The sequence below is a fragment of the Nuphar pumila genome, chromosome 1, assembly GCF_984573655.1.
Source record: "Nuphar pumila chromosome 1, dmNupPumi1.hap1.1, whole genome shotgun sequence".
In the NCBI taxonomy this organism is placed as follows: domain Eukaryota; kingdom Viridiplantae; phylum Streptophyta; class Magnoliopsida; order Nymphaeales; family Nymphaeaceae; genus Nuphar; species Nuphar pumila.
Genome location: NC_143249.1, coordinates 62,798,767 through 62,942,945, shown reverse-complemented (window position 1 = coordinate 62,942,945; position 144,179 = coordinate 62,798,767). Strand labels below are relative to the sequence as shown.

General features: G+C 37.9%; 1 protein-coding gene across 2 annotated transcripts; it reads left to right on the top strand.

The window, feature by feature from the left end:
- The first annotated feature begins 51,650 nt into the window (after window positions 1-51,650).
- Window positions 51,651-125,129, top strand: LOC149848972 (chaperone protein dnaJ 16-like). Of its 2 annotated transcripts, XM_090013012.1 has the most exons (11): window positions 51,651-51,925; window positions 54,149-54,272; window positions 55,907-55,989; window positions 56,079-56,190; window positions 56,277-56,381; window positions 57,629-57,679; window positions 57,932-58,021; window positions 58,135-58,243; window positions 58,364-58,512; window positions 124,368-124,421; window positions 124,544-125,129. In XM_090013012.1, the coding sequence occupies exons 1-11, from the start codon at window positions 51,777-51,779 to the stop codon at window positions 124,766-124,768; spliced, it is 1,251 nt and encodes a 416-aa protein (XP_089869138.1). In that variant the 5' UTR covers window positions 51,651-51,776; the 3' UTR covers window positions 124,769-125,129. The 2 variants fall into 2 exon arrangements, with proteins under 2 accessions (XP_089869138.1, XP_089869143.1); XM_090013017.1 differs by lacking the exons at window positions 124,368-124,421; window positions 124,544-125,129 and adding an exon at window positions 96,402-96,600.
- The last annotated feature ends 19,050 nt before the right edge of the window (window positions 125,130-144,179 follow it).

Here is a 144,179-nt window from a genome sequence, read left to right as displayed (position 1 = left end):
ATGTATCGATGATTATTGCATTTTGTTTCCCCTTTTTTCGCAAAATACAAGTGATGGGTGTGGGCTTAACCCACAAGGTTCGGCCACCTTCAAATAGTAGACCCTGTCGCCACTTCCTTCCTCATGTGTGCGACTTGCTAATTTGCTGTGGACCCTTCTTAGATTCTGCCCTGCAATGGCAACAGTCCAGGAGGGGTCCGACCAGCATGCCGTTTCGGGACGACCAGGACGTTCGAGGCCTTAGGATGCTCTGCAGCTTACGCCATCCCATTTCAGGAATAGGCTTAGGCCTAGCAGCTGCAACCCCATCCCAGGCCGGACCAAGCCGGACCCTGGAGAGCCTGCAAAGTGCAGATGAGCGAGGCCGGTCTGGACTCGCATTCAGTCTAGACCAACCGTTGCTCGACACCCACGCTCGAGCCTCCTTTGACTGCGATGCATGCTCAGACATCCAAGAATTCATATGGATACGACATGCAGTGATCTCATGAGCTCAGACCTGGTTGGGTGGGCCTGATGCACCGGCAATGTCGTAGGCGTGCTAACGGCCTGGGCCATCCTGGTGTGCCGGGGGGTTTGATGTTTTGCTCATAACCAGAGTTGCGGCATGACCTCATTTTCTTCTTCCCTAGTGCCAGGGCAGCCCAATTTGGTCGGACAGACCAGTCTGTGCCTCGGGCCTTTCGACCTCGCACCTTTGTGGTCTCGGATGGTTGCTGCCTGAGCCAGCCTGGGCCTTAGCCCGGGCCTGTCAGCTGGCATCTGATGGACTGAGCTAGCTCAGTCCATCCTAGCACTATTGCAGGACCATCTATAGTTCCCCCTGCAGCCAAACCCGAAGGGTTCACCCTTGCAGTAGGGTCTTGCACCCGCGCTGCAGGCCGTGTCAGGTGCCTCAGGGCAGTCCTCCTTTGTCGGCAGGTCTGGACAGAACCAGACCCGCAGGTGTCGCAGGGTTCCCTTGTCTGCGGGATTCAGTCTGCTGTGGCAGACCGGTCAGTGACCAATGGGTCACTGAGCCCAAGAACCAGACCCAACACTCGGTCTGGGCCAGGTTGTATGCACCAAGGCAGCGGGGAAGTCCCATGTGTTTCCCCCTTCGTGATTCCTCCCTGCCTCGTTCAAGCATTATGCATGTTTTGCCGCAACAAAACATGCGGCTGAATCTCCTTTGGCAGTGAGCTTTCCATAGACGTTTGACCCTCTTTAGCTGCCACCGACATGGCAGCATGCGTTGGGGCTGCAAACATGTTGGCAGCACGTTTTGGTTGGCCTTCGTAAGGCTAGTGAGTTAAGTAGCAGCCGCACTCACTGCCTTCCTTATCAAACTACGATAGCATGCATTTGTGGGTATGCAAAAAATGAGCGTTGAGCGAGACACGCCAATAACAACATTCGAGTTATGCTAACTCATTGCCAAAAAGGCTTGGAAAGTTAGTTTCTAGTCAGATGTTAAGCAAATTGCCACGTGTCACATGCACTTCACACACCATGACACTTATATAAATTATTGCGCAAAGAATATATATGTCGCATAGCATACGTGGTGAGGTGTGTGAGCCTATTGAAAATCGTGAATGCTTGTAAGCAGTCGTAGCTGCACCCTTGCTCACTTTTGCACAAATGTCACAATACGCCTTCTGATGCATGCATCATGTTGATTGCGCAAGATATTCTTCTCACATGTGTGTTGAATGGATTGGAGCTTGTTTTATGGCATTAGCGCACCACATGCACATGATCACACTATGGCTCAAAGAAACATGCTCGTCCTCAAGTATAGAAATAAATGATAGTATTTTTTCAACATGCTATGCTAGAACTCAACTCATGTACGTTGCACACTACACGAATGCATATTGCTCTATGTACACTTGATGTGTCCCGATGTTTGGGACAAAGAACACCATGTTATGGTAGCTACACATTTTCAAATTGTCATTGTGAACTCCAAAGAGTGGTGTTGGGCAATGTGCCCTCGTCCGTGAGTAAGCTCACATAGTGCTATGTAGCATACCCTATTGAATGTTAAAATGGTGTTATGTCACCTTCACCGACGAAGTGTTCTTCTTAGCTTGTTTATGCTAGAGCACATGAATGGGCAAGCTAGATCTTTGTATGTTGTTCATGTTGCTTTGCGGAGAACACATAGCCGGATGGGCCTAAGTACCTTGGAATGAGAGAATGTTGCTATAAGTCTCACTGCCCGGTCGCCCATTTCACAAAATGGCTCGCCTTGAAAAGTGTAGTTTGAAATTCGTTACCTATGCGAGTTTCCTTCGTGTACCCGAAGGAGTAAGCAAGAAAGAACATAAGTAAAAAACTATCACATACTGACTCTGACTTACCAGTTACACTTGTTTCTTTATGTTAGAAATGTGTAGTTACATGTGCTTTCCTTCTTAGTACATATTTTGTTATACGTTTCTAGATATGCCTTACTTTGGTTAAATGTTTCTAACTGTCTCATCATGATGCACATAGTTTTGTATTTGCTACTTTTGCTAGTTCTCGTACTAGTCACACAATGCACATATATGCTCACATGCACCTACACATTGTTGTATGTTTCTAACAGTTCCATCATGCTAGCCATAGTTCTGCTACATACTTTTGATTCATGTCATAATTGCTATCATGTTCATGCTTTCCTGAAAATGGTTTATCTCACCAACTTGCAAGAGTACTGACCCCATTTTATGGGAATGTAGGAGATGGATAGGTTGTGCGATGGGGCTCGATGTGCTGCGAGGATTGGATCCCACACTTCTAAACTTCTCGCGATTCTGACAGTTATTTGGGAGAACGTCCCATCTTTTTGTGAGACATTTTGTAAAGAAATGAATTATACATCTTTCTGTCTCATTTTGTAAACCAATGGCAATGTATTTTTTCTACTTGTTGATTCACCCTGTAATCCATTCATAATTTCCAACTGTCTTCCCTTATAGTTTTCTACTTGCGCAATATTTCAAAAAAAAAGTTTTTAATCTAAAAATCTAAGAATTTTTCAAGTTGGGATTTTAGGGCATTACATAAATAGCCCATGAATCAGAATATGAAAAGGCATGAGGTGACAGAAAGATTAGAAGAACCAGATGGACTCCAAAGACACAAGAAGACAAAGAGTACAATTACTAGAAAGAGTCACAAGTGTTTGATCTGGAGAGAAGAGTCAGAAGATTCAGGCTGACCCATTTAGTCCAAACCATGTTGTTCGAGTCAGACAAAAAGATCAAATCACTGAAAGACATGGTTCAAAGCCTAACATTGAGAATGAGATACATGGACATAGATCAAAGATAATATTTTATGGACAACTTCTTGTTTGAGGGATATGATTATGATGATTATACACCCCCCAAGTTTGTAAAATTCAATGGAAAAGGGGACCCAAGAACTCATATGATCCTATTCATGGGCAATATAGCCAAATATCAAAACAACGATAGAAGACTTATCAATTGGTTCTCCAAGTGTCTGAAATTAGAGGCACTCAAATGCTTTGTCACCCTGAACCTCTAGAATATAAAATAATTTAAGCAATTCATCAACTTGTTCATGGAATGGTTCAGATTTAATGGTGAGGCTCTTCCTACCATAAGTCAGCTTTATGACCTGAAGCAGAAGAAAGTGGAAGGTGCCCATGAGTTCATAAATTGATGACACTCCATGGATAGAAGGATGAATGAACCGATCTCAGACTCATATGCACCAATCATCTTGATGGACAACTTCTCTCACCTTCATTTCAGATCCTTCTACGGATCCTAATCAGTATGGTTCAGGTTGAAACCTATGTCAAACTCATCAAGAAGGCTACAGTAGTGAAACAATGATGATTGACTTATCATGCATAATATTTGCATTTTATTCATGCTTATTTATGTATGATCCATGATAAAATCATATTAAAAACTCATCTTTATCATTGTTTTTGAGAATTCACTTCGAGATAGAAAATTCGAAAATCGTTTTTTCAGAGTTCACCCTGCATTTTTCAGTGTTCTTTTATTTAGAATTTTTTCTAATTCATAGTTTAGTTAGATTAGGACTTAATTAATTAGTTTTAGAAAAAACCCTTTTGAAAAACATGTTTTCTAGAGGAGGCCTCTTTTGAAAATTCTTGAAAATTATCAGACTTTTTTTGAAAATTCGGGTTTTAACCTAATTGGGATTATAAATAGGATTTTTGAGAAAGAAAATTCATTTTTTCTTGGCTGGACCCTATGCCTCTCTCTCTCTTTCTTCTCTTCCTCCCCTTCTTTCTTTCTTTCCCTTTTTCGATGGACCGGTTGCCTACCTTCTTCCTTTTATTGCTTCTTATGCTTCTCAATCTGTCTTCTAACCCCATCGTTGCCGATTCCTCACATCCTCTCAGCCGGAGAGACAAATGAAGTATGTTTGGGTGCAACAGGTAAAAACCATCTTCTTCTTCCTCTTCTCCGTAGCTTAGGATCATAGCAGCACATGCATCGTAGTTAGTTTTTAGTTCCATTGCATATAGCATGATTTAATCGTGTTTTCTTTTTAGCTTATTGCATCTTAGATAATTTACTCTTATTTAGTATCTGAAAATTTAAAAAGAAAAAAATATAGATTTCGTATAATCAAGTTTAGTCGTTTCTTGATTTACGCATAGAATAACACTAATCTAGGTAGATCGATAGTTTTAACATAGGGTTTTCATATTTTTTCTTGATTTTTGATTAGTTTTAGATTAGATCTAGTTTAGAAGAGTCTGCAGCATGTTTTTATCTTCGGTATTTCTTTTAGATCACATTTTTAATACTCGGTAGTTGCTAATTAGAATTTTATTTTTTTATTACCCAGTATACGTTCGTTTATAGTTTTCTAAATTTTTAGAGTGCGTCAAGTACAACATGTTTAGTTATTTTATTTATTCAAACTCAATTCTAGGTTATTAGTTATTGTTCAATGCATGTTAGTTAAGTTTTCAATTAGTTTTGTTTATTAGATTAAGTGTTAGAGTAGGATAAATCAGTGGCAGGTAGGTTAGCATTTTTATTATTTCTATTTAGCCAAATAACATGGTTTAATCTTTGTCCTCTTTTCTTAGTTGACAGTTATTTTATTTAGTCCCAACATGTTTTTGTGTTCATTACCTAGATTAGCTTAAAATTATTTTATTTAGTTTAGCCAATTTTCTCTTTTGTGTTAGTCATTAGCGTTTTAGCATAACTAAGTTATTTTCATCATGTTTTGCTATAGCGTTATATCAATTAGTATAGTTTATGGTTAATGTCATTCATGTCATTTAAGTAGTTTAGTTTAGATTTGTTTATAGTGTCTTACATTATAGGTTATTTACTTATTTTGTTTTAACGAGTTGCATAGTTTGTATTAGCCGTAGGTTAGTTTTGTTTATCAGCAAGGGTATTCCATATTTTACGGTAGCTAGAATGGCTGGATTTAATTTAGTCTTGTTAATATCTTGGTATCTAGATTGACTTTATTAGTTAGACATAGTGGGTAAGTTCTGTGTTGGTCACCCTTTTGCTTTGAGTAAAATTATTAAGTTAGTTTATGCTTAGTTGAGTTAATGTTATTCACATTTTTTTTCCTTTTAAGTAGTTTGTTTAATAGCTGTTTAATTTGTTTTCAATTAGTTTATAGTGATACTTAGTTAGTTAGTTAATTTCATAATTTAGTGTTTTAATTTGTTATAAATTAGTCTTGTTAGTTAGAAGTTTGTTTTGCTATTTCGGCCTCTAGTGTAGTTTGTTTAGTTTAATTTAGTTCTTCTTGCTGATTTTGATTTAATGTAGTTTTAGATTTGGTTTAGTTTTCTTTGTTCTGTTGCATTTTGTGATTGATTTTTGCAGGAAAGCGATCGGACGTGTGGTGAGCCCCATTTCAAGCCCTCGAAGTACCCTCTAAGGTCCCTAAAAGGTCCTCTCAAAAGGCCCTTTGAGCCTTCAGAGATCAAGAGATCAGCTAGCAAATAAGACAAGCACATGGATCAAGGGGACCGAAGACTTGAAGCACTGAAGATGCTTTCTTTTATTTTTAGCTTAGGTTTTCTTTTATTTCAATTAATTTGGGTTTGTAATAAGACCACTTAATTATTGTTTAAAGTCCTCCGCATAGGGCTGTACACTCTCCCTTATTTACTCAATTAATTGATTTTTATTTTTGGCAATAAAGAGTAGTTAATTGTGTGCTTGAATACAAAGTATTTTTCTCATTCTCTGAGTTCGACCCAAACTCCACTACTCGTGCGAGCTGGTTTTTATGATTTGATGCATGATTTGCACAAGCATTTTTATTAAAAATATATTTTAAAAATACTCTATTGAAAAAGTTGCATCATTGACTGACATGAGCGATTGAAATGACACTGTTAAGAATGACAACACAAATAACTAGATGAATGAATGGGAGATTTCATAATAAAGGATGATTTCAAAGTAAACATGTAGTACTCCCAAAAAAAGGAGTCTCAAATTAAAATAGACCTTGTATCATGAGAAAACATTGGATAAAACAGATAACATACATCAGTGTATTGCACTTGAGTATATATGGATTAATATATGTTGTTGTTTATTGAAAGTGTTTAACATGTTTTGTTTTGTTAGGAAATGCACCTTAGATCAAACCTTTTTAATGTAAAAATATATTTTTTTAATTCATGAAATTTTGACACATTGCAGGTTGATTTTGGAGCCCTTGAAACACCTACTTACAAGTAAACACATGATCCGACACCCATTTTTTATTCAAACTATAAACTATGTAGATCACAAATTTGAAAAAAATGGTGTCTTCTACTAGATTGTATATAAAAAATATTGTAACAAAGTATATAGATAAATGTGTTTGGTGTATTGTGAGCAATTGATTTTTGATGCCTTTGAAAAACTTGGGTACATGTTACAATCACAAGATTTAAAACCAAGTTCCTACTAAACACACATTGCAGATCACATAAATAAGATCTTATCAACAAAAAAGTTAAAAAATATTAAATAAAGATGATTTCTACAAAATATTTTGGTACCTTCATTAGTATATAATAATTAAATAAATAAATATGAATGAATGTAGACCATACCTAAAAACATACACATCTTTCTTTGGAATAAAACACACAAATACTTACAATTAGGCATGCACATGAGCCGAGTTCGAGCCAAGCTTGGGCTGTTCGAACTCAGCTCATTACAAAATGCATGTGAGCTGAGCTTGAACAACATTGTTCAAACTTGGCTTGGTTTCGAGCTTGAGTCGAGCCCAGCTTTAGCCGAGTTTTAAAAAAACATATCTTTCACTTTTAAAGAGGTGGGATTTGAACCCCAACCTCTTCAAAATGTGTAAAGGACTCACCATTAGACCAAAATGGTAATTTTTTACTAATATGATAAAAAATGGCTAAGTTATTGTAAAACTTGAAAAGTTATACTGGCAGCAAATTTCATACCGTGACCTTTAGATGAAAGGTCTAAAGTTTGCCCGACTGTTAGAGAAACACTAAGTGCTATAAATACTATTTTTATGAGCTTAATCAAGCTTTATCGAGTTTAGTAGATCAAGCCTGGACTTGTGTACAAGTTTGACTCATTTACTTTCATGGATGAGCCCGAACTAGCTTGGCTCATTATGCATCTCTACTTTTTTCAACAGAGAAAGCTGGGGTTAGGGAGACCTCTACCAGTTGTACAACCATACCATGGGGTTCATGAAATTCCACTAGAGGGGAGGTGAATAGTAAAATATGAAATAAATCGATAAAATAAAAAATATGACAATAAGGCACAATACATAAAACACAAGATTTATACTGGTTCGGTCAAGTCACTGACCTACATCCAGTCCCCAAGCAAAACACTTGAGCCTTTCACTATAAAATCTGAGTTACCGAATAAATAGTACAACACCCTCTTCCTCAGAGGTCAACTTCTCTCAATAGAGAAGGGAAACACCCTCTTTCACAGAGGCCTACTTCTCTCAACAGAGAAGGGAAACACCCTCTTTCACAGAGGTCTACTTCTCTCAACAGAGAAGGAAAACACCCTCTTCCTCAGAGGTCTACTTCTCTCAACAGATACAGTGAATAACAGAAAGATACAATACTTCCTATAGAACCTTCAGAATGATATGAATGCACGAATGAAGGATTCTCAGAATGTTCTGTTCTTTTCACTCAGATAATACTCTTTGTCAAAGAGCTATTCTTGACTTTTTCTCTTTCTTTTTCTCTTTCTTTTTCTCTTTCTTTTTCTAGGCTCTCTTTTTCAAATATCAAATAAGATTTTTTCTCGTTGTAAGCTCACATGTCTTGTTTTGAAAAACTATTTTGTTTGTGTTTCTATAGCCTCCAGAAAATAGTCGTTGCCGTTTTGAAATAATTGTCCTTTTGGGATGTTGTTGTCGTCGCAAAATTTTTCCCGTCTTCCCTTCCTTGCGGAAGAGAGAGGAAAATGCTTTTGCGATTCAAAACTTGACCGGATTTTGGAAAATGGTTTTTGAAATACTCGCCTCCGTCTTGAAAATTGCGGGAAAATCCATGGGATGGGGCTCGACCTGTCGGTACGAGGTTCAACCGTTCCTGCCGCTTTAACAGGGGTAATCAAACCAAGGACCAAAATTGTGCTTGACTTAGTAAAATTACCGAAATCATGTTCTATCCTAAATGCACAGAGAATTCAGGCATGTGCTATGAGAATTTTGGAAAATGCAAGTTGGAAAATATGATGTAAGCTTAGAAAACATTTAGAGTGGAAAAGCATTTCTCAGGAAAAAGATGGAAATCAATCTCTCAGGGAACTCAGACGAAGAAGATTTGAAATCTCAGAAAAGTTTATAAAGATTTGGAAAATCTTGAAGAAGTGAGAATCTCGAGAAAATCTGGAGAAAGTTTATAAGGACTTGGAAAAATCATGAAGAAATAAGAATCTTAGGAAATGGAAGAATTCTTGAGAAAAGATGAACATTTGAAAAGGAAAGCACTTGTCGGGAAAACTCGGACTTTGAGAATTTTCTTAAGAAAATGATAGAAAATTTATAAAAAAAATCTTTGGAGAAGGAAATTCAAAACTTAGGAAATTGAAATCCTGAAAACATTGTCCTTGAAATATCTGCAAATCAACTTTGATTCTTGAGAAAGATGAAAAATTCCTTTTTGAAAACGAATCTTAAGAAAATAACATTTTCAGGGAGAATCACGAGAAAACTTTGATTTGGGAAATCCAACTTCGGAAATCCTCATAGTTTCTTGATAAATCGATTCCATGAAGTGAAAATCTCTTGAGAAAATCATGAGAAAGGCAAATGATGCAGATGATTTAAATGCATTTTTGAAAAGATTTCTGAAAAATTTGTTGGAAAAATGTGTATTAAGCCAAAGTAAAACCTTAACATATTCTGACTGTGGCCATGAATATGTTCAGAGTTTATTTGAGTTAATTCACAATATTCTGAAAACATTGGAAATATGAGGTGTATTTTTAAGATAGCCTAAGAGTGTAGGCTCAATGTGACTGGTAGAAAGATGATGGATCTGGGTCTCGTCCATATTCCGACTAGGGCCGTAAATATGGACTCCACCGAGTTCATCAACTCTCTAAGAGTTGGTGCACGTGCCATTCGTGTTCATCCACAGTGAATTTTGAAAATTGAGATATATGCATCGTAGAGTCAGGATATTGCAGAAATCAAACTATATGAGATGCAGCCTAATCTAAGCAGTAAAAGTAAATATTATTCCAAATTGAATTATTACATCACTAAAAAAAAAAAAAAAAAATTTGCAAATTCCAGCTCCTTCCTTTGAATACCCCTGCCAAGCTTAAGATGGGGTTAGTATAGACCTGTAGGTTTTTCCAGAGTATTCCAATAATATCCGGGAATTATTGGATTTATCCAGATATAAACCTAATCTCATATCTCCTTGCTATAAATATAATTAAAATAACATGGATGCAAGAAAATACGAAAATAAGAATTTTGACCTTTTGAAATCATGGTGACATTGACTAAAATACTCCTATAAACTGATGACCTCGAAACAAATATATATATATATATATATACATACATACATATATATATAGATATTTATTCAAATAGGGGTAAGGATAAATCGATCATGAGGTCTTATGGAATAGTGTCATGCATGATAAGGTCCGAAAATCATAAGGATTTCTAAAATCAAAACTGATAAAATGCTAATCCATCACCAGAAATCATGAAATTTAAGGGAGCTTTGCTAATGAACAAAGCAACCTATTTTGCTTTGATAGATTTAAGATTCAAACAAACATTGGAAAAACATAAATTTGAAAATAAAAAGCTTAACATGAGTGAGCAATAGAAATATCGGTTTTCCTAGATCGATTGGAAAAGCATCAAATCTTTCAAAAATTAGGAAATATCAGCACCATACAACAAACATCTACAATAGGGTTTATACAAACTGCAGCAAGGGAAGGACACTAACTCATGTGCAGCCATATGCACATGAATCATTGACACAGCCATAAGTAGTAACACAGCAACCGGCTACTTTAACACACACAAATGGCATGGGACTTCAGCCGTCTATGCAAGACAAAAAAAAAATTAGTTAATGAAGACTCATAAGCACAGCTGAAAGGTTATTTCAACTGTAGACATAGCATCTACCCATCACAATCCTCATCCATGTCATACCCCTTTCAGGTATATGCATCAAGTGGACAAAGTTATTAGGATCCAATCTTCAGCCTTTTGTAATAAAAAAAAAATTAGCAGTATTCCAACTGAACAGAAATTTACCAAAAAAAAAATTCTGATTAATTTAGCAAGAAAAACCATAAGATTTGCCAATTAGACTACTAGCTAATATACTGCAGAAAGATACAAAGCTTTTCCTATAACTCAGATATAATTTAACTATAGATTCGGTCAGTGAAACATTGATAGCTGCAATGGGAGGCATTCACGACATCCATGGCTGGTAACATCACATCTTTTGAGTGAGGACCAGGCAGACATACCATCCCACAACAGTGTATGGCCGTGTGTGGGTGTTCTATTAGAAATCATGGACCTAATAAAACCAAAAGGCAGGCCATATAGTAGTAGGAATATACAGACAATGGCACTCAGCCAACGCCACATTGTTGCTTGATTCAAGAATGCTAATCATGAGGTCAAATGCCCAATTGATGCACAAAACCAGGGCGGAAGAAAAAAAAATCAAAGTTACCCCAAGTGTTGTTTGCCATTACTGGAAACTCCACAGTAAGAACACAGTTAAGGCCATGACTTACACAGCCATGTACATTATCTAGGCCAGTTCATGAACAGGGCTTTGTGCAGCAGGATCACGAACACTTTTATCATCCAAGAACCTTGAAGAAGTTTTGAAATTTCCTAGACCTGACTGACATAGACACACCTATGCAGGCCTTATACATGTACACAATGCCATTGCACGTGAAATCATCTGTGGAAAGACTGCCTTTTACAGGTTCTAAATCAGATTTTTTTTTTTTTTAGAACTCAAGAACTTTCAATCTGATGACACTAAGCTAAAAGACTAAAGTACATGAATGAAAAGAGAACTTATGGAATTTAAGCAACAAACAGGGATACAGCACATTTAAAATAAAGCAAAGTAAGAAAAAATCTGATAACAAATAAATAACACAGGAGATATGTTGTTCTTATTAATATAGGGCATTGGAATGAGAGGTTCGGTCCATGAAAAGGACGGACCATCTCATCCAATTAGTCTGATTGGGAAAGCCCTCCCCCCAATTGTCTTCTTTGAACTCGTTTATGATGCTGAAATCTGGGCTTCTAGTGATCCTTCTTGACATTGTCTTTCCCTCCAGCCGATGACAACAAGATCTGAATTAATAATCCTGAACAAAGAGATGAAAAGATATAAAATCACATTACCTTGGGGTCTGCTATGCCAATTGGATCCGTAAATGAAAATCCCAGGGACTGGTTCCTTTCTGCCTGGCTAAGGGAAATGAGAAGAAGGCCCTTATTGCGTGTCCACCAAAAAAGGGGGGGGTCAGAGCTTAAAGCCGTGAGCCAGAGGAGCCGCTACTTCCTGGTAGATTGTCACTGCAGGCTGGGCGTTCTTATGCTGCTCCTTGTAACTTCGTTGGAGGAAAATGGCAGAAAGAACAGATGAGGGGTCGAAGCAGGGTTGTCTGATGGGCAGAGAGGAAAAGAGGCGATGGGGGAAGCTCCAGAGATGAAAGACGATTCAGCGATCTGTGAGGGGCTCACTAGAAAAAGGGGGTCGAATCTAGGGGGGGTCAGAGGGATTTTGCCAAAAGGATCTCCGAGAGTTTTTCTCCTGCTAGCTGAGAGGGGAAGCCGTGAAGAGGGGCGCTGAAGAGTTAGGGGAAAATCCAGGTTCTCCTCCTCTTTTCGGGTGGCCTACGCCCCCTTTTTAAAAAAATTATCCGCCCTTTCAGCCAAAAGCTCGGGCCCCTTTGTGGAAGGTTTTGATAAGCTTAAAAAAAATGAACTTTTGAAAATTTTCAAAATTGTCGCCATTTGGGAGGGGACGACTCCTATTCTCCGGCTGATATTTGAAACTTAGGTAAAAATGGGGTCTTGGGTAGGGTTTTCACGGTGGCTCCTTTTGGGGCTGGAAAGTAATAATAAAAAAAATAATGAGTAGAAGACGGATTTGGTTTTGGTGTGCCATTTCAAAAAAAAAATCTTTCTTTGGCAAAGAGTCTTAGTGGGGTGCCACCTACGTGGGCCCACTAAATATTTTATTAAAATTTAAAATAAAAGAATTTTATAAATCGGTGCCACTTCTGGGTGGGCACTATTTTGAAAATAGGAGAAATTTTTGAGAATTTGAGTGTGACCCCACCTCGAGGCGGGTCCCACATCATTTATTTGAAATCCGAGCCAAGTGAGATATATTTTGAAATTTTCATAATAGTAGGCTAGTTTTTTGGAAAACACGAAGCAAAATTTGGCTTGATTTCAAAACTTGGAAGAAATGGTTCTTCAGGGCGAACTTTTGAAAGAAGTGGAGAAATTTGGAGCTCTTTTTGTAAAAGTTTGAAATAAAGTCTTATGAATTTGGAATTGTGTCCCCCTCTTTTCAACTGGCAAAATTTTGAAATGTCAAAACCATCCAGATTGTTTTCTTGAGAAAACTTTTGTAATTCCAAGTCCTGGGGTTAAAATGGGAAAGATTGGCAAATTTGAAAACCCAGGGTTTTGAAATCAATTTTGAAAAGTTTTAAAAAATCAAATCTGGATTGACAATTTTGAAATCGAGAGTTCTGGACCTCGAAATGACATGTTGTGCAATGCAGTGATATGAAATGCTCATGTGATGTTATGCAAAGACATGTCCTACAAAGTTGCCACTCTGAACTTGGATTTGAAAATTCTGACTTCTGGTTAAGTATGAGATTTGGAGGATTTGTAATTTGAAGATGTCTCTGAGTCTAAATAGAGAGGTTTTGAGACTCGAGAATGGAATTTAGGACTTTTTGCGAGGTTCAATCTTGGAAAATGACCATTTTGCCCTTCATGGGTTCTGGAGAACCGAAATGTGATGATTGATGGATATACCAGAAAGGTGAGTGAAAATTTGGGGTGTTTACAGATGTGAGATGTCAAGTCATTTCAAAAATAACTTTGTGTAAAAAGATATGTGCACTGTATTGTATTTTCGAAAAAGTCTTCTTTCTATAAGTGTAGCATTTGGGGTACATTATTCATTGTAGTATTTTAGGTGTGATATATTTTGTAAAAGGTCTAGTCTTATAATAAATGATTTGTAGTACATTGAACGTTGGATTGTAAATCATCATACAGTTTTGTCTTTATTCAATTTAATGATTTGTAGTATATTAGTATTTTTTTTATAAATCATCACTTCTTTAATTAAATGTATGAAGTACAATAAATGCTTTGTTGAGTACTTTATTTGTAAATGGTCATTTCTCAAAATGCTTTATGAGGTGCTATTTAATGTCTACAGAAAGAATGATGACTTTAAGTAAGTCGACATTCTTGAGTGAGGATTAAATAAATAGTCATTTCTTAAATGCTTTTGAGGTGGTATTTAATGTTTACAAAAAGAATGATGACTTTAAGTAAGTCGACATTCTTAAGTTGTATAAAGTAACTAAAGTCTTTTCCAAACATAATATAATAATATTAGTTTTCTTACATTGTCAATTCAAGGTAGACGATTTTGTATTATTATTTAAATTCATTTTGTCTTTTTCTTTCATACTTGAAATCATTAGTTTTTATTTCTTTTCAAGTTGTCTTATTCATAAATGCATGTTAGAAGGTACAATTAATGCTTTTGAAATCATGAGCTATTATATCTTGTCAAATACCTTTTTCATAAAAGTTTATAAGAAAGTACAATGATTAGTTTTCAAAAAGGTGCTTTTTGAAATATCGTATGCTTTTATGAAACATAGCTTTTGTAAATAGATGGCTTTGTATGATAAAGCATGCAATATGAAATATGCATTATGCATCCTTCTGAAGGTTCTGTTACATATGACTTCTAAAAAAGAAAAAAGTCTTCATCTTGAAGTAGCCAATTTCCTTGGATGATCTTTAAGAATGAATGGCCCATCAAGCTTTTTCTTCAGAGAGTATGATTGTACCAAAGGTTGTACTTGAGCAGGAGGTCTCCATCCTTTTTGGGTGAAATCACCTTGCATCAAATACTCATTAAATACATGACAAATCATATCCAGTCATAATATAACATTGTTCATGAAGGCATATTATCATATCATATAAAAGCCTATATGACAGTATATCATATTATGTGTCATTAAAACATAGTTTCTCAACATTCTCCCCCTTTTTGATGATGACAAAATATGCTCCCTCTGTCAAAAAGCCATATGCATAATAATAATGATATTATAAAAATGTATAAAACATAAGCATAAAACATAAAAGTTTTAATAAAAAAAAGATCCGAGTATTTTTCTCCAGCATAGGAGACAAGTTTTTCTCCCCCTTTGTCAAGGACAAAAAGGAGGGGATCAGAGTATAAAAAGTTATTACAGATCGATGAATAGAAGATGTTCATTCAGAGTCGGATGTGAGATGAAACTTCCGAAGCAAAGCATCTTGGCCGATCTTCAAAGATTCGAATGCTTGATGCAGAGAGGCTTGATTCCTCAGAAGGAGATCCTGGGTATTCTGGACATCGACAATTGCTGAGAAGATGTCTAGTTCAGAAGTTGCTGCTGGATTTGCTTCTTCATGGCCTTTGTCGTCAGATTTGGGTTGAGGTGACTCTTCCTCAGGGAGGTAGGAGTCATCAAAAGTATGAATGGAGTAGTAGACGACATCGGTTCGAAGGGGCACTTGGAAGTATTGAAGAATAAGGGAGATGAAATACCTGAAAGGAAGATAGCGGTAGGAGCGAAAATTAATCATGTTGTTGAAGATGATATTGGACCAGTTTATGGGAAAAACACAGAAAATTGCATAGAGAAGAAGAGAGATTTCATTAGCAATGAATCCCTTGGATGGCGGTTTGGATATGACATTGGATGAGAGGATCTGTGACAATAACAGAGCATGAGGCTTTAAATTGCTTGTATGCCACAGGAAGTAGGTTGAACAAGTGGAGAGGATGATCTTCTTAAACACAGTGCGATCTATAGGAACTATGTTGGGGAATTCAATGCCATAAGAAGAAATATTGAGAATGCGGCCTAATTGAAGAATGTCGAAAGAAATGATTTTTCCATGAACCATGGAATTGATGGTTGAATGAAAGATTGGTGTAGGAAATTTTGATAAGATGGGGATAAATGGTCATAGATTGGGAAGATGCTAAAATATGAACAAAATCTGAAAGGGAGGTTTGTAGGTCAAATGAGGAGAATGCTTCAAGGTGAACTAGTTTACCGGTTTAAATTGACAGAGAGTTGATGGAGTGAAAGTGGTGAATGAGATCTGGATATCTCAATTCAGCTGCTTCAATCATGTTGACATCGGAGGATGTTGAAGAGGATGCCATTTTAAGTAATCTTGAGAAAATAGGAAGTTTTGAAGGAAATAAGAACTTAGAGAGTAATAGCTTGAAGGATGAGTCGAACGAATTGGTGAGAAAAGAATCATTTCATTAAATAGAGAGAGGAAAATTATTATGATAAGAAGTGAGTGACACTTGAAGTAAATGAAATTTAGATTTTAGTTGAAAAGAGAGTTCATGAGTTGTAACTTAAGGCTCTTATGAATGATAGATCAAATCATTCTTTGGAGGATAGTGTTGATGAGAGTATATTATATTAGGAAAGGTGACAATAACATAGTTTCAAAAAAAATTCTATATAAGGAGATTTTTGATAGAGGAGAGTCCATCAAATTGTGAAGTGTGATAAAAAATATGATAGAAGAATAGAGTCAAAGAGGTGTGTTTTACGATGTGAATTATGATCCATGGATTTTAAAGATTTTTATGTGAAGATGTGATGAGATAAAAAATCGTGAAAGGAAGGTGTGTAAGAGTGTTATCATGTGAGATGAATAATGGCCTAATAAAATAAACAACTTTAAACAATATTTTTACCTTATGAGAATAAATTCTATATTCGTGAGAGATGAATTTAGAAAAAGACAAAAGAAATACATGAGTGAAAGGTAATGATTTCTTATATAAGAAGTAGTTTTTATGGATATGTGTGGAAGGAGTAAGAGTAGACATAAAGAAAATGTGATGACATATATGGATTTTCGAGTAGGATAGGAATGGACACAAAAACAAAAAACAATTCATGATTGATATGAGATGAATGACATAAAGTAAAGTCATGATTGACATGAATTAATGTTTATTTGATGGACATATTTTTAAAGAAACTCGATTGGAGGGAGTTCAGAGTTTTTGGAGAATAAAATTAAGTTTTTCTAAACTTGTAAAGGAGTCAAAGTCACGGATTGAAAAGAATGGAGGTATATTTCGTATGAGAGAGAGAAAGAAAAAGATGGTACTAATGGTACTAATGAAAGGAACATTTAATAATTAAAAGATAAGATGAAAGACAAGTTTGTCGAGAAGGAGTCTTTTTATGAATTTTTTTATACAAAAGTGTGAAAAGATGATAGGACAAAAAGTAGATTGTACTATAAAAGATGACATAAAGCATTAAATTAAAAGAAAAACTTTATGATGTATGAAAGACTCTTTTTCAACTTTGAAAAAGGTGGTGAATGGAATGATGACAAAATATAAAAAATAGTAAGAATACAAACACTCGATTAAAAAAATTAATTTGTAAATGAAAACAAGATTTGACATAAAGTGTTTTTATCATTCTTACTTGTTAATCTTTGGTTAAGATGAATCTTGTCAAGTACAGTTTGTATTAATATTTGGTAGAGGTGAACTCGAGTAGACTAATCTTGTTATATCCTAATCAGTCATAAGGAATAAACTTATAAATCACTTAATTTACAGATTCCTAACTCTCTTCTAATTCTTATAAAGTCTTCATTTTTCAATGGTTTAGTGAAAATGTCTGCTAATTGTTTATTAGTAGGAATAAATTCTAGTTTGATTATGTTGTTTAGGACTTGTTCTCATAAAAAGTGGTGTCTAATTTGAATGTGCTTAGTTCGAGAATGTAAAATAGGATTTTTAGATAAGTTTATAGCACTAGTATTGTCATAGAAAATGGTTGTATTTTCAAATTTTAAACCAAAATCATTTAAGGTTTGTTTCATCCAGATGACCTGTGTACATGCTAGGCTTGCAGCTATGTATTCAGCTTCAGTAGTTGATAATGATACACAGTTTTGTTTCTTCCTGAACCATGAAACTAGTGAGTGCCCTAGCATATGACATATTTCACTTGTACTTTTTCTGTCAGATTTACTTCCAGCGAAGTCAGCATCACTGTATGAGATTAAATCAAATATAGATGATTTTGAATAAAATAACCCAAAATCAACTGTGTCTTTTTGATATCTCATTATTCTTTTTACAGCTTTAAGATGTGAATCTTTTGGATTTGACTGAAATCTAGCACACAAGCAAACACTGGACATTATATCTGGACGACTAGCAGTTAAATAAAGTAGTGATCCTATCATACCTCGGTATAACTTTGTATCCACAATCTTATCATCTTCATCTTTGTCCAATACAGTAGTTGTGCTCCAGGAGTATTCTTTGAAGCGGTTGAATTCATGTTGAACCTTTTCAGAAGTTCATGAGCATACTTAGACTGATTGATGAAGACTCCATCCTTGGTTTGCTTAATATGCAGTCCAAGAAAGTAGGTGAGTTCTCCCATCATACTCATTTCGAATTCTTTCTACATGGACTTAGAAAAATCTTCACAAAGACTGTTGTCAGTAGATCCAAAGATGATATCGTCCACATAAATTTGAGCGATTAGGGTATGATCATTCACTATTTTTACAAATAGAGTAGAATCTGCTTTGCCTACAGAAAATCTGGTTTTTAATAAAAAGGTTTTAAGTCTGTCATACCAAGCACGAGGTGCTTGTTTTAAACCATATAAAACATGTTTTAGTTTGAAAACAAGATTCGGAAATTGTTCATTTTCAAAACCTGGAGGTTGTTTTACATAAACTTCTTCATTTATAAAACCATTTAGAAAAGCACTTTTAACATCCATTTGATATAGTTTGAAATCCATATAGCTTGCATATACTAAAAACATTCTAATATATTCAAGTCTAGCAACAGGAGCAAATGTTTCATCAAAATCAATACCTTCCTCCTGGTTGTATCCTTGAGCTACTAGCCTTGCCTTGTTTCTTATAACATTACCTGTTTCATCTAGCTTGTTTCTGAAGATCCATCTTGTCTCATTGATCTGATGATCTTTTGGTCTTGGTACAAGATCCCAAACATCATTTCTTTGGAATTGATTCAGTTCTTCAGTCATGGCTAGCATCCAGAACTCATCGATGATGGCTTCATCAATCTTCTTTGGTTCAAGTTGAGAAATGAATGCCATGTTTGCAATACGTTGCAGCTGAGCTCTAGTTTCAACCCCCTTGGTCAGGTCTCCCAAAATCTGCTTTTGAGGATGATCTCTGATTTCAGCAAATATTCTTTGAAGATCATCTTCATTGGGTTTAGTTGTGATATCTAAGAATAAATTTGTACTTTCAACATCATCATCGTTAGTCTGCTTATGAACAGATTGATCAATAGATTCACAAAAACTGACATACATAGATTCTTCAATAGTATTTAAACTCTTATTAAAAACTCTGTATGTTTTACTATGACTTGAATATCCTAAGAATATGCCTTCAACAGATTTAGCATCAAATTTATCAAGGCTATCTTTTGTGTTAAGGATAAAGCATTTACACCCAAATACTTTAAAGTAGTCTACCCTTGGAGTTCTGTCATAGAATAATTCATAAGGAGTTTTATTTAATAAGGGCCTGATAAGAACTCTATTTGATATATAGCATGCAGTATTAATAGCTTCTGCCCAAAAATATTTAGCAAGGTTATTATGTTGGAGCATAGTTCTAGCAGATTCCTGAAGGGTTCTATTCTTTCTTTCTACTACACCATTTTGAGGTGCAGCTCTAGGAAAGGCAAAATTATGTGAAATACCATGCAAGTTACAAAAATTTACAAAATATCATTATCAAATTCTCCTCCATGGTCACTACGAATTTTGATAATAGAAGAAGATTTTTCGTTTTGTAACTTTTTACATAAAATTTTAAATTCATAAAACGTATCACTTTTATTTTTCAAAAATATTACCCAAGTAAATCTTGAGTAATCATCTACAATGACAAAAGCATATTTACTATGATTAAGACTAGCTATTGTCTAGTATCTATATGTTCTTCTTCTTTGGAGCCTACAAAACATCAAGTAAAAATCCTTTGTGGTACCCAATTGGGTCCTTTTTTGTTAGACTTTGGAACCCATATCCATTTTGATTTGGGTTTGTATATAACTTTAGAGGAGTACATAGAGTGAAGGTTGTAATACTCCTGCTTAGGTTCAGCAGAACCTTTGACAAAAATAGTCTTTTGATTTATACAAGAAGGTTTATTTATGTGAGAGTAACCAATTGTCACGGGCCTATTTCTTTCAATGGGCCAGCGCGGTGCGACGGTCCTTCCTCACCGCCGCAAGCCTACTCATCAACTCGCTTGCCGATCATGGAAGCTTGTAATCAGAGTGCAAGAGAGCAAGAGAGAATAGAGAGAGAGAAATTGCAATCACAAGAAGCAATCACAACGAGGGTGAACAAAAGAAAGCTCAACGCATTTACTTCATTCACAATTTTGCCCGCAGGCTATTACAGTTCAAGTATACGGGCTGCCCCTTCGGGGTATTGATTCACCTGAACCGGGCAGCTTACATTAGACTCAACAAAAGCAAAACAGACTCTAAGCGCAACTGTACACTGTAAGTTGCAAGGTAACATGCTCCCCCCTTCAAATCATGCGTCGTCCTCGGCGCCATCTGTTTCGTGGTAAGCCCTGACTTCAGCCGGGTAGCGGCTGTTCATTCGAAATGTGGGCTCCCACGTTGGTTCCGTTGTTTCCTCCCACTGCACCAAGTATTTCTTCGCTTGTCCCAAGTAGTTGACCTTGTGGCGAAGGATCTGACTGAGGTGCTTCTTGGCCCGTTGTGCTGTCGGGGCCCTCTGCATGATGGGAGCGCGTTGTGGCACACTGCGTTCTGGGTCTCCATCATCTGGATGGAACTGCTTGAGGTTGCACACGTGGAACACCGGGTGCACCTTGAAGTCTGGGGGCAACTCCAGCTTGTATGCCAGCTTTCCCACCTTCTTTGTGATGGTGAAGGGTCCCTCATACTTTCTGAGTAGTCCGCGGTGCCGCCCGCGGAAGATGCCTATGTGACCAGGATATAACTTCACCAACACTTGGTCCCCAACTTGGAACCCTGCGGGCTGACGGTGTTTGTCCGCCCACTTTTTCATTCTCTTTGTCGCTTTGTGTAAGAATGCCTTCGCCAACTCATTTTGCTCGTGCCAGTTGCGAACAAACTGATAGGTGGATGGCCTTCCCTTTTCTTGTATGGTAAGAGTGTGCAGGGTCAGTGGCTTCTGCTCTGTGGCTATCTCAAACGGACTGTGGCCTGAAGACTCGCTCTTCTGCAAATTATAACAAAACTGTGTCACATCAAGGAGCTTCACCCAATTTTTCTGATTGGCACTAACAAAGTGCCTAAGATACTGCTCCAGTATCCTGTTGATGCGCTCTGTCTGCCCATCTGTCTGTGGATGGAAGCTTGTTGAAAACAACAACTCAGAGCCAAGTAGCTGAAATACTTCATGCCAGAACTTGTCTGTGAAGCGAGCATCGCGATCACTCACAATGCTCTTTGGTATGCCCCAGTGCTTCACCACATGCTTTACGAACAACTCTACAGTCTTCTCTGCAGGGTACTCTTTGGAAGCTGGGATGAAGGTGGCATACTTTGAGAAACGATCCACCACAACCAAAATAGAATTGAGGCCCTCTACCTTCGACAGACTAACAATAAAATCCATGGAGATGCTATCCCAAGGACGTTCTGGAATTGGTAGAGGCTCAAGGAGACCGACAGCCTTCTGGTTTAACCCCTTATCTTGCTGGCAGATGAGGCATGTCCGCACATACCCCTCAACGTCGTCTCTCATCTGCGGCCAATAGTAGCCGCGCTCAAGGAGTGCTAAGGTCCGCTCCTGACCAGGATGGCCGACCCATAGTGTATCATGACACTTCTTGAGTAGCTCTCGGCGAAGGCTTCCCCACCGTGGCACAAAGATGCATCCCCCTTTTGTTACGAGGAGGCCATTCTGTAGCCAAAATTGCCGAGTCTTCCCTGCCTGTGCCAGAGAAACAAGGTGTTGTGCGGTCGAATCCTGCTGCGTACCCTCGCGGATGCGGCTCAGCAATGCACCCTCTAAATGCACTTCAGAAGGCTCCGCGCGCGCAACTGCTAGTTCAGCCCTACGACTCAAAGCATCTACCACAACATTAGTCTTTTCAACCTTGTACTCCAAGGCAAAGTCGAACTCAGCCAAAAACATCTACCATCGAGCTTGTTTAGGCGTCAACTTCTTCTGCGTCTGAAAACAGCTTGTGGCCACATTGTCCGTCTTGACGACGAACTCGGCACCCAAAAGGTAGTGTCGTCAGGTCCAGAGGCAATACACAATGGCGGTCATTTCACGTTCATGCACTGTGTAATGCCTCTCTGCATCTTTCAGCTTGCGACTCTCATATGCGATCGGATGACCATCTTGCATAATAACTCCGCCAATGGCAAAGTCTGAGGCATTAGTGTAGACTTCAAAGGGTCTCGAATGATCAGACAGTCGCATCACTGGCTCTCTCACTAAGGCTTTCTTCAAGCCATCGAAGGCATCTTGGCACACTCCTGTCCAGAGTCATACCCAATTCTTCTTTAACAAATTTGTAAGGGGCGCAGCAATGAGGGAATAACCTTCGATGAAACGCCGATAATAGTTTGCCAAACCGAGGAATGACCGCAATTCTGACACTTTGCATGGCGGAACCCATTCCTGGATGACCTTTATCTTCTGCCCATCCATACGCAGCACACCACGCCCCACAACGTGGCCAAGGAAGCTGATCTCCTCCTACCCAAAGAGACACTTCTCTTGTTTGACACAGAGGTCATTCTCCTTCAGCACCTGAAATACTGTTCGCAAGTGCCCGACATGTTCTTCCATGTTACTGTTGTAGATCACGATATCATTCAGGTAGACTACCACAAACTTGTCTAAGTAAGGGTAGAAGATCTGGTTCATTAAAGTCGTGAATGTGGCTGGAGCATTTGTCAACCCGAATGGCATTACTAGAAATTCGTAAGCACCATAGTAGGTGACGCAAGTTATTTTTGGCTCATCACCTTCGGCAATCCTCACCTGCCAGTAACCCGATCACAGATCTAGCTTGGAAAAGATACGGGCACTGCCTAGCTGATCGAACAAGTCCACTATCAATAGCAATGGGTACTTGTTCTTCACCGTGACCTTATTCAGAGCACGGTAATCCACACATAACCGTTTAGAGCCATCATGTTTCATCTGGAAAAGGACTGGGGCACTAAATGGGGCTTTTGATGGACGAATAATGCTTGCATCCAACATCTCGTCTAGCTGCCTGCGCAGCTCCTTCAGTTCAGCTGGCCCCATACGGTATGGAACCATTCCGAAAGGCTTCGCTCCTGGGGTCAACTCAATCTTGTGGTCGACCTCACGTCTTGGCGGAAGACGCTTTGGCAATTCCGGAGTCATCACCCCCCGAAACTCTTTCAATAGTGGGGCTAGGGTCGGTGGCACTGCTGCTTCTACCTTCCCTTCATCTTCACGCACTGCAACTAAGAATGTCTGTACCCCATGCTTGACACCCTTCTTAAGTTGCATTGCCGATAACACTAAAGACTTGTCTTTCTGCGTAAGGCACTGCATTGTGTGGGACAGGTCTGACCCCATAATCGTCAACGTGTTAAACTTTGGCAGCATCATAACATTCTGGCTTCGCAGGAACTCCATACCCATAATCACCTTGAAATCGTCTAGGGGCACCACAGAGAAGTTGACTTTGCCGACCCAACTCCTCACTTAAGTAGCCACATCTCTTGCTTCACCAAGGATGGGCTTGGCCTCAGAGTTTACTGTTTTGATAGTCCTCTGCTTTGGCCCAGTTTTCAAGCCAAACCGCTCTGCCTCTTTCCACGAGACAAAGTTGTGTGTGGCCCCAGAGTCTATCATTGCTGAAGTAAACTTTCCATTCATAATGACTTCTACGTACATAAGTTCCTTACTAGCCTGCATATTCTTAGCTGCGCAACTTCTAGCTGCGCTAATCAATCGCATGGCCCCCATCCTTGGTTGCATGGTCTCAATGTCATTGCATTCAGTATCGCTGCATTTTTTTCGTACAGCATTAGCTTGCCCGTCATCCTTTACAAGGCGCTTTGAGCACTGCTTGACGATATGCCTATCGCCGTAGAACCAACATGTCACAACCGCACCCTTGTTGTTGTTGTTATGCTTTGTGAAGTTATGTTTCTTTTTGGATTGATGGTGTGTCGACGCCTCACCTTTATCATTGCGCTGCTCATCCTTCTTGCATCTGTGGTCAGGCTTCTTCCCAACTTTGGTTGATGGGGTGAAAGGCTTGCACTGAGTGTCAACTAAGCACTCTGCCGCCACATATGCATCCTCCAAAATATGGGGGTTACTCCTTTTCACTTCAGACTGTGCCCATGGCTGAAGTCCCACAACGAACTAGTTGAGCATGTCGTCTTCTGGCATGTTAGGTATCTCCAGCATAAGCTTCTGGAACGTTCTGACATAGTCTTGCAACAAACCAGTGTGTTTGAGCTCACGAACCATCCGGTAAGCCTGCCTCTGCGCATTTCTTGGCATAAAGTAGTTGCGCAACTCCATTTTGAAGTCATCAAAGGTGTCTATCATACATTGACCCCTCTCCATGTCATTGCGCTTCCGCCTCCACCAAGTGATAGCATCCCCATCAAGTAAGGCCGATGCAGCCTTAATCCTCAGATCTTTGAGGGTCACATTCTGAATATTCAAGTACTCTTTTACTTGGAACAAGAAGTTCTCAATGGCCTTGCTGTCACGAGAACCATTGAATTTTGCGAGTCTTGGCACATCAATCCTTGATGACCTCTTATCATTTCCGCCATTTAGGGTCACCGTCCGCTGCAACGTACGGTTCTTCAACTGAAGCTCCCCTACTTCAGTCTGCAAGTCGGCAACTGTAGTCGTCAATGAAGTGACCTGCCCCATTAATAAGGTTATCTGCTCTTGCAGGCTCGCCACCACATCATTCAGTCCATTGAATGATTCACATGCGCGTGAAATCGCTTCCTCATGCAAAGTCACCTCTTCCACCAGCTTGTTAACAGTTGCAACCAACTCTTCTTAACCCCGAGGTGAACCCGTCTCCTCAGCTTCAGCAAGTGCCTTGCCTTTGGTGTTGCGCAAGTTTTGATAATGCACCATGATGTCTTGCTCACAAATCGCAGCCTGTCGGCGTGTCTGTCGACACCGACTCCGGAGTCCCTTCCCCAGCACGAGAACGGGCTCTGGTATCACTTGTCACGGGCCTATTTCCTTCAATGGGCCAGCGCAGTGTGACGGTCCTTCCTCACCGCCGCAAGCCTACTCATCAGCTCGCTTGCCGATCACGGAAGCTTGTAATCAGAGTGCAAGAGAGCAAGAGAGAATAGAGGGAGAGAAATTGCAATCACAACGAGGGTGAACAAAAGAAAGCTCAACGCATTTACTTTATTCACAATTTTGCCCGCAGGCTATTACAGTTCAAGTATATGAGCTGCCCCTTCGGGGTATTGATTCACCTGAACTGGGCAGCTTACATCAGACTCAACAAAAGCAAAACAGACTAAGCGCAATTGTACACTGTAAGTTGCAAGGGAACACCAATACCATTCTTGTAAAAAAAGAGTTTTTGAGAAGATAGGAGTTTATCCAGATTTTCTTTCCCTTTGATAAACTTGAAAACCATTTTCGCAAGGTTTTCAGTTTTGCTTTTTAATTCTGAAATTTCTACTTGAAGAATTTTTGTTTTGGAATTAGTAGAACTGATTTTAGAAGTAATAATAAGATTTTTCTTTTTTAACTTAGAAATTTCAATACTGAGTTCTTCATTTTTCTGGAGAAGCTCTAGATTTTCAGATTTCAAACTTTTGTTTTTGAGAATCGTTTTTCTTGATTCTTCAAAAAGTTCTTGAAAAGCATTTTGAAGTTCTTCAAAAGAAAAATCAAGGGATTCACTTACAAAGCTTTCTGCCATGAAGCACATGTTGGTGGTTTCAGCTTCATTATCACTTGACTCTTCACTTGTGGATGGTTCTGAATCATCCCATTGAGCATGCACAACCTTTTTCTTGAAGAACCTTTTCTTGGGTTTCTCGATTTTTGATTTCCTTTTTAGAAGAGGACAGTCACGTCTTATGTGACCTGGCTTATTACATTGATAGCACTTGGAATCTTCCTTAGAGTCTTTCTTTTCCTTGTGCTTATTTGACAGCCTGTTCTTTCTCATGAAGCGCTAAAATTTTCGAGTAAGCAGCGCGATTTCAGATTCTTTTTCTGAGTCCTCATTTTCAGAAAGGGCTAAGAAGGCTAGAGTTTTCTTTGTAGGTTGTTCATCTTCCCTTCTTTCCTTCATATGGACTTCATAGGCCATAAGATTGCCTATTAAGTCATCCAGTGTAAGCTTGGATAAATCTTGAGCTTCTTCAATAGCAGTTGTCTTTTTCTCCTAATCAGTTGTGAGAGATCTCAAGATTTTCTTCACCTTATCAGTCTGGGAATAGGTTTTTCCCAGAGATTTAAGGTCGTTGGTGATGTTTGTGAATCTTGTAAACATCTTTGTGATGGGTTCATCTTTGTTCATTTTGAACAGCTCATATTTTCGAACCAGAGATGAGATCTTGGCTTCTTTTACTTTGTTGGTTCCTTCATGAATGACCTCCAGAGAATGCCAAATATCATAAGCAGATTCACAAATAGATATTTTGTTGAATTCGTTCTGATCAATGGCACAATACAAAGCATTCATAGCCTTTGCATTTAAATTGACCATCTTCTTTTCTTCATCAGACCATAAGCTATAGTCTGCGGATGGAGATGTGTATGGATGTTCAACAATTTTCCATACTGCAAAATCTATGGACTTTAGAAATATAACTATTATGTATTTCCAGTATCCATAGTTGGAGCCGTTAAAGAAAGGAGGACGAGATGCGTGTTGACCTTCAATATCACGTGCATAAGAGGTTGAAGCCATTTGTAGTAGAAGACTTGTTATGTCGAAACCAGCAAACCTGCTCTGATACCAAATGAAATTCCACTAGAGGGGGGGTGAATAGTGAAATATGAAATAAATCGATAAAATAAAAAATATGACAATAAGGCACAACACATAAAACGTAAGATTTATACTGATTCGGTCAAGTCACTGACCTACATCCAGTCCCCAAGCAAAACACTTGAGCCTTTCACTATAAAATCTAAGTTACCGGATAAATAGTACAATACCCTCTTCCTCAGAGGTCAACTTCTCTCAACAGAGAAGGGAAACACCCTCTTTCTCAGAGGTTTATTTCTCTCAACAGAGAAGGGAAACACCCTCTTTCACAGAGGTCTACTTCTCTCAACAGAGAAGGGAAACACCCTCTTCCTCAGAGATCTACTTCTCTCAACAGAGAAGGGATACAGTGAATAACAGAAAGATACAATACTTCATATAGAACCTTCAGAATGATATGAATGCACGAATGAAGGATTCTCAGAATGTTCTGTTATTTTCACTCAGATAATACTCTTTGTCAAAGAGCTATTCTTGACTTTTTCTCTTTCTTTTTCTAGGCTCTCTTTTTCAAATATCGAATAGGAATTTTTCTCGTTGTAAGCTCACATGTCTTGTTTTGAAAAACTATTTTGTTTGTGTTTATATAGCCTCCAGAAAATAGTCGTTGTCTTTTTTAAATGATTGTCCTTTTGGGATGTGAGATGTCAAGTCATTTCAAAAACAACTTTATGTAAAAAGATATGTGTACTGTATTGTATTTTCGAAAAAGTCTTCTTTCTATAAGTGTAGCATTTGGGGTACACTATTCGTTGTAGTATTTTAGGTGTGATATATTTTGTAAAATGTTTATTCTTATAATAAATGATTTGTAGTACATTGAACGTTGGATTGTAAATCATTGTACAGTTTTGTCTTTATTCAATTTAATGATTTGTAGTATATTAGTATTTTTATTATAAATCATCACTTCTTTACTTAAATATATGTAAGTACAATAAATGCTTTGTTGAGTACTTTATTTGTAAATAGTCATTTCTCAAAATGCTTTATAAGGTGTTATTTAATGTCTACAGAAAGAATAATGACTTTAAGTAAGTCGACATTCTTGAGTGAAGATTAAATAAACAATCATTTCTTAAATGCTTTTGAGGTGGTATTTAATGTTTACAGAAAGAATAATGACTTTAAGTAAGTCGACATTCTTGAGTTGTATAAAGTAACTAAAGTCTTTTCTAAACATAATATAATAATATTAGTTTTCTTACATTGTCAATTCAAGGTAGACGATTTTGTATTATGACTTAAATTCATTTTGTCTTTTTCTTTCATACTTGAAATCATTAGTTTTTATTTCTTTTCAAGTTGTCTTATTCATAAATGCATGTTAGAAGGTACAATTAGTGCTTTTGAAATCATAAGCTATTATATCTTGTCAAAATACCTTTTTCATAAAAGTTTGTAAGAAAGTACAATTATTAGTTTTCTAAAAGGTGCTTTTTGAAATATCGTATGCTTTTATGAAACATAGTTTTTGTAAATAGATGGCTTTGTATGATAAAGCATGCAATATGAAATGTGCACTATACATCCTTCTGAAGGTTCTGTTACATATGACTTCTTGTGATCATCGCAAAATTTTTCCTCTCGTAATATTCTCTCTCTCTTCCTTCTCTTTTCCTTTCCAACCTCTTATTTTCCTCCTTTTTGAAGGGAGAAAGATAAAAGACAGAAAGAAAGGGAGAAGAGAAGAGAAGAGGAATTCTTTTGTGGGTCTCACTTGACCTTAATTTAGAAAAATATTTGAAATAACTCGCCTCCATTTTTGAAATATTTGCGGGAAAACTGGGAGATGGGATCCGCTCGTCGGTACGAGGTTCGACCGTTCCTGGCGCCTTTACCAGGGGTAATCAAACCAAGGGTCGAATTTATGCCTTTTGTTTTGCTAAGAAATTATCTAAGAAATTATTCTAAGTCTAAATGCACAAAGAATCATGCTTGTGCAAAGATGTATGCTCTTTTTGAAAATGTTTTGAAGAATTTCCAAGTGAATCTGATAAAGTGAAGAAATGATTTCTAACTTAGAACTTAAGATTTAAAGTTCTAGGTTTTTAGAATAATCAAGAGCTTGGAAAAATAAATTTGGATTTTGGAAAAATGATTTTGAAATTTTGAGATAAAAGGAATTTTCAAAGTCATAAATGGACTTTGAATCAGAATAGAAATGAAAGTGGAATTGAATCAGAAGGGAAGATAGAATTGGGAAATCTGAATAAAATTGAGAAATGGAATTGATTTAAAAGTTGGAACTTCAAGATGAAATCCGAATCCAAGATCTGGATTCTGAATAGAGTTCAAAGTTGAATTTTGAATTTAGGATCTGAAATGAGAACTTGATTTGAAATCTAGAATGAAATGGAATTGGTTTTAAGAATTAGAATTAAAGTGGGATTTGGATTTGGAATTTTTGAAGGGAATTGGATTCAAGATTTGGAATCCAAGATGGTATTTGGATCTGAAATCTGAGATCCAAGATAAAGTTGGACTCTGGATCCTAAGATGGAATTGGATCTGAAGTCTGAGATCCAAAGTGGAATTCGATTCTGGATCCTAGAATGGATTTGGATCTAAAGTCTGAGATCCAATGTAGGATTGGGTTCTGGATCCTAGAATGGAGTTTGATCTGAAGTCTAAGATCCAAAGTGAAATTGGATTCTGGATCCTAAAAATAAATTTGGACTTGTTGAACTCAGAAGATGAATTAAGAACTTCCAAGTTTGAATTGAACTTGGAAAATGAAATTTAGAATTTTGAATATACAAATGAACTTCCAAGTCAAATTTAGACCTTGAATCTTGAAGTTTGAATTTGGAATTTAGAAGATGAATCAAAAATCTCAAAGTTAAATTGAACTTTGAGTTTGATTGGAGTTTTGAATATAAAATGAATTTGGAATTTCAAAGTCAAATTGAACTTTGAAATCTGATTTGAATAAAAATGATTTTGAGATCTCAAAGTTAAATTGAACTTTGAGATTGAAATTGAATTTGAAAATGAAAGGATGAATTGGTTTTTACAAGAATTGGAGATAGATTGAGGAAGATATTTACATCACTTGGAGTTTTTGAAAAAGGAATTTTGAAAAATATGATGCAATTCTATCCTATATGATGAATGAATTTTAAAGAATTTTGAGATTGGATTTTGAAAAGCCATTCCATTCTTTAAATGAATTTAAGATAAGATTGAAGATATAATACATCCTTGACTATGGTCATTGAATGTATTATATAATAATCTGTTTTTAAATTCAGGTGAAGAATAAAATACATTTGGTGCTTTTATAGAATTTAAAATGAAATTAACTCTCAATATACCCTGACTATGGCCATTGGTATATATTTTGAGTTAATTTTAAGTTAAATTCTAATAAAAGGAGAAAATATTTAAGGAAATATGATGAATTTTGAAAATGGATCCAGTGCGGATCCAGTGTCGTTTTATAAAAGATAAAAATCCTAAGTTTTGTTTACATCCTGACTATGGTCATTGATGTAAATCATCAACTTAGGGTTAATTACCTCTTACGAAATGGTGCATGTGCCATTCGTGTTTCACCATTCGTGAATTTTTGAAAATAAAGGAGAAAATATGAGAACAAGTAATTCATGATATTTATAGTGCTCATTCATTCTATCTAAAACAGGAAATGTAATTTCTCATTTAAAATCTAATTATTACAACACATAAAGTTGAATTTACAACTCCAAGTAATTTTTTTTTCACATATTTCCTGCAAAAACATTTTAGTTAGTATGACAATAGAAGAGAATTGTATATAGATGTCAATGGTAAAATATTCATATGCCAAGATGTATATGATGAAGAAGGTGGAAAGTGATATATATATACTTATATTCATGCATATCTATCTATATATATATGTATACATATGTAGGTATATGTATAGTTATATATATATACATATATATATATATATATGTGTGTGTGTGTGTGTGTGTGTGTGTGTATATTACACATGATGTGCAGGCAGCATAGGTGTTGATGAAGAAGAAATACAACAAGGAAGGGGATATACAATGTAAAGTGGTTCTGTGAGAGTGAGTGACATAGACATACGTGCAGCTAGGAGATTGAGTGAAGTGGGTCAGCTAATACATCTAGATACATCAACCTGTTTTCTTCATGATTCATCATGATATCGATTTCTTTAAATTTGAGTTGTAAATCTGAACTCTCTTTTTGCTGTCAAACTAGTTATTGCGGATAATATTTATCCCATATTCATAAATACTTATCCTAAATACATGAACACAACTGAAACAGACCCATAAAATAAAATGAACAATAACAGCCTACAGAGAGAAAATACATGGAAGGTAGAATTTGAATGAGGCTTATACAAAAGAAGGAATAAAGTTGTGATGCATCAGATTAATAGAAACAATTAATGTAATGTACTACCAAGATGAAATCAGAGACGTAATAAGCTAAAGAAGCTCCAAAATAATGTACTGGAGGTGATGCTCATCTTGAATGTCTAATGGAAGGCTTCCTCTGACGCGTTTCCCTTATGCTGGAAAACTTTGAGCTGAGTGACAGTCTACTTTGCTATATCAATGCTACAGGAGATGAATGTAACAGAAATAATGATCATGGTAGACGCGATTATGAATCAATGCCATTGTATTTTGTGAGTCCATTCATAGACAAGTAACACACAGCGTCCCAAAGTTTATTGGCCAGCGATCTTTCTGCAAGCAAGTTATGTAATGTCAGCATTCTGTCTTTGTCAACCCCAACAAGGTAGATTTTAGCAGGTGACACATAGTGAGGTGTGTTAGGATATATCATGGGATAATGCTATCAGTGAGAAGCCTGTGTTTGTGAAGGTGCAGAAAGTGGCGATGAGATGTAGATAGTCAATGGATAGGACCAAACATATAAATGATGTAGAAACACAGAATGCCACGAAGTAAATTGCGTATAAGCACATGATATTCATAAGGAAAATGTGATTCTGGGCTAATCAATTACTGTAGCTAACCCCAAAATTATTTTCATGCTCTAGGTATATGAGGTTTATGTCACCACTACCAATGTTTACATTTGCTTACATCCAATTTAACTAATGTAGAGGTTTACAGAACAGACTAAACAACAACTTTCAATTCTAATTTCTCAAGAGAATAGCAGGTTCACATATGCTTCATCATGGTAACCATCTAAGTTAAATTGAAAGAAAAACTTGGAATCATGACTTTATCATTGAAAACTATCCATATGGACATAGACAACCTCAAGGATGCTTGTAAATCTATCAAAAGTAAAATCAAAATTCAAGAAGGACCTGGTAACTTATCTGAATTAGTGACTTCCTTTTAAACTGGAGATGCAGGCATGGATGAAGCAGCTGTCTTCAAGGTAGGGCCCAAGAATGGTGATACCTTAGTGTCCACTGAGGCACTTCAAATGTGGTTTCTGCAGTTTGCATACAGACCTGGCCCATCATCGGAAGGTAAGATATTTTCAGACATTCTGCACTAGTTGTCAATTGCCGGGCTGCCATGATCTGGGCCAGACTGTACACCATGAAGGTCTCCAGAAACACTATGAGAACGAATTGTGCTAGCTGCAACAATTGGCTTCTGGTCTTTGTTGGCAATAATAGGATCAGTCATAGCAGGTAGACTGGTTGCTGCAAAATGATCGCTGCTCCACAAAACCAACTTGACTCCAACAAATTTGTATATTGCTCCACCTCTCTTTTAAATCGAGAACTCACAGGAACAAAGATGTGGGGGACTGAAATCTCTTTCCTCAATGGCACCAGAAAATGGTAACAAGCACATATAATATTTACGGCCATTTGACTTAATCTGGTATTTATAGCCCATGCACTGATCTATGGGAAATAAGCATACAAGATGCAAATCACATGATCTTAAACAACTCAAAGAAGGAAAAATAAAAGAAAAGCAAGATGAGATACACAATGCTGGATGAACATGAATTTGACGCCATGAACCCAGCCATGGATAAATGAAGTCAGCATCTGTGCTTGTAAAGGCAGAAAGTACAGGGGATCGCAGGAGCAATGGAGTCGTCGAACTTACGCTGTTGAAGGATACAAACCTGTAAAGGCAGCTACCAGGTCAATATTGACGATACCACAGGTTCCATTACCAAAATTCCCCTGGTTTTCATCCGTAAGCGCAGGTGCTTTGTAGTCGATTTCCTTCCGTCGGATGAACAAAACTCAAGAAATAAGAAGAAAGAGGAGAAGAAGAAGAAGAAGAGGAAGTGTGAAAGAGGGGTGTTTGGGTGAAACGCGGTGAGGTGAGGGTTTCCCCGTTGCTTCTTTTTAAAGAAGAGGGTGAAGGTTCCCGAATGGAGGCCGAGCGGTTAGGGATCGAGGGGGTAAGATGGAGGGACGATGATCGGAGGGTCCAAGCGAGAGGGAGGAAGGAGGAGAGAGAGGGGAGAGAGGCGAGAGTGAAGAGGGAATGGAGGGGGCGGTTCTTTTTTTCTCTTTTTCCTTACGAAGGAAAACCCTAAAAGAGGGTTTTGCAAAAGACCCCCCTTCGATTTTCAAGTTTTTACAAAAAAGGGCTCCCGAGGTTTTTAGTAAAAATTTGATTTTTAAAAGTTTAAACTCATTCGTTTTTCTCGAAATTTTTCCAATTTTTTTGGTTTTTATGTTATTTTTCAATTTTTTTGTATTTTTAGAATAAAATCCTAAAGCTTTACGAGAAATCAAAGATTTAAAACTAATTTTTTTGTGTTTTTGTAAAAATATTTACAAAAGGAAATTTCTCTGAGAATTTTAAAGCCATTTTGAGAAAATTTCTTCAGAAATGGGTTTAGATCCGGTTTTTTGAGGAAATATGGATTCAAAGTCCTGGATTCGGATCCGGAGTTGATTTTGAGTATATCAATATGGATTTTAGTTCAGAAAATCTGAAGAATGATCAAAATTTAGCTTTGGTTTTCTCAAAAAATGAAACAGGGGCAAAAGGGTCATTTTTACAAAACTTTGAAAAATTTGGAGTGTTCACACTTCTAAAAAAGAAAAAAGTCTTCATCTTGAAGTGGCCAATTTCCTTAGATGATCTTTAAGAATTAATGACCCATCAAGCTTTTTCTTCAGAAAGTATGATTATACCAAAGGTTGTACTTGAGCAGGAGGTCTCCATCATTTTTCGGTGAAATAACCTTGCATTAAATACTCGTTAAATACATGACAAATCATATTCAGTCATAATATAACATTATTCATGAAGGCATATTATCATATCATATAAAAGCCTATATGACAGTATATCATATTATGTGTCGTCAAAACATAGTTTCTCAACAGTTCAAACTTGCAACGTCTCAACACAAGATGACGTGCACTAACTACTCCTGCTCCTGCCAGACAAGCGGAGCCTCCGTTGGAACGACCTTTAGAGCAAAATGACAACCCATCTCACATGTAAACTATGTCACATTTAAGACGCAGAATGGTCAACTGTCAAACCCTCACACCATGCTCATTCAAGAATCATGAAGATAATGATAATACATGTGATTAAAATATAGTCTCTAAATTATTAGGGATTGTTGGTTATCTATGTTGGTTGTATCTTTAGGGCAAATAAAATAATGAAATCATTGCGGTTAAATGTGACTTGTTGGTTCACACACACATCAAAGGGCTACCAACAAATGCTAGCACAAGCAAAAAATTAAGCACATACACCAAAACATTTAGCAAACAAGTACGCATAGATCTTGGCCAGCCAAAAGCAAGAGAATACGTTAAAATATCCTTATTTCCTAAACTAACCATTATATGACTTCAATCTCCCCGTATTTTAGAGTAACCAATCTATTTTGAAGAGTGTTTGGCATCATATGAAATATGACCAAGTTCATGAACTAAAGAGTTTGTAGTAGTGTTTATACATGTACAAAATGATGGATGGGCAAATATAATTTCTTTTTTTATATCTACACAGAGAAACCACTCGGAAACAGAGACATAGCTACATTGGCTTTGTCTGTCGTGCATACCGTCACTGATATAGATCCAATTGAACATGGTTCCACATTGAGAGTGATTGGTACAGACCCTAAAGAATCCGAACCGCATTGAAAAAAATTGAAACAAGACCAGAGGAACACATATTTGAAGCATCAATGGACGAAGTGCATCAAGAATGCCCTGACCCTCTCCTGGAAGGGTCCAAATCCAAGGAGAGCTTGGAAGGGCCAGCTGGCCCTAGTAGGATCCACATAGAGGTCAAGCTCCTCTTGAGGGGAGTCTTGGTGGTTGGTGAAGGAAGTAAACAAGGGCCTCCTAATTCTAGCTGTGTCAAGAAGAGGTGTGGGGAGACTTAACCTTTTCTTAGGAGTGCTTGGGAGAGGGGGGGAGGGTGTTATCGAAACTTACCTAGATTTAAAGCCTAATCAAAGTCTTCTATCTTCTTTTAGATTTTTTTTAAGTGAAGTTTGTAACTTGTGTACAAGAGTTAATATCCATCTGCACTCTATATAAACTCTCTGTGTTATGGCTTGAAGGATCATGAAATTCAATTGAAATTTGTGTCTTTTCCCTCTTTTAAAACCATCCCCTTTCTTTCTCTCTGGTTCATGCCCCTAAGGGTCTCTCTATCTCTCACGTTTCACTCATTCTACAAGCCCGCTGAATGAAACATAGACTCTCCTTGGTTTGACCTTGAGTACCTTTGCCCAAGATAAGGTGAACGGTGGACTCAAGATCATCAATAGCCAAAACCCTTGCTGCACCATTGCTGGATTCAGACAAATCTTTGGACCTATAGTAGACCCTTTTAAAGTGTTCTATTTAAGTTTTAGTAAATCAAATCAACTCTCACCTTAGCCCAAACTCATGTCTGCACCTATTTGATCCAAACCAATCTCAAGAACCTAACATATTATGCATTTTGTGAACTGCAGAATTTGATCCGGCTTTCCTAAATCTATCTTATTAACTTGACCTGGTCTAAGCCTCAAATATCATGATATATATATTTTAAAAATATTACATTTTTTTAAAAACATCACGCGCAGCGCTAATAACACCAAAGCAGGTTATATGTTCCCCCCCGAACAGGGCCGGTACTGAGATCTCATGTTCGGGGCTTCCAAATAGCGCCACGTATACGATCCAGACCGGCATGGTTCCCGATGACCGTTTGCATCATACTGCATCGTAATTTGGTGCCGCAACAAAGACTTAAGTACCCTTTACCGCCATTCGCTTCATCTTCCTCGAACGGACATAAATGCCCTCCTTCTAGAAAACTGAACCGTCGGTTCGTGAAAAGGACAAAACTGCCCTCCATCGTTATCGCGCCAAAACGTTCCGCAGAGTTTGCGTATGTAGCAAGCGTTATGTTGTAGGATTCAAATTGTTCAAAACAATCCATTCTCGCTCTAAGCACTCTATCAAAGATTCTTTGCTTTCATCTGGAGTCGTCGGAGCATCCTTTCCCTTTGTTCCAGAGCATCTGTTTCCGTCTTACGCGCAACCGCAACATAATAACCACCTTCTGTTGCGTATTAGTTGTTACCACTGCTTACTCTACAGTTGGAATATCCAAATTCCCATCGTTTCGGTGAGTTTCGTGTAAGGTTTCTTTCCTCAATCTGAAGATTGCTTCTTATACAACGATTTGTTTCTTATGAACCCAAATATTCCAACGATTTCTAATCATGATGATCGTGTAATGTGTTGTGCAGGTTAGCAATGTCTGCGCCTCATCAGATTAGAGATACCCCGTCGTTTTATGGGTTGTCTATTAGAGAAGTGATCCGCCAGTCCCATCTATCTAAGGTTTTTGAAAGATACCAAAATATACTTAAGATTGAGAACGATGAAGACAGGGAAAAAGCCTTGGAATCGTATTATGCGGAGGATTATCCATCAGATATCGAGGCTGCGGATGAAAGGAAGAACTCTGAAGAACGAAAGATGCAGAACAAGGATGACGAAGAGAAGGCAAAGGCAAAAAATATTAATGAGAATATAAATAGAAGGCGGAGGATTAACGCACAGGTGATGGAAAAGAGGAAGAAGAATGCGGAGGAGTTTCAAAGTTATGTTAGATATTTAGTGGATGAAACTGCGGCACAATGTAAGAGGAGAGACTTGGAGCACAGTGCAATGTTTAACAAGGCATGGCTACTGAAGAAGGAGGAAGAGAGGCGAAGGCAAATGAATAAGGAGGAGGAAGAGAAGGAACAGAATATTCCTCAGTATGAGGAAGAAAAGGAAAGGCGAATGAGGGAGAAGGAGTTTGAGGAAGCTAAGGAAATGCAAAGGCAGGAGAAGGAGAATGAGGAAAAGAAGGAAAGGCAACGGAAGGAGAAGGAGGAGGAAGAAGAGAAGGAAAGAGAAAGGAAGAAGCAGGAGGAAGAATTCCAGGAAAGAAGGAAACAAGAACTGGAAGAGAAAGAAAGGCGGCGAAAGGAGAAGGAGGAGGAAGAAAAGGAAAGGGAAAGGAAGAAGCAGGAGGAGGAAGTGCAGGAAAGGTTAAGGAAAAAGCAGGAGAAAGAGGCGAAAAGGCAGAGAGAAAGGAAGCAGAAGGATGAGGAGAAAAAGCAGAGAAAAAGGAAGGAGAAGGAGGAGGAGGCGAAAAAGGAGAGAGAAAGGATGCAGGAGCAGAAAAGGGAGAGAGAAAGGAAGCAGAGGAAGGAAGAGGAGAAAAGGGAGAGAGAAAAGAAGGAGAAGAAGGAGAAGGATAATAGGGAGAGAGAAAGGAAACAGAAGAAGGAGGAGGAGAAATGGGAGAGAGAAAGGAAGGAGAAGGAGGATGAGAAAAGGAAGGATAGAGAAAGGATGGAGAAGGAGGCCGAGAAAAGGAAGGCGAGAGAAAGACATGCGATGGTGGAGCCGGTAGAGATGGAGATTGAAAGTCAATTGGTGGCAGTGGACCCACCAGAAAGTCCCAGGTTGGAGGGAGAACAGGAGAAAATAGCGACCAAGGTAAATATATCCGTTCTCTGTGAAGATTTAATAACATGTTTAGCGATTTTGGTATAGCGATTACTGTGTTAGGTATTAATATGTATAGCGATTACTGTGATAGTCTGTCTGCAACCAATATTATTTATAGTAGTTAGTAGAATAGTATTTATAAGTACAAATGGAACTAAATTACAATTGGTAGGAAAAATATGTTATTTTGTGTTACAGGGAGTTCACAGGAGAAGTAGAGCACCAGGTGAAAAGCTCGGAGGTCGGTGTCAATGGCCTGTAGTTCTGTCATGGTATGGTCAGCTGAGTGCATATCAGAAGGACCGATTACGAAATATGCACTTCGGTGGCCTTTTGGACCAGCAATATTTTGAAACTTGCTTGAATACCATGACCCACCTGGTAAATAAATGGAATGATAAGACGAACACATTCCAGTTTAATTCTTTTGAGATCACCATGACTCTAGAAGATGTGGCGAGGATCACTGGCCTTAAGTGCGATGCCAGTGCTGTCCTGTTACGGCATTCAAACTATAACGCAAGGGAGAAATGCACGGCCCTGTTAGGAATGTCGATGGACGAATGGAGTCAATGTATTTCTAGTGGAATAAATTCCACATCAATGAAGGTCTCATTTTTTCGTAATAAATTGGAAGGTCACTCCGCTACTTGTGCATCTGAAATAGCTGACCAAGAGTTGCGCGGCTTCCATCTATATTTTTTTGGTCTTACATTATTTTCCGATTGTTCTGGTTCGAGAATAAGTTCCATGTGGCTGCAGTACCTGGCAGACTTAGACGAAGTCGACAACTATGCCTGGGGTGCCGCTATGCTTGCACACTTGTACAGTCAACTCTACCGTGCGAGTAACGGTACGAAAACAGTCGGTGAATTTTGGCCATTTGTTCAGGTATTTGTTGATTACATACTTAGTAATTGTAGAACAATCTCATTGCAGGTTGTGGTGTTACTAATAATATTGTTTTTATTATGCCTGGGCGTTGGAACATATTATCCCATTGCGTCCTCGTTGTGGCCCTCCGATTTGTGGTTTTCCAAAGATCGGTCGTTGGGCTAGAATAAACGTCGCAGTTTATAATGCTAAGTCCATTTTAGATATGCTGCAACTAAACGAGGTAAACGTTCTAAAATTGTTTACAATCGCGTCAGCATTTACCATTGAGTATTATAAATCGTTGTAATGTTCAGCATTCTTAAGTATCCATCGCTGCAGGATTGTCTTCCGTAGTACATATCGTTGTTGCCATATCATGCGTAAATAAATGTTAATATATTTGTCATTCGTTATTAAAAAGAATTACCAATGTACAGGTTTTGTGGAGACCTTATGGAGATGGGGAGGACGATGATGAAGACGTTGTTGCAGCGGCTGCTAGATTGTCTTACCGAGATTTGTGGCTATTCTGCAATTTTGAAGCCGAGTTGCAGAAAGGTAGTCGAGTTCTTCTACAATCTGGCTTGGGGCAGTCTATCCCAAATAAGCCTTTGGAAGTGAGAAGGAAGATGAATAGTGGTGGGGGCAGGAACGTGAATTGACCCGATCGCTACAGGGACAAATTATTAAATTGGAACTCAAGGGGTTTGATCCCTTCTATTTCGAAACCACAAGAAGGACGACAATTTGATCCCTTCTATTTCGAAAGGTATTGGGAACCAATGCGGCGAAATCTGAAGATTGAAAAAATTGTGAACCCATGCCTCCCAACTGCCCCTTCTCATGTTGCAGCCCAGCCTCTATAACCTAAACGTCGTTTCTCTCCGGTTACTACGACTGGTCCCTCAGTAACAAATCGCGAGGAAGAGCGAACACTTGCACTAAAAGAGAACATTGTCTCTGCCGCAAGGTTCGAAGTTATGGAGAGGGAGAATAAGAAATTAAGGGCAGAAATAAGCACTATGGGGATTCAATTGAACTCAGTGGTAGAGATGATGACCAGTTTTCTTAATAAAGGTCTCGCAACGAAGATGCCACGCAGGATAGACAGTGCACAAATAAAAAGTGAGAGACAAGTCTATGATATTTCATCTGATTCGTCAAGTGCCTCGGAATAAATCATAGTTTTTTATTTTTATCACGCTAGGTTTTTGGTGTAATTGTATAATGAGTTGTAGTAACGTGACATTCTTTTATTGTTTAATTCTTTATTATTACATCTTTTCGTCTGTGGATCTCGGTAATAAATAAACTTTAATCGAAAATAGATGTTTGTTCAAAAATCGTGGCATTGCCTAACCTCTCTGGCATTGCTAAGATATATCATTTCTGTTTAGCAATCGTTGTATTTGTCTCCGCCTCGAAAGAATATCGCAATAAGGATTGGCGATGTAAGCTGTGAACAATAATTTAACGAGTTCTGACGGCGTAAATGATAGCAGTCAATAGCGATAAGAAAAGTGTTTGTCGTTGCATGAATATATCGATGTATCCATATATGATAATCAATAGAATAATCGCGAAAGATTATTCATACCTAAAATCTTGTTATAATGCGACCGACAAACGACGGGTTTTTATTATTTAAAAGTGAATAATTAAATTTCCGGGGTGTTTCCGAAAAAGTCCGCCATGTGAGACGACGTATTTTTAATTATTTCTATCGAAAAAAGGGCGGTTTGTGGAAAGACGTATTTTTAAATACTTCGAAAACAATCATTTAATTTGGCGGCGGCTATCGGAAAAAGGGCGGCATGCAAAACGACGTATTTTGATTTATTTAAAACGCAATCATTTAATTAGCGGGCTGTTTTCGAAAAAGGGCGTGATGTTAAAGGACTTTACCTTTGTACTGAGGATGGCGTTTCCGTATCTGCGTTGCAAAGGTGCCATCGATATCTCCGTCCAGGCATGGCGCCGAAGAAGGGGACAATCAGAGTAGTACGACCAGCCATGGCGTCCAAGAAGACGACTACGGGGCCAATACGACCCGGCACGGCGCCAAAGACGATGGGAGCACTACGACCGGGCACGGGGGCAACGGAGAGGACGGTGGGAGCAAAACGACCAGGCACGGCGCCAACGGAGAGGATGATAGGAGCAAAACGATCAGGCACAGTGGCAACGGAGAGGACGATGGGAGCAAAACGGCCAGGCACGGCGCCGAAGAAGACGACAACCACATCCACAGTACCAGCATTAGCGCTTAAGACGTATATTTTTTGAAACGCCTGAGCGGTTTAGTCAACATTTGCCTTTTCATGTCGTATTTGGACTATTGTTGTTTACTGTAGACAATAATTTCAATGTCGAATCATGAATACCACGCTCATGGTGCACACAGTTCAACATCCACAGGCAAGGTTGGGCGGCAACGCCCTGACGAGTGCGTAGATGACATCGAGCAGATGCAAGATGAATTTGCAGTTGGGAACACTATCAATAATTTTGTAAGTATTTAACCACTATCAATTTCTAGGTCGTTCCGGTTTGTATGTTTTGAAGCTCGTAAATTTGTGCAACCAGACAATGTGTGATTTTGTCAATTACATCCAGAGCAACCCAAAGAGCAATACAGTTCGCATCATCAGCCCTTATTTCATGGTATGTCTGGTCCGTTGTTTTTTTGTTTGCTTTTATGACGTACTCATGTTTCTTGGTGGTTAAATCTTACTATTTCGTGCAACAGATGTACGTCCGTCAAAAGCCATACAGCATTGGATTCAGAGATGCACTACCTTGTTGGAACAGTGATGATGAGTGCGTAGACATTTCAAAATTTGGAAAGGTAATTGAACAAACCTCTTCTCCAAGGTTTAGTCGTAACATCCCCATCACGATATGTCTGCGAAACATGAAAAATTATTTTATCGATTCGCAGATTTTACTTCCTACACTCTGGCAAAATCCCGCCCATTGGGTCCTATACGAGATGAATTTTCTGGAAAAACAACTATGGTGCTACAACTCATTGGACTGCCACATTGGCGTAGAACGCGACGCTATGCATTTGGTATGCTTGTGCCCATAGGTGAATCTTAGCTTTTCGAGGTGGACCGGACTGTAATATATTATCCCTTTATCACAGGCGGGATTCCTTAACGGGCTTGGTGTCGACATTGCCGAGTGGATGTTGCTCTGTGCTGACGATGCACCTTTACAAAGTAATGGGGTCGATTGTGGCATCTTCGTAATGAAGCATATTGAAGCAATATACAATGGAGAAGAACCTTGTTTCCACGCTGTATGAGCTTTGTATCCAATGTTATTGTTTATTCATGTTATATATTGGTTTCACATTACATGTTTTGTTGCAGGATCATATGCCGGAAATACGCTACGAAATATGTCAACAATTGATTGAGTTTAAAAAGAACGACAGACAAAATATGTAAAGTGAAACCTATAGATTGCTCTTTCTGTACAACCTAACGAGCTCCGCCATCATCGTTCTCGCCCTCCTCCTCGACAGCAACACAGTCGGTGCAGTCGCGCTGGGGATGGCCAGCAGGAGCTCCACCATTGTTGTATACGCATAACCAATGCTGGTAAAAGTTGTTCTTCAGTAATGAAAAATACTGTAAGACGAAATATCTTTCTAAAAATCGCATTCCGTGACCTTATCAATAAGGTTTGTTCTCAGAAATCACTGTATTGCTGAACCTACGCTAATTTATACTGATGTACACCTAAGTCAATTTCTTGGGAAGCGTGTGGACGTACTTGTGGATTTATTTGAGAAATCGTTCTGGTGATGGGTGTTCTACGAAATGTAAATCGTAATCAGAAATAGTTTTGTGTCGTATGCGCATAACCAATGCTGGTAGAAGTTGTTCTTCAGTAATGAAAAATACTGTACGGAGATAGATATTTCTAAAAATCGCATTCAGTGAACGTATCAATAAGAAAGGTTTGTTCTCAGAAATCGCTGTATTGCTGAACCTACGGTAAGGTACGTCTAAGGCAATTTCTTGGGACGCATGTGGACGTACTTTTGGATTTATTTGAGATCGAAAAATTCAGTCCAATCGCATTAATTAATATTTGTAATAGCCCCCACATTGTTCAATTTCATTAATGCGGAGTGCATTTTTACTGAACATTTGTTTTTGGTTTAATGAAACTGACGTATATACTTGAAAACTGACGGAGGGTGATAGAACGTTTTATTAATATTTGAATGACACAACACACACTTCCACTTTGCTTCGCGAATAAGGAACCGACAAATCGATAATTCCTGCGTATAGGCGGCTTTAACGCAGTTGTCGTATCCATTTATACTTTTTCATATGTCTGCAAGATCATAATTGAAGGAAACATCATTTAAAATTCAAGAAATTTTCAAATTCTTCCACAAGTTTTCACGGTGGTAGCAGTGTAGTTGATGGTAGACCACTAAGCGTATCGCTTTGTACTATTCATAAAATACGAAAGCTACATTAATGGCCCTTATTCACCACTTTTTTCATATGCCAGCAATAAAGCGATGTTTAAGCATACAACATTTCATAGCGATGTTGAATATTATCATTTCGAACATTAGAAGTCTTTGTTCATTAAAATACATCGCAGTCTCACTCAGCGACTGTCAACCACGCCGGTTGAACGCACATCTTTTATCAATTACAAGCCTTTTAGATGCTCGCAAGGCCTCCTTCACTTTCTCCTCCGCAATTAGAAAGGACGTCAATTTTTTGCAGAGTTCTTCGCGGAATCCAGGTATATTAACCTGCAAAAACAGATTGTAAAGTAGAAGCAATAAACATGCACTTAATCCCCAATAACAGAGGCGAAGAAATGGCATACAACATCGAAAAAGGGTTCTGCACCATTGTATATTGCTTCAATGTACTTCATTACAAATACCCCGCAATCAACGCCATTATCTTGTAAAGGAGCATTGTATGTCGTGCGATAGATCCACTCGCTAGCATCGACTCCCAAAATGGCTTTGAGGAAACCGATCTGAGAATAATACGACCGACAGTAAATTCATGATCCCAGTACACGACTTGTTCCTCACATAGATATTGAAACTTACGAGATGGGAAATGTCTAGCCGTAAACCACTGTCAACTTCCAACGAATTGTAACACCATAGTTGTTTTTCGCGTAAATCCATCACGTATAAGACCCAATGCTTTTCAGATTGCCATAGTGTAGGAATCAATATCTGCAAATAGATCGAAAAAATGATGTGAGCACTTGTTATGCTGTAATATTGCACTCTAGGTTTGTTTGCTTACCTTTTCACTTGACAAAAGGTCTCTGCAGTGATTACCGTTAACCCAATAAGGTATGCCGTCTTAAAATCCACTAGAGTATGGCAAACGGCGTAAGATAGTCTGCAAACCCAAACATTGCTAACACTAACGATAACATACGAATCAATTGGACTAAATCAATAACGGAAAACAACATAAAATAAAACCGATATACCATGAAATACGGGCTTACGACGCTTACAGTCTGGCTTGGTGCGCTGCTTTTAATATAACTGACGAAATCGGATATAGTTTGTTTGCAGCAAATATGTTGTTGTTAACGGACGTACACATGACTTACGTATATAGACAACTGCTACTAATTTCATAGTAACAAAATTACTGATCATGTTGTATTGTGCGAATTCACTCTGCATTCTGTTGATGTCCTCCAGGAGCGATTGACTAAGTTTTCGCCCAACTTCGTCGGTGGGTGTTCGACTGAAATGAATGTGGACATTGCAACGAACGATATTGAAATTACATTATACAGTACACAAAACACAAATCGCAAAAAATGGCATAAAACAGACGGATTTTGATGAAAATGTAGACGATGTGTAGACAATATACCCATGATTCGCCATTGTTGGTCGTGTAGCTGTCTTCGTCTGTGTAAGTTTGTATGTTGGAGGACGAATCACCTGGTTTATGAAGGAACCGTCAGTTTGATTGTTGCTGGTTCACGAAGCAGAAGACAAACACAGCTTCTAGTACTCGTGCGACTATTTATGACCTAAAAGATGTACTGCTCAACCAACATGATCAATGAATACTGTACGACACATTGAGTAGCCTTTTATTTATAATATATGGATACAACATTTCACAGGATAACAATAATGATTTCAAAAGGCAATTGGAGGTGTCACAGAAATCTCGTGTGGGCTATTAATTTAGTTGTCATGCCTCTTTGCATGCCCCGATCTCCACAATGCCGGATTTGTTTTTGCGTTTATAGTCATTTGTTACTGACGACTTGCGGTCTGTGGTTGGATTTGTTTAAATCTATAGATAGCGATTTTTTGCTTCTGCAGGAAGTCGATTGATGACATCACTGTATGGCGATTTGTGATTATCGTTGATTAGCGATATGTGGCATCGTAGCATAGCGATTTGAGGGTATTGTTCGACTGTCGATCTAAGCGCGATGACAAAGGTTGTTCAAGTAAGCTTTTTTGGGGCATTGACCAAGGTTGCGCTTCATTTTATGATCCAAGTAGGCTTTTAACCGCGCAGGTGATAGCATACTTAGATCATAAAATGGAACGCAACCTTGCTCATTGGCCGAAAAAAGCTTACTTGAACAACCTTTGTCATCCCACTTTGATCGACATTTGAACAACACACACAAATCACTACGCTGCGATGCCACATATCGCTAATCAACGATAATCACAAATCGCCATACAGTGATGTCATCGATCGACTTCCTGCAGAAGCAAAAAATCGCTATCTATCGATTTAAGCAAATCCAACCACAGACCGCAAGTCGTCAGTGACAAATGACTATAAACGCAAAAACAAATCCGGCATAGTGGAGATCGGGGCATGCAAAGAGGCATGACAACTAAATTAATAGCCTACACGAGATTCCTGTGTCCCATACCTATCTGTCGAATGCATCAGAGCCTGTCATGAAAGAGAAAATATTCGACACTGAATTAAGTTTCACAAGAAATGCATACCTCCTCGCAACATTGATTACATACCAAAAGACTTGTAAAACTGTAGCGATCGTTGCCGGAAATCTAGTTGGGAGGAATGTAGGTTTAAACGTTTGGTGGTACTTCGGCATGGTATTGCTGCATGATGGACATTACACGAGTTAGCTATTTGACAAGCTTCAGGCAATGGGAAGCAATATAATGTTTTACATACCTGTTCATTGCAAGGGCCTTGTTGTTTTTTATTACAGGTAGGTTGTTTCTTAATCCTCTTCTTGCCAACCAATTCTACTGCACCCTTTGCCCGCCTACGACTGCGATCAGAGGCAGGTTTTCTTTTGATACCCTTCGCTTCATGAATATGTCCATCATAATCAACAACGTTCACTACTGACTTGTTGAAGATAATGTTTACGCTTCGGTGCAACTTCTCGGGAGTGTCAAGCGAAACATGATTTTGACCTACGCTTTTCGATCCCATTATCTTCGTCTGGTATTCATTCGCTGCAACGGACTTAATGTGAATTAACTCCACGTTTTCAAGTAACTCCGTTGCAGCTTTTCTCACACATGCATAGCCTTCTTCACTTCTCGATGCCAAATCAACAATATGCATGAATGACCTACACAGTTGTTGATAACGGGAGGCTATGTGGCACTTCTCGTCAACACCAGATTTACTCGCATTGTTCATAACGAGCATTTCAATCTTCGCGCGTCTGGTCCATCTTCGCATTACGTAAGACTCAGGTATTTCTTGTATCTTCTCTTGATTGAGTGCCTTTAATGCATGACAGCATAGAATGCCTTTGAATTCATACATTTTGCACGAACATTCTACCCTTCCGTTGTCAACATTGTACGTGACATGTGCTTCTTGCCTTTCCTCATGCTTTTCGCCCTGACAAAAAATATGGTATTTGTGCATATTCTCGGTTTGCAGGAGTCCTTCTACTTTGCAATTCATGACATGCAACACCTCTTTCTTGATCCATTCAAATACAGTTAGTGTATACAGAGCTGCAGGTCGCATCAATATTTCCATGCCAAAAGTTTGAGGTCGTGTATTGAAGCATTTCACGTCTTGTTCAAGCTCATTTTTTCTTAGACCATCTACAAATAATTCATATTGTTCCATGAAACGAAACATTGTTAAACATGAATACAAAGTTTTCTTCAGGGTGGCATGCATAGATTCGGCTCTTTGTGTGCTTATCATACCTGCACAAAAGTATTGTCTTCCATATGCCAATGCCCACTTCTCTTTTTCTGCATATAAATTTTGTAACCACAGACAGTCAGTAAGGTCGTATGTCTTAATCATTTTGTCCCAATCTGACTTAAAAGTGACCTCGTCTACGCTATGAAGTACACACCTTGTAAACGTTTTGTCAAACCCTGTATTCTGATTAAATATGTGTCCTATGTTCTTTGCTGCATCTTGAAAGATATGCCACAAACATAGGCGATGATGTGCATCTGGCCACACATGAAGCACTGCAGCCGCAATTGCGTGATCACCATCTGTAAGTACAGTTTCAGGATGCTTCCCGTTTAATGCCTGTGTAAATACTCTGAACAACCACTCAAAGCTTTCCTTGGTCTGGTCATACACAAAAGCACCGCCTAATATACAACTCTGTGCGTGATGGTTCACTCCCCCAAACTGCGCAAATGGTCACTGTTCAGTATTAATCTTTACTGTAGTATCAAACACAAGCACATCATTGAAGCATTCATAATCTACTCTAGACTTTGAATCTGCCCAAAACATATTCACAGCATATCCATCTTCGTCCACTTGCATTGCACTAAAGAAACCATGTTCATTGCTTGATTTATTCTGTAAGTAGCGAACCAAACAACATATTTCTCCGTTCTTCATGTTATCTGTCCTCTTCCTTCTCAAGTGGTTTCTTAGATCCAAAGGTGTGAATGGCACATTTTTGCGACCACCATCTATGCGGGTAAACAAATTGTATGTCTTCCTTGGTGCAATAACGACGCTATTGGCTATTTCAGCCATTGCAGCATGCGCTACAGTTACTTTACGATGTGACCTTAGCATAGAAGTCATAAATGATGCAGATAAATCATGATTATGATCACTGATTAAAGTACGCACGACAAATTTCTCATTCAGATGTCTTCTCAAAACCAATCTCGCCTGACATCCACATCTTGATTCTGGCATGCTCCTTGTTGGATTTCTCATTGATTTCTTTCAACCTTGCTTGGAACAGACATATGTCTTTCTAACCAAGACACCCTATGCATTTTTTGACCAAGAAAACCTTCTCACACTGAAGCCAACTTTTAAGGCATAATTATTGTAAAATTTATATGCATCTTCCTCGTTATTAAACTGCATTCCTTCTACAGGAACATAGTCACGTGTAATTCCATGTACATTCCCAGTTCCTACGGTATCAAAATCTACCTCATTATTGAATTGCATTTCTTTTTCTGGAACATTCAAGTCAAGTGTACTTCCGTGTACATTCCCGGGGCCTACACTTTTATTATGTGCACTGTCATCAAAATCTACCTCATTATTGAATTGCATTTCTTCTCCTGGAACATTCAAGTCAAGTGTACTTCCGTGTACATTCTCGGGGCCTACACTTTTATTATGTGCACTGTCATGGTAGTCTAACTCATCATTGAATTGCATTTCTTCCGCTGGAACATTCAAGTCAAGAGTGGGTCTAATGCCTGCACCCTTCTTTTCATGTGCATTGTTAGTGCAAATGTTCAATACTTCAGTTGCGTCATAAGTATAGATATTCAATTCTCTAGATCTTTCGATGGATTCAGCTACATCATCTTTATTACAACCTGATGATAAGCTCAACAATGTTTTAAGTAATATATCAATTTGTGTTTTGCAGCAAAATAGCAAACAAATCGATATAAACTAACAAAACGGGAGTCTGTTACTAATACAGCGGTTTTAGATACAATGCATACGATGAATGAATGTAGGATACCTGATGGGGTAGAGGCCCTTCCTAGCATCTGCAAACAAGCATTCTTGTGAATAGGTCCCAGCGTCTTACAAATATCGATAAGTTTCCAACCTTCGTAAGAACAAGATCTACCTGCAATAACCAAACAATGCCTTAATGGCACACAAGACGACATGCCTTCTTCATCGATCGCATGATGAGATGAAAAGCTACTCACGCTGCCTTAATGGCACTGGTTGGAATGTTTGTGCATCATTGCTTTCTTCGATAATGCCTAACAACAACGACAAATAAAATAAGACAGTGGAATGTTTTGTAAGCAATATATGAATTTGCGTTAGCAAGTGGCATAACTTTATTACGATTTAATCAGGATGCATATAACAACGGATACTACTAGGGTTAAGCAAGTCAAAGCAACGATTTAATACATGACATTATCAAATCAAGTGCAGTTTGATGTTTGCTTATACTGAGCATCGACTTATCGCTTACCATGCCAATAAAATACAATGTCGTACATGTGTGTTGACGATAACGCTCTCATAATATCCACGAGGCTCTAAAGCAAGTTCAATAGAAGTCGCTGAGAGAGCAGCGATATGCATGCGAAAATCGACCCGCCATTCGTGTAACGATGTGTTTCTGCATCCACATGTTTTCAAAGTCTGTGTACAAATATCTTACAAATACATATTACATGAAATATAATATCTTACACAAACGATATGTATGTATAGCGATTTGTAAGATATTGAAAATCGATGCGGCAGTTCAGCATAATAACTTACAACTCGACGATACAAAACCATACTATCTAAAAGGTCGATAAATATATCGCACAATAAATTACAAATCGATAAGGAAGAACTTGAGCATAATAGCAAACAAATCGATATTAACTAACAAAAATGTATCTCACAAAAACGGGAGTCTGTTACTAATACAGCGGTTTGAGATACAATGCATACGATGAATGAATGTAGGATACTTGATGGGGTAGAGGCCCTTTCTAGCATCTACAAACAAGCATTCTTGTCAATAGGTCACAGCGTCTTACAAATATCGTATGTATAGCGATTTGTAAGATATTAAAAATCGATACGACAGTTCAGCATAATAACTTACAACTCGACGATACAAAACCATACTATCTAAAAGGTCGATAAATATATCGCACAATAAATTACAAATCGATAAGGAAGAACTTGAGCATAATAGCAAACAAATAGATATTAACTAACAAAAATGTATCTCACAAAAAATGGGAGTCTGTTACTAATACAGCGGTTTGAGATACAATGCATACGATGAATGAATGTAGGATATCTGATGGGGTAGAGACCCTTCCTAGCATCTGCAAACAAGCATTCTTGTGAATAGGTCCCAGCGTCTTACAAATATCGATAAGTTTCCAACCTTCGTAAGAACAAGATCTACCTGCAATAACCAAACAATGCCTTAATGGCACACAAGACGACATGCCTTCTTCATCGATCGCATGATGAGATGAAAAGCTACTCACGCTGCCTTAATGGCACTGGAAGGAATGTTTGTGAATCATTGCTTTCTACCATGATGCCTAACGACAGCAAAAATGAAGAGAAGACACTAGAATGTTTTGTAACACAAGGCAGGCACGAGAAGGCGACAGTGTGTTCTACAACAGCATAAAAAACAAGGCGGAAAGCTAGACTGGAGTCGAAGGCAAAGTTTTGGTTGATAATGGGAGCAACTGTTACAGCAGATGGCGCAGGAGTTTAATGAATAGGGAACGTCTCCACTTTAAATGGTTAACATCAAACTTTCTGGATGGAGGACTTTTTTGTCTTTTTATCGACCCGTCGTTTCACAACTTTTGAATGGAGGATATTTTTGTCATTTCCTCGAACCGTCATTTCAGGGCTGGAAAAGCAAGTAAGGGTGATTAAGTCTGCAACAGCACCAGAGTCCGATGCAAAGTTATGTCAACATACACGGGAATACGAGCCCCATGTGCATGAATACGTGGCGCTCATTCGATCCCCCGAACACAGACGTGGGATTCAGTGAATCATCGGGGGCGAACATACACCACCCTCTCTAATAACACCATGGTGCTATTTTTGTGCATATAAGAACCTAAAAATGAGGATATTTGTAAAATATGCTATTTTTTTGGTGATATATGCGTCTTAGATTAGCTTATCAATCTTTAATAATGCGCTTGTTTGTTGTACCTTTGTGAATTTGGATGCATCGCTAGTTTTGCTACTAAGAGAAAAGTGAACTTGGTCATTGGAGCATTGAAGAACATCCAAGTTCAAGAACTTGTTCATGATTCCAAGCATGGCAAGGACACCATAATTTCGGAACAGCAGTAGAAACTTAAAATAGTTCATGATCTTGGCCACGATTCACGGGACATTAAGAAGTTAACGAGGAACCTATCATGCAATGGCCGTACCTGTTCTTCCTAGCCAACATCATCTCAGAGAGAGACAGTTCCAACGCACTCTCCCGCCCTCACCAGCTCCATCCAACGGCTGGATGAATGGTTCCCTTTTTTTTTATTGAGAGGGTTGGATGAACGGTTCTCGTGGGACCATGCACCGATGCACAGCATTTCCATGCTGGCTATCTTACAGTAGCCAAAGCCAGCAACAAACAGGCCCTTTTTTGGAGCATCCAAGTGATTTAACATTTTCACAAGGATTTATTCGTAATTTCGTTTAGAGACGAAGCCAATTTAAGTATGAATGTCCTCCGCAACATTCCCGTAACAATTCAAACCGATGAGGCCATTTCCGTAATTCGTATATTCCCAAACTACCCTTATAAAAAGGCCACCAGTTGCAGCGCAAAAGCACCGGTCCGATTCCCTCGCGAACAAGGACATTTTCGGAACAAAGAAAAAAGTAACGCCCGAAAAATTCCTTCTTCCTCTACAGGGAGGGATACCGTGAGCTATCCCGCAGGGTAGCGTCCCGTGAGGTCCTCTCCCTCCCTGCTGGTTCCTCTCTCTCCCCCCCAAGGGTTTCCGAGCTACATAGGGAGGCTGCCCCGACGGCCGGAGAGTAGAGAGAGGATGCCGACTACTTCGCCGCGGGCGGCGAAGAATCCGGCGTCGAAGCGCCACCTCCAGCACCAACGGAGGGACCCCTACGTCGTGCTGGGCGTCTCGCGTGGCGCCTCAGACCAGGAGATCAAGACGGCCTACCGGAAGATGGCGCTCAAGTAAAACCCTAACCCTAATGCCCCCCACTCTCCCTCTCTCTCTCGGTGGGATTTAGTAGCCTTGAGTTTCTGGACTCTCTTTGCTTCGGATTTTGTCTTACTTTGTTTGTGGTTAGAGGCTTCACCTGAAAATCTGCGTAAAGGAAACTAGGGATCTTCTTTTACACAAAAATTTCGTTTTTTCCGTGGGAAAGAAAAAAAAAATCGTTTAGTTTTTGTTAACTGGAAAATCATACTTGATTTGATAATTTCTGCGTTTTTTGCATGAAAATGTGGATGAAATAACCTATATTTTCTGTTTTTTGGCGTGATTTTGTTGCCTCTTGGAAGAAAAAGAGTTTGCCTCTTTTGTTGCTGTCGGGAAAGCTCGTATCTCTTCTGTAATTTTTCAATTTTACGAGATAATGTCCATGGGGAAATCTAGGTTTTTTGTTTTGCCGTAATCTCTTTTCAGTAAATTAAGAGAAAATATTTCTTTTATTTATTGGAAAACTTCGTGCTTGATTCAGCTGATTCTATGTGCAATTAACTCATTTCTTCTGCTGTTCTCGAATTGGTTTGTGAAATGCGTGCTTGCTCTTCGCAATGCATTCCATTATCTGGTTTTTGTGGTTTTCCTGCGCTTTAATAACCGACATGAGTTGTGTTCCACGCGTGAAATGACTCTTTTGATGCTCATGCTTGTATCTTTTGTCGATCTCTACTTGGACGATTTGCTAGCCCTTAAAATGCCACTGTTCCAGAGTATAATTTTCATAAATTGCAGTTAGACAGCACATATTCACATTCTATTTTGATTGAGATTAGTATCATTGTGTCATTATATGCTCTTAAGGGTTTTGAAACTTGCGCCCTTTGAGGAGATGGTATCACAAGTAAATATCGGTCCTCCAGCTTTAGGTATCAACTTGTCTTCTGAATATACTGATTATGAACAAGAGAATGATAGTCAAATGCTCCTACACATTTTGTGATCAAGATTTCAGAAGAATATGGAGAAGCTCTTCTTTTTGACTTCCCTCTTTTTGGGGCACGTTAGAGCTGGAATATTGTTGTATTGATGGCATTTTCAGCTAAGGTAAAGGCATGACTTCCCTCTTTTTGGGGCACGTTAGAGCTGGAATATTGTTGTATTGATGGCATTTTCCTTAATAGGTTATGCTAAATTTGAAACACTTGCTCTGTCTGAACAAATTGCCCTCTTGAAGTACCTCAGCAGAAGAATGGAGTTAGCAAAGTCTGTGAAAACTATTTTGCTTCGAGAAAAATATTAATATAGATCTATTGAAAGTTTACGGGAATTTGACATACGTGGAGACATTAATATTAAAATCAGGAGGTATTCTGAGATCCCAAAGTCACAGCCATTCTACTGCAGCTTGACAGATAAGTCTTTGAGGAAATTAATGGAACTGCACCTGCAATGTGGCAGTCTCTGATGCTATTTCACGTTGAATGGGATTCAAGTCTATCTGATCTGATGAGAATACATATTATGTTCAACAAGAACAATGGTTTTAAATTGGATATCATTACAAGATGGGATTTCTAAATCTTGTTACCTCACTGAATGGGCTCTTTGTGTGCATGTCCTTTATGTTACAGAGTAGAGATTTGCTGAAAATTTAGGTTATTGCTGGTTGAGGCATAGAGTCAGACTTCAGAAACACCATGTAAACATTAATGTTTTTTCACCATATATCTCCTGATCGATGATCAAAAGTTGATTTTGTATCCCTTAGAGACTTTTAGAAGTTCTCTTATGTGTTTGTTTTTCTCCTCTTCCACATTTACAAGTTGAAATCATATAAAAGCTGCATGAGTCATGTCTTTTGTACTTGTCAATTGAGAACGTAAAAAATGCAAGTATTCTGCAGTTTCTTTCTTAGTACAATGTATCTCATATACATAGAAGGACCTCCTGTTGTTTGCACTAATTTTTGACAAGGCTCATCCTTTTTCCTATTTTTTCTTATTCCGATCTTCCATATCCATTCCATCTCTGGAGATTTGAACTGCTATAATTGGACTTTGACTCCAATTATGGCCTTAAACAACTAATGAAGACCTTTTCCTCTGCATTTGACATGTAGTTCTAGTGAATGGAACTGTGCCCTGGTCAGCTTCTCCTTTTGTGATTGTGTTGTTAATTTGGAAAAATGCTGATCTTTTTTGTGGATTCAGTACTCACAATAATTACTGTGCTTATGGACCTGTTTGTAGGTACCATCCAGACAAAAATGCGAATGACACTGAAGCTGCTGATATGTTCAAGGAAATTACCTATTCGTACACCATTTTGTCTGATCCTGACAAACGCCGGCAATACGATGCGGCAGGCTTTGAGGTCAGTCAGACATTCAGCTAGATTTTGTGTTATTGCTACTGAAACTTCCAACCTGCAGACATTTGACAAATGTGTTGCATGTCTACTTGTTGATGTCATATTTACTCTCTTTTATTAGTATTTGATCATTGTATTGCTCCTTCACCATTCATGTACTTCCGGTATCAATTCACCGGTCACTTTTTTGGAGTTATTTTTGGTGCTTTGATGAGATATTTTGGATCATGAAAATGCAATGCATAGTTAATGACAATACTGTTTAGAAAGAGTTAATAAAGACACTTTTTTAGTGAATTCATTCATTCAATCTCACCCGCCATTTTTTTGGTTGAGAAGTGTTCCCTCGGGCAAAGATTTTCTCATGGTTTGTATCTACGTGAGTTTTTATCACATTCTTCAACTTAGGATTATGCATCCGGCCAGTCTGTGTTGTATGCTAAAGGCAGTTGAAATCAATAACCACTTTTTTTAGACAATGTGGTTATTTGAAGTTTTTTCTCCTTAATTTATTGAATGAAGTCTGCAGGAGAATGGCAGGCAATATGAAAAATGGGCTGCTATACCTAAAATGTTATAGGAGGTTGTGGAGGACAGTTTTGAGATGGTGGATCATGGCTATCTTGGGGTCTCCATAGTTTCTAACACTGAATAGAACCTGGATAATCTTTCATGGCTATTGGAAACTGATTAGCTTTCATCATGTCTGTGAAGTGTTCAACTGTTCTAACTTCTAAGTATATATAGCTTATAGACCTTATATTAGGGTAATGTTTGCTACCCTCATGAAAAAATATTATATATTTATTTATTTTTCTGTGTTTTTGCACATTTGACCCTTCAGATGTGATCTACATATTAAGTTTAGTGGAAACTAACCATTGGATCATGTTTTTCTGATGCATATTTCAGACTTTACGAGGGTTGAAAAATCAACAGCTTACAATGTACCAAAATTTCAAACCTTAAGATAACATTTGTTTACGTCAAAAAACTATGATCCAAGAGGGTAGCAAATGCTATTTTGAACATGCTGAACACATCCGTGATTTCAGATTTGAATTCTAACTAGGGGGTTCCTTACCCACGAGGGTAGAAAATGAATATATATATATATATATATATATATATATATATATATATATATATATATATATATATATATATATATATATATATATATATATATATATATATATATATATATGGGTACTTCTATGGTGGTACACACTTGATTTACATGGATCTAAGCTCCAACAGCAAAATCTAATCATTGAATCATGTTTAGCATATTCTATTTATTATTGTCATGTGTTAAAGTTGACTCAAATATGACATTTTATACCATTTTTAAACCACCCTTATTTTCATGAATTATGAGCCATTGATTTTTACTGTCTCAAAAATAGAATCTTATGGTGTATTAAACATGATAAAACCTTCTAACATCCTAAATAAATCATGCTAAATGCATCTGTATAGTTAGTTTCACCATTTGGTGGCTAGATCTATGCAAACACGACCACCATATATTTTCCCTATATATATATATATATATGGGATATATAGTATATACCATCCTTCTAGAAATCCTTCATCTGTAACTTCATGATTTGAATCTTATTGATTGGCTCTAGGCCATTGAATCAGAAAACCAAGAGCTGGAGCTTGATCTTTCAGGTCTTGGAGCAGTGAACACAATGTTTGCTGCCATTTTCAGGTGAGCGTGGCTTCTACAAGGTTCCCTGCACCTATGTTTTAATTGTCAGCAATTTGTTTTGCAACTAATTGAATGTACTTCTGTAAAAGCAAACTTGGTGTGCCGATAAAGACAACTGTATCAGCAGCAGTTTTGGAGGAGGCACTGAATGGCACAATAACCATTCGACCACTTCTCTTGGGACAGCCTTTGGTTAAAAAAGTTAGTTGTGGACATTTCCTTCTTGTTTTACACCTTCTATTATTTCCACTGCTGTTATTTATCTTTACTTTTGCTTTGCTGTACAGGTAGAGAAACAGTGTGCACATTTCTACTCTATAACAATAACGGAAGAGGAAGCAGAGGCGGGGCTTGTATGTAGAGTGCAATCATCAGACAGAAGCAAATTCAAGGTTTCTGCAAATATTCAACTTTACCTTTTCCCATCTATAAAGATATTGCCATACTTCAAAATCTTTCGACATGGAAAATTTGGTATTTTTTCCTTTTGAATTGGTATTAGAGCTTTGTCATAAAAAGAATTGGTGTTAGAACTTGGAAGCTGTATTTCTGGTATTGGGCATACTGAAACATATGCTTCTTGCTTGAATTGCAATTTTCATTTTGGTAATAAGTTCATGGGGATGATTACTTAATCTTATCCTTGCTGAGAATTGAAGAACTCTTTGTTGAAGCAAATTTTAAATCTAGAGAATGTAATAAGCAGAATTGAAGAACTCTTTGTTGGATTTATGAAGGAGATGGCAGGTTAGGAATTTGTTCTAGGACTTGAGGCTAGTGGACAAAGAAACATTTTATGGAAATAGTCGTGTAACTAAGGGTTTCTGTCATGTCTATAACTGAAATTCCAGTCACTGGATGATCTAGAATTTTGGCATAGAACCTTGTGATTTTGAGTCAATTTCCTTTTAGAGGTCTTCGGATGAGCATGCTTTTGACAATCAGAAAGAAGGTTCATGTGCTTCTTTTTGTGTTAGTTATCTACAATATTTGTGTAGCAATTCACTAAATGATATTGTGACAAGAATGTTGCATACTTTTAAGTAAATTTGTGATTGTGAAAATGCAGTTTGTTGGGTTGAATATTTGTGGAGTAGCAGTTCATAACTGAGGGGTCTCGAGTTCGAATCCATGGGGTTTATCCCTCCACTTGTTTATCCAAAAAAAAGAAAGAGAAAATGCAGTTTGGGTAATATTACTATAGTTTCACTTACATGTCGCATTACAGATATCATGACTTGGGAGTATTTCCAGAATGCCCAAGGGATTCTTACATGTATACTGTGTCATTCTTTTTGATGGTAACGATGGTTAACCTCTTACCTGACTGTGTGTCCTATGCCCTAGTTTATGTCTGGCTATTGCATTGAAGTTGGTTCCAACTTTACCACTCCATTTCTTTGTGTTATTTTAGACAAATAGTTCTGGAGCCAACTGGTGACCTGATCGAGATTTATTGTTCTTCCTGTTCAGATACAGGGTGCAGGCTATCACTTTCTGTGAGATGAATGAATCATTATGCCATTTCAGATTGTGTATTAAAGCTATTATGTGGACTAAGTTGAAAATATTTTATTACTTTTCAGATCATGTGCATTAGCAGAAAGTACTGATTGTCTTAATTTTCATATCTGGGCAGCTGTTGTACTTTGAGCCTGAAGAGAATGGTGGACTTAGCCTCACATTGCAGGTCAGATGGGACATTGTCTTGCTGAAACTAGAAGTAGCATGTTAACCTTCTTTCTGTTTAGTAAAAGATTGCTATGGATGCCAGTTTTGAAGCATATGCTCATTAGATACTATGTTGACCTCGAGGAACTTTATGTGAACTCACTTGGGTTCCTGGATATTGGTATTTTTGTTTGAAGGTTTCCTCTGCTGAATTGCTGATATCTTATTTTATTTTTGTTATAATGTGGTTTCAAACGTCATTGCTGTACAGGAGGATAGTGCAAGGACAGGGAAGGTTACTTCAGCAGGGATGTACTTCCTTTGTTTTCCTGTTTATAGATTGGATCACACGGCAAATGCGGTATGTTAGCAATATTTTGTGGTATTTGCAGGATATAGTGCCTTTGATTTTTTTTTTTTTTGTTTTCAAAACTGCATAGTATCAATGTTTATCTAATTGCAAGTTGGTGGCAGATGGCTGCTGCTAAAGATCCAGACGCTGCCTTCTTTAAGAAGCTGGATGGATTTCAGTCATGTGAAATAACTGAGCTGAAAGCTGGCAGACATGTTTTTGCTGTTTATGGTCAGTTGACTATTTGTTGTACCATTTGGAAGCACCTCCTGATAGATTGTGTATTAGTTTACAAAAAGCTTGATCATTAGATATTAAATTCTTCTTCATTCTTTGCTTTTTATTTTTAAGGTGACAACTTCTTCAAGAGTGCAAGCTACTGCATAGAAGCTGTATGTGCTGCTCCCTTATCTGAAGAGAAAGAGAAACTTAGGGATGTTGAAGCACAGATTTTGTCCAAAAGAGTGGAGCTATCTAAGTTTGAGACTGAATATAGAGAGGTTATCCTTTTTCATTTTGTGCCATTTTTTTTTTTGTGGTTTGCTAACCATATGCTTTTGATGAACATGGCTCTTATGCTTTTCATGATGATGCTTAACCTTAAAGTCCTATATTTCCTACCGTACACAGATTCACTATAATCAGTTAACTACTGTTATTGTGAAAACAACTAGTTGTTCTACTGTTATATATGTGCCTTTGACAAGTAAATGATGGATTGAGAGAAGGTTACAAGGATCCAAAATATAAAACCACATTAAACATTTGAATGGTAAGGAGGAAAGTATTCAAAGCTTCATTTTTTGGTTGACCACGAGAACATATACTCTGAATGAAAGTAAATACTCTGGACTTTTAGATTCATTTGAGGGAGGCAAAAATAAAAGCAATAAAAAAATGAAATAGTAACAAAACCATATGACACTATCATTGTTAATTTAATGTAGCTACTTTATTCGATTATAACTGGAAATAAAGATCATATTGCAGTGATATATTATACTCAAAATAATAAGTAGGAGAATCAATTATATACTATGTTACTTGGACACTGACACGTGTTGGTGTCAGTGTCAGTCATGGGAAGAAGTGTCAGACAGGTGGGTCTTAAAAAATAGATACTTGGACACGACAATATATATATATATATATATATATATATATATATATATATAAGAGATAAAAGAGCGATTCAAAGAATTATGCAAACAAAATCATAAAATATAAAATGCACATTCCTTTCCCATTTGTAATTTGATCTTTGATAATATCCAGTTTTATGAACATGTAAGATTGCAAGTACAAAAAGTCAAGAACAAATCATCAAGATGGGAGTGTCAATGCGTGATGGATACTTCCCAGTATCTTCCACACCCTAGAATAATGTCCATAAAACTGGACACCCCTATCCTTTATGCAAGAAATTGAACACTCGTATGAACACTTCTTGGATATGGCGTGTCCAAACACAATTTAAGGTATTGGACACCTGACACACGTCCAAATTTTTGGACACTTCTAATTTTAAAAACGGCATGTCAGTGCCGTGTCCAGAAGTGTCGGTGTCTATGCTTCAGCTTAGGTGAGGTGTCCATGTAACATATATTATATTTATGCATGTGTGCATCTATATATGTGTATCTATGTATACATGAAGTAAACAATTGCTTTCTTGCCTGTGTGGGTGTGTGAGTGCACACATGAACATAAAAAACAACTCCTAATTTAAATTTTTTTTAACCTATATATGTATGTATATGTACTCTAAGCAAGAAAGCAGCTGTTCATTTAAAGAACATATAGTTATATACTATATTTATATATACATAGTGTGCTTATTGTGGCATTTACCCACTGTAACTTGTGGTGACTTACTCTTAGGCTCTGTTTGGGAGACCGTATTGAGAGCGAATACACCAAATCCTGAATTAAGCAAATCCGGGTTTTGAGAGAGATGCAATTTGCCAAATCTTATGACTCTTTGGTAGTAAACTGCTGGAGCTAACATCTTTTGCCAACTACCAGCTCCCAAACAGCCTAATAGCACAAGTATTTGAAAAATAGCCAGTGTGAAGCTCATTTCTCACTTCTACTCTTTGTTTTTTTCTCAATTTTACTATTCAACAGTATTACTAGCAAGGTTACTGTTGAGTCCCTAAATGGCAAAACACCTAAGAGGGGGGCGGAGTGAATTTGGTGTTTAAAATTTTTTGTGATGCACAACCATAATGCTAGAGGAGGAGGAAAAAGCAATGAATAATACACAAGAATTTATAGAAGTTCGGCCCAACCCGGCCTACATCTTATTGGCTTCTCACCGAATCCACTAGATCCACTAGCTTATCTGTGCTAGTAACCAACCACTAGTTTTACTGAGCTAGCAACTAATACAACTAGCTTCATGGCGCTAGTAACCAAACCACTAGCTTCACAATGCTAACAACCACTTGTTTCACACCCCTTGTGAAACTCACCACGTGAACCTCCTTGGTTCACTCAAGCTCAACCTTAAAGCTTTTACAAATAAGTTAACAATAAAAAGATTCACTTTTTTCTATACAAGTTTTGCTCAAAGCAATTCCTAAGAGTGCAATCCAATGACCCAAAGCAAGAATAACATAAATAATCCAACAAGAATGAGTAAAAAAAATGAAGTTGCTTGTTGAAGATCGTTGAAATTCTTGGACGTTTGAATGCCCTTGTGTTTCACACCCCTTGTGAAACTCACTACGTGAACCTCCTTGGTTCACTCAAGCTCAACCTTAAAGCTTTTACAAATAAGTTAACAATAAAAAGATTCACTCTTTTCTATACAAGTTTTGCTCAAAGCAATTCCTAAGAGTGAAATCCAATGACCCAAAACTAGAATAACACAAATAATCCAACAAGAATGAGTAAAACAAATGAAGTTGCTTGTTGAAGATCGTTGGAACTCTTGGATATTTGAATACCTTTGTCTTTGAAGCTTTTCTTGATAGATCTTTTGCATGCTTTTGTTCATCAATCATCTAAGTTGTTCTTCACCTTCTTCTTATAGTTTTTTCTTGAAAATAGACGTTGGAGAGCCGTTAGATTTGAAACTATGACCATTGGCAACAATTAGAAGCTGTTGAAAACTTTCGGCTATCTCAAGAGTCGACACCTGAATCTCGAGTGTCGACACCTATGTATCTTGGTGAGAATTGCTTCACGACTTTTACATTCAGGAGTCGACACTTTGTGTTTCAGAGATTTAAGCTGCATTCGATTTGTCCAGGAGTCGACATTGCCTTTTTAGGAGTCAACTCTTTTGTACTTCTCTCAGGAGTCGACACCTTGCCAGAGGAGTCAACACTTCCTTTTCTTCTTTACTTGAACTTGAAGTGCAGTTTAAAATTCTTCAGGAGTCGACACTAGCTTCTCATGAGTCTACTCTTTTTCATTTTAATTCTTGAATTTCTATGAAACTCCCTCACTGATTTTGACTATCTTTTTGGCACTTCTTGAGAGGAATTTCTTCACTTAATTTCAGTTTCAAGGTATAAAGATGAGTTTAAAATGCCTGCACACTTGAGATTTAAACATTACTTTTTTAATAGTTTTATATTCATCAAAATCATACTTGCGAGCTCAACAATCTCCCCCTTTTTTATGATGACAAAACTCTCCATTATGACTTTGAGAATAAAAGAATATGCACTTGTAAGCACAAATAAACTCAGTTATAAGCCCTTGATGTGAAGAAAAATTCTTATCTTTTCATAGACACATTTGCCATTTGATTAGATTCCATCTTTTCGGCATGCATTTGATTGTGAAAGATGTTATTTTCTTTTCTTTTCAAATCATTTTACATTCATTTCAATTCAATATGTATTGATTCAATTGATTCATTTTTATCGGCATATATTTCACCAACTGATCCACATTTCATAAAGTGAGTTCACATTTTTCATAATTTGGTTTTCATACATCATCAATTGAACTCACACATTTGAAGGATTTGCACATATGATTCATAAGTTTCAAATGTAGATTTCATCGAATGATGCATACTCACAATTCATCAAGAAATGTACATTTCATTTGATCCTTATCACATTTTTAGTTTTCAAATGAGCACATATGATTTTCAATTATTTATTTCATAAAAAAATGTTTTTGATTCTCAATGAGCACAAAATGAATCATTCAATTGATTCAATCATTTTTTAAAGAGCACATATGATTCTCAATCATATTCATTTGATTCAATTGATATTCAATAAATGCATATAAATCATTAATCATTCATTTGATCAAAAAGATATTATCTTTCACCATATTGATCAAAAGCATCTTACATATTTCAATACATAAAAAATGATTGTATTTAACACATTCATATACAATTAAGTTTTACCATTTCTCCTTATTTTTTATTTCAATACGTGCTTTCTTCATTTGATTCATATAATCATACAAAAGGCATTGTATTTTACCATTCATAACAACATTATCTAAAATGATTCTAAACACAAATCTAAAATGATTACTAACACAAATCATTCAAAATCATTCATTTTCTCTCCCTTTTTGACATCATCATAAAATGTATCAAATAAGCACACTCATAAAGATAAGCATAATAACATAAAAATTCCATATGAAAAATACATTTTAAAGGCAAAATGATGTCATTTGATTAGTCAACAAAATGTATATGTCACTGAATGTATATAGAATAAGCCAAAATGTGACATTATACTATATTATAATCCTATGTCTATGATGACATCCATGATCAGCCTAGGAGTGTGGGAAACATCACTCTAATGCATCAATCTTGCCCTCCACATCAAAGAGATGGTCACACTGCTCAACCAATAGCTGCCTCATATCTGCATAGTCAGTTTCGATAGATCGTATCTCCTCAAGGATCTGCTGAAGAATCTGACTATGCTCCCTTTGAGGCTGTGCCTGATCTAATGATGACGGTCTAGACCCTGATGCAGGAGCAAGTGCAGGAGCAAGCTATGAAGAAGCATCTTCCCCCTCAGCACATGCCTGCTTCCTTAGAACCTATTGATGATCAACATAGGTATAGCCTATCCTATGCAAGGTTCTCTGATCAAAGACATCTTTCTTCCCTAACTCCTTGGTTATCTCTCCTAGTAATGGAATTTCATAGAATTCTAGAATCCTGGTGATCACTGAACCATATGATAAATGCCCCTTATGCCTGAACGCATTCTTTATATGTTGAACGATGGATTCAGGAAGATTTACTGGATAGCCTTTGAGGATGCAATACATAAACATCAATTGAATGCTTGAAACACCTTCTAACTTGCCACAAATGAGAAGGAGAATAATGGCAATGATGTAGTGGACTAGACGATATTTCGATTTAAACTTTGTAGCCACCAGTGTTTCATTTCTTGTAGCATTCGGGTTTTCAATGATGAACCTCACAATTTCTCCTACATTTTGATAGAAATTCTCCATATTGTCAGTTCCCTTGTTGGGAATGTGAAGAGTGGCACTCAAAATTTATTTATTCACAAAAAACTTCTTTCCTTTCATGAACATAGAGAATTCATCGCTTCATTCCTTCATGTTTGCATAGAAATGCTTGGTCAATGTAGGATAAGTCAGTTCTTTGATTGATAACAGCTCAATCTATCCCATGACATTAAATTTTTCTCGAAGAGGAATAGAGAAATCTTCCATGAAGTCAAAATTAGTTCTCTTACTGTATAGAGTCCTTCGATATCCAATGATTTCTTCGTATCTTGTCTGAAACTCTTTTCCTCGAAAATATCTTGCATCGAATTCCAATGGATGAGTTGCAAGATCTCTAGAGGCTTTAGATCGACATTCTCGTTCCCTTAGATCAATCGGGCACTCAGAGGCTTCATCTACTTTCTTTGTACGCTTTTCTCTTCGATCAGATGAGGATTCACTCATCTTTTTCTTGTTGGCAACTGATTTTTGCCTTATTTTTCAATGCTTGAACAATTGTTTCATCGGTATCCTCTTTTGCACAATAATACGCCTTCCTCGATCACGATTTGCAGGAGAACAACTCCCAACCTTCGATTTTTTTGCGTGAGAGGAAATGGAGACGGAAAAATGCAAATAGGTCAACATTTTTGCCCTAACTCAAGCATATATATATATATATATATATATATATATATATATATATATATTCGGTTAACACTGGGGTCAACACTCGTGATAGAGGAGTCGACACTTGTGTTAAAATGTGAAGCGTAGATGACATAAAGGGTCGACACTCGATGCGTAGGAGTCGACAAATGTTTTTTTTCAAGATGAAAAGAGTCGACATTCGATATATACGAGTCGACACCTAATGAACAACTTACAAAATCGACTTGAAAAGGATGAGTCGACACTGGAATTGAAGGAGTCAACATTCATTTTAGCTCGAACAAGGAATAAGTCGACAATTAATATAAGGAGTCGACACTTTTTGAGTTATTTGTCGATTTGATGAGAAAGAGTCGACACTAGAATAAAAAGAGTCGACACTTAATGACTAAAATTTAAAATTTTGATTTTTCTTTGAGGAATTCAATAGGGGGTTCACGTTTTGATAAGGGAGTCGACTTGTGCACACTTGATTGATGATTTTCAAGCATACTCACAATGAAATTTGGTGAATTTCAAGATGGTCCAGAATTTTCCTATCATCCTTGATTGGATTCCCTTTTTTCTCATTTCTCTTAGAGAAAATTTCAAGCAAAACAAGCTCAAATACATTAATTCATAATCAAGCAACTTAGAGTCCTTTTTCATTTGAGATCAATGAATGCAAGCAATCATCTTGAGAATCAATGAGAATTGCACATTCCAAGTTCTCTTCTAATATTTGTGAATCTTTCTTCATTCAATGGTTTCATAAATATATCCGCTAATTGCTTATTTGTATCTACAAATCTTAGTTCTATATTTCCTTTGCTCACATGATCTCTAATGAAATGATGTCTCACTTCAATATGTTTAGATCTAGAGTCTTGAATTAGATTCTTTGAAAGATTTATAGCACTTGTATTATCACAATAAAGCGGAATATGATCAAGTTTAACTCCAAAATCATGTAGTTGATGCAAAAGCCATAACACTCATGCGCAACAACTACCGGCAGCTACATATTTCGCTTCGGTTGTAGATAATGCCACAAAATGTTGTTTCTTGGAAGACCAAAAAATCAAACACCCTCCTAAGAATTGGCATGTTCCACTTGTGCTTTTTCTATCAATTTTGCATCCGGCATAATCTGCATCCAAGTATGCTATTAGCTCAAAGGATATCCTTTGGGATACAAAGACCTAAGTCTAAGGTGTCCAAGAGGTATCTAAATATTCTTTTAACCACACTTAGATGTGATTTTTTCGGATTGCTTTGATATCTTGAACATAAACACACACTAAACGATATGTCTGGTCTACTAGCCGTTAAATACAATAAAGATCCAATCATTTCTTTATAAAGCTTAGGATCAATTGATTTTCCTTTATCATCACTTTCCAATTTGATTGAAGTGGACATGGGAAGAAGACTTCTTTTTGAATTTTGCATTCCATATTTCCTAAGTAACTCCTTTGTGTACTTTGCTGGACTAATAAAAATTCCTTTTCTACTTTGCTTGATATGCAGACGTAGGAAGAAATTGAGTTTACCTATCATACTCATTTCAAATCCTCCTTGCATTAATTTGGAGAATTCCTTGCTCATTGTTTCATTTGTACATCCAAATATGATTTTATCAACATATATTTGAACTATCAAGATGTCAAGATTATTTCTTTTAATAGTGTAGTATCAGCTTGGCCTTTTGAAAATTCTTGATTTATCAAGAAAGTACTAAGTCTTTCGTACCAAGCACGAGGTACTTGCTTCATACCATAAAGAGCTTTATTCAATTTGAAAACATGATTTGGAAAATGAGGATCTTCAAATCTGGGTGGTTGTTCAACACACACTTTTTCTTTAATAATTCTATTTAATAATGCACTTTTGACATCCATTTGAAATCTAGAATACATGCAAATGCTAACAACATTTTAGTAGCATCCAATCTACCAATTGGTGCGTAAGTTTCATCAAAATCTATTCTTTCTTCTTGGCTATATCCTTTAGCAACTAGTCTAGCCTTATTTTTTATGATTTCTCCGGAGTTATCAAGTTTGTTTCTAAAAACTCATTTTGTTCTAATAATATTTGTATTTTTTGGTCTTAGAACAAGACTTTAAACATCATTTCTATAGATCAAATTGATTTAGCTCTTCTTGCATAACTAATATCCATGATTCATCATTGAGAGCAATATCAATTGATTTTGGTTCAATTTTTGAAACAAACCCTAGAAAATTGCACACATTTGCTAATCTATGGCGGATTCTAACTCTTTTATTTGGATCTCCAAGAATGTTTTCTTTAGGGTAATCTTTTGCAAATTTTCATTCTTTAGGAAGATCACTATGTTGAGTTACATTTTTGTAAGTCTTTTAAAGGAGGATCTAATTCACATTCATTATGAACTGAGCTTTCTTCTTTTTTAATGTTTTCAAAAATCCCTGTCTTCATCAACAACATTCTCATTTGATGAGACAATTCATTTACCAAATATAACATGTATAAATTTTTCAACAACAAGAGTTCTTTTGTTGAAGACTCTATAGGCTTTTGAGGTTAAGGAATATCCAAGAAATATTCTTTCATCACTCTTTTCATCAAATTTATCCAAAATTTTCTTACCATTATTCAATACAAAACATTTATATCCAAATGGTTTAAAATAAGAAATATTTGGTTTTCTATCCTTGTAAAACTCATATGGAGTTTTCTTGAGGATAGGTCTAATCATAGTCCTATTCAAGATATAACAAGCCATGTTTACAGCTTCTTCCAAAAAATATCATGAAAGATTATTCTCACAAAATATTGTTCTTGTCATTTCTTTCAACGTTCCATTTTTCCTCTCAACAACTCTATTTTGTAGAGGGGTTCTAGGGACCGAGAAGTTATGTAACACCCCAAAATTTCAAACTTATAAACCTTTCCAAAAGTTCAAAAGACCTAGCAAATTTCTTTTCTTTTCAGAGTTTTGATTAACAAATCAACGACAATGATTTTCTTTAAATAAGAAAGGCAAGTTGACAACCTTGGGCGCGTTAGCATAAAAATCTACATTTCCAACCCATATAGCTTGAAAACATTTTAATAAGCCATTTGTATTAGAAATAACTTTAAGTTGTACAAAATTAGGGTTTCCCGAGGAAAGCCTTGCCAAAAACCAAAAAGTCTAGGACGCAAGCTGTTAGCAGAAACAATGGGGTCTTGAGATCATCTTGCATTCGCGCCATCGCCTGTCTCGCAACCTATTCGTCACCTGTATCCATAAAATGCGTCAGTTTGATGAAAAACTGGTAGGGGCACTATAGAACAATATAGAACAGAATTAAGTACTTGCATTTAATTCTATCATGCTTAGCAGTTTAAATAAGTAAAAAACTACTATTATCATCAACAGTTAATCAACACAAGAAAAATGCTACAACTAGCATTAGCAGTTTAATCAACACACAATGCGCAATCAATAAGTAGTGTGAGCAGTATAACTTTTGTTTCGATAATTAGCTGGCTTGTGGGTACGCGCAAGGCATAAATCGCAGAAACAACTGAGACTAGTTCGGGGGTCTATTATGCCATGTATTTTCAATACCTCGAATAGCTAGCTGAGTTCGCTTCTAAGGGGACGGTCAGTGACCGAGAGAGGATTCTCCAAAGGCATACGTAGACAACAGATGCATCCTACTTCTGTAGAAGTCTATGGGATCTACCACTTAGGATAATCTCTAGTTGTCCCGTCCCCTAACTCCGATGACTGGGGACACCGAGTCATTGCCCGAGGGGTGGTTGTTAACAACTTGTCCATCGGAGTTTTTGTACCATCCCATCCTCTCCCTCGATGAGAAACGACTGATCGAATCAGTGCTTCAGGTTTTGCTTAACTGAAGACTCATTCTGCATGCTTTGGTCTTTCGACCCATCTCAAGCATCTTGCCTGTAAAGGTGAATCATCACCATATATGTGATTGCAACATTGTGCCAGTAGCACGATTCAAGGTCGCATGACCATATCATCCAATCATCGTAGTACTAACATGGCACACATGTCTACAAGTACGCTATGATGAAAGGGGTATAGGTTTCTCAAAAGGAAACCCCAACACAATGTTTCGTAAAGAAGTAATGTAATGCAAAAACTCATTTTTGGCATGTTTTATCTTTCGAAACAGAAATACAACTCTTGTGCCATTTGCACGATACGATATCGCCACAGATCTCTCATCCGTTTATCATAGTACACATATGCTCCGTATAGCTCGATACTAGCTTCGATAAACGGGATACGAGTTTCTCAAAAGAATCCCGCCCAAACACTTGCTCGTGTCAATCATCAGGGTTATCTGAGTCGTATCAGATACGCAACCGAAGTAGTAAAAATACTTCTTCCAAATACAACAATTTGAGAGACTTGATTGCTATCTTGCAACGGGAAAGACTTTCGATTTTTGCTTTGCAACTACACATTTGGGAAAGCAGGTTCGCACTAGGAATCCCCTTTTTAGAGAATTGAAATGCATAAGTGCGACTCACATCTTTTAAAACGACGAGTGAAACGGGATACACTCAAGGCTGCACTTATGAAAGTGCAAGTCAACAATACGTGAGCCTGAGTACAATCCAGTGCGAATGCCCAACACAAGCAATCCTTATTGTGCGAAGTTGTGCGTCGGGTGCAAAAATGCGTAAGCAGTGCATGAAGTACAAAATCGTACCTCAGCTAAATAAATGCGTAAGCAGGTAAATGCATAAAGCAAATAGCCTGTGCATTAAAGTGCGACAACGAAGTAAATGATATAAAGCAGTAGCCTGTACACTAAAGCGCGACGGCAATGTAAATGACATAGAGCAGTAGCCTGTGCACTAAAGCGCGATGACAAAGTAAATGACATAAAGCAGTAGCCTGTGCACTAAAGCACGACAGCAAGTAAATGACATAATGGAAATGACAAGGATCACAAAATTGCATCCTTTACTTAAAAAGCATACTTCTATAAAATATATATATATATATATATATATATATATATATTTAATTGTTTTAAAATTTCATTTTTAGTGTTTTAGCTTAGTTCAGTTGATCCAAAGTCCATTGCGCAACTTTTCCTTACCTTGAAGAGTCTCGGGATTGCGCTTGCCTTCGTGCGTATGTAATGAAGGGCTGGAGCGGCGAGGCGTGAACGGAATCCATCGTACGAGCTGTGAAAGACAAGAAGTGATTATTCTAACATAGAAAGAAGCGTCGACCCTCACTAGGGGTCGACCTAAGGAAAAGAAAGAAGGGGGGCAAGGGGCGCAGGCCCTGCCCGCCTATCTGCCAGAAAAGGAAAAAGTGAAGGGAAGGGGGCTGTGCCCCTTCCTGCTTCTAACAGTCAACAAGGAAGGGGGACAACCCCTTCCCCGAGGGTTGAAACAACAGAGGGAGCAAAGAGGCGGAGGTAGGGGCTTCACCCTTGCCTGCCGAAAAAGCAAAGAGGCAGGGGCGTGACATTATTGAAGAGGGAGGCAGGGGGCTTCTTCCCTGCCTGCCGAAAAAAGCAGAGGCAGGGGTGAAGCCCCTGCCTGACGTCAATGAAGAGGGAGGTAGGGGGCTTCGCCCCTGCCTGATGGAAGAAAAAGAAGCAGGGGCGAAGCCCCTGCCTACTGAAAAATACAGGCGGTAGAGGCATCACCCCTGTCGCTTTGCTGGAAAAGAAGGGCAAGAGCAAAAGCTCCTGTCGGCCTGCCGAAAAGTGAGAGGCAGGGGCCAAGGCCCCTGCCGACCTATAATATGCAGGTGGCAGAGGTGTTGCTTCTACCGAGAAAAGACTCGCAGGGGCTCCAGCCCCTGCTGACCGACCAGAGATTCAGGCGGCAGGGACATCACCCCTGTCGACCTGCCAGAAAATGACAAGCAGGGGCTTTAGCCCCTGCCGATCGACTAAAATTTCAAGTGGCAAGGGCATCACCCTTGTCGGCCTGTCGAAAGATGACGTGCAGGGGCCAAAACCCCTGTCGGCCGGAGGTAAGAGAGAGAGAGAGAGAGAGAGAGAGAGAGAGAGAGAGAGACTGGAAACCCCTGTCGACCGATCAATAACAGCCCCCCTGTCGACCCCTCTGAAAAGCGAGAGGTAAGGGCAAAGGCCCCTGCCGACCAGTCGGACATAGGCGGCAGGGGCGTCACCCTTGTCGGCCTACCGGCAAAAGAGAAAGAAAAGAAGAAGACAGAAGAAAACAGAAGAAGAAGACAAAAGAAAAAGACAGAGAGGGAAAGAGAGGGGTTAGGGGTTACTTGAAGGGGGCCAGTGAAAGGGATTGAGGTCGCCGGCGTTGGCGTCGGTGGACGAGAGAGGGAGCTACGGGTGAGGGGGCTGTCGGACAGGAACTGGTCGGAGGGCTGCCGAGTAGAAAGAAAACGAGAGCGAAAGAGGGGGTCTGGCGACTTAAGGGGGGAGCAGAAAGAGTTGCGGGAGAGGGGGGTGTATCAGCTTTGGATCCGGGTCGGATCAGGATCCGACCCGGGTCCAGATTTTTTTGAACTAGATTTTACATCATACCCTCCTTAAAATAATTTCGTCCGCAAAATTTTATTGAATTCATTGTTCAAAGTACAAGTTAGGGTATTTCTCCCTGATATCAGTCTCAGGCTCCCAAGTACATTCCTCGATTCCATGATGCTGCCAGCGCACCTTGACAAATTATATTGTTTTCGACCTAAGCACTTGGTCTCGTCGATCAACGATTGCCACTGGTCTTTCTTCGAACGTCAAGTCCCCTCGAACGTCCACATCATTGTAGTGAATGATGTGCGATGGGTCATGAACGTACTTCCTCAGCATGGATACTTGGAAGACGTTGTGGATCTGAGTGTACTGAGGAGGCAGCGCAACACGATAAGCTACCTCACTGATCCGATCTAAGATCTCGAAAGGTCCGACAAATCTGGGACTTAGCTTTCTCTTTTTTTCAAACCGAAAAACGCTCTTTGTCGGAGATACTTTACAAAAACCATATCTCCAGTCAAGAAAGTAAGTTCTCGACGACGCCGATCAGCGTAACACTTTTGCTGACTCTGAGCAGAATAGAGACGCTCCCTAATCATCAGTACTTGCTGAGTATAGTGCTGAAGCACTATCGGTGAATCTAGCTTTCGCTCACCAACCTCGCCCCTGTAGACTGGTGATCGACAAGGTCTCCCGTATAAAGCCTCGTAAGGAGCCATCCCAATGCTAGCATGATAACTGTTATTGTACGCGAATTCTGCAAGACTGGTATGAGAATCCCATTCTCCATTTCAGTCCATCATGCAAGCCTGAAACATGTCCTCCAAGGTCTGAATGGTACGTTCCGACTGCCTGTGAGTCTGAGGGTGGAAGGCAATACTGAACTTCAACTTCGTGCCCAAAGCTAATTGAAGTTATCCCCAGAACCTCGAAGTGAATCTCGGGTCGCGATCGAAAATAATCGAGATCAAAACCCCATGCAGCCTCACGATTTTCCTGACATAAAGGTCCGACAAACTCTCTAGTGACTGACTGAGGCGAATGGGAAGGAAATAAGCTGACTTGGTGAGTTTGTCGACTATTACCCAAATCGCATCATGTTTCTTCCGCGTCTTTGGCAAACCAGCTATGAAGTCCATAGTGATGTCCTCCTACTTTCATTGTGGGATTTCCATCCGCTGCATTACTTCGCCTGGCCTTTGGTGTTCGATCTTGATTTGTTGGCAGGTCAATTACTTTGAAATTTACTCGGATACGTCTCGCTTTATTCCGTTTCACCAATATCTTCGCTGCAAATCCTTAAATATCTTTGTGCCTCCTGGGTGAATCGTGTATCTTGACTTATGAGTCTCTGCGAGTATTTCATCTCTCAAAACCGAATCGTTTGGAACCCAGAGTCGATCCTTAAGCCATACACTTTCTTCCTCTTTTAGATGGAAGGCAGTACCAACCAACAACGCTCGAGCCTTCAACTTCTCATAACGCGTATCTGTCTTCTGTCCGGCAACTATCCTAGCTAGTAGCTCGGGTTGAGCCACCAGATTGGATAGACTGATCGAACCTTGCGTGATTGCAAAAGGTTTTCAAGAAACCAAATCTTTAATCAACTTCCATCATGCGTATAACAGATTGATCGAAACGCCGGAAGCCTTGCGGCTGAAAGCGCCGGCCACAACGTTCGCATTTCCTGGGTGGTAGGAAACGGTGAAGTCGTAATCTTTGAGAAATTATAATCAATGCCACTGCCTCATATTCAGTTCTTTCTGTGAGAATAAGTACTTGAGGCTCTTGTGATCTGTAAAAGCCTCGAACTGCTTTCCGTATAAGTAGTGTTGCTATATCATCAATGCGAAGACTACCACCACTAACTCCAAATCATGAGTCAAATAATTCTTCTCATGGATTTTAAGTTGACGCGAGGCATCATCGATCACTTTTCTGTTTTGCATTAGGACACAACCTAAACCTGTCTCAGAGACGTCAGTGTAGATTACGAAACCGCCTTGACTCGAACGTAAGGCCACAATAGTAGTGGTGAGTCGCTCCTTCAGCATATGAAAACTTTCTTTGCACTTATCGTCTCATACGAATTTTGCCTCTTTCTTCAGTAGCTTCGTCGTAGGTAGAGAGATCTTAGAAAAGTTTTGGATAAACCTTGGGTAATATCCAGCTAATCCGAGAAAACTTCTGATGTCACGAACATTTATCGGCTGCTGCCAATTCAATACAACCTCTACCATCGTGGAGTCCACGGACACTCCTTCCTTGAAAATTACGTGTCCTAGGAACTTCACCTTCTCGAGCCAAAACTCGTACTTGAAGAACTTGGCGAACAAGCACTTCCTTCGCAAGGTTTTCAAAATGATGCCCAAATGCTCATGATGCTGCTCCCGGTTTTCAGAATAAACCAGGATGTCGTCGATGAATACTATCATAAAGGTGTCCAAAAATGGCTTGAACACTCAGTTCATGAGATCCATGAAAGTTGCAGGTGTGTTGGTGAGTCCGAAGGGTATGACGGTAAACTCATAGTGCCCGTATCTGGTCCGAAAGGCCGTCTTGAAGATATCATCTCCCTTAATTCTGAGTTGATGTTTCCCAGATCTAAGATCGATCTTTGAAAAGATCATGGCCTTCTGCAGCTGGTCGAACAGATCCTCGATGTGCGACAACGGATACTTATTCTTTATTGTGGCCTGATTGAGCATTTGATAGTCGATGCATAACCGTAACGATCCATCATTTTTCACGAACAAAACATACGCTCTCTAGGGCGAAACGCTAGGGCGAATGAATCCCTGATCCATTAACTCCTGCAACTGCTTCTTGAGTTCCTCGAGCTTGGCTGGCGCCATCTGGTAGTGTGCCTTGGAAATCGGCACGGTACCCGGTAGCAATTCAATGTTGAATTCTACCTCTCGGAGCGGGGGAAGTCCTGACAGCTCCTCCGAGAATACATCTGAAAACTCACGAACCACGTCCAGATCTCTGATAGGGACTCGCATCGGTTCGGACTGGACGACACTAACCAAGAAGGCAGTGCATCCTTTCCTCGAGTAGTTCTGCGCTTTCAACGATGAAATCATTCGGTTCGCACAAAGAGGCTTTGCGAGCTTGAAAACCACTCTAGGCAATCCTGGTGGAGACAAAACGATTTTCCCATCACGGCAAAATATCTTTGCATGATATTTGTGCAGCTAATCCATGCTTAAGATGACGTCAAATTCGGTCATATCAAGCAGGATTGCATAAGCAGACAGATGCTGGTCTGCCAGAACTATGTCCAACTCTGGCACGAAAATAACACATACCATGTTTTTCCCAATCATGTACACGTCCAGGGCATTATCAAGGGGTTTTACAGGTACATGCAATTGTTCAACAAAGTTTAAAGAAATAAAAGAATGAGTTGCGCCACAATCGAAAAGTACGAAGGCCGCTTGGTTAGCGACCAGAATGGTATGAAGGCCGCTTGGTTAGCGACCAGAATGGTACCTTGTACGAGTTTGCCCTTGGTCAATTGCGTGACCCTGGCGGCATAGACGTGTCCCGACGTCTTCTTCTGACCGTCCGACTGTGGTTGCTGCTGCGGCTCCTACGGTGGTCGTAGGAGCAGGGGTGCTCCGCTGTTTCGCCTGAGCTCATCCGCCACCTTCTTGCGGCACTCACGTATATAGTGGCCCATCTTGCCACAGTACAGGCATCCGCCCGTCTCGCGAGGGCAAGCCTGCCCAGAATGCGATCGTTCGCACCTGGGGCATATACTCCCAGCTTGCTGCTTGGCTGAAGGGTTGCTCTGAGGCCGCTGATGTTTCGAAGGAGGAGCCTGTTTCTTTCCTCCTTCGATCTTTATGGGAAAGGGCAGCTACTTGGCTTTGCCACAGGATGAAGTCTTCAGCTCACCAACCGCAGCAGGTGGCTTTCTGCTTTAGGTGCTCTTAGAGCGCTCCCAGTCTTCGCTCAGGAGGGTGGCAGCTGCAACTGCCGCAGAGAAGGTTGATGGCATGCTAGTTAGGACCCGATGCCTGAGTCCTTTTAGCACCCGAATAAATTTTTCCGCCCGTTTGTGATCATCTTCGAACAGGTTGGTGCAACAACGCTCTAGTCTCTGAAATTTAGCAATGTAATCTGCCAAGCTCAAATTGCCTTGGCTGAGCTCCAAGAACTCCACCTTCTTCTTTTCCCTGGCATGAGGAGGAAAGTAGTTCTCCAAGAAAGCTTTTCTGAATGCTCTCCAAGGAATCGCTGAAATACCTGGAAACTGCACGTCCCGGGACATGTTCCACCAGTTGAGGGCATCGTCCTTCAGTTTGAAGGTCCCGAATAAAGTCTTTTTGTCGTCGGGGACCGACAAAACTTGGAATACACGTTTCACTTCCATAACTCAGTTCTCGACCATGTCTGGGTCGGGCTTGCCGGCGAAGGTCGGGGGATCGAGATTAATTTTTTTTTCATACGATACTGTCGTATGCTGGCGTGGCTCAGAGAAGGGTGCTTGATCTCTTTGCGAACGAACCTGACTTCGTATTGCCTCTGCCAGGGTACTCAGGGAATCCATCACGAAACCCCGCTGTTCTGACCATTTGTCAGTAAAATCTTCATTCAAGTTTCTCACCATCCTTGAGGTAAACAAGGGATACAAAAATCAGAAATTCTGGGAGCTCGAGATAGAAGCCAAGAAACATATGTAATATACATGCATGATATAAGTGGTTTACAAAACCCGACAATGCTGGTACATAAGTAGAAGGGGAAAACATTATCTGCAAAACTTGGAGTTCGCAAACTCCAACTCAAAACAACATGTACTAGTTCCCCTCAGGGACAACTAGTGATCTGTCTCAAGTATTCCCTCCTGTTGCTCGTGCGCCGGGAATAAGAGGAGTGCAGATCCTCATTTGGGATCCCTAGCTGGTGGAAGTGTGTTGTGAGTGTGTATTTGGGAGAGGAGTCTGGTGTGTAGGTTGGGGAAGCAGGGGTGTAGAACGGAGAGTCAGGGGAAGGCGTGTATGTAGGTGAAACGTTGCCTGCAAGACCTGCTGAGAGAGGTAGTAGCTCATCAGTCCCAGGCAATCTTGAAACTCTTTGGACTGAGGAAGTTATGTCCTCCGGATCTTGTGCTGCAGACACCTTTCTGTCATATGATTCCTTGAGTTGACAGTCACTTATTGTGTGCCATTCTTCACCACAAAAGATGCACTTCGCCTGGGCTTGCCAGGGAGACTCTGCCTCAGAGGATTCCAGCACAGCAGGCTGGCCAAGCAGTACATGCGATGATACACGACCATCCTCTCGAAAATGCACCGCTGCCCAAATTGCGGTTAGCGGTGCCTGATAAACTTCTGGAAGCGTAAAGCTCCAAGAATCAGTGAAGGTGGGTGGGGGTGACATCTTAGTCCAACATTCCGACCAAGTAGTTAGACGACCATGTCTTTCCATCACAGGGCCTCTACCCCTAACCGAGCGACAACGCATCCTTCGCGCGCCTCTGCTCGGCCCACTTCTCGCATCATCGTAAGGGTCCATAATGCTATGCAGAAATCTTCAATAAAATATGCAAAGTTCTTTTAGCCTAACGATGTAATAAAATCACAAACAAGAAAGGAGTTTACTTACAGCACGATGTAGATGCTCGATGGTCAAGAACCACTGTTTCTACAAGCTCTGATGCCAAGTTGTAATGCCCCAAAATTTTAAACTTATAAACCTTTCCAAAAGTTCAAGACTTAGAAAATTTCTTTTCTGAAAATTTCTTTTCTTTTCAGAATTTTGATTAACAAATCAGCGAAAATGATTTTCTTTAAATAAGGCAAGTTGACAGCCTTGGACGCGTTAGCGTAAAAATCCACATTTCCAACCCATATAGCTCGAAAACATTTTAATAAGCCATTTGTATTAGAAATAACTTTAAGTTGTACAAAATTAGGGTTTCCTGAGGAAACCCTTGCCAAAAACCAAAAAGTCCAGGACGTGAGTTGTCAGCAGAAATAATGGGTCTTAGATCATCTTGCAATCGCTCCATCGCCTGTCTCGCAACCTATTCGTTACCTGTACCCATAAAATGCATCAATTTGATGAAAAACTGGTAGGGGCACTATAGAACAATATAGAACAGAATTAAGTACTTGCATTTAATTTTATCATACTTAGCAGTTTAAACAAGTGAAAAATTACTATTATCATCAACAATTAATCAACGCAAGAGAAATGCTACAACTAGCATTAACAGTTTAATCAACACACAATGTACAATCAACGAGTAGTGTGAGCAGTATAACTTTTGTTTCGATAATTAGCTGGCCTACGGGTATGCGCAAGGCACGGATTGTAGAAACAACAAACACTAGTTCGGGGGTCTATTATGCCATGTATTTTTAATACCCCGAATAGCTGGCTGAGTCCGCTCCTAAGGGGATGGTCGGTGACCGAGAGAGGATTCTCTAAAGGCATACGTAGACAACGGATGCATCCTACTTCTGTAGAAGTCTATGGGATCTACCACCTAGGATAATCTCTAGTAGTCCCGTACCTTAACTTCGATGACTGGGGATACTGAGTCATTGCCCGAGGGGTCGTTGTTAACAACCTATCCATCAAAGTTTTTGTATCATCCCATCATTTCCCTCGATGCGAAACAGTTGATTGAATGGATGCTTCAGGTTTTGCTTAACTGAAGACAAATTCTGCATGCTCTGGTCTTTCGACTCATCTCGAGCATCTTGCCTGTAAAGGCGAATCATCACCATATATATGATTGCAGCATTGTGCCAGTAGCACGATTCGAGGTCGCATGACCGTCTCATCCAATCATCGTAGTACTAACATGGCGCGTATGTCTACAAGTACACTATGATGAAAGGGGTATATGTTTCTCAAAAGGAAACCAAAACACAATGTTTCGTAAAGAAGTAATGTAATTCCAAAACTCATTTTTGACATATTTTATCTTTCGAAACAGAAATACAACTCTTGTGCCATTTGCACGATACGAGATCGCCACGGATCTCTCATCCGTTTATCATAGTACCCATATGCTCCGTATGGCTTGATACTAGCTTCGATAAACGGGATACAAGTTTTTCTCAAAAGAATCCCACCCAAATACTTGCTCGTGCCCCTCATCGGGGTTATCCGAGTCGTATCAGATACGTAACCGAAGTAGTAAAAATACTTCTCCCAAATACAACAATTTGAGAGACTTGGTTGCTATCTTGCAATAGGAAAGACTTTCGATTTTTGCTTTGCAACTACGTATTTGGGAAAGCAGGTTCGCACAAGGAATCCCCTTTTTAGAGAATTGAAATGCATAAGTGCGACTCACATCTTTTAAAACGACGAGTGAAACGGGATACACTCAAGGCTGCACTTATGAAGTGCAAGTCAGCGATACGTGAGCCCGAGTACAATCCAGTACGAATGCCCAACGCAAGCAATCCTTATTATGCGAAACTGCGCATCAGCTGCAAAAATGCGTAAGCAGTGCACGAAGTACGAAACTGTACCTCAGCTAAATAAATGCGTAAGCAGGTAAATGCATAAAGCAAATAGCCTGTGCACTAAAGCGCGGCAGCGAAGTAAATGACATAAAGCAGTAGCCTGTGCACTAAAGCGCGACAGCGAAGTAAATGACATAAAGCAGTAGCCTATGCACTAAAGTGCGACAACAAAGTAAATGATATAAAGCAATAGCCTATTCCCTAAAGCGCGACGACGAAGTAAATGACATAAAGGAAATGACAAGGATCGCAAAACTGTCCTTGAGTTAAAAAACATACTTCTATAAATATATATATCTATATATATTTAATTGTTTTAAATTTCCATTTTTAGTGTTTTAGCTTAGTTCAGTTCATCCAAAGTCCATTGCACAACTTTCCCCTACCTTGGAGAGTCTCGGGGTTGTGCTTGCCTTCGTGCGTATGTAACGAAAGGCTTGGGCCGTGGGGCGCGAGCGAGATCCGTCGTACGAGCTGTGAAGGACAAGAAGTGATTATTCTAACATAGAAAGAAGTGTCAACCCTCGCTAGGGGTCGGCCTAAGGAAAAGAAAGAAGGGTGGGCAATTTGCCAGAAAAGGAAAAAGAGAAGGGAAGGGGGCTCAGCCCCTTTCTGCTTCTAACAGTCAACAAGGAAGGGGCACAACCCCTTCCCCGATGGCTGAAAAACAAAGGGAGCAAGGAGGCTGAGGGGCTTCGCCCCTGCCGACCGAAAAAGCAAAGAGGCAGGGGCGAAGCCCCTGCTTGACATTAGCGAAGAGGCTGCCGAAAAGCGCAGAGGCAGGGTGAAGCCCCTCCCTGACGTCAGTGAAGAGGGAGGCAAGGGGCTTCGCCCCTGCCTGCCGACAAATATAGGCGGTAGGGGCATCGCCCCTGCCGGGTTGCTGGAAAAGAAGGGCAGGGGCTTTTGCCCCTGCCGACCGATTATGCATAGGCGGTAGGTGGCGTTGCTCTTATCTGCCTGTCGAAAAGCGAGAGGGAGGGGCTAAGGTCCCTGCCGAGAAAAGATTGGCAGGGGCTGCAGCCCCTGTCGACCGACCAGAGATTCATGCGGTACGAACATCATGTAACACCCCAAAAATTTTAACCTTAATTATAGTTCAAATATTGAAATTTCGAGACCCATTTTTTTTGATAAGCATAAGTAAATCAGATCTTGTAATGCGGAAACAATTTTTAAAAATGGTTAAGACTTTGGGCACGGTTACACTAAAGATAACAATCAAATCAAAATGTACGATGGGATATACACATTTGAAACCACGTAAAATATAAGACTGAAATATGAAGAGTTTTAATTTCATTTCAAATCAATGTATGAAAAAATACTTCAGTCTCTACATGATCAAGTACTTAAAACAAAAAGATCATGAATACCAAAATCGCAAGGTAAGAGTGGACCCTCGAGGATGCAGCTTGACCAACCCTTCGCTCCAACTACTCATCATACTTTACCTGCATCATCTGTCCCCCATAAAACGGGGTCAGAGTCGCTAAAGTCTGGTAAAGTAACCCAAACTCAAACTTAAAGAAAACATATCAAGCATTTAAAGGTAAAAATATATTATTCATCCATCGTCAAGTGATAGATAAGGGAACAACGTCCTATGAGTCATTCATTTCAAGCATTCAAACATAAAGCATTTAAAAACATTTCATCACTTAATATTCTATTCAACCTTAAAACACGTAATAAAGCAATATCTATATGCATTCAAGTCATACAAGACATCACACACACACACATATATATATATATATATATATATATATATATATATATATATATATATATATATATATATATATATATATATATATATGCATCTAAGACATTTAGATCATTGCATCATTTTCATATGCATTCATAATTCTTATAAATAATAAGTCAAATCACATTTGACTATTTCAACGTGAAACACACACACATACCTTATAAATAATTTAGTTAGATATTCATGATACACATCAATCATAATACATAGGTGTGATATATTTACTCAGACAATCATAATGCAATCTTTTGCAGTGAAACTATGTAGGCGTGATGTATCATTCACTTAATAAGTCAAAACTAGTCATTTGTAGGCGTGATGTATCATTCACCTATACACTAACATAAGCGTCACAATCATAACCTCATATCAAGATCTAAAATCAATAAGGATCTGATTATCATATTTGAGTTTAATATATAATCATAATATAATAGAAAAACCAAATCTATAGATTCATAATTGACTATCTCAATCAACTCAGAAGACCATCACAATTGATCATAACATTTTATTTATTCATAATAAAGATTTACAAAATCCACACCGGATCACTTGGTCTGAGAAATATACAACTTCACAAGGAGTTACCGCCCTAGACGGATGGTTTGCCTGGTCTTGGACAATGCACTTCCTTACAGGAATACACCGTCTTTGCGGGCTACCCGCTCTTGGACAATGCACTTCCTCACAGAGACTTACTGCTCTAGCCGAATTACCTGATCTGGTCATGCACACCCTCATAGAGAATTCTTTGGGAACAGTTTCTCAACGGGTACCATGTCCGGTGAAAACTATTGTGATACATGCATCAATACAATTGATCACTCTCAGGGTCGATAGCCATCAATACAGGCATAAGCATGTATACAATCAAAACATTACATCATACATCACTTCATATGACATTAAAATTATAAAATCACACATTTAACTAATAAGGCTTCATGAACCAAAGTTCACTATTGAACTTAAACATTTATCACATGCGTTCATAATTTCATTTTACGTGGCATTTAAATCATATCATACAAAAGCATATTATCCTACGCATCATATCATCGCCACAAAGAACATTGGACTTTGTAAATTGAACCTCGAAGCATGCGTAAACAAAACATGAGTTCTATGCATGCATACGTGAACATGCACATTTCATAATATGAAGCAACTAAACCTCAACATACATAACTCTTACGTAGTTTGAGATTTGCACACATGATAAAAGTCATATGCATTTTTCACCACATGAATCGATATATCACCTTAGATATAATTGTGTAAGGGTTGGTCAAAATCTGATTGACCATCCTATCGTACATCATACACATATATATTTTCAAGCAAACAAAACATACAAGTTCAAAACAATTTATAACATTTGCATGTATTCTTCCATACAAGAATAAATGAGCCCATCATATGACAATACAATACATATAACATTCACATTATGCATCGAACACGACTTATACATATCCATAGTAGTTATATGTGCACCATGTATCAAATTCATACAAACACACAAAACAACATAGTATCCGCAAATCAAAGTATGATGGCACACATTGCGCATATATTATACATTCATAAGTGCACGTGCATTCAAACATACACAGGTGTACCTGCAGCAAATACACCCCATATTTCGCTAACTACAATCATGACAAGCATGATCTCCAAATTACAATTACAAGAGTCCTAGATATCCATAACTAAGTGAAGTGTGTGAGCATAGCTTATATTTGCAGTTCATTTAAATATTCAGTGCAATGACATCATGCTTACACAATTAGTGCCTAAATATGCTCTCTACAAGTTCAGTTAAGGTATCTTACCTTAATAATGTGAAGAACAATGAATCGAAACTCAAAAGATCGCTACCCAAGCAATACAACAAACCTTTCGTCTGCGATCACAAATGCCAAAAACTCAAAAAATGCTAATTATAACAAGATTAGCCAAAATAACAAATTACTCTATAAATCATTACCAAGAGCCAAATAACACATAAATACACTCCAATAATTTACAAACTCCATAAAAAATATATTTAAATATAATATCTATACATATATATATATATATATAAATAGTGATTTATAGCCCAAAATAGTTCTATAAATGCAAATTATACCGTAATTGGCTTGAATAAACGAATGAATATGTAATAAATAAATAAATAAAATTCAAAAGCTAGAAACACGTTTCTAATTTAGAGATAAAAAATGAGTTCTTTATTTATTAATAATCCTTAAAAATTACGGGGTTTACACATCGCCCCTGCTGACCTGCCAGAAAGTGATAGGCAGGGGCTTTAGCCCCTGCCGATCGACTAAAATTTCAGGCGACAGGGGGCATCGCTCTTGCCGGCCTGCCAAAAGACGATGTGCAGGGGACAAAACCCCTACCGATCGGAGAGAGAGAGAGAGAGAGAGAGAGAGAGAGAGAGAGAGAGAGAGAGAGAGAGAGAGAGAGAGAGAGAGAGAGAGAGAGAGATGTCAGACTTTGTATTTCCAGCCACCTCAACCTTCAACAGAGAAAGAAGAAGAGAAAGACAAGAGGTTGCTGCATAGAATAGGTCATTATCGTGACCAAGAAAAGCTGTGTTTATATACAGTGTTTTACAAAGATACTATGGATGATAATGTCCCTGATTATAAATACAAAATACAGATATATGCACGTGCAAATTAGAAACACAAAACATAAAGTATGGATCTTTAACAACCTTCGTCAAGTTGTGCATGATCTTGAATCATGGACAACTTGCCTTTTAAGAACCAAAAAGTATATTTGGTCATCCCCTTTGTAAACATATCAGCCACTTGATCTTCAGTGCGAACAAAGTATGACTCAATTTCTTTCTCTTCAACCTTTTGCTTGACAAAATGTTGATCTATCTCGATATGTTTAGTGCGACTATGATGAATGAGATTAAAAGGAATATTTATCGCACTTTTGATTGTCACAAGGTAATAATGATCTTGAGATAGATTCTCCCAATTATGTTAGTAAGTGTCTAGCCCATGTAGCTTCTGCTGTGGCCGCTGCCATGGAACAATATTCAACCTCAATACTAGATTTGGCAACAACCTTCTGTTTTCTACTACTTCAAGACACAATGTTGCTGCCAAGAAATATACAATAGCTTGAAACTGACATTCTCTCATCTGGATCTCCTGCCCAATCCGCATCTGTATAGATAAAGATTTTATGAGCCCCATTAACTATAAGATTCCTCTTGTAAACAAGTTCATCTCCTACCGTACCCTTTAAGTATCTCAATATCCATTTAACTGCATCCATGTGCCCAGTTCGAGGTTCATGTATAAATTGAGACACTTGATTTACAAAATAGACAATGTCAGGTCTAGTGAAGGTAAGGTACTGGAGCATTTCGACTATACTTCGGTATCTGGTGGGATCTTATTATAAGTCTCCATCATGGGAGCTCAACTTCTGTTGTAAAACTCTCGGATTAGCTAAAGGCTTGCAATCTTTCATCCCTGCTCTACTTAACAAGTCAAGGGTATATTTATGTTGTGTTAGGGTCAACACATTGTCTTTCTTGTCAACTTCTATTCCAAGGAAGTACCTCAGTTCTCTAAGATCCTTCATTTTAAAATTCTGACTCAAGAATTCCTTGACTTCCTGGATATGACTGCAAGAGTTGCCCGTGATAATGATGTCATCTACATAAATCAATAAGAATGTGATTGTATGCTCGTCCCTGAAGATAAAGAGTGAGTGATCAAGGGTGCATCTGCGAAAACCAAGATTTTGAACTTTGAGAGAAAAACTATCAAACCAGGACCGCGATGCTTGTTTTAAACTATAAAAAGCTCTCTTCAATTTGCAGACATACGCTTTAGGATCTCCTTCCGCATATTCAGGTGGTTGTTCCATATAAACTTCTTTAAGGGCCCCATGAAGGAAAGCATTTTTCACATCCATCTGGCTCCATGTCCATTTGTGATGGATGACTAGAGATAATATGATACGAATTGTCCCCATCTTAACCACAGGACTAAAAGTCTTATCATAATCCTGGCCATATTCTTGAGTGAAACCACGTGTAACAAGTCTTGCTTTATGTCGTTCAATGCTCTCATCAGGTTTATACTTGATCTTATAAACCCACTTAGACCCTACAATGTTTCTATCATTGGGTCTGGGAACAACTTCCCATGTTTGACATTCATGTAATGCTTCTATTTCTTCATTCATTGCTTCTATTCACTTGTGTGACTTGACTGCCTGATAGAAGGTAGTAGGTTCATCTTGCTTTTCAACCTGTGACAGAAATAACTGAAAATCCTGAGTGAAATTATCATAACTGACCCATCTCTCAATTGGGTGTCAAATTCTTTCTGATCTCTTAATAAAGCAATGATTTTCAGGTGGTTTATCAACAATCACATCAGTAACAGTGGGAATATTTTTTGCCGCTCTTCTCGTATAGACTGGTCCTGAAAACTTCTTAATCTCCTTGGGCGGCAAATTGTCAATCTCGATTTGAGTTGTGCAAGAGGTTTCATCTGGTGCAAGAATAGGCATGGGAGCAACACCGTAAGCAGATGAACACTCTTCGTTGATGTTAGCAAACAACTCGACATTCAGCCATGGAGAATAAACTTCAACACTATGACGCGCATTTTGTAAAGAATGCCCATCTTCAAAATTCTGCTCATCAAAAACCACATTTTTGGAGATCTTAACATGCTTGGATAGAGGCTCGTAGCAACGATATCCATTATAATCATCCGCATATCCCACAAATATGCACTTAGAAGCTTTATCCTGAAACTTATTTCTTAATGATTTGTCAACATGCGCATAGCAAACATGGCCAAAAACTCGTAAATTATCATAATCTGGCTACTGTCCAAAAAGAGTATAATAAGGTGATTTATTGGCTAAAATGACCATCGGCAAACGATTTATAATATAAACCGCAGAGTGAAAAGCTTCTGTCCATAACTCAATAGGAATATGACTGTCATGCAACATGCTCATCGCATTCTCAACAGTGTGGCGGTGTTTTCGTTCAGCCACACCATTCTGTTGCGGTGTCTGCGAGCAAGAGACTTTGCGACTTATTCCATTGTTTCGAAGAAAAGCAATAAAGTCATTTGAAGTGTACTCACCTCCCCCGTCACACTGAAAATTCATAATATTTGACGAAAATTGAGTTTTGACAAAGGCATGAAACGTTCTGAACAATTGAGGAACTTCAGATTTATGTTTCATGAAGTATATCCATGTATAACGAAAATAACTATCAATGAAAACAACATAGTATCGACTTCCCGAAAGAGAACAAGTAGGTGCAGGACCCCATACATCACAATAAATAATCTCAAAAGGTCTTGAAGCTCTTTTATTAATTGAATTGAAAGGAAGAACATGGCTCTTGCATAATTGACAACTTGTACATTTCTCATTATCAAAAATATGACTCAAACTAGATGAGGAGATAAGATTATCTCTTATAAGCTTTTCAACAAAGGAGGAAATATAGTGACCAAGTCGACTATGCCAAATATTTGACTTATTACATTTAGACAGACTAAGAAGACATTTAAAAGATGATTCATCAGACTTCAACGAAGGCTTCAAGACGGTAGGAACAAAATCACAAACAAAAGGATCTTCCTTGAAGATATACATATTTCCTCGTCGCTCCCCTTTAACGAACGTCTCTCTCTTTTGAAGGTCCTTGGCATACACAAAAGAGAGAGTAAATTCGACAGAAGAATGTGTATCATCAACAAGTTTGGAAACAAAAATAATATTCTTTTTGATATTAGGAGCAAGTAGAACATTGAACAATTTTATGGATGAATTTAAGAAGGGTATTATGGCATTCCCAATGTGAGAAATGGAATGATGAGTTCCATCTCCAGTGACAATACTGCCGTTATCGAAATAAGGAGATAAGTTTGAGAGTTTACCTGTATCTCCCGTGACATGGGTGGCTGCCCCAGAGTCTATATACCATACTCTCTGGTCATTTTGTGTTATTGTCATCTTTGAAAGAGTTGCCAATAAAAGTTGTTGCACATCATCTCCACTAGATTTACTCTCCACCAGTCTGCCTTTTCTGAATAATAGAATTCTTGCCTTTGTTTTGTGGGTTGAACGAACAATCAACTTTAATGTGCCCCCTTTTATGACAGAGAAAGCATTATTTCATGGATTTTCTGCATGAGAATTATGAGATGTGTTTGGGGTAGGAAGCAATCCACGTCTCCCTTGTCCACCATATCGTCCGCGAGCTCTACCTTCGCGATGATTATTTCCTCCACCACGACCTTGTCCATAAACCAACCTAGTAGCCAAAACATTTTGTGAGTCAAGTTGCCCACCATCATCATCAGAAAGGTTCTTCAAACTGATCTCATAATGTAAAAGTTTAGCCCACAAATCTTCAAAACTGGGTAAAACAGGCAAGCATGTGAGGGACGTGACAAGAACATGATAGTCTGCTCCCAGTCGGCTTAAAACTTGCTGCACCTTAACTCTCTCTGAGATCGCACATCCAACAAGAGCCAACTGATCTGTGATGCTTTTTATCTTGTTCAGATATTCCATAATAGACATAGTTCCCTTCTTTAATGGCTGAAATTCTCGCTTGAGATATAAAACTTTTGTTTTCGACATTTGAGAATAAGTTTGAGCCAACATATTCCATAGTTCAGCGGCTGAACAATCATTTGGAATTACAATCAGTATTTCCTGTGATAAAGTTGAAGTGATGTACGCGATTAGTGCTTGGTCTCTTTTCATCCAAGCCGTGAAGTCAGGATTTTGAATAATCCAAGATGAGACAACTCCTTTATCATCCTGTATATTTTGGGTGATAAATTGAAGCGGGGCTGGAGTTGATCCATTTAGATGCCCAGAAAGATCTTGGCTTCGTATGAAGGGAATTATTTGTCTTTTCTAAGTCAAGAAATTTAAATGGTTGAGTTTTTTAGATACAAGTTGACTCAAAAAGCTAGAGGAAAGACCAGAATGAGTAGAGGACAAATCCATATTTTTCAATTATGGATTCTAAACTTTTCGATGCGGTTGGAGTATGGATCCCGTGCTGTGTATCCCTTTTTTTTTTGAAATATTAGTTCTGGTTATGTACTAGAACTACAACACAGGTTCTTATGACGCCCAATATTTCATAACAATGGATTACGAGATTCAAAAAAAAATGACGTCTTTTGTAAAAAAAAAAAAAAATCGACCCAACATCAATGAGATGCAGAACTTCTGTTGTGAAATACAACAATCTGGATAAGAAAAAAATAAAGAAGAGATTAGGAGAGAATAACGAAAATGATGTTAGAAGAAAATGATATTTAACCGAATCGATTTTAGAAGAAAGGATATTTGACCGAATAATAGAAGAGAGAACATATCAGTTTTGACGTGATCTGGTTTTGTGAGAACAAGAAAAACAATTAGAGTAAGAAGAACGCTTAGAGGAGAGAACAAATACAGGTTGACGTGATTCAAGTATAGATCTGAAAAGAAAACAATACCAGATCTGATATGATCAGTCTGTCTTAGACTGAATGGAGAAAACAATAGAATATAGAGAAAGCTCAGATTTGAAATTCAGATCTGACGTAAAACCGAAGAGAAAAGAAGAAAATGAAAAAGATGGACAAAAGAAGGGAGAGAAGAAATATGAAGCCAACCTTAGTGAGCGTGGATCGATTCAACTTGCTCTGATACCATGTCAGACTTTGTATTTCCAGCCATGTCAACCTTCAAAAGAGGAAGAGAAAGACAAGAGGTTGCTGCACAAAATAGGTCATTATCGTGACCTAGAAAAGCTGTGTTTATATACAGTGTTTTACAAAGATACTATGGACGATAATGTCCCTGATTATAAATACAAAATACAGATATATGCATATGTGCAAATTAGAAACACAAAACATAAAGTATGGATCTGGACCTGATGTAAATCCAGAACCATATCACGTCATCTTTAACAAGAGAGTGGTAGGGGCTGGAAACCCCTGTCGACCTATCAAAAACAGGCGACGGGGGCGTCGCCCCCTGCCGGCCCCTTTGAAAAGCGAGAGGTAAGGGCAAAAGCCCCTGCCTACCAGTCAGACACAGGCGGCAGGCACCCCTGCCGACAAAAGAGAAGGAAAAGAAGAAGAAAGAAAACAGAAGAAGAAAAAGACAGAGAGGGAAAGAGAGGGGTTAGGGGTTACCTGAAGGGGGCCGGCGAAAGGGACTGAGGTCGTCGACGTTGGCGTCGGCAGACAAGAGGGGGAGCTGCGGCTGAGGGGGCTGTCGGACAGGAGCTCGCCGGAAGGTTGCCGACCGGAAAGAAAAAGAGAGCGGGAGAGGGGGTCTGGCGAGGTAAGGGAGGAGCAGAGAGAGAGTTGCGGGAGAGGGGGGAGGGTTTCGACCATGGTTGCCAGTTGAGGAAGTGGGAGCGGGAAGCGATATGGGAAGCGGGAGCGAGAAGTGAGGCACTTTCAAAATTTTAGGAAGTGGGAAGCGTGGGACTACTTAGGAGCAAATCGGGAATCATCTCGGAAGCGACCTAGGAAGTGAAAAAAAAATACTTCCCATTAAAAAAGGGTGCTTCCCCGCGCATTTCGGAAGCGCGCTTCCCCACTTACCTAGGTGCTTTCAGTAACTTTGGTTTCAACCGAGAAACTCTTCCCCTCTCCGTGCTTTAAATAGGCACGAGGGGGGGGGGGGGGAGGTATCAGGTTTGGATTCGGGTGGGATCCGACCCGGGTCCAAATTTTTTTTGAACTGGATTTTACAAGTTATGTGAGAATCCATTTTTATCACAAAATTTAGCAAACTCTAAGTTTTCGAATTCTCTATCATGATCACTTCTCAAATTTGTAATTGAGTATCCTTTTTGCAATTATACACCTTTACAAAATTTGATAAATTCATTTAAAGCATCACCTTTGCTTGCAATATGGATAACCCATGTAAATATAGAGAAATCATTCACGATTACAAATCCAAATCTTTTTCCTCAAAGGCTACTAGCTCGACTAGGTCAAAAGAGATCTATATGAATAACTTCTAGTGGTCTAGAGGTGGAAACAATGTTTTTGGATTTGAAAGTTGATTTCACATGTTTGCCTTTAGCACAAGCATCACATACTTTATCTAGTTCAACTTTTAGCTTAGGCAAACCATTTACAAGATCTTGCTTAATTAATTTAGAAATTACACTAAAGCTAGCATGACCTAATCTTCTATGCCATAGCCAACATTCATTATAGCCATTATATATAAAACACACATTTTTATCATGCAATTTTTCTAGTTTAAGCACATATACATTTCCTACTCATTTTTTATGAAATTTCACAATGTTAGAAGATTTGTCAATTACTTTGCATTGTGAATCATTTGAATGTACTTCGTGTCCTTACCTATTTACAAAGAATACATTTTATGTAAGTGTATTCTTTGTAAATATGTTTTAACCTATCACATAATTGGCTAATGCTAAGAAGCTTTCATTACCGATGGTTCCTACCCCAATGATCTTTCCTCTCCCACTGTCTCCATAGATGACGATTCCACCATCTTGCATTATGAGAGAGTTGAAGTAGGACTTGTCTTCTGTCATATGGCTTGAACACCGACTATCCAATATCCAAGAATATTCATCATTTTTGGCTGCAAGGCATACTTACAAGAAAGGCAAGTTCATGTAGATGCTTTTGGTATCCAAATTTTCTTGGGTTCATGAGTGTTATTCTAAAACATGACTTTGATCCTTGGGGATCCATATAAGCTTTGTTTTGTTCTCATTCTTTCTAAACCAACATGCTTTAAATACATGACTTCTTTTGCAACAAAAATTGTATGTAATAGATTGAGAACTAGTTAGTTTGGACTTTGTAAGGAAGGTTTTTGAAAAATTATTTTTACAACCATATCCCAAACCTTCTTATAAATGCTCCTACTTGGGAGCCAAGTATAGCATTCAAATTTTTACATCAACAAATTTTGCAAGAGATTCATTTAAATCAATAATTTTCTTTTCAAGTATCTCTCTTTCAACGCAAAATTTGTCTTTTTCTTTTGACAAATCTTTTATTTCTTTTTGAATGCTATCATTTTGATTTGTCAAATACTCAATTTCCTTCTTAATATTTTTGTTTTGTTTTTTAGACAAAACAAAATTTTCTACAAACTCATCGAAGGTCTCATTGAGTTCATGAAAAGAAAATGAATCATGATCAAGATTATTTACCTCCTCATGGTCGTTTTCATTGGCCATGAGACATAAGTTTGCATTCTCTTGATCGCTTTCTTCGGATAAAGACTCATCTTCATCACTCTATGTCACCATCATCACTTTCTTTCCTTTCTTCCTTTTTTTGAATTTATCGTTCTTTTTCAATAAGGGACATTCTATGCTTATGTGTCCCGGTTTTTTGCACTCAAAGCAAATTACTTCCTTCTTTGGGTTGCTCTTTTCTTGGTGAAGACTTCTTTATGGATTTTCTTCCATTTGTTTTTCCTCTCTTTTGATGTCTAAGGAATTTCTTGAACTTCCTTGACATCATTGCAAGCTCTTCATCTTCTCTTTGATTTTCTTCGCTACTTGACTCATTTTGGGTTGAGGACTTTGCCTTTAAGACCAAGGTCTTTTTCTCCTTTGCTTCGACCTTTTTATCGTCTTTCTTTAAAGAAATTTCATGAGTCATTAGAGAACCCATAAGTTCATCAATAGAAATTTTGTTGACGTGCTTTGCTTCCTCAATTGTCGATGCTTTTGGACTCCAAGTTTTGGGAGAAGATCAAAGTACTTTGCTCACGATTTTCGGCATTCAATACTCCTTTCTAAGTGCCTTGAGTCCGTTGATGATGTTGGTGAATCTCGTAAATATATCCGTGATTGACTCTTTGGTCTTCATCGTGAAGAGCTCATAATCGTGTACCAACATATTTATCTTTGATTGCTTCACTTGAGTAGTGCCCTCGTGGGTGATTTCGAGCTTGTCCTTGACACTCTTATAAGTAGAGTCAGTTAAATTCATTAGCATCTAATGCACAAAACAATAAATTCATGGCTTTGGCGTTGAGGGTGAGTTTCTTGAACTCAGATTCGGTCCATTTCGATTCATTTTTTTCACTAGGTGTGAATGAACCATCTTTCATGATTTTCCACACCTCGTAGTCAACGGATTAAATAAAGATACCCATTCAACTTTTCAATAATTGTAGTTCGATTCATTAAATAACGGGGGTCGGATAGAGGAAGCTACTTCTCCTAGAGGAGTTCCTACTATATTTGCCATTTCGATCTATTTCTTCAAACTGTTAGGTTCTTAACAAATAAGCCTAGCCCTGATACTAATTGTTGAGTCTATAAATGACAAAACACCTCAGAGGGGGTGAATTGGTGTTTAAATTTTTTTGTGATTCACAACCACAATGCTAGAGGAGGGAGAGGCAATGAATAATACACAAGAATTTATAGAAGTTCGGCCCAACCCGACCTACGTCCTCTTGACTTCTTGCCGAATCCACTAGCTAAATGGTGCTAGTAACTAACCACTAGTTTCTCGGTGCTAGCAACCAATACAACTAGCTTCACGGTACTAGTAACCAAACCACTAGATTCACAATGCTAGCAACCACTTGTTTCACACCCCTTGTGAAACTCACAACGTGAACTTCCTTGGTTCACTCAAGCTCAACGTTAGAGCATTTACAAATAAGTTAACAATAAAATGATTCACTCTTTTTTTTGTACAAGTTTTGCTCAAAGCAATTTCTAAGAGTGAAATCTAATTACCCAAAGCAAGAATAACACAAATAATGCAACAAGAATGAGTAAAACAAATAAAGTTGCTTGTTGGAAATCGTTGAAACTCTTGGACATTTGAATGCTCTTGTCTTTGAAGCTTTTCTTGATAGATCTTTTGCATGCTCTTGTTCATCAATCATCTAAGTTGTTCTTGACCTTCTTCTTATAGTTCTTCTTTGAAAATAAACGTTGGAGAGCCATTAGATTTGAAACTATGACCGTTGGCAATGACTAGAAGTCTATTGAAAACTTTCGGCTACCGCAGGAGTCGACACCTAAATCTCGAGTGTCGACACCTATGTATTTTGGTGAGAACTGCTTTAAGACTTACATTCAGGAGTCGACCCTTGATTTTCAGGAGTCAACACTTTATGTCTCAGAGATTTAAGATGCATTCGGTTTGTCCAGGAGTCGACATTGCCTTTTTAGAAGTCGATTCTTTTGAACTTCTCTCAGAAGTCGACACCTTGTTTGAAGAGTCGACACTTGTTTTTCTTCTTTACTTGAACTTGAAGTGCAGTTTGAAATTCTTCGGGAGTCGACACTAGCTTCTTAGGGGTCGACTGTTTTTCATTTTAATTCTTGAATTTTTATAAAACTCCCTCACTGATTTTGGCAATCTTTTTGGCATTTCTTGGGAGGAATTTCTTCACTTAAATTCAGTCTCTCAAGGTATAAAGATGAGTCTAAAATGCCTGCACATTTAAGATTTAAACATTCTTATATAGTTTTGTAAATCATACTTGGGAGCTCAATAGTTACCATCATCATTGTCATTATGATGACCATCATCATCATCGAATACCTATGTCACATAGACATGGCTATTGAGCAGCCATACCCGTGTCGACATGGTACCAGTACCCGACCTAGCATGGGTACGTATTGGTCTGGATCAGGTAGGGTCCAACCCTATCCCAAACCATTTTTTTTGATGTCGGTGAAAGGTAGGGAGGAAGATGAAGAGGAGGAGGAGGAGGAGGAGGAGAAGGAAGAAGACGAAAGAAGAACATGAAGAGGAGAAGAAGAAGCAGAGAGAGAGAGAGAGAGAGAGAGAGAGAGAGAGAGAGAGAGAGAGAGAGAGAGAGAGAGAGAGAGAGCTCCCTCTTTATCTGCTGTATATTCTAATGGTCAATCAAATAAAATTTCACTAGGTTTGGACTTGGTGAAAGTTTTAAAAACATATACTGAAATGTTCCCATCAGACTAGGCAGTTTCAGGTTATGTGCTACTATTAGGCCTAGGCTAGGGTTTCAAACAGGTCGAATCTGGGTCAGACTTAGGTAAAATTGATACTGTACCCTATTTTAAAGAGCAACTCCTGTTCCAAACTTAGATTGAACTCGGAATGTACATAGAATTATGAATTTGGTACCAGATCTGTCCAATATCCTAAAGTTGCATCCTTGGAAAAAAGGTTTGGTCCGTGGAAACATGGTAATATTCAAGCATGAAAAGTTGCTTCCTTTGTTAATGTTTTGGGTGATGACATGCATGGGTAATAAGATGTCTTATTTATGGATACTAATATAGTGGATCCATATATAATCCAGACTCAGACCCAAACTCTCTCTCTTTGTATATATATATATATATATATATATATATATATATATATATATATATATATATATATATATATATATATATATATTGCCATGTACCCGCACCCATGTGACATAGTCGAGTATGTTCATCATACACCACGATCATCAGCCTTGGTCACCGACTACCAAGACCATCATCGTCATCATCTCCTCTTTTTCGGTGAGACGACAACGGTGCAAACAGGCCAAAGAAGGGAAGAGCTTCTACAGGCAAAGGCAACAGAGCAGGGGTCTCCCATTTCCGGCACTGCTGATTCCAAAGATGAGCTTCCAGAGGGAAGCTGGGGAGGGGGAGTTGATGGAGGCACAAGAAGAGGGAGATGAAGGAGTTAATGGATAGTGAAACTGCCATTTTTGCTCGACATTTTGGTTTTCCTATGAATTTGGCTCTCTGCAATGGAGGAGTTGTAGAAACAGAGAATGGAAAATACTAGGGGTTGGCAACCACCATCATCGTACATCGGCATCATCCCTATCTTATCTTTTTTCAGGCAACTGCATGGGGAAATTGTTTAGTAAAATGGAAGAACAGACAGATGGGTGAGAAGGGTTACCAGCCATGGTATGGCAGAAAAATCTCAAATCCCTAATGTATACTGTTTTATTGCAACCCTATCACCGGAAAATGCTTATAAAGAGTAAGAAAAGCATATATATTTTTCTGGTTATGGTGGTGGAAAAAGTGGCTGGAAAAGGAGGAGCCACCACAATTCTAAGATGTCAAGCTCAATCATCCCTGTGAATGGGGTGGGTAGGCATCATGAAAGGCAATGAAAGGGCATCCAAAGCGGAGATGGGGATGGATTTCACAACATCCTCAAAATCCGGAGATGGGAGGGGATTTGGGCAACCCAAATTCCCTCCCATCTCCTTGTATTTTCCAAATATGGCATCCCAAGCGGCAGAGGTGGGAGGGGATCCCGTAAATCCCCGTTAACGCTTTACCAAAACCGGCTCCCAAACACAACCTTAATTTATATTGATCTAATCTCCAAAACTGAAAGCTAACCTTTGGATCATGTTTAGCATGGTCTATTTGTTGGAAAGTGATGATTCTGCACCAGATCTGGTCCGATATTTGTATTTTCCTTTCTATGTGTGCTGGACCGTATTACCCTTTTCCACTCTTGTATGTTTTATTTGTTTAAGGGTATTATTGTCCTAATATAAAATTGATTGTACTATAAGTATTTGTAACCAATGGAAGCCACGTTAAGAAAAGAGATTCAACGTGGGAAAGATGCAACTCTAATTCTTCTTATCTCTTCTTTTCTTGGTTAACGTGTTGGAGGCTCAACCTAGATCTGATTTCTAATATGGTATCAGAGCTTACTTGATCGGGATCGCTATTGCTTCGTCAAAGATAACTAAATCGATCATTTGATCTCTCTGTCTCTCCCTCTTCTCCTTTTATTTCTTCCTGTCGGTTCCTCTTCTTATTTCTTCTCAGATCTTATTTCTTCCTTTCTTCTTTTCTTGGTTTCTTCTTCCTCCTCTTTCTTCAAAGATCGACATTTGTGGTTGATCAGATCTGACAATGGTAAGATCTGAATCAAGATTCAAGATCGGTATTCGTTATTGATCATATCTGAATTAAAATTTATGATTTTTTGTTGAAGAAAACTGATTCAGAACTGTCAACAATCAGACCTGAATTAGATTCAGGAATCGTTCCTTATTTTTGATCAGATCGGACGAAATAAATAAAAAAGAAAAAAAACTGTTTGATCTGACATCAACATATTGAAATTCCTGTTGCATTCTTTGATCTTGTTTTATTTCCTTGTATTCTTCACTCATGGATTCCACTTCTAATCTTTTATCTGCCAATTTCCTTGGGCAACTTGTGTCTGAAGAGTTAACAAATTCTAATTTTCTCACGTGGAAACCCCAAATAATTCCCTTCATTTGGAGTCATGATCTTTTAGGTCACCTGATGGAACAAGTTCGATCCCATCTCAAAACGTGATCTAGGAACAAAAAGATGAAAAAGGGGCTGTGGTGTCTACCACTACTATTCGGTATACAAAATATATTATGTGGATGAAAAGGGATCAAGCCCTTGTCGCATACATTACATCAACATTGTCGCAAGAGGTACTTTTGGGAATTCTAGATGACTGCACTACTGGATAGTTATGGACGCACCTTGCCCATATGTATTCTCAAATTTCCGAGGCACACATCATGAATCTCAGAGGACAGTTTCATGGCCTGAAGAAAGGAACAATAAGCATTATGTAATACTTCAACAAGATGAAACATATTACAGACCAACTTGTGTTAGTGGGTGCAGACATACCTGAAAAAGAGATTGTGGAACTTCTTATTGGCCTTGGACTAGAATATCATATCATCTCCACTACTTTGCAAGGGCATGATGAGTTACCCAAGTTGGATGTTACAAATGCCAAGCTTCTTGGATATGAGAATACCCTGAAGATGATGATGGATGAGAATGGTAATACAAAATCTTATGAAGTCTTCTCTACTAATGTCAATCGTGGAAGAGGATGGTGAGGAAATAGAGGTCATGGTCGTGCAGGAAACCAGGGAGGCAATGGAGGTCGTAGTTTGTTATCTCTTCCTAATGTACCATTTTTGCAGGACCCAGGGTAGTCGTGGCTTGTTACCCTAGGGATGTGGTCCACCCACCTGTTTCCTCTGTAAAAGGCCTGGATATATTAAAGCTCACTGCTGGTACAACAATCAAAATAATCAGTTTCTTGGTTGAAACAAAACAAGACAATGAGTGAGTCAAGGACTGGAAGGTCAGTCATCACAATCAAAACCTGATTCAAATTTACTTTTGTCAGGGTTGAATTTGAAGCAGAATGATCAAGGAGTTTGGTATTGATTCTGGAGCCTCTAGCCATATCACAAGAGATGAGGGTCAATCTAGTATAATTACAGATGGTACTCGCCATCCAATATCATATATTGGAAATTCTTCCATACCTCTTTTCCATTCTTATACTCTTAATTTATCTAATGTTTTATTAGTTCCCAACATTACAAAGAACCTTGTTTCTGTTTTCAAACTTGTCGATGATTCTAATCTTTGTGTTATTTTTATTCCTTCTGTATATATCTAGGATCTTCACATGAAGAAGACGTTCACTGAGGGAGAACGTGTTGGTAACATGTACATCTTCAGAGAACTTTTCAAGTATTGACTGCCCCTGCAATGAAGACTTTCTGAATCTTGTTTCTTATCAAAAGAAAATAAGCCAAATGTTTGGCATAGTAGGTTAGCTGATTGTAGTCATCCTTTTATTGAAAAGTTAGTTTCAAACAGTTTAATTCCTAAACAAAGTCTTAGTTTTGAAATTATTGATTCTCTTTGTCCTAGTTGTCAATTGTCAAAAAGTCATCTTTTACCTTTTAATATTCTTAATAAAAGAGCCTATAAATTGTTTGAGATTGTTTATTTTGATGTTTGGGGGCCGGCTCCTGTTAGTTCTTCTTCTGGCCGTCGATATTATGCTACCTTCATTGACTGTTACTCCACGTGGATCTATTTCATGAAACGTAAACTTGAAGTATTCCAAATATTTTGTAAGTTCCATATCATGGTCAAAAATCAATTTACTGCTTCTATTGTTAACTTCCAAAGTGATGGAGGTGGCGACTATTCATCGAAGGAATTTGTAGACTATCTCCAACATAACGGAATTACACGAAGGGTTTCATGCCCTTATACCCCCCAATAAAATGGGATCGCTGAGAGAAAACATCATCATATACTTGAGAGTGCTTTGACAATGATGCTTGAAGGAAAGGTTCTTTTTTGGTTATGGACAAAGGCCTTTCATTCAATAATATATGTTATAAATTGTCTTCCCATGAAACTACTTGACTTCGAATCTCCATTCTATGTCTTATATGGAAAGCGTCCTGATTATAACTATTTTTGAGCTTATGGCTGCACTTGTTATATTCATATTGATGATAGTCTCAGAAACAAATTTGACCCAAAGGCTAACATTTGTAAATTTATTGGATATTCTGATTATCACAAAGGTTACATGTGTTTTGATATCAATAAAAAGTGCATTCGTGTTTCTAGAAATGTTGTTTTTGATGAATTATCATTTCAGCCATTGCTAGAAACCTTGAAAGTGATATTCAAGAGAAAGAATGCTACGGTCCCTCGTTGAGCAATGATCTTTTTGCCAATGGTGATCGAATACTTGAAGACTTTATATCACCTGATTCAACTCAGCACAGTACAGGAGATGTTAGTGATAATCCAGTCAATATTGATGGTGTCACCTCAAGTACAGATCATGGGAATGTGGAGGCACATCCAGGTAGATATAAAGATGATATGGTATACCAAAGAAGGTCAAGATTAAATCAAATGGAAACTGAATAGCAAGATCAACAACCTTATGAAAATCAAAGTTGTCACAACTCTCCACGAGCTGATATCAGAACGTTAAAGTATGGTGGCAGCATCATGGTATCGAAGTGTGCACTTGGGAGCCTGAAGCTAGTATGTTGGAAAAATATCCCCATTTGTTTTGAGTCACCCTTATATCGATTTTCGGGGACAAAATTCATTTTAAGAGCGGTAGGATGTAAAACCCGAGATTTTTCTTTGGCAATTAAAGTGAATAAATGATGAATTCTTGGTGCATCTATGACTAGTGCGAATTTTTGATTTTCTTGATTTCGACTAATTATTAATTTCCGTCTCAAGTTACAAAGAACATTGCATGAATAATTATAAAATGTAAAGTATGTGGAATAAACGAGAAAGTAAATGATTTTAGATTATAGACATTAGATTTGAATCTAAATCCTAACATTTGGACTCAATATGAATTTGAGGTAATATTTGAATTGAATCTAATTTAAAATATTAATTGGGTCCAATAGCAATGGATTGGACCCTCATGTGGGACGTCTTATGTAGGTCCCATTTGGATCCAAGAGTCCATGTGGTTTAAAATCTCATCTAGTTTTAATTGAAAAAAAGAAGAGAAATAATATTCCCTCTCTTCTCTTTTCCTTTCTTGCTTCTTCTTCTTCTTCCTCTTCTCCTATTCATGTCTAGGAGGTCTGGAGTGGTGGTGAGCAGCCTTTAAACTTGCAAAACCTTTGGTGGTGGTGGTGGTGGTGAAGAGATCGAATCACCCGATTTTCTTTCGGTTTAGCGAATCTATCGATTTTTTAGGTAAGATTTACGTAGTATATGCTTTGTACATACACCAAGCATTCATATATGTATAATATATTATCTCAGTTGTGTATTTGCCTTATTAGATTAGTCATACATGTTTTCTTTTGTGAGAAAATTGCTTATGTGGATTTGAAAGACACGAATCATGGGGTTTTCATCAAAACGTTTTTGAAAGGCATATCTAAATAGGGTTTCTTTGTTGATTCGGGTTAGATTAAGCCATAATATATTTTCTTTTTAGGGATATTCATAAGTTAGCACTTTTGAGATCTGATTGAATCTAAAATACTGAGATTTCAAAGCTTTTATGGCCTTAAGAAAGTTTTTAGCAAAAACGTTTTCTGAGAAACTTTTGTTTGAGATGATTGATATATTTTTCCTAATCAGTTTCGAAAATAATTCTGTATCTCCTAAAATATCAGTACGAAGAATCCAAATAAAAATACTGGGTTAATCTACACATCTTGGGCTTAATTTTAACATCTTGTGTTACCTGATTTGGATTCGTATCGAGGAAGACCTATCTTTTTGAAAGGTATGAAAGCCCAAACAAAATCACTTCGAATAATTTATAAAAAATTTGGGTGAAATCGAACATATAATAAAAGACTGTGTAAAAAGGGTTTTGTCAAAAACATTTTCTATAAATCTCAAGAAAATCATCAATCTGATAAAAAATTCTGCAGTTTACAGAATCTGGGTTATAACTCTGTCAGAACAAGATTCAGTAGAAGAATTTTAATTATTTTTATACTCATTATTTTAAAGATCGGTTTATTGGGTTATATTCTTGATAGGTAAAGACAACCATAGTAAACATATGATAATTTTATATGCGATCTGCAATTTTTGGTGGATTTTATAAAAATGGGTTATTAGGAATTTGAATTTTCGTGATTACTTGTACTTGTGATTATACTGTAACGTGCTTGGATCTTGTTGTTTCACCGTTTTTCTGTCATATTCTGCATATTATCATTGTTAAGACATCTTATTGATTCATAAACAAAGAACCAAACATTAGGGAAGATCTAAATTCGAATTTGTGCAGCTTGTATTTGGAAGATATTGTAAAAGTTTGATTGTTTATGCGGATTGACTGTTTTGGTTGATTCCAAAGAAGAGTATTTTTATATATATGATTGTGTTCAGCATGTGTAGCTTGTTAAATAACTGAAAAAAAGTTTACCTGGGTTCGAAATCCAATTCAAAGGTGGGTAAGTTATGAAAACTTCAGTATAGATCACTAGATTTTCTTGACCAAAATTCAAAAGCAAGCCGGACCTAGATCATTCATTGAAGCTTATCAAAATAGGCGATGGATAGAGGCAATGAATGAAGAAATGAATGCATTACATGAATGTGGGACTTGGGATATAGTGAAACGTCCACTTTGAAAGCATTGAGAGAGACAAGGCTCACTTAGTGGCAAAAGGTTTTACACAGGAATGTAGTCTTGATTATAAAGAAACATTCAACCTAGTTGTTAAAATGGAAACAATTCAGATAATTTTATCCCTAGCTGTAAATCATGGATGGTCTCCAAGTCAACTCGATGTAAAGAATGCCTTTCTATATGAGGAGCTCAAGGAAGAAGTATATATGGAGCAACCGTCAGGGTATGCTGAGAATGATGCTAAGAAATATGTATGTAAGTTGAAGAAAGCAATTTATGGGCTCAAACAAGCATCTCATTCTTGGTTTGAAAGTTTTTCTTCTGAGATTCAAAAACATAGTTTTTGTTGGTCACATTTGGATCATTCTCTATTCAAAGGACTTCATTACTATTCTTCTCATATATGTAGATGACATAATTGTCACAGCTAATTCAGATTCACATATCCAATCGGTGAAAGATTTCCTAAACAAAAGGTTCAAAATGAAAGATTTAGGGGCGCTGAAATATTTTCTTGGTGTTGAAGTCGATAGAAAGGAGAATGAATTAATTATGACTCAGCATAAGTACACTATGTTAAAATGTAAAACTGTACATATATGTATATATAATAATATTATATTATTATATATATAAATACATTTTTAATTTCTTTCTTTTCTGTATTTTTTTTCCTTTATTTTTATTTTTTGTCTTTATGTCATCTAGTTCAGTTTGAACTAGAATGACTGTTGCTAGTCAAGTCCTGTCCAGACTTGACTAGCAATAGAGCTGTTGGACTGACACATTCCAACAGCTCTAAATAGAGCTGTTGGACTGTGCCCAACAGCTCTATTGAGTCCTCTTTCAGCTGTGTATATAAAGGGGTGCAGCCCCTCTTGTATTTCACTCCAATGCTTCTTAAGCAATTGGTTTTTCATATCAATAAAGAATACATTTTTATTTTTATTTTGTTTCCAGTTATACCCTTTTTAAGGGTTATGCTTTAGTGTCATTCTTGACACTTGCTCTTGTTAATCAAAGCTCGTGTTTCGAAGATCCCCATTTCATTTCATGGTATCAGAGCCGCGGAAGTACTAAATCTTGAGGAAAAGCTGCCTCGGTTTCCGTGCCCGTTTGCAAAAGTGTTCGCCACTTGAAGAGAAGTGTTTTATCACTTCATTGGAGAAGATTTCACATCTTGTTGTATTGTTTTTTTTTTTTTTTCTTTCTCATTTTCCTTCTTGTTTCTCTTCTATCCCTATTCTTTCTCTCCTTGTAATCGATGGATGACAATGATAAAGTCACCATCATGCCTATGAAACTAAGCGATACGAACTATGTAACATGGGCTTCAATCATGAAGCACCATATATGGGGAAAAGGCTTATGGGGGATTGTGGATGGTTCCGATTCGGAACCTAAGCTATCTCTTACTAAAAAGGAGGGAGATAAAGACGTCCCTCTATCGGAAGAAGAGAAAATCAAGGCTATTGCCTCATACGAGAAGAAATGGAAAGAATGGAGAATATCTCATGCGAAGATAATGTCATGGCTTATCAATAGCGTTGACATTAAAAAATGCTCAAGTCTTGCCAAATTTGATCATGCCGATAAGGCATGGGAATACCTTAAGAATATGTATTCCCTTAAAGATATTGCACACGTGTGCAACCTCCAAGAAAAAGTTCGAATGACGACACAAGGAGACAAAACTATTCGTGAATATTATAATGGGTTGTCCGAACTTTGGGAAGAACTTTCCCTTTTAGAACCAAAGTGGCATTGTGCCGAAGACATCGAGCTTCGTCAGAAACAACTCGATGTTGAACATTTTTACCAGTTTATCACTGGATTAAGGCCGGAATTTGAAACCACTAAATCGGCCCTACTTCACCGGGGAAAAATTCCTTCTATTGTGGAAACTATTGAAGAGTTAACAATGGAAGAAAATCGTCTCCGGAAAGGTTCTTTAAAAATTGAAGATGATTCCGTTTTAGCCGTGTCTAGACCAGGGAATCATGTTCGATCATATAGGCCTCCTCACTTTAACCGACAAAATGGTGACTATGATAAGAAGAAAGTTATTTGTCATCACTGTCATGAACCGGGACACTACAGGCCACAATGTCCCAAACTTAAGGAGCTGAGAGAAAAAAGAGCTGCAATTGCTGGATCGGAGCCTAAAGATCAGGATGCACCAGTTTCCCTGGCCCAACTAATGGAGATCCTTCAGCCTCTCATCAAAGGTGCCTCTTCCTCATCTGAAGCTTCAACCGGCGCAGCAGCCTCATCTTTTTCTGATTTAGGTAAAATTTCTTGGCTTCTTGACTCTGGTGCATCTTTTCATATGACCCCAAATAATCAAAGTCTATCCAAATGTGTTAAAAATAAAACAAGTGTGTCAAAGGTCTTTACTGCTGATGGGACTTCTCTTGAAATAGAAGGAATAAGAGATTTTGAAAAAATTTATAAAACAAAATTTTTTTTTATTCCAGAAATTAGACATGTTCCCAAATTAAATTTAAATCTTTTATCTGTATCTCAAATTTCTGATTATGGGTGTAATATTTCTTTTTCTTCTCATGGTTGTTGGGTACAGGATCGCCAGTCAGGCAAGCTGATTGGGGAAGGCCATAGAGAAGGAGGACTCTATTACATGGATTTTTTGGAAATGCCGAAGAAAGCTTTTTGTTATAATATTCAAAAAATAGAGTTGGAACTGTGGCATAAGAGACTTGGTCACCCACATATAGCCAAAATCCAACATTTTCCAAATCTAGGAAAATTTTGTAACTCTGAATCATTTGATTGTAAAGATTGTATTCTCGGCAAAATGAAAAGATTACCATTTCAGAACAGAACCTTTTTCTCTTCAAGACCACTTGAATTAATACACTCGGATGTTTGGGGTCCTGCACCAGTAATTTCTAAAGGAGGATTTGTTTACTATGTTATTTTTGTCGATGATTTCTCCCGACATACGTGGATGTACTTTCTCAAACATAAGTCTGAAGTATTTTCATACTTTCAAACTTTTCATAATATGGTTAAAAACAAATTTCAAAATGATATTACTATTTTTCGCACAGATTCAGGGGGAGAGTTTTTATCCACAGATTTTCAAAATTATCTTAAATTGCATGGCATCACACATCAAAGATCTTGTCCTTATACACCTCAACAAAATGGACTGGCAGAACGAAAACATCGCCATATTATAGAAACCACTAGAACTTTATTAATAGCAAATCAAGTCTCTAAAGACTTTTGGGCAGAAGCTGCCTTAACTGCCACCTATCTCATTAATAGGATGCCATCTTCTTCGTTACAAAATATCACTCCCATTGAAAAACTTATGAACATTTCTCCAGACTACTCTAGATTAAGAATATTTGGGTGCAAATGTTTCATATTTACTAACAAAAATGATAAACTTTCCCCTCGTGCGATTCCCTGTGCCTTTTTAGGATATGCTGAAAACCAGAAAGGTTATAGATGTTTTGACTTCAAAAATAATAAACTATATGTGTCTAGAAATGTTTCCTTTCTTGAAAAGGAGAGCTTCTTTGATTTTAGAAAATTAAAAGACGTCACTGAGTACTCCTTTTTGCTAGATCTAACATCAACATCTGATGAATATGACCTTGATTGTAACTTTGATGATGATCCAAGAATTATTGATCTTAATGTTGAAAATGAAGAAGTTCATAGAGATACTAGTATTCAATATTCCAGGCGACAAGAGTCTAATACTCCATGTGCACTTGAGAAATATTCTAACATTCCAACTAGACAATCATCCCGAATCTCGAGGCCTCCAGAAAAGTTTGTATCATACGAGTCTTTCTCACCCACATATAGGGCAGTTATTGCATTAATTCACTCATATGAAGAACCATCCACATATTTTCAAGCAAAAAATGATATCAAATGGATAGAAGCCATGCAAGTTGAATTAGATGCACTTGAAAAGGCTTCTACATGGAATATTCAAGATCTTCCTCCAGGGAAGAAAACTATAGGATGTCGATGGGTTTATAAAATTAAAACCAAGAGTGATGGTACTCTTGAAAGATATAAAGCCCGTTTAGTAGCCAAAGGCTATGCCCAAGAATATGGGATTGATTATGAAGAAACCTTTGCTCCGGTGGCTCGTATGACTACTGTCCGAACCTTAATTGCCTTAGCTTCTATCAAAAAATGGTCTATTTTTCAAATGGATGTCAAAAATGCTTTTTTAAATGGAAAGCTAGTTGAAGAAGTATATATGGAACCCCCTCCTGGTCTAAGTATTCCTAAGGGTAAAGTCCTTCGCTTAGAAAAAGCTCTTTATGGACTTAAACAAGCACCAAAAGCTTGGTATGATAGGTTTAGTCGTGTTATGATTGATATTGGTTTTCAATTCTGTTTAACTGACACTGCTTTGTTTATTAAGAATTCTGATGCATAAATCATTGTGCTTCTTCTTTATGTGGATGATATGATCATCACCGGAAGCGATAAACAGGGAGTTGAAACAATCAAAACACTTCTTAAATCTCATTTTGAAATGACTGATTTGGGCTTGTTGAGATATTTTTTAGGCATTGAAGTTGCTTATTCTCCTAGAGGATATTTATTATCTCAGACTAAATTTGCTTTTGATATTGTTTTCAGGTCTGGTATTACTGATGATAAGAAAGTTGACACTCCAGAAGTTGTTAATGTTAAAATGAAGATTGATGATGGAGAACTTCTTGCAGACCCTACTCCTTACAGACAGCTTGTCGGGGCACTTTCCTATCTATCCATTACCAGACCAGATATAGCACATGCTGTTCATACAGCAAGTCAATTTCAACATGCTCCTACTTCTGTTCATATGGGAGCAGTCATGCGTATTATCAGATACATCAAGTCCTCTCTTTCACGAGGACTTTTCTTATCTTCCTCCTCTTCTCTTGATTTAATTGCATATACTGATGCTGATTGGGGAGGTGATCCCAATAACAGACACTCAACCACTGGCTTTTGTGTCTTTTTAGGGGAATCATTAATCTCGTGGAGGTGTAAAAAGCAGCAGAAGGTATCTCTCTCATCCACCGAAGCTGAATACAGAGCCATGGCAACCACGACCATGGAAGTAGTTTGGCTCCGACGACTGCTTGCTGACATGGGAGTTGAAGCAACAAAGGCTTCACAAATGTGTTGTGACAACAAAAGTGCGATCTACATTGCCAGTAACAGAACATTCCACGAACGCACCAAACACATCGAAATGGATTGTCACTACGTCAGAGAGGAATATCTACACGGGATAATTGATCTGCCATATGTCACTTCAGAATATCAGTTAGCAGACCTCTTTACAAAGCCTCTCGCTGCTCCCCGATTTCACTTTCTCTTAGACAAACTTTCGCTCATTGTACCGTAAGTTTGAGGGGGAGTGTTAAAATGTAAAACTGTACATATATGTATATATAATAATATTATATTATTATATATATAAATACATTTTTAATTTCTTTCTTTTCTGTATTTTTTTTCCTTTATTTTTATTTTTTGTCTTTATGTCATCTAGTTCAGTTTGAACTAGAATGACTGTTGCTAGTCAAGTCCTGTCCAGACTTGACTAGCAATAGAGCTGTTGGACTGACACAGTCCAACAGCTCTTAATAGAGCTGTTGGACTGACACATTCCAACAGCTCTAAATAGAGCTGTTGGACTGTGCCCAACAGCTCTATTGAGTCCTCTTTCAGCTGTGTATATAAAGGGGTGCAGCCCCTCTTGTATTTCACTCCAATGCTTCTTAAGCAATTGGTTTTTCATATCAATAAAGAATACATTTTTATTTTTATTTTGTTTCCAGTTATACCCTTTTTAAGGGTTATGCTTTAGTGTCATTCTTGACACTTGCTCTTGTTAATCAAAGCTCGTGTTTCGAAGATCCCCATTTCATTTCACACTATTGATCCGTTGAAGAAAAAAGGTATGACTGAGTGTAAACCATTGCTAACTCCTTGTCCAATTCATCATAAACTTATCATGTTTGATGGTGAGCCATACCAGAATCCTGTTGAATTCAGAAGCATTGTTGTTAGTTTACAATATTTGACTTTCACTAGACCAGATGTTGTTTATGTTGTGAATCAAGTATCACAATTCATGCATGAGCCTAAAAATGTCCATATGCAAGCTGCAAAGCGAATTCTGAGATATATCGTAAAGGAACCCTGGGTGATGGTTTAAAATACCGAAAACGTGAGGATAAAGGTATGTTAGTTGTTAAGGCCTTTTTTGATGCTGATTGGGAAAGAGATCCAGACGAGCGCATGTTGGTTTCTGGTTATTGTATATACATTAATGGTAATCTTGTTTCTTGGTCCAATTAGAAACAAAAGGTTATGGCAAGATCTAGCACAGAGGCAGAATATAGATTCATGGCAGCAGCTGCGTCAGAATTGGGTTGGATTAGATATTTGCTGAATGATGTGGGATAAAGGATTCCCAAGTTCACTATATTTTGCGACAATCAGAGTGCAATAAAGATATCTTTAAATCATGTCTATTATGGTCGCACAAAACATATTGAGGTTGATCAATATTTCATCAGAAGCAAAATTGAGGATGGAGAACTAGAAGCAAAGTTCGTTAACACTGAGTTTTAGATTGCAGATCTATTTACAAAACGGCTGTCAAAGCGCAGGTTTTGGTTACTCAAATCGAAGTTGTCCATGGTGATAGACTTGCACAACTTGAGGGAGGCTGTTGGAACGTGATGATTCTTGACCAGATCTGGTCCGATATTTGTATTTTCCTTTTTATGTGTGTTGGACCGTATTACCTTTTTCCACTGTCTTGTATGTTTTATTTGTTTCAGGGTATTATTGTCCTAATGTAAAATTGGCTGTACTATAAGTATTTGTAACCAATGAAACCCACATTAAGAAAAGAGATTCAACGTGGGAAAGCTGCAACCCTAATTCTTCTTCTCTCTTCTTTTCTTGGTTAACGTGTTCGAGGCTCAACCCAGGTCTGATTTCTAATACTATTTACTATTTTCATGTGTTAAAGTTGACTCCAACATAATGTTTTCAGTCATCATTTTTAAACCATGCTCATCTTCATGAATGGTCAACAGTCGATTTTTCACTATTGTGAAGGTTGAATCTTATGTACTGGAGGTGATTAAACATTTAAACCTACTGCCTTGATAAATATATCATGCTTAACACCTTTGTATGGTTAGATCCAACATTTAGTGGCTAAGTCCATGCGAAGAATTATGATATCATGGTTTAGAACCTCACTGTATTTCTGGCACACACACATACATATATAGGTTAATTGGAAACACCGGAAGTCTTCTTTAAACTTGTTGCTAAATCCATCCTATAATTAGCTTTTGTCCTTCTTCCCGGTGGGTTTCGATCATTTTGAGGATAAAGAGATACTTTAAAAAATTATGCTGGGTGTTAAAAACCCAGGTTAATCTAAAGGAAGTTTGTTCTGATCAATGGAAAAGGTTCAGTTGCATCTTGACATTTATGGAAGATTATGTGAGAATGTGTGTTTCAACTTATTGTCAACAAAGAAGGAGAAGATGCGTTGAGCAAGGGGCGGCAGCAGCTGAAAAATAATCCCCTACACACCGTCGTGCCCTATATTTCATATTATATATGTTGCAATTTGGATCGGGTCTTGACAGACCCAATAATAACAGTAATATAAAAGACGTTACATAAATGTTGCATAAGGTCATCGGGTCCAGGGGTACAGATCCAGACCCATGAACAAACAACGTCCAAACCTATGTCACAGGGATTCGGCTAGCAGGGTGCTGCACCCGCGTCGAGTTAGCAGGGTGCTGCACCCGCGTCGATGCGACTCGGGTGCGGCACCGGGTGTGGTCAACCCGACCCTGGGTGCGTTGACCGCACTCAGGGTCATTTTTGTTCATTTTTTTTTTGGATTTTCGCGCCGGGGGGAGCCCTCGGACCCCCTTCCTGCAAGGGCAAAAACAATGAATCAAGCTCCACAACTCATCACTTTCATCTTTGAGGACAACCATATAAAATAAAAAATGGTAAAAAGTAAGTTGGGCCTAAATGTCATGGACCTTAATAGCTACCATACATTCATACATATAGACTATATATATATATATATATATATATATATATATATATATATATATATATATATATATATATATATCTATGTCACACGGACTCGGCTAAGGAGGTGCCGCACCCGAGTCGACACGCCCCGACACGGGTGCGGACTCGGGTGCGGCTTCGGACTCGGTCAACGCCGAGTCGGACTCGGTCAACGAGTCCAGGCCGAGTCCGTCCACATTTTGGACTCGGTCAACTTTGACCGAGTCCAAAAATGTCCCTAAAAAACCAATTTTTTATTTAAAAATATATATATAAAAAGAGGTACAGTGCTACAGTCACAACACAGAGTGCACAGTGCACAGTCTGTGACTGTGTGACTGTGCACAGTCACAGTCTGTGATTGTGCACAGTCACAGTCTGTGATTGTGCACAGTCACAGTCTGTGACTGTGCACAGACACACAGACTGTGACGTGGCATTTTAAAAATAAAATAAAATTATATATATATATATATATATATATATATATATATATATATATATATATATATATATATATATATATATATATATATATATATATATATATATATATATATATATATATATATATATTTGCCGAGTCCCCGTGTCCAAAAATTTTAAAATTGTGCCGCACCCGTGTCGCACCCGCACCCGCACCTGCACCCATGTGACATATATATATATATATATATATATATTTTACATTTTTGCCCCTGCCGCACCCCCGCACCCGGGTTTTTTGGAAGTGCCGAATCCCTGCACCCGCACCCGCACCCGCGCCCGCACCCATGTGACATAGGTCCAAACTCAATATCCTCCCTCAAGTTGTGCATGGTCTTGCACCATGAACAACTTGTTCTTTAAGAACCAAAACCGTATGCTCGTAAGCCCCTTAGTGAACAAATCAGCCACCTGATCAGTCGTCGAAATGTAAGCTGGTTCCACTTCTCTATCTTCTACCTTTTACCGGATGAAGTGCTGATCAATTTCTATATGCTTTGTGCGACTATGGTGAATAGGATTGAAGGCAATCTGTATGACACTCTGATCATCGCATAAAAGGGTAGTGGGCAAAATATTTTCTCCTATTTCAGTCAAGAGATGCCTCAACCATGTAACCTCTGCTGTAGCTGCTGCCATGGATCAGTACTCAGCCTCAGTTTTTGATACGCTATTAAGTTTTCATTAATGAAAACACAGTACCCAAAAACCGACTGTCTATCATCTGGATCTCCAACCCAATCAGCGTTTGTATATATAACAAGTTGATGTCTCTCACCCTTAGATTTAGACTGATGATAGACTAGGCCATCTCCAAGAGTTTCTTTTAAATATCGAAGAATTCTCTTAACTGCATTCATATGTCCTGTGCATGGGTCATGCATGAATTGTGAGACTTGATTCACTGCATACACAATGTCTGGTCTAGTGAAGGTGAGATATTGAAGCATACCCACAAGACTTCGATATTGCCTAGGATCTCCATATGTCTCTCTATCCTGTGAACTAAGCTTGTGATTAAATATGCAGAGTAGACAACGGTTTGCAGTCTTTCATACCTGCCTTATCCAATAGGTCTAATATATATTTGTGCTGAGTTAACAAAAGATATCCGTCATGCTGATCAACCTCAACCACCAAGAAATAACGCAAAACACCCAAATCTTTCATCTTAAACTGCCGAATCAACAAGTCTTTTGTAGCTTCTATATGTTCAGTAGAGTTTCCAGTAATAATAATATCATCCACGTATATGAGAAGTAAAGTGTTCACCTGATGATTTTGGAAAATGAACAATGAATGATCGAGATGAGACCTAAGGAACTCGTGCCGTTGAATTTCGAGTGAGAAGCTATCAAACCACGAACAAGAAGCCTGCTTTAACCCATAGATGACTCTTCGGAGTTTATAAACATGTGTACAGGGACTGTGTTCTGCATAACCAGGAGGCTGCTCCATATACACTTTTTCTTTCAGGGTGCCATGGAAAAAAGCATTTTTAACATCAAGCTGACTGAGAGTCCATCCATACTGAACCGATAAAAACAAGATTAATTAAATGATTCCCATCTTTACCACAGGGCTAAAAGTCTCCTCATAGTCTTGCCCATATTCTTGAGTAAACCCCTTTGCTACTAGTCTCACCTTGTAGCGCTCAATGGATCCATCAGGTTTGTATTTTATTTTATAAACCCATTTAGACCCTACAACATTTTTGTCTGAGGGTCTAGAGGCAATCTCCCAAGTCCCACACTCATGTAAAGCCTCCATCTCCTCATTCATAGCCTCAACCCACTTGATTGACATAGAAGCTTGTACAAAACTAATGGGTTCATCCTATTTTTCAACCTGAGAAATAAACAATTGTAATTCTGTGGAAAAGTTGTCATAACTTTCCCATCTCTCAATGGGATAACGAATCCTATTAGACTTCCTGGGCTGCACATCAAGACACTGAGCATTATTCTTATTTCGTCGCACGTAGACAACCCCTTGATACTTTGTGATATCTGGGACATGTATTGCAATGTTATGTGCATCTGATGACTCTTCCCTTTTCATCTGTGCATTTGGCCCATTCGGTTCAACAGGTAATGAATGATGTGGTGAAGAGCCATGTCTCTATCTGATCAAATAGCTCAGCCTCAAGCCATGGTTGATAGCTCTCAACATCTTTGTTGTGCCCATTTACCTTCACTAAATCCTTGGTATTGGTCTCACCAAATACAATGTTCCGTGATATTCTGATTCGATTAGTGGTAGGATCATATCAACGATATCCTCTGTACTGATAAGCATAACCAACAAACTTGCACATGTACGCTTTGTCTTAGAACTTGTTACGTTGAGAACTATCAATATGAACATAACATACACAGCCAAACACTTACAATTCATTATTGTTAGGGTGAACACCAAAGAGTGTAGAATAAGGAGATTGATTATTTAGCAACTTCATTGGCAACCGATTTATAATGTGAACAACAGAATGAAAGGCTTCAATTCATAAACTTAAGGAGATGTGAGTATCATGTAACATGCTTAATGTACTTTCCATAATGTGTCGGTGTTTTCTTTCCGCCACATTATTTTGTTGTGGTGTATAAAGACAAGAAATTCGATGGCTTATTCCGTTATCTTGGAGAAATTCAGTAAATTCGTTTGATAAATACTCTTCCCCACCGTCACATTGGAAATGTTGAATTTTAGACGAGAACTGATTAGAGACTAGAGCATGAAATGAACAAAAGAGCTTAAATACCTCAGATTTATGCTTCATAAAGTAAATCCAAGTGTATCTGAAATAACTATCGATAAACGTAACATAATAGCGACTACTTGATAAGGAGGGTTGTGGGGTAGGTCCCCAGACATCAGAATAAACAATCTCAAAAGGCACATAAGGTCGTTGATTTATTGAATTGAAAGGAAGAACATGGCTCTTACATAATTGACAACTGGAACAAAGTGACAAATCATACTCAACACTCAAACTAGATCGTGGAACAAGTCCACCAGACGCAAGTTTCTCAACGGATGAGCGATTACAATGACCCAAACGATGATGCCAGATTCTTGGCTTAGTACACTGAGATAAACAAAAACAATTTTCGGATGACAATGCCTGGACAACTTGTGATTTTGGCGAAACATCACGAACAGATGAAGACTCCTTGATGACATACATATTCCCCTGCCGTTCTCCTTCAACGAGCGTCTTCTTCGTGAGAAGATCCTTGATACATACAAAAGGAGTAAATTCGACAGAAGAATTAGTATCATCAACAAGTTTAGAAACAGAAACAATATTTTTAACGATGTTGGGAGAATGATAAACACCAAACAATTGTAAAGAAGTAGGAAGTTGAAGAGAGACATTTCCAGTATGAGAGATGGGATGAAGAGCACCATCTCCGGTTTTAATGTAACGCCCCAAAATTTTAACCCAAATTTGTAGAGGATTTTTTTTTATATAACAGCGGAAACAACCATTTCATTGGATTAAGCATTCAGGCGCATTATAGGAGTGATCAAGCAACAACATTTATTTTATTTTAAATAAATAATAACATCAGAGTTTCCAAATAACATGAATAATAATAAATTGAAATTTAATCTGAGATTATCCCGGGAACACAATAAATAAACATCTCGATCGAAGTCTCATCCCGCAGCCATTCATGATGTTCTATTCTTCACCTGAAAAATGGTAAATTGATTGGAATTAGACTACAACTGTCTAAGTAATTACTATGATTTTTGCAGAGGTACTGTGTAACAAGTATGCAATGTGTATGATTAAATATAGGCAGTAAAGCATGATATTAAACATGACATAAGAAATAAGTAACATGAATTTAACTTATTGCATATCAGATAAGTAAACACTAGTTTAAATACTTAACCACATGTTCAACTTTCTAATTACAAGTAAACAGGTACAAGTATAACACACATTGTTTTGTACAATCTCACAATTATAAGTCTCTAACTACCATATGTGAACAATAGCAAGTTCAAATCAAACTCAGAGATATAGAGAATTTATTTTATGTTAATCTAAATAACCATATGCCAAAAGTGACCATTAACAAGTTAAAGTGCAAACCTGACGATCCCTTATTCCACTGATGGACCTAAGATGTTTTTATTTAATGTTTTTCTTGAATTATCCCGCGGGTACACGTGGGCCAAGGCAACCATTTCAGAAAAGAACATTCAGGGGTTTATTATGCATTGGTGTTTTATTAACCCGAACATTCTAACTGAAACTGTAAATCCTAAGGGAGCGACCAGTGACCGAGAGAACCTCCCAAAGGCCCAAACCAAAACAAGATGCATCCCTAACTTCTGCAGAAGAACAAAAAGCTACCACCTAGAATACATTGGTAGTCTGGGTCCCCCAACTCCGAGGACTAGGAACCAACGAGTCATTTTCGCTCGAAACAAGAAACACGTCCCCAGAGTTTTGTACCACTTACCCTCTCCAAGGTAAGCCCGAATCTGAGTGGTTTGATCTTTTCACTTATTTAAATTTCCTTAAGTACATGGGCGTTTCTCCAAAATTTACTACCATAGTAGTATATACCCGCCCTTTGTGATCTTACAAGGGTATACAAGCCAAATTTTTTGTCTATTTGATTGCACTGACCCACTCAGAGTGCTCCGGTACCTTTAAACCAGTCAAGCACGGATGCCCCAATACCTTTAAACCAATCAGGCTCAAAAAAATTAAATTTAAGTTTTTCACCAATTTTATTGACATTGAGTGTAAGCTCATCAACTCAAGGTACCTCAAGTACCTGCATCAGGTACCCAACTCATATTGCCCATTAGGCATGATTTCCCAAACTCACCCTCTGAGTGTTTCGGTGCCTTTAAACCAGTCTAGCACGGATGCCTCAGTACCTTTAAACCAGTCAGGCTCGATTACCAAATCATCATTTATCATCATTATATATATATATATATATATATATTTTCAATAGCAAATTGCTACAACATACCATTAGGTTTTGACTTGTGACGCCCCAACACATGGTGACGTGCACTAACAACTCTTGCCAAATAAACAAAGACCTGTTTGTTTCCATTAGAGAGTATGCAGTGTAATCTCAAAGATTTGGTAATACAACTATATGCTTTTCTCCAAACACATTCACATTTGAACATTCCATAAGATATGCAACTTTGTTGGCATTTGATAATTTCAGGGATTTTCAAAGACAAACAACAAGAGTTCATATAAGCAACATCTTTCTTGAATGATTAACTGTTTGTAGCTAGAGCAAAAATGAATTAGAACCTACTAGGTATAGACATTTCAAGTTATAGAAATCAACAACCACAAAATTCATTTTCAATACATTTATGACAAAATTCCTAATATTATCGATACACTTTCAACATATAAACATTATTCCACAAATTCAAATTTTTCACAAAATTGTTTATATATTATCAAAAAATATCTGAAACCCAAATATTAATATTGCCCCTATACCAACATAGCACCAACAATAAGGTTCTACCAAATTGACAATTTTATTCCGAATCTCCTATTATTCCTTTCATTGTCTTTACCTATTTATCTATGCATAGTACTACTGCCCTGAACATTTAGAAGATGTAACAAGAATCGAAATCCCCCATGAAACTTGACAACTAAAGTTTCAATTTTTGCCAAACAATAACATGGTCGACAGAGATACCAGATATTAAAGTTATAAAAAAAAAGAATGATAGCAAGTCTAATTCACAATATTGAATCTAAAGAACTTGAATCGTGAATAGAATTTGATGAGTACAACACCCAATCATATGCATAATAGTTAAAACAGGGTACCAGATCATACTCAGGGGCTTATATGCATATTTTCTGAAAACATGCAGGTAACTATGCAGGTCGTAGGCAAAGGAAATCAATTCACCCCCCCAAAAAAAAACTCTCATTCACGACATTAGATAAATAGAACACAACAAAACCGACAGTGCAGGGATTTTCTCCTTTGTTTTTTTTTTCTTGGTTTAACAGTGAGACATTTCATACTTGAAACAAGCTACATAAGCAATAAGCATAGTGAACCCTACTATTAGAAATCTAAAACCCCCAAATCGAAGATTTGGGTTCGGCAAACCTAAATCACACTTTTCTTGATTTGGGGCTCACGGCAAGCCCACTGCATGCTTGGAAATTTAGGTATCCACTAAAATCACCGTGAAAAGCCACATTACATGTTTGCAACGCAATACACTCACAAAAACACAGTAAAACCCTACCTCGGCGACGCGAAATCCCCAACTTTGTTCAATTGTTTCCCTCTAGCCGCTGTGAAGCTAAGCCCTCCTCACGCCCACTCCGCGAACACGAACGAGAGAGATGGAAAACCGAGGTAACCCTTGCCGCCGTGCTCGTGTGAGTCGTGTGTCTTTTCACCGGCTGGTGCAAGAAGGAAAGGAAAACGAGAGGGAGAGGAAGAAGAAGAGAGAACGAAAAAGGGAGAGAGGGTATTAACAAGAGGAAGGGGATGGGAGGTCTTATTGGTGAGAGTGAGGGTCGGTGAGAGAGAGAATCAGGGAGGAGATCGTCGGGGAGTGGGGGTCGGATACCCCAATTCTCCAACGGTTGCGTGAAAACCCTCTCTCATTTAATTCAAAAGCAAACCCTTTTTAGGGTTTGCATAATTCTCTCTTTTAAACTTACATTTTTTTTATTGTGCTTTCATTTTAATGCACGTGTATTTGCGACTTTGGATCGACTGCGACCCGCGACCCATTTAAACTTTGGGTCCAACTTAAAACCATCGGGATCTAAGGATCCAAATCTTTTGATTTGGACTGCGCCCTAATGGATGCTATGGGTCCAGAACCTAATACATTTATGGATCCTATTAAGCAAATTCCGGATCCGCACAAGGATCCAAAACATTATAAAATTTTCGGTACGATTTCGAATATGGTTTCCAAGGTGCAATCTCTATTAAAATTTCAAAATATCCAGTATCCAAGATCCAATTAGAATTTTAATTAGACCCTTACCATATTTAAATCTCTGAAGTCCAGGATCCAAATGAAGTAGTGTGGATCCAAACGTCGCATAGGCTACTACGAATCCTAATTAAGTGTTATAGGTCCAAAATAAAAATTTTCTCATTAATATTTAATTTAAACTTCGTGGATCCACTGAATTCATCCTTGATCCAGTACAAACTTGATCATGATATTGAGGACCCAAAACCAGAGACCGATCCATTTTACCAAAATCTATTATTAAATATTCAATTTAAGGTTCGTGATCCGATATCTAAGATCCGAATGGAATATTAGAGTTTTGAACAAGATATTAGGGATCCAACATTGAAGATCCAAATAGGATATCCGAGATCCAATTATGAATAAACAATTAAAACAATAAAAATAACCTCGTACCAGCTTAACGCCCTAAATTTTAGGTTTACTTATCTGATAAAATTCACGGGTATTACATTTAATACTAAATTTTCCATGATAAGAAATGAGTCTCGAAATCTTATCGATATCACCTGTCACATGTGCAGCAGCCCCAGAGTCAATGTACAAGTCCCGTGTTCACTTTGTTTGAAGCTCAACCTTGAAAGAGCAGAAATCAAAAGGTTTTTCACATTATCCCTCTCATCATCCTTAGATTCTTCTCTTGTCTTTCCAAAGCTCCAACGCCATTATTCTTGCCTTTGTTTTGTGGATTATACCAACAATTCGCTTTAATGTGCCTCTTTTTGTTACATTGATAATATGTTGCTACATTTCGGAAGTTTTGGTTCCCTAAGAAGGTGTTAGTCGGCATATTGGGTGTGGGCAGTAATCCACGACCTCCTTGACCATTTCTTACATGTCCTCGTCCTCCTTTAAAATTACCATGTTCCCTTCCTAGAACCATTCCTGTGACTAACACATCCTGATTGTTGTAATTCATAGTCATCTCCTCACCTCTAATGGTAACTTCATATTGTAGTAGCTTTGCACGAAGATCTTCAAAATTGGGCAATGAAGGGAGACATAGGAGGGAAGTGACTAGCATGTGATAGTCTGACCCAAGACCATTCAGTACTTGTAGTACTTGTTGAACTTTGTCCTTATCAGGGATCTCACAACCTACCATTGCCAGTTGATCTGTGATAGTCTTGGTTTTGTTCATGTACTCTGTGACTGATAAATTTTCTTTCTTCAAAATTTGAAACTCTCTTTAAATGCAAAATCCTGGCCTCTGAGATCTGTGAATAAGTCTGTGCCAATATCTGCCACAACTCCATAGCCGAACATTCATCTGGAATGGCCACTAATACCTCTTGAGAAAGGGTAGAGGTAATGTATGCCACAACCGCCTGATCTTTGCTCCTCCATGTAGTGAATTCTGGATTACGAACCAATTTGTTGGAAACCTCCCCTGTATCATCTCTCTCCTCTTGCAAGATAAACTCTGGTGGTGCATGGACAGATCCATCAAGATTGTTAAAATACATGTAATATATATATATATATATATATATATATATATATATATATATATATATATTCAATCATACCCGATAAGGGTATTTCTGTAATTCTATCCAATAGGGACATTGTAGTCTTTTTTCATTTTTTGTTTTTCTTTTCTTATTTTCCTTTTTCTTTCTTTTATTTTTCTATTTTCTTTTTCCTAAAAATGCATTTAATGCATTCACATTGGGGGTCCCAACTAAGAGTCGTTGGGCCCCCAACGATACCTTGTTGGGCCTCCCAATGTGGTCTCTCTCTCTTACTTTTCTCCCTCTCTCTCATTCCTTGCCTATAAATAAGTGGGGTATCCCCCTTTGTAAAGTATTGGCTTCTTGAAGCTCTCTCTTGCATTTATAAGAATTTATGTTTGCAAGTCATTGTTGGCTTTTGTGTATGTCCTTTTTGGACTTGTTCTTTCCTTTCTATATGTGAATGTCCATTGTAAGACATTGTTTTTATTTCCGCATATTTCATTATATGGTATCAGAGCCAAGTGTATGCTCTTGATTCTTGATATAGCTAGTTGACTAGTTATATTTTTCATTTTGTATTTCTCTTTCTTGGTTTGTCTTCTTGAGTTTAAAATGAAAGGAGAACAAAAATTGATCTCTCCTTCAAACTTAATGGTTCCAACTACGTGATGTGGGCCGCTGCCATGGAAAATAACCTCAAGGGTAAAAAGCTTTGGGGATACGTCATGGGCACTATTCCGGAACCGCAATTCCAACTCACCAAGATGGATGGTGATCAAGAAAAAGCTCTTGAAGGAAATGCCCGCATGAAGGCCATTGAAGACCACCAATTTAAAGTAGAAGATTGGGAAAACAAGCATGTAAAAATTCTTGCTTGGTTCATGAACAACGTGGAGCTTAAAATTTGCGCCAACATTACTAAATTTTGGATGGCAAATGAAGCATGGTTCTTTATGAAAGGTAGGTATACTCAAAAAGACCTTGCTCGTCAATTCTTTCCCCAAGAAAAAATCCGGACCATTAAGCAAGGGGAAATGGGTGCAAGAGATTACTTTAGCACCCTTGGACCCTTATGGGATGAGCTATCTCTACTAGAAGCAAAGTGGGTTGCTAGTGAAGATGTGGAACTAAAAAAAGAACAAATGAAAAAAAAAACATTTTTTCCAATTTCTACATGGGCTTAGGCCCGAATATGAACAAGTTAGATCTTCCCTACTTCTTAGATCTAAGCCTCTTCCTTTGGAAGATGCAATAGCCGAAATATGCCAAGAAGAAACTCGTCTTGACATGATTAAGGGAGGAGATGAAGTTTTGGCCGTGTCGAAACCCGACAATCATGTGAAAGCCTATAAGCCTCCACACTTTGGGAGGCAAAATAACTATAATGACAACTATAGAAAAGCCATTTGCCATCATTGCCAAGAACCGGGTCATATAAGACCTAATTGCCCTAAGCTAAATGAAGCACCAAAAAGTAAGGTTGCTTCCGTTGAAGAAATTACTCAAAAGGAGGACACTATCAAAGGAAAGGAGTCCTCTCTTGCTGAACTATCAGAAACACTTCAAATTCTACTCAAATCGTCATCAACTTCGGGTGCCGCCATTGCTTCTTCTTCTCCTCCAGGTATGTTTTATTGGATTCTTGATTTTGGAGCTTCCTTTCATATGATCCCTCTTTAAAATAGGCTTTCCGATTTGTGTAATAACTCTAAAAACTCTTATGTTTCAACCGCCGATGGTACATCTTTACAAGTAAAAAGTTTTGGAATTTTAAATTTTTCCAAAGATTTCTTTGTGCCAAACGTAAGAGTGGTACCTTAACTTAATTTAAATCTCCTTTCTGTTTCTCAAATATGTGATCATGGATGTGAAATCTCCTTCTCAACTAAGGATTGCTCTATACAGGATCTCTGGTCCAGGAAGCAGATTGGGCAAGGCCATAGGAGGGGAGATCTCTATTACATGAGCAACTTGAAACTTCCCACTAACTCTTTTTGTAATCATGTTCAAGATAAAAATATTGAAACTTGGCACCAAAGACTTAGACATCCAAGTTTCTCAAAAATGTACTCCTTTTCTTTGGGAAAGAAATTTTGTAATGAGAAACATTTTGTTTGCAAGAATTGTATTTTTGGAAACATGAAATCCACTCCTTTTCCAAATAGAACTTTTGTGTTCAAAAGACCTTTTGAGTTAGTCCATTCGGACGTTTGGGGCCCTTCTCCGGTCATATCGAAGGGCGAATACTCCTATTATGTTACTTTCATTGATGACTACACTAGATATGTGTGAATCTATTTTCTTAATTTAAAATCGGAAGTCTTTGACTTCTTCAACAAATTTTATATGATAGTCAAAAAATAATTTTCAAGTAATATCTATACTCTTAGATCCGATTCGGGTGGAGAGTATCTATCAAATGAATTTTAAAATTATTTGGAAACAAATGGAATTTGTCATCAAAGATTATGTGCTAGGACTCCCCAACAAAATGGTCTAGCCGAAAGAAAGCATAGACACATTTTGGAAACCACTAGGACACTTCTTATTTTCAAAAAAATTCTAATTTTTTTTTGGGCCGAAGCCGCTTTAACTTCAACTTACTTGATAAATAGAATGATATCTTCATCCTTACAAAATACATCTCCATATGAAAAATTATTTGAAAGAACACCCGATTTCAATAGATTAAGAATTTTTGGGTGTAAATGTTTTGTCCTTACACATAAAAGAGATAAATTATCTCCTAAATCTATTGAATGTGTTTTCTTAGTATATGGAGAAAATCAAAAGGGTTTTAGATGCTTCGACCTTAAAAACAACAAACTATATGTGTCTAAAGATGTAACCTTTTTAGAAAATGAAAATGGTTTTGAGAAAACTAAAGATATTGATGAAAGCGAATATGCTTTCTTATTTGATCTTCTCTCTCAAAAGATATGACTCCTCAAGAAGAGGAAATCTCTAATGATTTGTTGAATGATCTAGAGGATATTCCTCTTAACAATATTGCAAATGAAAGTGATAGACCCATCCAAACCTATGTTAGGCGTGGTCAACAAGTTCCCATGAGTGCCTTAGAAAAATACTCTCAAGGGTCCAATATAGAAGAAACCTCTTTAAGGAGATCCAGCCGAATCTCCAATCCTCCTAATAGGTTTGTTTCTTATGAGTCTCTAACACCAAAGTATAGAGCGTGTTTAATTGCGTTACACTCTTTTCATGAACCTTCACATTATAATGAAGCCAAAAACATTCCCGAGTGGGTTGAAGCCATAAACTTAGAACTTAGTGCCCTTGAAAAGGCAAAAACTTGAGAAATAACCTCTTTACCCACTGGAAAGAGCTCTATTGGATGTAGATGGGTCTTCAAAATTAAAACTAAAAGTGATGGGTCATTAGAACACTATAAAGCCCGATTGGTAGCGAAATGATACGCTCAAGAATACGGTATATACTATGAAGAAACCTTCGCTCCCGTAGCTAGGATGACTAGTGTTAGGACTCTTATTACGGTTGCGTCAGTTGAAAAATGACCTATTTATCAATTAGATGTTAAGAATGCATTCCTAAATGGTGAATTAAATGAAGAGGTTTACATGGATCCCCCACCAGGAGTATGTATTGGTGAAAATAAAATTCTCAAGCTTAAAAGGGCATTATATGGGTTAAAGCAAGCTCCAAAGGCTTAGCATGATAGATTTAACAATGTAATGACAAGTTTGAATTTTCGCTCATGCTATACTGACACTGTCTTGTTTGTGAAAAATGTAGGGTCTTCAGTTGTTATTCTACTACTTTATGTTGATGATATGATTATCACTGGAAGTGATGAGCAAAGAATCAATGATATTAAGAAAGTTTTAAAAGAAAATTTTGACATGTCTGACCTTGGTTTCTTAAGATATTTTTTAGGAATTGAAGTAGCGTACTCTCCCCGAGGGTACATTCTCTCTCAGATGAAACTTGCTGCTGACATTTGTTCTAAGTCTGGCATCTCCGATGATAAGGAGACAGAAACCCCTGAAGTTATCAATCAAAGTTAAGGTTGAAAGATGGAACACTCTTCGAGGATCCTACTCCCTACCGCCAACTTGTTGGGTCTCTGACCTACTTATCCATCACTCGAGCAGGCATAGCTCATGCAGTTCACTCAGTCAGTCAGTTTTAGTATACACCTACAACTGTGCACATGAGTGCAGTCTTAAGAATAGTCAGATCAGATACATCAAAAACACCATAACTAAGGGAGTTTTTCTTTCCTCTTCGTCATCACTTGATTTAATTGCTATACTGATGCTGATTGGAGGGGGAATCTCAATGATAGTCTCAACTACCGGTTTTTGTGTTTTCTTAGGTGACTATGATTTCTTGGAGATGCAAGAAGCAGCACAAAGTATCATTGTCCTCAAAAGAAGCGGAGTATCGTGCAATCGCCACTACAACCATGGAGCTTGTGTGGCTTAGAAGTCTTCTCAGTGATATGGGCATTGTTATCTCTACTCCTTCGAAGATATGTTGTGACAACAAAAGCGCAATCTATATTGCAAGCAATCACACCTTCCTTGAGCGTACTAAACACATCGAGATGGACTGCCATTACGTTTGTGATGAATACCTAAGAGGAACCATAGCACTGCCTTACGTTACATTCGAGTACCAGTTGACGGACTTCTTCGCTAAAGCCCTTGGTGCTTCTCGTTTTATGTTCCTTCTCAACAAGCTTTTGGTTATATCCCCGTAAAGCTTGAGGGAGGGTGTTAAAATACATGTAATCAATATATATATATATATATATATATATATATATATATATATATATATATATATATATTCAATCATACCCGATAAGGGTATTTCTGTAATTCTGTCTAATAGAGACATTGTAGTCTTTTTTTATTTGTTTTTCTTTTCTTATTTTCCTTTTTCTTTCTTTTATTTTTCTGTTTTTTTCCTAAAAATGCATTTAATGCATTGACATTGGGGGTCCCAACTAAGAGTCGTTGAACTGTGACTGTTGGAAGCCCAACGACACCTTGTTGGGCCACCTAATGTGGTCTCTCTCTCTTACTTTTCTCCCTCTCTCTCATTTCTTCTTGCCTATAAATGAGTGGGGTATCCCCCTTTAAAGTATTGGCTTCTTGAAGCCCTCTCTTGCATTTATAAGAATTTATTTTTACAAGTTATTGTGGGCTTTCGTGTGTCATTTTTGGACTTGTTCTTTGCTTTCTATATGTGAATGTCCATTGTAGGACATTGTTTTTATTTCCGCATATTTCATTACAAAGATATCCATAGAAATCCAAACTCTTAATAAAACACAATATTTGCCTCTTCCAAGTTAAGTAATTCGAGTTGGTGAGTTTCTCGAAAATAAGTTGGCCAAGGAAGCTCACTGGGAGAGAAGCCATGAAGAGAATAAGAATAAATGATGTTGAAGAGAAGAACAAGAAATAGATCAACAAGTCAGTCCAACAAGTTAGAAAAATAATCGAAACAATCGGCCCAACAATCTGAGTTCACACTTTTTTTTTTAGGTCTCACTCAATGCTTCTCTAATACCTTTAGTGGACTGCACGATCTGTACTGGTCAGAGTCTGATAAGACTTTTTGCAGACTCCAAAGATATAAAGTCAAGTCTGACGAAAATTGGGTATGCAGATTTGAAACCCAATAAAGTCTGTAAGATGAGTATTCTGACGTGAATAGTCAGATCTGATGCTAATGCAAGACAGGAACTCGTGCAAGGCAGAAACAGATCTGGAGGAACAGATCTGATGGATAAAAAATGAATTTGACGTCGACGATAAGAAGAGAAACAGATCTGATGCACTAATCAGATCTGGAATCAACGAGAAAGATGGGTAAAACACAATGAAGTTTGACGTCGAGAATAAGAAGAGGAACAGATCTGGAATGAAAACCAGATTTGAAATCCAAAGATTAAATCAAAATAAAATTAGAAGTTTTATTTTGAAAACCAAAGATTGAATCGAAATAACAAAATCAGAAGTTTGATTTTGAAATTAAAGATCGATGGTTTTGAAAGAAACAGATGGAGGAAACAGAGAGAAAAGATAAGACAGAAAGATAAAGAAAGTAGAAGACCGATTTTTTTTTTACTAACCTGGAACAGGAGACGAATCTCTCGAGACACTTTCTAGAATCTGTTTCACGCCCTTGAACTGAAGTCCGATGCAATCCCGCTCTGATACCATGTGAGAATGTGTGTTTCAACTTATTGTCAACAAAGAAGAAGGAGAAGATGCATTGAGCAAGGGGCGGCTGCTGCTGAAAAATAATCCTCTACACACCGTCGTGCCCTATATTTCATATTATATATGTTACAATTTGGATCAGGTCTGTCGGACCCGGATCGGGTCTGACAGACTCAATAATGACAGTAATACAAAAGACGTTACATAAATGTTGCATAAGGTCATCGGGTCCAGGGGTACAGATCCAAACCCATGAACAAACAATGTACAGACTCAATAGATTAGGCATATTTTTTCTTATTTTCCAATGGTTATGTGCTTGTTTGACCATTGCACAAAATCAAGTGGAAATTCTGTTGCATTTTAACATTATGGAAAATTAGGTGCACTTTTCCTTAATTCCCAATAGTTACGTGGAAAAAACCAAATTAATTTGAAATATCTACAAACATAAATCTTATTATAACTTACCAATGCATAGCGATGTAAAAGAAAAAAACCTGTCGTTATTGCTATTTTCTTATCAAGTTCATTCATATCATTCATCATACTTTTCTGCTATATTATTTTAGAATTATCATCAGATTATTAAAAATAAAATTGTAACTCTGATCACCTGAAAATTACCTCGATTTTTTACTTGTGAGTTTCCAAACCTGTGTGAAATAGTTCACAAGTAGCACCTCTGAATGCTGGAATCTTGGTGCAAGAAGGGACAAACTTTCAGTATATGACAAGATAGAGAAAACTCAAGCTCCTTGGGAAGTTAGGGTTTTCTTCCACGTTATTTTCTGTCTCTGCTTGGGAAAATGCCACACTTCTCTCTGTTTCATCTCTAGAGATTGTGAAAGTAATCCCTAACCAGATAAATGTGACGCTGTAGTAGATTTTTGGGAATTTACACCTGTATTACAACCCTAATTTTATGAAGGCACCAATTTCATCCTCGCTGCTTTTTCCAAATGCAAATGAGAATGCAAGTTTAGGTTAAAATTTCTTCTAGATTACTGAAAATTTTTGATCTTTCTATTAGTTACATAACTTACATTAAACCCTTAAATTGTTCCATTTTCAGTCACTATGTTAGACCATCTTGCTTTTCTTCTCCTTGCGTTTCTTTAGAACCTTGTGAAGTTTGAAACAATTTTATTCATCTCTTTTAGGTCTTAGCTCAGTTCACAGAGATGACAGGTAGATATGCACAAGAAATGAAGGATGTGAGTGCCTTCTATCTTTCTTTATGCTGGAAAATTGCCATTAGGGTGATCATTATCCATTAGTTGATAAATATGATGATGTATATGCAATCTTTGACTTGTGATCTGGGTTGACTTTTTAGATAGATGCACTTCTCAAACAACGAGATACGATTCATGCCTCGTACTCATCCATATCACCTCCTAAATACGCTTCGAGTGCTAGCAAGAGCAGGGCCTCACGCAAGGAATTTAAAGGGGAAGAAGGTTGCCACTCGAGGCAGACAAAATCATCAACAAGAGAAAGATCAAGGAGAAAGAAGTGGTTCAATATCCACATAAAAGTGGACAAGAGGAAACCATGTTGAGTGGTGTTGGTCCTTTTGGATTGCCAGCACGTAATCTGTTCTCTGCCCTACCCTGTTGAAGATGAAGAGGCTGCTTAATTTCTCTGCAGTATATTGTTAATTTTCGAGGGAGTGCTTCAAGCATCAGTCTCATTTGGTGTATATTCAGTCATTTGTACGTGTTTTAGTTATAATTATTCAGTCCGAGCTGCTGCAGCAAACGAGGCAATGTTGGCTGCTAATGATACATCCTTGTTGGATCCTGGATGAATGGATCAAGGGGGCATGTGACAGAATATCCTTGTTGGAAAGGGTTCTAATTGTATGTACGTGTTATCAGAAATTTTGAGCAGCAATTCAATCCCTTCATGTGTTTGATGCCTTATTTTCAAGATAACCAAAATTTTCCTTTTCTCGCATGCACCTTTGGGGTGATGTTAGTGCTGGGATATCATGGGCATGGTTGATCTCTGGATTGGAAAAAGGAAGTATCTTTGAAAGGCAAAGAATATATATATATATATATATATATATATATATATATATATATATATATATATATATATATATACACACACGGTTTCCCAACTGTCCTGAACCTGAATTCCTGGGTATGGACATGCAAAATACTGTCCCAAACCTGAACCCAACCTGAACAATATGCAGACGGGGTATGGGTCATAATTTTTGCCGGGTACCTGACCCTACCCGAGTATTTTATATGTATTTTTTAATAAAAAAAATTCTGAAATTATGCGGGTCTGGGTTTGGGATTCCATCTTCTTGACCTGAGAAAACCCAAACCTGATAATTAATTATATGGGTGTGTCTGGGCTGACTCTGACCTGGCTCAGACACCACCCGTTGACAGCCCTACAGACCCTAACCTGATTACAAAATAAAATGTACAAAATCAGGCTTCACAATTTTGAAGGAAACCAATCAGATGGTTTATCCCTCAACAACGATCTTTTCCCGACTCCTACCTTTGGTTAATGTAAATAAAACATGAATACTATCTTTAAGAGTCCCAACATATCGGACGGAGTCTTTCAAACTTCCTCAAAATCTCAATTACATTATCTTCAATCAGAGCCGTCTTCCTCTGCCTCCATTGCCTGCGCAAAGGTTCTCGTGGATTCAATAACAATGTGGCTTTGGCTACAATTTTTAATAACTTCCCACCACACCCATTCTCTTATAAGACTTTGAACTTCTCTTATGAACCAGCTTAATACGAAGAAACCAGCCTGCCAATCTCTAAGCATGTAACCAATTCTCCACTGGCGTTTTTTTCAAAGTTGTAAGCTGTCGGACTTGAATTCCAAACCTATTGCTTGCGACACTTATATATATATATATATATATATATATATATATATATATATATATATATATATATATATATATATAGAGAGAGAGAGAGAGAGAGAGAGAGAGAGAGAGAGAGAGAGAGAGAGAGACTATATGAGTCGAGCCCAGCACAGATATTTTCCGTGGCTTAGCTTGTCGAGCTCATTAGGTCCTTGACCAACAGATCTTAAAACAAATCATGTTTGTCTCCTTGTCCCAACATGTAACACCCTCAAAGGATGAAACTAACGACCAGTGAGAAAATGGTATATTTTCATATGAAAAGCTCATATTCTTACCCCCATGAAGAAAAGTTGTGAAATGCTTGACCGAAGGAATCATTTTTCAGAAAATGGTTGTACTGTCCTTGTAAAATAGGGCAATTTTGAAAATGACTCACAATTTGCCAAAATCCTCCTCATATCCAAAATTCTGATTCTTGACTTTTTTTTATGACATTTTTACCCTTTGTGAACCTCCTGGCATTCACATAAATATGTTGCAAATCTTCTGATATGTGTGAACATTACAAGGTTAACAACATATTTGTGCAAACCTTAGGAGTTTCGCATGTGAACATCAAGTGGTTCACAACATATTTGTGTGAATGTCAAGAAGTTTGCAACATATTTGTGTGAATGTTAGGATGTTCGCATGCGAACGTCAAGAGGTCACAACATATTTGTGCAAATGTTAAGAGGTTCACATGTGAACGTTAAGAACTTCACATCATATTTGTGCAAACATCAGAAGGTTTACAATATATTTGCGCAAATGTCAGGAGGTTCACATGTGAATTGTTAGGAAGCTCACATCATATTTGTGCGAACATCAGACAATTTACAATATATTTGTGCAAACGTTAGGAGGTCTACAACAAATTTGTGCGAACATCAAGAGGGTTACATGTGAACATCAGGATATTCACAATATGTTTGTGCAAATGTCAGGAGGTTCAAAACATGTTTGTGTGAACATCAAGAGGTTCACAACATATTTGTGTGAATGTTAGGAGGTTTGCAACATATTTATACAAATATTAAGAGGTTCACATTCCAACGTCAAGAAGTTCACAACATATTTATGCGAATGTTAGGAGGTTCACAACATATTTGTATGTAGGTTATGTTTGAAGGTTCACAAAGAGTAAAATTGCCCTAAAAAAAGTTGTGAATCAAATTTTTGGGCATAGAAAAAATTTCAACGAATTGTGAGAAACTTTCGAAATTACGCTATTTTACAATGACAACACAACTATTTTTTTATCAGTTTTTTTCAATGATGTGAACCAGATCTCACATGTTGCATGGTTTCCTATAAAAAAAAAGGTAATTTTGCATTTATTACAAGGACTCCACGTGTTCCCTTGCGACTTACATTGTAAAGTTACGTCTAGAGTATGTTTTGCTTTTGTTGAGTCTAATGTAAGCTGCCCGATTCAGGTGAATCAATACCCCGAAGGGGCAGCCCGTATACTTGAACTGTAATTGCCTGCGGCTAAAATTGTGAATGAATCAAATGCGTTGAGCTTTTTTTTGTTCACCCTCGTTGTGATTGCTTCTTGTGATTGCAATTCTTCTCTCTCTATTCTCTCTCGCTCTCTTGCACTCTGATTACAAGCTTCCGTGACTAGCAAGCGAGTGACAAGTGGGCTTGCAGTGGTGAGGAAGGACTGTCATGCCGCACTGGCCTATTGAAGGAAATAAACCCGTGATAAGTGGTACCAGAGCCAGTTCTCATGCTAGGAAAGGGAATCCAGAGTCGGTGTTGACAAATGCGCTGAAAAGCTACGATTTGTGAGCAAGACATCATGGCTCCCTATCAAAACTTGCGTAACACCAAAGGCAAGGTAGTGGCCAAAGCTGAGGAGATGGGTTTACCTCGGGGCCAAGAGCAGATGGCTGCAACTATCAACAGGCTGGTGGAAGATGTGACTTTGCACAAAGAAAAGTGATGTGGACTCGGTATGCACCGATCCATGATCCAAGATCCAAACGGATCTCAAAACGTGTGAAAGCTTTTCACTAAAATGAGTCTAAACAGGATTACGAGAAATAAGGGTTTTGAGACTCGTGTGTTCTGTTTTGATAGAGGCAGTCCAAAGGAAAGTTGTGCGTGACTCATACAAATTTCCAACGAATCCAAAATCACTGGATTCGGATCACGAATGTCTGCTCCACAGACTCGAAACTGGGACTGATAGTCAAATCTGTGACAGGCTCTTCGGGTTCGAGGGATAGCCTGTTCAAAGAGGATTTTAGCTCCTTAGATGATGAAGTTTGCAAAAACTCTAAACAGACAAACTGAAGGTCTGACTCAGGCCTTTCCAGAAAGCTATGACTTGTAATTTTTGAGCAATCCTAGACGCTGCTACTGAATTTTAAAATCCCTGATGAACTAGTTTTCAACTAGCCTAACCTGCTAATTGGGTTCTAGTTGGCTGCACGAATTGCCCCAGATTCGAGCACTCAGATGAGGGTTTCAAAAGAAACCTTGAACTCCACTATGGTGAGGACAAATGTTAACTAACCAGACTAACTTTCAGATTTCGATTTCATATCATACATAGTCAGATATTCAAAAAATATAAAGACATACACAGAATGATCTAGCAATGAATATTATATTCAAACTTAAGAAAAGTACATAAAGATAGGTTTTTTCAAACTACTTTCATGCTGAATCGATTAAAATACAAAACATGAAAAATTTAGATATTTTTCTTAGCTTTCTATAGCAACAAACATATCAGATTTTCATGAAGGGAATCGTGAGAAATCCTCAAAATCCGAAACACTGTTCACAGTGTTTTGGACGGGACAGGGTCTGACAGCTTCTGTCCGACTAATTGCTTGACAGGGAATTTCGAGGATTCTGCCAGCTGAATCAGGCCGCAACCTCAACAACAATGTTGTAGGTCCGTGTCTTAGCTTTCTAAAAAGCCCAAGAACACCAGAATTGGACTAGTATCTTAGCAGATACAGTCGATTATTTGGAGTTGTCTCTGACAACTCCAAAACTAAGAATCTGATTTTTTGACAGAAAACAAAATGGATAAAACCCTATGCTCGAAATCAGAACATGGCTAAAGATCACCTTAAATATCATAAAAAACTGGTAAACACTCAGTACATGGACAACAATCAATTAGTTTTGCAGTTCGCAATCGATGAACAAAGATCTTAGCAATTAGCAACAAAAACGAGTAGAAAGGAACAAAACCAAGCACAATAGTCGGATGAACCAAGAGGGAGAGTTGCTGGACAACAGCCACCGTCTCATGCCCTTAAACATCAGCCCATTGCGACCTTCCAATCTTCAACACCCTCAAGTTAGTGCTGTCACAATCAGCCACTAGCCGAACCACACACTAACAATGTCACTCTTCTAAACTCGAGTGTTCCTTTCACCTTCTTCCTTGATGCCGTTAATAGGAAACTTGTCTGGAACTTTAACGTCTTAACCATGTCAAATCAAGCCAAATGGTAAACAGAAAACTTGTAGATCACAATCTTAGATTTCCAGAAAGCTAAAGATCATGCAATTTGGAATAGTATCTAGGGAGATACGACCAAAATTCCCTCACTGTATTCACCCTTCGAATAACATCTTCCTCTCCTTCATCACCATTTCGAATTTATTTATCAAAAACAAGAAGACCCCCTTCATGGTTGACTCCCATGGGCTCTTAAGCTCTGCTGAAGGGTAGAATGATGATGCCACCCACTTTCTCCAATCACACACCAGGGAGGTCTTCTTTCAAGGTTGCCACCCACTTGCCCAATGCATGTGTGGGGTTTGAAAAAAAGCAATCATTATGTCTTCCAACAACCCTTTTGACTTACTATGGTCAAACCACATTCAAATGAAGGCTATTAATGTCCAACCAAGGTGGCTCCATCTATGGCTTGGGTTGAAGTGGATCTTGGATATGATCCAAGATCCAAATGATGCTTTTGATCTGAAAACCCTTCATGACATTAGGTTTCTAAATTGAAAAAAAAAGAAAAACTACCCTAAGTACCCCATATACCCTCTAGTGTCGCCAAACAATTCTACAGGGCACTAGAACTATCTGGATCCATAGAATCCAGCACCTAAAAAAATATATATATTTAATACGATTCCTTAATATGACAAAATAAAATCGAAAAACAATATTACAATCTATGAGAAAATAAACGCAACATAAATCAGAATTTGAAATGTGATATTCAATATGGGTTTGGGTTGACAGAGATCCAATTGGACCCACATAGTCCTGCATGATTGAATCTGCCATGGATCGCATCCTAGATCGGATCTTGGGAATTGGATTTGGATTCAATTCATCTTCAAAGCTTGGATCTTCAGAATGCTCTGCATCATTCCCCCCTGAGTCAAAAGGTTTTGTCCTCGGAGCCTGGTTCTTCTCAAGCGCAGCTCCATGATTCCTACACCAATTCAAAATATAATCAGCGCAATATCTGTCCAAAGTAAATAAAAAAGAACTAAACATGATAGGATATTCTCTATAAAAATGACAAGAATATTTGATGCAATGCAATGTGTTGAGCAAAAGAAAATTCAGATAAATGTGATGCAAAACTATGAAATTGAAGCTCAAAATCATGTGAAACATTATATTTAATGATCTTACCTTGCATCAATGCTTTACAGATAGTTTCAAAATCTGGATCAACCACAAATAAAATTTGCCTATGAATCATGCTTTTCAATATTTCAAAATTTTCACTAAAAAGTTGGCAATTATAAGGCAATTCACAAGCAAGATAATGTAGCAATAATTCAAACTTAATATGAGGATTTATTAAGGATGCATAATCAACATTATTGACTAAATCCTGATGTTTCCAAAATAAATTTGGGGTATACACGATTGTCATTTAAGCTTTACTCGAATCACATTCAGGGATCACATGAGGCTCAAAATTTTCTAATGGTGCACTAAGAGAAATTTCAATATAGAAGTGCTCATTGACTTGCATTTCCTTGGATTCTCTAATAGATGTTTTAATTTTGTCATTTTCCTCAGAAATGGGTTCACAAATGACATGTGTGAAGTCATCAACGGCATTCTCACACACAAATGCCTCTTCATCTTTGATGTCTTCATCAACATCACCATAGAGCGGATTATCAAAGATAAAGTTGTCCTTGAACCAACTTGGACAACCTTCAGGATTCTCCATGAATAAAGGGTTATCAAAATTGTTGTGAGACAACTCTTCTTGATCTTCTATATCAGAAAGCAAAGAAAGATCGGGCAACTTGTCGGTCTCTCTAATGAGGGTGGGTTCTGCATTCATCTCTTCAAAGACTAGATTAAAAAAAAATGCACTCATAGGAACATCCTCAAATTCAGGTGAGGGTTTCGTCTCGATTTCCTCATCGACCTCATCGAATATTGGATCTCCAAAGACTTCGCAAAAAGGCTCCTCAGGAGGATCTTCTGTGAAATAGACTTGAGTGAGATTGATTTCTTCGCACTTGGACTCTCTTTTGACATTCGAATTAATTTCGAAATTGCTACTCTCGCCTATGCCTTCTTCAATTTGTTGAGGTTCTAAGTCATACGAAATGAGATTTTCTTCATCATCGCAACTCACGTACGAGGTTTCCTCAAACCTAACCCTAGCATTAACAGATTCAAATGAGGTGGGGTTGGGTCGGGGACTAAAGGCTGAAACGGGCTTGCGAGGGCCACACCCCCATTCTTTATGTGAAGAGTTCACATAGTTAGACTTTAGATTTGGAGTTCTAGGCTCCCGACCTGATCTCCTGGGTGGTTCCAAATGACAATACGAGTATGAATATCGATGTGGGTCATACCCACGAATGGAATTAGACCTCAAAGATTGGAGCAGATTAGGTCTGTAACAACACTCTTCCTCTAACTCCAGTTCACAAAGTCTAGATTTTATCCATGCCATCCGAGTTTGTTCAGCGAGCAATTGACTTTGCAAAAACCTCGCTTTCTTATCCCGTTCAGACTCGAATTCATCATTAGAGTCATAAGGAAGTGTCCTATGCATTCCTCGAGAACCGTGTTGACTTCCCTCAAATGGCTTCGCCTGCTCCTTAGTAAAATCTTCTATTTTATGACAAAGATCATCAATCTGATGCTGCAAGGTTCGAGTTCCATCCCTAAGGTCATAAATGTCCTTTTCAGGGATATACTCGCTTCGACTCCTATATCCGGTTTGCCCAGACATGGCATATGGATCCTAATTTTTTTTACCTTCCCACTACAACGGGGATCGTGTCAGATTGAGAAATCTGGCAAACTTCGCTCTGATACCAAAATGATGTGGACTCAATATACACTGATCCACGATCCAAGATCCAAACGGATCTCAAAACGTGCAGAAGCTTTCCACTAAAATGAGTTTGAATAGGACTCTGGGAAATAGGGTTTTTGGGACCCGTGTGATCTGTTTTGATAGAGGCAGTCCAAAAAATAGTTATGCATGACTCGCACACCTTTCCAACGAATCCAAAATCACTGGTTTTGGATTAGGAATGTCTGCTCCACGGACTCAAAACCGGAATTGATAGTCAAATCTGTGATAGGCTCTTTGGGTTCAGAGGATAGCCTATTCAAAGAGGATTTTGACTCCTTAGACGATGAAATTTGTGAAAACTCCCAACAGACGAACTGAAGGTCTGACTTAGACCTTTCCATAAAGCTATGGCTTGTAATTTTTGAGCAATCCTACACACTGCTAGTGAATTTTGAAATCCCTGATGAACTAGTTTTCAACTAGCCTAACCTGCTAATTGGGTTCTAGTTGGCCGCACGAATTGCCCCATATTCGAGCACTCAGATGAGGGTTTCAGAAGAAACCTCAAACTTCACTATGGTGAGGACAAATGTTAGCTAACCAAACTAACTTTCAGATTTTGATTTCACCTCATACATAGTCAGATATTCAAAAAATATGAAGACATACACAAAATGCTCTAGCAGTGAATATTATATTCAAACTTAAGAAAAGTACATAAAGCTAGGTTTTTTCGAACTACTTTCATGCTGAATCGATTAAAATACAAAACATAAAAAATTTAGATATTTGTCTTAACTTCTATAAAATCAAACAGATCAGATTTTCATGAAGGAAATAATGAGAAATCCCTAAAATACGAAACACTGTTCATAGTGTTCTGGATGGGACAATGTATGATAGATTCTGTCCGACCGATTGCTTGACAGGAAATTTTGGGGGATCCTACATGCTGAATCAGGCCGCGACCTCAACAACAATGTTGTAGGTCCGTGTCTTAGATTTTTAAGAAGCCCAAGAACACTAGAATCGGACTAGTATCTTAGCAGATATAGTCGATTCTTTGGAGTTGTCTCTTACAACTCGAGAACCGAGAATCCCATTTTTTGATAGAAAATGAAATGAATAAAACCCTAAGCTCAGAATCAAAACATGGCTAAAGATCATCTTAAATATCATAAAAAACTAGTAAACACTCTGTACATGAACAACAATCAATTAGTTTTGCAGTTTGCAATCGATGAACAAAGATCTTAGCAATTAGCAACAAAAACGAGTAGAAAGGAACAAAACCAAGCACAATAGTCGGATGGACCAAGAGGGAGAGTTGCTGGACAACAACCACTGTCTCAGGCCCTTCCACAGCAGCCCATTACAACCTTCCAACTTCCAGCACCCTCAAGTTAGTGCTGCCACAATCAGCCACTAGCCGAACCATACACTAACAATGTCACTCCTCCAAACTCGAGTTTTCCTTTCACCTTCTTTCTTGATTCCATCAACAAGAAACTTGTCTTGAACTTTAATGGCTTAACCGAGCCAAATCAAGCCAAATGGTAAACAGAAAACTTGTAGAGAACGATCTTAGCTTTCTATAAAGCTAAAGATCATGAAATTTGGACCAGTATCTAGGGAGATACAGCCAAAATATCGGGACAATATTCACCCTTCAAATAACATCTTCCCCTCCCTCGTCACCATTTTAAATTTCTTTCTAAAAAACAAGAAGATCCCCTCCATGGTCGACCCCCATAGGCTATTAAGCTCTATTGAAGGGTAGAATGATGATGCCACCCACTTTCTTCAATCACACACAAGTGAGGTCTTCTTCCAAGGTTGCCACCCACTTGCCTAATGCATGTGTGGGGTTTGAAAAAGAGCAATCATTATGTCTTCTTGTGAACACCCCAAATTTTCCCAAAAAATCCAAAAATTTTCCTTTTTACCTCTGGGTCCATCTTCTAAATATCTGGGTCAATTTCTGATCAAATTTCCATTTATTTCTCGGATTCACTGGGATCCAGACTCAATTTTTATATCTAACCCAATCTTGGACCCAAATCGGATATCCGGATCCAATTCTGATCTCGGATCTCTTATTTCTACAAAAAAAATCAAAAAATCAGTTTTTTCGTATTTCCTTAAAGGTTTTATCTAGAGCCGATCTCAAAATTCTATATCTAAATTCAACATTTCCTCAAAATGTCGGACCCAGAACCATTTTTTTGAAACCCCATTTCTGAAATTCTTTTCTCAAAACCTCATTTTAAAAATTCTTATATCTCAAAACAAAAATTGCAAAAATACTTCAAAAAGCCTCATTCGGATCCTGTTTCCCTCAAAATCCCTCTTAAAATTCTCGCATCTTAGATTTTTCATCAAAAACATAAAAATTCCAAAAAAGAAAATAGCCCTTTTACCCTTTTTATGAAAAAAATCTTGAAAATGAGCCCCTATTTGGAAATTTTGAAAATTCATAAGGGCCAATCTCGAAGAAGGCCTAACGACCTTTTGTTATAAAGCAGAAGCTGATGGCCTCCTTCTTCTTCACCGCTTTCCACCCCCGCATCGCTTCTTCTTCTTCTCAATCTTCTTCCTCCTTCTCTTTTCCTTTTCTGCATTCCTTCTTCTTTTTCTCTTTATTCCCCTGGCTTTCCCCCATTCGGCTGAAGAAAGCTGACCATCTTGGCAGCAAGGTTGTGATCGGTCACTTCTCCCTCCTTCAGAAACCCTACAAAATTAAGGTAAGTCGCCATCGTTTATTCACGAGTTTCGTTGATTTTCATGGATTTTAATGCCAGTTTACAGTTCGATTTTTTTTGTATTTTCGCCTTAGTTGTCCATTTACATATAATATCTCCATCTGCATTTCAATTTATTGTGTTTATTTCTGTTTCACGGTGGATTTTCAGTTTTGTTTAATACCTTTCCTCATATTTCGATGATCAACGATGCCTTGCAATGGCATCACCGATTCATCTGCGTTTAGAATTACAATTTTATCTCTACATTTATCTTATCTTTTCCCTTTTGATCTTTTGGTATTTTTCTTGATTTTCGATTTTCTTTTTTTTTTCTTTCCGCCATTAACGCACTATCGAGTGTGTTGAGTTGCCTGTGCAACATTAACCCCTCTCTCATGCAATAGCAAGAGGAACAATCCTGTTCCAATATTTCATGTTCACTGCTTTCCTTCACACTGTGTTGTTTTGCAATTTGTGTCCCGTTGTTATGTTAATTTTCAATTTACTCTTAATTTTCATGTTTTAATCCGATTTTCCTGTTTTCACTTGATTTTTATTGCTTTGGTAATATTAGAGTAAATTTTCTATGTCATTTCCTGTTTTCATCTGAATTTCCTGCTGCTGATTTCCCTTAATTCCAGTTTTATTTGAATATCCGTCCACAATTGTCTTCATCTAACCTCCATGGATTCTTCAGTTACCCTCGATACTTCCATCGGGTTGTCAATTCTGCACTTGATCCCCAGATGTCAATAGCATTAGATTGCATCCAGTTTTCCCTATTTATAATTTGTAGTTGTCTTTTTTTTAGTTTCATTCTCATCTCATTAGTCGATATGTTGGCTCAGAGGTGGGTACTAGCATCGACTCACGTCTCTCCCTCAGAACGTAGTTGTTATTACATTATTGAAAGTCGTTAAAGATATTTCTGGATGCAGTCCTTACTACTGGAGTCCTTAAAGAACATATAATAAGCTGTGGGTGGGAATATTTACTTGTGTCTCTATGTAGGTTATTGGGGACATCAGTGGATGTCTTCCTAGAGTGTTAATAAGAATTTGATGACCTGGTTGGGCTAAGATGATGTTTTATATTTGATTTGCTGTAGAGTCCACCATTTGAACTTGATTGACTATAAATTCTTCTCGCACCTACTGTAAATCCTCATTTCTTGCTGTCGATACCTACCTGTTGTAATTTTCCCTAATCTCTTATACCATCTGCCATAAAAATCTTATTTGCTGTAAATATCTGCTAACCATTACTATGAAAATTATTCTTTGCCTTGATTGTAAAAAGAGATTCTAGCATAACGTAAAAGCAAATATGATCTGCCTTACCAGCATATCAGATTTGCCGTGAGAACAGATGTGAGTGATCGATGTGATCTTTCCTGACCTCGGTCCCCTACATTGCCTTCACTATTTACCTGTTTCCGAATCGGGACTGAATTTGGTAAAAACTCCATCAACATTATTTGTGAGCATAGTCACTAGGGCATGTGCCGCTGAATTGTGAATGCTCTTGAAAAGATGCTGATATCCATCAAGATTGCCGAATACGAACAAACAAGAGCAAGAGGTATTGTTTCCCATGTTGATTTTAAATCTGGAGCTTGCCGGATATGAAATTAGTCATTTGATGACATAGTTGCTGCTAGGGAGGTAAATGCTTGAGAATCAGGTACGTCTTCCTTTATATTGCGAAATGGTGCTTCATCTTCGTTCAATGGAGTTAGGAAACCTATTGAAAGGTAGCAGTGGTTTGAATCTTTTGATCAATACTTCATAAATGATGTATTATCGTCCACTTAGTTCCTTGAGGCGTGAATTTGAAGGGGTAAACCCTTGGCATTCCTGGTCATCAAACATGTCGTCTGGTGCTGTCAATCCTGGGTATTTTGGCAAATCATAAAAAAAAAGATACAGTTCATTTTTTTTAGTCTGAATCTTCTTGGGGTGTTATTGATTCTGCTGGTGGGGAAACATGGCCTCATGTCAGCAAAAGAGGTGCAAGTGCAGGTCTTAATATTGTTCATGAATGCGCGCCACTTATTGCACCTTGAATGAAAAGCCCATCAATTGGATCTAAGGGGCCACTTATTCTCACAATAGTTGCAGAAGCAACATTTCGATGTAACAGAATAACTTGCTTCAGCCAAATGTGTCTTTTGGAGGAGTGAATACAGAGTTTCTAGGTTCGGCTGTTGGTCATGAGCTTGATTATTCCCAAAGATCTAATGCTCACTCTTTATCCAATGAGGAATGTCTATTTGAACTTCAGCTTCAACAAACAGCATCTACTGGAGCTCCAACAACCACAACACCGATGTCCACTTGCTGCCACATTTCGCATGTGTTGCACATCATCACTTCCATCACCTCTTCACTGCCTTGCTAACATTCGCACATTGGGTACTATAAACACCTTAGTTGCCACACCCATTCTACCTGTCACACACACTTCTAGCTCCATTAACTTCACTCCCTTCTGCGCATATTCATTTCCCCCTGTTACACAACACTTCACTTGATCACCCGTGCACATTGCTACCACTGCACTTACAACAATTCACGTGCTATCACCCTTGTCTATTACACACAACACCCATGTGCACAGTACATTGTTGTCATACCTACCCTCTATTTGTCATTTTCACAGTGTCGTACACATCCCATCTCATAGCATCATATTACAACCACATTTCCCCTTTATTGCAATTCCCGTTGTAGCACCTTACATATATCCAATTACGTTTCCAGCACCTCACTTTCACTTGATTCCCTGTGCACTTCACTAACATCACACCATCATCTCTTGCCACTGTTGCACTTTCATTACATAGCATCATCTACATCTACATCTCATTAGCACCTTCTCCAACATCAATACCTCGCTGCACTTCTTTCTCATTACACAACAGCCACTTGCTAACTGCACTATTCATCACCTGTTATGTTCCACCTTTGCAGCAATCCTTGGTTGCATAGTAGCTCCTACATTCACTATCCCAGCAATACTTCCACTACCCCAGCAATACTTCCACTACCCTTCACTACCACTCACTATTTGCACAATATTCACCATACCCTGGCACATTATACTTGTGTTACACTTGCTCATTGCTGCACTCATATATTTTTCCTGCATTCCATCCATATTAAACATGGCATTGGCATCAAGCCACTTGTTTCAATATCAACAGGCCACAATACCCCTTTCATTTAGCATGAGCATTATAGGCAGATGTACTATGCATTAAACATTGTGTTTAGGCAATACATGAGTAATCTCTCACCTAACATCCATAGGCATTCTAAATCTATATTCTCTCATTGGCTCAGCATGTCATATAAATAGTCTAATGCTCATTTTTTTAGGCATGGTCTTGTCCACTTTATTCCCAAGATAGCATTTTACCTCCTTTTGTATGTTATGTCTTGTTTTGGAGGAAACATATAGAAAATGTCATTTTCTTTCTTAGCTTAGAAACTATAAATTTCAATCTTAGAAGTGTAATAGCTAGATTATAATGGAAAATTTACATTTTCAGTCTTAGATTAGAATGTTTGAGCATACATATTTGCTAGAAATACTTGTTTCTTGTTATTTTTCTCTTTTCTTTCATAAATTCACGAACGAGAACACGAATGGCACGTGCATCATTCTAATAAAAGGTGATTAAATCCTAAGTTGACGATTTCCATCAATGGCCATAGTTAAGGTGTTAACAAAACTTAGGATTTTCATTTTTTATGGAATAACACTGGATCTACACAGGATCTCTTTTCAAAAATCATAATATTTTCATAATATTTTATTCCTTTATCAGAGTTTAACTTAAAATTAACACGAAATATATATCAACGGCTATAGTCAGGATATATTGAGAGTTAATTTCCTTTTAAACTCTATAAAGGCACAAAAATGTATTTTGTGCTTCATCTGAATTTAAATATAAATTATCTTATAATACATTTTATGACTATTATATCTTCAATCTATTTCAATTCATTTAAAGAATGAAATATGCTTTTCAATATCTAATTTTCAAAAATTCTTTAATTCATTCATCATTTAGGATAGAATCACATCATATTTTTAAATTATCCTTCAAAAAAAAAAATCAAGTGATTTTGAGACAATCCTTCAAATATCTTCTTCATTTGTCAAATTAATCTTCAATTCTTATTCATAAATTCAAATTCATCTTCCTATTTTCAATCCTATTTTTACTTAAAAATTAAAAAAAAATCAATATTCTAATTTCAAAGTTCAATTTAACTTTGAAATTCTGAATTCATCTCTAAAATTCAAAAATTCAATTTCCAACTCAAATCAAATTTCAAAGTTCAATTCAACTTTGAAATTCTAAATTCATTTTTCGGATCAAGATTCAATTTCAAATTCGATTCAATATGCAAGATCGTATTTCAAAGTTCAATTTAAACTTTGAAATTTTCAGATTCATCTCTTGATTTCAAAATTCAAGTTTGAAATCAGGTTTCATCTCTTTTGCAATCCAAATTTTAGATACCATCTCAAATTCCAGACTTCAAGTCCAAATCTATTTCTTTCGAGTTCCATATTTCAAAACAAAATTCCAAATCCCATCTAGATTTCTTAAATCTCATCCAACTTTCATTCTGATTTCAAACTTTAAATCTAGAAATCCACTCCATTTTCAAAGTTCCATCTTGACTTTCAATTCTAAACTCCATTTTTGAAGTCCATATTCATTTTTCAATTCTTATTTTCTAATCTCTCTTCTTTCAAATTCAGGTTCGTCTCAATCTTTGATTATTTCAAAACTCAAGATCTATTTCAAGCCTTAAGTTAGATTCAAAATCTTACTTTTCCAAGTCAATCTTTAACTTTCAAAAACCATTTCTTCACAATTTCAAAATCACTTGGATAAATTCAAAAATTTCCAAATTCTTCTCAAAAGAGCATACATTTTTTGCATCTACACAAGCATGATTCTTTATACATTCTAGACTTAGAATAAATTCTTAGATAATATTTAGGCAAAGCAAAAGGCATAAAATTCGATCTTTGGTTCGATTACCCTTGGTAAAGGCGCCAGGAACGGTCGAACCTCGTATAGACGAGCGAATCCCATCTCTCTTTTTTCTCACAAATTTTCAAAACGGAGGCGAGTAATTTTCTAAATATTTTCAAAATTAAGGTCAAGTGAGACCTTCGCAAAAGAGTTCATCTCTTTCTTCTTTTCTTTTCTCTTCTCTCTTCTTTTTCTATCTTTTATTTTCCCCTTCAAAAAGGACAATAGAGGTTAGAAAGGTTAAAAGAAGGAAAAGAGAGAACACGAGAGATATATTTTTTTTTGCGATGATCACACTTCCAACAACCTTTTTGACTTACTACGGTCAAACTACATTCAAATGAAGGCTATTAATGTCCAACCAAGGTGGCTCAGTCTATGGCTTGGGTTGAAGTAGATCTTGGATAAGATCCAAGATCCAAATGATGCTTTTGATCTGAAAACCCTTCACGACATTGGGTTTCTAAATTAAAAAAAAAGGAAAACTACCCTGAGTACCCCATACACCCTCTAGTGCCACAAAACAATTCTATAGAGCACTAGAACTATCCGGATCTGTAGAATGTGACACCTAAAAAAAACATATTTAATACGATTCCTTAATATGACAAAATGAAATCGAAAAACAATAATATAATATCTGAGAAAATAAATGCAACATAAATCATAATTTGAAATGTGATATTTAATATGGATTTGGGTTGGCAGAGATCTAATTAGACCCAGATAGTCCTGCATAATTGGATCTGCCATGGGCACAATATGAAGTGAAAAGATCGGATCTTGGGAATTGGATTTGAATCTAATTCATCTTCAAAGCTTGGATCTTCAGGATACTCTGCATAAAAAAGATTTCATGCGTAGTTGAATCATTCGGTGGACTGAATGATATGTTGGCGAGCCTGCAAGAATATGTGATCTTATTGATGAAACAGGTCACTTCGTTGATGACTACAGTGGCCGACTTGCATACTGAAGTAGGGGAGCTTCAGTTGAAGAACCGCACATTATAGCAAACAGTGACCCTAAATGGGGGAAATGGTGAGAGGCCATCAAGGATTGATGTGATAAGACCAGCAAAGTTCAATGGTTCTCGCGACAGCAAGGCCATTGAGAACTTCTTGTTTTAAGTAGAAGACTACTTGAATATTCAGAATATGTTCATTGAAGATCTTAGGATCAAGGCTGCAACAATTCTACTCGATGGAGATGCTATCGCTTGGTGGAGGCAGAAGCGCAGCAATATGAAGAGGGGTCAATACGTGATAGACACCTTTGACGACTTTAAAATGGAGCCGCACAACTACTTCATGCCGATGAATGCGCAAAGACATGCTTACAGATTGGTGGCAGATCTTAAACACATTGGTTTGTTGTAAGACTATGTCAGAACGTTCCAGAAGCTTATGCTTGAGGTGCCTAACATGCCATATGAGGACAAGCTCAACTGGTTCATTGTGGGACTTCAGCCATAGGCACAATGTGAAGTAAAAAGGGGCAACCCCAGTACTTTGGAAGATGCATACGTGACAACCGAGCGCCTAGTTGACACTCAACGCAAGCCCTTCACCCCATCAACCATGGTCGGAAAGAAGCCTGACCACGGAGGCAAGAAGAATGAGCGACATGACAACAAAGGTGAGTTGTTGACACACCATCAATCCGATAAGAAACATAACTACACAAAGTATAACAACAACAACAAGGGTGCGTTTGTGACATGCTGGTTCTATGGCGATAGGCATATCGCTAGGCAGTGCCCAAAGCGCCTCATGAAGGATGACAGGCATGCCAATGCTGTGCAGGCAGAATACAGTGATACTAAGACCATGCAACCAAAGATGAGATCCATGCGGTCGATCAATACAGCTATAAGTTGTGTAGTTCAGAACATGCAGGTTAGTAAAGAACTGATGTATCTCAAAGTCATTAGGAATGAAAAGTCTACTTCAACAATGGCAGATTTCGGGGCCACACACAACTTCGTCTTGCGGAAAGAGGCGGAGCGGTTCGGCTTGAAGCCCAGGCCAAAGCAGAAGACCATCAAAACGATGATCTTTGAGGCCAAGTCCATCCTTGGTGAAGCAAGAGATGTGGTGATGTCTTCTTTTAAATCGTTGTAATTTTGAAAAGATTTTTAAATGTAAAACATGTGAAAACCAGACATCAAATAATAAAAACCGGTTCTCACTAGTGGATGAGACCGGTCGAACTCAGGGAACGAGAATATTTCGTATTCAAACACACAAATCTAAACTATTCTTTATTGCCGAATTATTAAATGGAAAATGTACGAGAAAATTAAAAACAGCTAACTATTACAATAAATGAATACCCTTCGCAAAGGGCGTAAAAAACAATATTTACAAACCCAGAATCAAATTCCTAATTCTAAACTGAAAATAACAACTTCTACTCTTGTGCTTCCCGTGTTGTGCAATCGCTTCTGCTCCACTCCTGTGCTATCCTGCACAAATCAAACGAACACGAGCAGTACCAGATATAAAAGTAAAACAATATTAAACTAGCTCAACACTAAAAACAATGAAAGATATTATCAACAAAATTCAATGAAAATTAAAACTATATTAACTAAAACAATTAACTAAATTTCAATTCACTAACACTTAACTACATGAAATCTAACCATTTCAATTAACTAAAAGTGAAAACAATTAACCACTAACACTTCATTAACAAAACATGAACATAAACTATTGAAAAACAAAAGATTAAAGAATTGAAAACAGTAAAATCAAGGAATGATGAATGAAGAATAGAAATTAATACAAAACATTGGATGAAAAAACTATAAAAACAAATGCAGAACAAAATGAGAAAATTCAGTAAAAGAAAATTTAACAGAACATAATATGTAGAGAAATGAAAGAATGAAACGAAGGGAAATGCTTAATTGAAAAACAGAATTGCATTGAAGTAGTAAACAGAAAATACAACATGAATGAATAAAGCAGAAAATGGACAAAAGAACAAGAAATTACAGATTGCTGAAAATAAGAACATGTGCTAAATGAAAAACATAAAAAACTGAAAGAAGAAGCAAGAAATAGAACATGCTGAAAATAGAAAATTACAAAACAGGAAATTACAGAAAAAAATTTATTATAGAAATGAATCAAACAGAAATTCGGTAGAAAACAAACAAGAAATGAAAAATTACAAAACAAAAATTATAAGGTATTGAAGAACAGGAATTCAGAAGAAGAAAGAACAAGAAATTTTTGAATACAAAACAGGAAGAATTTGTAGATTGAAAACATAAAATCATGAGGCAATGGAATCAAACAAGGAATTGCTAAAATGACAACAGGAAAACTGAATGATAAAAAAAAAACAGGAAATTATGCTGAAATGAAAGCAAACAAGATGTGATGAAAAAAAATAAAATTGCAGAGAAAGAAGAAACAAAAAAGGTAACAACAAATGGATGAACAAATAAGAAAATGAACGGATACACAGTAAAGAAGATCAACACATGAAATAAAAAATTGTAACAGTGAAAAAAAAAATCAGATGCATGACATTGTGAGAATGAAAAAAAACAGAACTAAACAAAGAATTAGCAAAACCGACAATACAGGAAATGAAATGATGCAAATGCTACTATGCAGATGAAAAAAAATTATGCTAAATCAAAACGATGCAGGAAATTGAGAATGAAAAGAATGAGGAAGAAGAAAATAGGAAATCACAATAAAATGAAAACACACAGGAATGAGAAAATAATGCAGAAATCAAAATCCGATGCATATCTATATTTTTTTTCTTTTCTTTTTGAATTAAATCAACGATTTCTATAGCACGAACTAAAAGAAGATAAGAAGAAGAAATTGCTTACCATGAAATCAAAACAAAATTGCAGAAATAAAAAACTAAGAACAGGAAATTAAAACAATGCGTGAAAAACAAACAGGACGATAGAAGAAACAGAGAACATGCAGAAATCAAAGTTCGATTATATTTTTTTA

Coding starts and splice junctions, on each gene's coding strand:
- LOC149848972 (XM_090013012.1), top strand. CDS start 51,777: ATGCCGACTACTTCGCCGCGGGCGGCGAAGAATCCGGCGTCGAAGCGC. Junction 51,926..54,148: donor TACCGGAAGATGGCGCTCAA/GTAAAACCCTAA, acceptor ACCTGTTTGTAG/GTACCATCCAGACAAAAATG. Junction 57,680..57,931: donor GACTTAGCCTCACATTGCAG/GTCAGATGGGAC, acceptor ATTGCTGTACAG/GAGGATAGTGCAAGGACAGG.